Source organism: Callithrix jacchus, chromosome 22 (genome assembly GCF_049354715.1).
Source record: "Callithrix jacchus isolate 240 chromosome 22, calJac240_pri, whole genome shotgun sequence".
In the NCBI taxonomy this organism is placed as follows: domain Eukaryota; kingdom Metazoa; phylum Chordata; class Mammalia; order Primates; family Cebidae; genus Callithrix; species Callithrix jacchus.
Window position 1 is genome coordinate 47,237,448 of NC_133523.1, and position 134,837 is coordinate 47,372,284.

The window sequence follows — 134,837 nt, forward strand, 5'->3', positions numbered from 1 at the left end:
CCACAAAGCTGGAAATGTTACTCTCTGCTCCTTTTGTTTTCTGTTCTCTGGTCTAGGAATTTGCAGGTCTGGGCTTTTTGTTTGTTTGTTTGTTTGAGGTGGAATCTCACCCTGTTGACCAGGCTGGGGTGCAATGGTGCCATCTCGGCTCACTGCAACCTCTGCCTCCTGGGTTCAAGCGATTTTCCTGCCTCACCCTCCCGAGTAAGTGGGATTGCAGGCGCCCATCACCACACCCAGCTAATTTTGTATTTTTAATAGAGATGGGATTTCACCATGTTGGCCAGGCTGGTCTTGAACTCTGACCTCAGCCGAGCCACCTGCCTCAGCCTCCTGAAGTGCTGGATTACAGGCGTGCGCCACCAAGCCCGGCCCCCTGGCCATTTTCTCTTTTGTTTGTTGTGCTTCCTGGAGAGGTTCAATAATACTTGCATTCTCTGCTGGATAGCTGATCAATAATAATTATTCCCTTGAATTGTTCTAGGAGGAAATGTGGGGTAGAAAGAGTGTGGTGGGGTTCTGGGGCATGAATACTCCGTAAATAAGCCAGATTTCTTTTTAAGATGAGAAACTTAATTTTATTGATACGAATGAGAAGCAAGGGACACGGTCATCCACATCTCCACATTTTCAATGACCTCAGCCGGCACAATACCCCCTCCTTCGGTGGCCTGTGTTGTCTTGTTGCTACACTTTCAGTGCCACATATTCGTGAGATCCTGGGGGCTCCAGGGTAGTGTCAGCAGCTGCCTCAGACAGGGCGTGGGTGCTTAGCTCAGCAGAGGTCACTCCTTGGGGGTCTGCGGTCTTTGGGGAAAACACACGAACACAGACACGCATTGAACACTGAGTGGTCAGTATGGCAACCACTAGCCACCCATGGCTCTTGACGTTTAAATTAATTACAGTTAAATTTAAAATCCAGGTCCTCGGTCACGCGAGATGCATTTCTTTTTCTTTTCTGTTTTTATTATTTATTTATTTTATTTATTTTTGAGACGGAGTTTCGCTCTTATTTCCCAGGCTGGAGTGCAATGGCGCGATCTCGGCTCACCGCAACCTCCGCCTCCTGGGTTCAGGCGATTCTCCTGCCTCAGCCTCCTGAGTAGCTGGGATTACAGGCACCCGCCTATCCCGGCTAATTACTGTATTTTTAGTAGAGACGAGGCTTCACCATGTTGGCCAGGCTGGTCTTGAACACCTGACCTCTGGTGATCCGCCCGCCTCGGCCTCCCAAAGTGCTGGGATTACAGGCGTGAGCCACCGCGTGCCCGGCCTCTTTCCTGTTTTTAAACCCTTTATTTGTGACATCAATGGATCTGCATAAGCCTTTTAAATGGAGATTTTGGTTCCCGTTATGAGAGTTTTGTGACTCGTCTACGATCACATGGGTGATAAACAGTGGACATTTCTGTGTGGGCTTAACCAGCAGACAGACACTACCAGCCCAGCGTGGTAAGGGAGGGACTCATAGGTAGAGACAGGTTTCACCACGTTCGTCAGGCTGGTCTCGAACTCCTGTCATGGTGAAGGACTCCCAAGCTGGAGGACTCACCGAGACATATACCCTTTCCATCTTGAATAAATCTGTATCTGAGTGAGAGAGAGAGAAAAAAAATCAGGTCTCAGCTGCAGATATCAGAACTCAGTCTTTCTTTCTTTCCTTCCTTCCTTCCTTCCTTCCTTCCTTCCTTCCTTCCTTCCTTCCTTCCTTCCTTTTCTTCTCCTTCCTTCCCTCCCTCCCTCCCTCCCTCCCTCCCTCCCTCCCTCCCTTCCTTCCTTCCTTCCTTCCTTTCTTTCCTTTCTTTCTTTTGAGATGGAGTTTCACTCTTGCTGCCCAGGCTGGAGTGCAATGGCGCGATCCCAGCTCACTGCAGCCTCTGCCTCCTGCGTTCAAGTGATTCTCCTGCCTCAGCCTCCCGAGTAGCTGGGATCACAAGCACGCGCCACCGTGCCCAGCTAATTTTGTATTTTCAGTAGAGATGGGGTTTCTCCATGTTGGCCAGGCTGGTCTTGAACTCCCAACCCCACGTGATCCACCCACCTCAGCCCCCCAAAGTGCTGGAGTTACAGACGTGAGCCACTGTACCCAGCCAGAACTTAGCCTTTCTGTCTGGTTATTCCCTTCCCCTATCCCTTACCAGCAGCCTCTCGTTCTGGAAGTTTGGAATGACTGGTTCTAAGAGAGAGAAACACATGAAAGGACGGGATGTGAAGACTGGGGGGAGAGGGTGAGGGCTATGGAGGGGAGAGGAGGTCACAGGCCGGGCAGGAGTAGGGGCTTAGGGCACCAGTCCTGGATGTGCCAGTGGATTCCCTGGAGAATGACATGGGAATTGGGTGGAGCATACGCTATGCCCAGCGTGTACCTCTTGGAGGATTCTTCAGGCGAGGAACCTATAAAAAATGCAGGAGGAATGTACCTACTGAGAAAACGCTTCGCCCTCCCTCTCTCCCTTTGTGCTCTCTGAGCTCACCGTTCTGGCTGCATCTGTAGATGACGATGACTAAGAGGAAGAGGAGAAGGATGGAGACACAGCTGAAGATGCTGACAAAGATGGCTCTGGTGTCTAGAGAGGAAGAGCAGGTCAGGGAATCAGCCTGGCTCCTGAAATGCGCTGAGAGGGTGAGCAGAAAAGCTAAGAGGAGCCAGCCAGACAGCCTGGCTTCCAAGCCTGGATCTCCCACCTCGGATCTGGAACTTCCTATTGCTTTGGGGAATTACCTTAATCTTCTCCAAGCTTCTGTTTCCTCGTCTGTAAAGTGAGGGTAGCAGCAGTAGCTACTGTAGTGGATGGTGGGTCAGTACCCATAGAGAAGGCTGGAACCGCCCAGGCGCAGTGGCTCACACCTGTAATCCCAACACTGTGGGAGGCCAAGGTGGGTGGATCACAAGGTCAGGAGTTCGAGACCAGCCTGGCCAGCACAGTGAAACCCCGTCTCTACTAAAAGTACAAAAATTAGCTGGGTGTGGTAGCACGTGCCTGTAGTCCCAGCTACTCAGGAGGCCAAGGCAGGAGAATTACTCGAACCTGGGAGGCAGAGGTTGCAGTGAGCTGAGACCATGCCATTGTACTCCAGCCTGGGTGACAGAGTGAGACTCCAGAAAAAAAAAAAAAAAGGAACAGTGTTTAGTGCATAGAAAATTCCAAGGGAGTGGCTGGTGCATAGCCATGATACTGATCATTTACTATGAGCCAGCTCTGTGCCAGGTGCTTCATATATATATTGTGTGTGTGTGTGTGAGTGTGTGTGTGTGTGAGTGTGAGTGTGTGTGTGTGTGTGTGTGTGTATAACATATATATACATAATTTTTTTTGACATGGAGTCTCACTCTGTCACCCAGGCTGGAGTACAAATCTCGGCTCACTGCAATCTCCACCTCCCAAGTTCAAACAATTCTCCTGACTCAGCCTCCCGAGTAGCTGGAATTACAGGCGTGCACCACCATGCCCAGCTAATTTTTGTATTTTTAGTGGAGATGGGGTTTCACTATGTTGGGCAGGCTGGTCTCAAACTCGTGACTTCAAGTGAGCCGCCCGCCTTGGCCTCCCAAAGTGCTGGGATTACAGGTGAGCCACCGCGCCTGTCTGTAATGAACATTTCGACCAACAGACTTTGAGTAAAGCAGATGACCCATTGTCATATGAGTGGGCCTCATCCAATCAGTTAAAGGCTTCAGAGGCAAGACCAACGTCCCCCAAGGAGGGAGGAATTCTGCCTCCATACAAGCTACAAGATCAAGTCTCTCTATGTATATTCATGTATATGTTCTATTGGTTCTTTTCCTTTATTTTCTTTTTTTTAAAGAGACAGAGTCTCACTCTGTTGTCGAGGCTGGAGTGCAGTGACGCAGCCATACTGAAATTCCTGGGCTTAAGCCATCCTCCTCACTCAGTCTCCAGAGTAGCTGAGAGTACAGACCACCGTGCCCAGCCAACTTCAGACACGCTTCAGTGAGCTTGTTGATGCCAGGTAATGAACAGCAGTGACATGGGCACGGAAGGCATGGGGAAGGGTGAGGTTCTCTGAAGAACACATGATTCCCTCGGACACCAGAACGGCAAGGGATCAGCTGGGAGAACTCAGGGAGGATTCCTAACAAGAACAGGGTTAGACCAGGGTGGAAAAGAAAGACTAATGGCCAGGCGTGGTGGCTCAGGCCTGTAATCCCGGCACCTTGGGTGGCCAAGATGGATGATCACTTGAGGTTTGTAGTTCGAGACCAGCCTGGCCAACATGGTGAAAACCTGTCTCTACTAGAAATACAAAAAATCGGCTGGGCGTGTCGGCTCACACCTGTAATCCCAGCTACTCAGGAAGCCAAGGCAGCAGAATCCCTTGAACCCAGGAGGTAGAGGTTGCAGTGAGCCAAGGTCATGCCACTGCATCCTGCACTCGACTGAGCGAGACTCCAGTTCTAAATAAATAAATAAGAATGACCAAATCTAGGCCAGGCACGGTGGCTCACACTTGTAATCCCAGCACTTTGGGAGGCCGAGGGAGGCAGATCATGCGGTCGGGAGTTTGAGACCAGCTTGACCAGCAACACAGTGAAACCCCATCTCTACTAAAAATACAAAAATTAGCTGAGTGTGGTGGCGGGCACCTGTAATCCCAGATATTTCGGAGGCTGAGGCAGGAGAATGGCTTGAGCCCGGGAGGCGGAGGTTGCAGTGAGCTGCGATTGCACCACTGGACTCCAGCCTGGGCGACAGAGCTTGACTCTGTCTCAAAAAAAAAAAAAAAGAATAACCAAAACTAAAAAGCATCCCTCTCAGTAGGTGGATCACTTGAGGTCAGGAGTTTGAGACCAGCCTGACCAATGTGGTGAAATCTCGTCTCTACTAAAAATACAAAAATTAGCCAGGCATGGCAGCATGCACCTGTAATCCCAGCTACTCAGGAGGCTGGGGCAGGAGAATCACTTGAACCCAGAGGCAGAAGTTGCCATGAGCTGAGATTGAGCCATTGCACTCCAGCCTGGGTGACAGAGCAAGACTTTGTCTCAAAAAACAAATTCGGCTGGGCGCGGTGGCTCACACTTGTAATCCCAGCACTTTGGGAGGCCAAGGCGGGTGGATCCTGAGGTCAACAGATCGAGACCATCCTGGTCAACATGGTGAAACCCCGTCTCTACTAAAAATTACAAAAAATTAGCTGGGCATGGTGGTGCGTGCCTGTAATCCCAGCTACTCGGGAGGCTGAGGCAGGAGAATTGCCTGAACCCAGGAGGCGGAGGTTGCGGTGAGCCGAGATCGCACCATTGCACTCCAGCCTGGGTAACAAGAGTGAAACTCTGTCTCAAAAGCAAAGCAAAACAAAACAAAACAAAAAAAAACGAGTGCTTGAGCAATATCGCCATGTAAGTCTACGTCGTAGCGTGTTAAATTCTTACAACAACCCTGCAAGGTAGCACCATTATTCCCATCCCACTGGTGAAGGGCACACGTTCCCATGTAACTCCCGGGATTATGACAAGGGTTCCTTCCAAAGCTCACAGCGTTGAGGGAGAGTGAGCAGCCTGTTAGTAAGTCTGGGTGACGGAGTCCATGCAATTCCCCTGTTTTTGTTTTTGTTTTTGTTTTTTTTTCTTGGCACGTGAGGTTCAGGAAACACACGTCATGAGACTTTAAGGAGTAAGTAGCAGAAACATGATCGAACACAAAAAGGTGAGCAACTTCGGAAGTGAAGCCCCAGAGCGGGGCCTCACCAAGACCCTCACTGTGTTTGTTAGTGTGCTTGGAGGCTGAGAATGCTTCCTGGGTGTGCGATGACCTGTGGCCACATCGCAGAGCCGCGTCTGAGATGCTCACACGCCTGGTCCTCTGCACCAACAGAGCTTCCCATCCAACCCTTCCCTACTTGGTTCCCTCGCTGTGCTTGCGTCGGCATTTCTACAGACCTATGCAGGGAGAAGTACCTGCCTAATTTATCTGTCTCACTCATCTGTCCATCTGTCTGCCTAGCTATCTTTATCTGTCTCTCTACCTACTTACCTATCATCTATCCAATCTATCTTGTCACATCTAATTATCTATCTATCTTTCTATCTGTGTAATTTTCCTGTCTTGCTAATCTATCACCTATCTAGACATCTATCTATCTGTCTATCCACCTAATTACCTATCATCTAACAAATCCATCATCTATCTAATATATCTATCAATCATTATTATCTATCATCTATCATCTGTATGTATCTGAATATTCACCTACTTACCTATCATCTAATCTGTCATATCTAGTTATCTATCTTCTATCTATCTATTTTTTCTATCTTACAGCTCTTATCACCTATCTAGGTATCTCTGTATCTACCTACCTACCTATCTATCTCTATCTACCTACTCACCCATCTGTCTACCTAATCTATCATCTATCTAATGCATCTATCAATTGTATCTCATTATCTAATTGATCATCTATCTTGGCTATATCTAGTTATCTATCATCTATCTAATGTTATCTATCAATTGTATCTCATTATCTAATTGATCATCTATCTTGGCTATATCTAGTTATCTATCATCTATCTAATGTTATCTATCAATTGTATCTCATTATCTAATTGATCATCTATCTTGGCTATATCTAGTTATCTATCATCTATCTAATGTTATCTATCAATTGTATCTCATTATCTAATTGATCATCTATCTTGGCTATATCTAGTTATCTATCATCTATCTAATGTTATCTATCAATTGTATCTCATTATCTAATTGATCATCTATCTTGGCTATATCTAGTTATCTATCATCTATCTAATGTTATCTATCAATTGTATCTCATTATCTAATTGATCATCTATCTTGGCTATATCTAGTTATCTATCATCTATCTAATCTATCATCTGTATCTATCTACCTACTCACCTATCATCTGTCTACCTAATCTATCATCTATCTAATGTATCTATCCATTGTACCTAATTATCCAATTGATCATCTATCTTATCTATATCAAGTTATCTATCATCTATCTAATCTATCATCTATCTAATGTATCTATCAATTGTACCTAATTATCCAATTGATCATCTATCTTATCTATATCAAGTTATCTATCATCTATCTAATCTATCATCTGTATCTACCTACTGAGGATCATCTATCTAATCTATCATCTGTATCTATCTACCTACTCACCTATCATCTGTCTACCTAATCTATCATCTATCTAATGTATCTATCCATTGTACCTAATTATCCAATTGATCATCTATCTTATCTATATCAAGTTATCTATCATCTATCTAATCTATCATCTATCTAATGTATCTATCAATTGTACCTAATTATCCAATTGATCATCTATCTTATCTATATCAAGTTATCTATCATCTATCTAATCTATCATCTGTATCTATCTACCTACTCACCTATCATCTGTCTACCTAATCTATCATCTATCTAATGTATCTATCCATTGTACCTAATTATCCAATTGATCATCTATCTTATCTATATCAAGTTATCTATCATCTATCTAATCTATCATCTGTATCTACCTACTGACGATCATCTGTCTAATCTATCTGCCATATCTAGTTATCTGTCTACCTACTTGCCTATTACCTATTTATCTAGTCTGTCATCATATGTAGTTATGTATCTACCTACCGTCTATGTCTCTATCTAATCTATTGTATCTACTACCTGCTTCTCTCCTATTTATCTAATCTATCATATCTAGCTATCTACCTACCATCTATCTACATCTATCTAATGTATCATATCGAGTTACCTACCTACTCACCTGTCATCTGTCTATCATATCTAAGTATCTGTCTCCCTCCCTGAAATAAGGCTCTGTCTGAGCAGACCATCAGCCAGCGGCAAAAGGAGTGGATTCTTTGTAACAACGCACGCTTGGGTTCTAGTACTGAGTCTCCCACCTGCCGACTCTGTAAATGTTCCCTTCCCTTTCTGGAATACGTTATTCTTTGGTTAAATATAAGGAGGAGGCAGAGAGCTAATAATATCTAACTTGAGGAGTTAGGTAATGATGAAAAATCCTGGCTTTCAAGCACTCAGTCTAGAAACTGACTCACTGTGTAGGATAATGGGATTGTAGGTATAATGATGATTTTTCACCCAATATTCCACCCACACCCATCTCTCTCTGTAACAGATTCTGTCAGTGTTCCTCAACCCATGTTCCCCAGATCCCTTTACCATTTTTATGCATTCTAGATCGAGGCTTCTTTCCCTTTCCAAAGTGAACACTTAGGTCTCTTCTTTGAGCCAGGGAGGACTCAAAATGCCTTGGAATGTATATTCCCTGCCAAACTGCCACTGCCTGCTGTTTGCAGGGAAATAGAAAGACCACAGCTCCCCTCCCGTCTTTGACCTTCTCTGTCTCCACTGCTTTTCTGCAGAATTGGGCCAAATATACCATCTGAGGGACATGAATATCCCACCCGTGTTTAATTTCTTTTCCTCCCAGGCCTTCTTCCCCACTCCCCTAAAATGTCACTTTTGCACGAATGCTAAGAGCCTGCTTTTGGTGGAGCTGGATCTGAGAACACCTCAAGGGCAACACTTCTTTTTTAATTTTTTGAAACAGAGTCTCACTCTGTCGCCCAGGCTGGAGTGCAGTGGTGCAATCTCGGCTCACTACAACCTCCACCTCCTGGGTTCAAGAGATTCTCCTGCCTCAGCCTCCCAAGGAGCTGGGATTACATGTACCTGCCAGCACACCCTGCTGATTTTTCATATTTTTAGTAGAGACAAGGTTTCACCATGTTGGCCAGGCTGGTCTCAAACTCTTGGGCTCAAGTGATCTGCCCACCTTGGCCTCCCAAAGTGCTAGGATTACAGGCACGAGCCACTGCGCCCAGCAAAAAGAAACAATTCTATCAGTGCATCTCCAAGGACTTATGAATCCAGGGCAGGCACAGCTGCTCCTGGATCCTTGGGTTCCCCAGATGGAAGCAGAGAAGCAGCAGCCTTGCCTTGTCCCTTCAGTTCATTTTTCAAGCAACACTTTGCTCGAAATGAGAAGTACATTATTGTAAAATTCTCGTCTTCATATGACCCCATAACCAGCTGAATTGGGTTCCCCCCAAGATGTCCACATATCCCGGCCAAATTTCACATCACTATTTACAAATTGCCAGAATACATTATAAATTACTATATTGCTGGAATCAGACTGAACAACGGGATACAGCCTGACTGGGACATAAATGAAGCCACAGGCACCAGAAAGAAAGCCGGGTCTTGTGTGATAAAATTCATCTTCATTCTCTCTCTCTCTCTCTCTTTTTTTTTTTGGATACAGCATCTTGCTCTGTTGCCCAGGCTAGACTGCAATGGTGTAATCTTGGCTCACTGCAACCTCCGCCTCCCAGGTTCAAGTGATTCTCCTTCTTCAGCCTCCCGAGTAGCTGGGATTGCAGGCGCCCACCACAAAGTCCAGGTAACTTTTTGTATTTTTAGTAGAGACAGGGTTTCACCATGTTAGCCAGGCTGGTCTTGAACTTCTGACCTCAGGTGATCTGCCCATCTTGGCCTCCCAAAGTGCTGGGGTTGTAGGCATGAGCCACTACACCTGCTTAAAGTCATCTTCATGATCTACATAGCAGTTGAATATAGGGTCCTTTTCTTGTGTGTTTGAGGTATATAAATACAGGATGGGGACGTTATACCTGTGCTTAAAGATATTGAAACAAGGTCTCACCCTGTCACCCAGGCTGGAGTGCAGTGGTGCAATCACAGCTCACTGAAAGCCTCAAACTCCTGGGCTCAAATGATCTTCCTGCCTCAGCCTCCCAAGCAGCTGGGACTACAGGCCCACACCAGCATGCCTGGCCAATTTTTGTGTTTTTTGTAGAGATGGGATCTTACCAGGTTGCCCAGGCTGGTCTTGAACCCCTGGGCTCAAGTGATCCTCCTGCCTCATCTTCCCACAGTCCTGGGATTACAGACATGAGCCATTGTGCCCAGCCGAGATATTTTATTCTGTTTAGGATTGTGATGATACAAATTTGAACTCAAAAACTACATTTAAAGAAATTATGTAATACCCACTGGGATGGCTATCATTTAAAAAAAAGAAAAGGAAGTGTTGACAAGGATGTGGAGATATTGGAACCCACATATATTACTGGAAGGAATGACTATAACATGATACAGCCACAATGGAAGACGATTTGGCAGTTCCTCAAAAAGTTGAACATAATAGTCACCATATGTCCTAGCAATTCCACTTCTAGGTACATACCCAAGATAATTTAAAGCGGGGAGGCAAACAGATACTCCTGCCAGTGTTCAAGCACCATTACTCACTGTAGCCAAGAGGTACAGAGAACACAAATGTCCATCAAAAAAAGAATGGGGCCAGGTGCGGTAGCACGCCTGTAATCTCAGCACTTTGGGAGGCTGAGGCAGGTGGATCACCTGCGGTCAAGAGTTCAAGACCAGCCTGGCCAACATGGGGAAACCCCGTCTCTACTAAAAATTAGCCAGGCATGGTGGCGCATGCCTGTACTTCCAGCTACTCAGGAGGCTGAGGCAGGAGAACAGCCTGAATCTGGGAGGAAGAGGTTGCAGTGGGCCGAGATCGTGCCACTGCACTGCAGCCTGAGCCACAGAGCAAGACTTCATCTCAAAAAAGAAAAAAAAAAAAAAAAGGAATGAATAAGCAAATGTGGAATGTGGTCTATCCATACAATGAGATGCTTTTCACCATGACAGGAAATGAAACATTGATACATGCTACAGTACAGATAAACTTTGAAAGCATTATGCTATGCTGTCGCTCGTAAGTGGATATTGAACAATGAGAACACATGGACACAGGGAGGGGAACATTACACACTGGGGCCTGTTGGGGTTGGGGGGATTAGGGGAGGAATAGCAGAGGGTTAGGGAATGGGGAGAGATAATATTAGGAGAAATACCTAATGTAGGTGACGAGGGGACAGAGGCAGGAAACCACCGTGGCATGTGTATACCTATGTAACAATCTTGCACAATCTCCACATGTACCCCAGAACTTAAAGTATAATTTTAAAAAAAGAAAAGAAAACATCATCCTAAAGCAAAAAGAGCTAGTCAGAAAGAATCATGTAGTGAATGAATCCACTTACACAAAATGTCCAGAATAGATGAAACCATAGACACAAAGAAGCATATTAATGGTTGGCAGGGTCTGGCGGGAGAGTGGGAAATGGGGAGTGACTGCTTCTCAGTGGGTACAAGATTTCATTTTAGGGTGATGAGGATGTTCTGGAATTATGTGGTGGTGATGGTTATACTACCTCGTGAATATCCGAATGCTAGTGAATTGTACACTTTACAAGGGTGAATTTTTGGAATGTGAATTATATATCCATAAAAAAAGAAAGAAAACAAAAGATACAAGAGCTCAAAATAGAAAAACTTCTCTTTCTCCTCCCTCTTACACCTCACTAGATCTCCCTCCTTATTTCTGATAATTCCATGTTTCTCTCTTCTGTTAGACTTCGTGTCTTTCTTAGAAAATGTTCCTGGCATGAATTGTGTTCATAGTGCTAGGTAGTAGTCACTTTCCAAACCTACTATCATGGAATAAAAACGTTTCAAGTAGTTTGGAGGATACCTTTTTAAAACCCAATTATACCAGCACAGACTGCTAACAGCAACCTTCAGCAACTTCGGCTCTTTGGAGTAGGTTGTAGGAACATTATGACTTGCTGAAAGGAAGGATGATTAAGCATCTAGATGGCAATTTATATTCTGCATTTGGCCCTTAAAGTCTGGATGAGCTCCTGTTTCAGCCGAATACTGCCGAAATCCTTAACTTAAAAAAATTTTTTTTTTTTTAGAGACAATCTCACTCTGTTGCCCAGGCTGGAGGGCAGTGGTGCCATCTCAGCTCACTGCAACCTCCACCTCCCAGATTCAAATTCTCCTGCCTCAGCCTCCTGAGTAGCTGGGATTACAGTAATGGCTAAATTTTGAATGTTTAGTAGAGATGGGGTTTCACCATGTTGACCAGGCTCGTCTCAAACTCCTGACCTCAAGTGATCCGCCCGCCTTGGCCTCCAAAAGTGCTGGGATTACACGCGTGAGCCACTGCGCCCGGCCCAAAAGCTCTAATTTTTATGACAACCTCTGAGGACAGAGTCTTAGTCAATTGTTTTGTTTTGAGACAGAGTCTCATATTGTCAGCTGGGCTGGAGTGCAGTGGTGTACTCTCAGGTCATTGCAACCTCCAGCTCCCGGGTTCAAGTGATTCTCCTGCCTTACCCTCTTGAGTAGTTGGGATTACAGGTGCCTGCCACCACGTTCAGCTAATTTTTTGTATTTTTAGTAAAGACAGGGTTTCACTATGTTGGCCAGACTGGTCTCGAACTCTTGACCTCGTGATCAGCCTGCCTCAGCCTCCCAAAGTGCTGGTATTACAGGCATGAGCCACCACGCCTGGCTAGTCAATTGTTAATGAATAAGCAACATCAGGAAAAATGCATTCAATATTCACCCTATTTTTGAGAATTTTAGAATTATAACAAACTCTTGATTACACAAATTCCCCAAGTACCTACACTGTGTAGGTCCTTGTCCTACTCCCCAAACAAGTCACACAAAAATTCATCCCCATTATTCCCCAATCCCCACCCTAGCTTTTCATCATGTAATATGGCAGATGATGCACTCTGTGGTGTTTTACACACCAGCTTCTTCAGCACCTGGAAGCACTTTAGAAGTTACCTCCCCAGGCCGGGTGCGGTGGCTCACGCCTGTAATCCAAGCACTTTGGGAGGTCGAGGCGGGTGGATCACGAGGTCAAGAGATTGAGACCATCCTGGTCAACATGGTGAAACCCCGTCTCTACTAAAAATACAAAAAATTAGCTGGGCATGGTGGCACGCGCCTGTAATCCCAGCTACTCAGGAGGCTGAGGCAGGAGAATTGCCTGAACCCAGGAGGCGGAGGTTGCAGTGAGCCGAGATCGCGCCATTGCACTCCAGCCTGGGTAACAAGAGCAAAACTCCATCTCAAAACAAAACAAAACAAAAAACAAAAAAAAGAAGTTACCTCCCCAACCCCCCAAAACACAGCAGTTTCCCCAATAACATTGAGAAAGTGGGCATTAAAGTTCTTCTTGTGGGCCGGGTGCAGTGGCTTGCGCCCATAATCCCAACGCTTTTAGAGGCTGAGGTGGGGGAATTGGTTGAGGTCAGGAGATTGATACCAGCCTGGCCAACATGGTGAAACCCTGTCTCTACTAAAAAAAAAAAAAAAAAAAAATCCAGGTGTAGTGGCTCATGCCTGTAATTCCAGCCTTCAAGAGGATTCCCAAATCACCAGAGGTTGGGATTCAAGACCACCCTGAGCAACATGGAGAAACCCCATCTCTATTAAAAATACAAAATTAACCAGGCAGGGTGGTGCATGCCTGTAATCCCAGCTACTTGGGAGGCTGAGGCAGGAGAATCGCTTGAACCCAGAACACAGAAGGCGGAGGTTGTAGTGAGATCATGCCACTTCACTCCAGCCTGGGTGACAGAGCGAGACTCTGTCTCAAAAAATAAATAAAATAAAATAAAAATAAAGTCCTCGTGTGCACTTTAAGGAAAGGCGATCCCTGTATTATGAAGCAGATCTAATCGGGAAAAACAACTCCTTTCTAATCATCTTACCTGTTTTCATCGAGGGAGCTTCAAGTTCATCGTGTTTATCTGGAAAACGGAAGGGAAGACAAGGAATGAAGCTAATCATATGGGACCATTGTGGGCAGGCGTCCTCACGTCCTCCTTACTGACTTCCTGCCCTGTTTGGGAAGCAGAAAAGAGTTTCTCCATTCCCTAGATGCTCCCTGGGTCCTCAGACCGGGGACAGAGCCTCAGATTAACTCTTCCTAATACTCCTGGAGTTTGATAGTTTTTTCTGAGATGGAGTTTTGCTCTTGTTGCCCAGCTGGAGTGCAATGGTTCGATCTCAGCTCACTGCAACTCCACCTCCCAGGTTCAATCAGTTCTCTCGCCTCAGCCTCCCGACTAGCTGGGATTACAGGTATGTGTCACCAAGCCTGGCTAATTTTGTATTTTTTTTTTTTTTGAGACGAAATTTCGCTCTTGTTACCCAGGCTGGAGTGCAATGGCGCGATCTCGGCTCACCGCAATCTCCGCCTCCTGGGTTCAGGCAATTCTCCTGCCTCAGCCTCCCAAGTAGCTGGGACTACAGGCGTGCACCACCACGCCAAGCTAATTTTTTGTATTTTTAGTAGAGATGGGGTTTCACCATGTTGACCAGGATGGTCTTGATCTTTTGACCTCGTGATCCACCTGCCTCGGCCTCCCAAAGTGCTGGGATTACAGGTGTTAGCCACTGCGACCAGCTTTAATTTTGTTTTTTAAGTAGAGATAGGGTTTCACCATGTTGGCCAGGCTGGTATCAAACTCCTGACCTCAGGTGATCCACCTGCCTCAGCTTCCCAAAGTGCTGGGATTACAGGTGTGAGCCACCATGCCCAGTCAATAGTATTTTTAATAACAAAAATATTTATGTATGACCCTGCTAATGCCCCCCCTCCAGTTTGATTGCCTATTAGTCTTCTCTGTCTTGACAAAGAATACCACCATTCACCCAAATTCTTATTTTTTTTTAATATCTTTTTTGTTTTTTTTTAGGACAGTCTCACACTGTCACCCAGGCTGGAGTGCAGTGGCACGATCTTGGCTCACTGCAACTTCCAACTTCTGGGGTTCAAGCAGTTCTCCTAATTCAGCCTCCCAAGTAGCTGGGATTACAGGTAAGTGCCACCAGACCCTGCTAATTTTTATTTTTCCTTGAAACAAAGTCATGCTCTTGTCTCCCAAGCTGGAGTGCATTGTCCCGATCTTGACTCACTGCAACCTCCGCCTCCTGGGTTTAAGCAATTATCCTGCCTTAGCCTCTCAAGTAGCTGGGATTACAGGTACCTGCCACCACACCCAGATAATTTTTGTATTTTTAGTAGAGACGGGTTTCACCATGTTGGCCAGGCTAGTCTTGAACTCCTGACCTTGGGTGATCTGCCCGCTTCAACCTCCCAAAGTACTGGGATGACAGGCGTGAGCCACCATACCCAGCCTACTCTGCTAATTTTTGTATTTTTAGTAGAGACAGAGTTTCACCATGTTGGCCAGGCTGGTCTTAAACTTCAGGCCTCAAGTGATCAACCTGCCTTGGTTTCCCAAAGTGCTGGGATTACAGGCATGAGCCAATGCACCTGGCCTGTATTTCTGTCTCACCAGTGGCACCACTTGGTCTGATTTAAAATATCACCTACTCACCAGCCCCTGGCAACCACCAGTATACTCTCGGCTTCTTTTTTTTTTTTTTTTTTTTGAGAGGGAGTTTTGCTCTTGTTACCCAGGCTGGAGTGCAATGGCGCCATGTCGGCTCACCGCAACCTCCGCCTCCTGGGTTCAGGCAATTCTCCTGCCTCAGCCTCCTGAGTAGCTGGGATTACAGGCACGCGCCACTATGCCCAGCTAATTTTTTGTATTTTTAGTAGAGACGGGGTTTCACCATGTTGACCAGGATGGTCTCGATCTCTTGACCTCGTGATCCACCCGCCTCAGCCTCCCAAAGTGCTGGGATTACAGGTGTGAGCCACCGCGCCCGGCCTTTTTTATTTTTATTTATTTATTTTTTTGGGACAGGCTCTCATTCTATCAGCCAGGCTGGAGTGCAGTGGTGCAATCTCAGCTCACTGCAGCCTCTGCCTCCCAGGTCTAAGTAATTATTTTGCCTCAGCCTCCCAAGTAGCTGAAAGCGCAGGTTCACACCCCGACACCCAGGTAATTATTGTATTTTTGTAGAGATGGGGTTTCACTCCATCTGATCTCAAACTCCTGACCTCAGGTGATCCGCCCTCCTCGGCCTCCCAAAGTGGATGGGTGGAGGCCAAAGTGGATGGATCCACCCACCCATCCAACTTTCCACCCACCCTTCCATCCATCCATTCATTCACCCTTTCATCCATCCATGCACCCTCCCACCCATCCATCCATCCATCCATCCATGCACCCTCCCACCCATCCATCCATCCATCCATCCATCCATCCATCCATTCACCCTCCCACCCATCCATCCATCCATTCACCCTCCCACCCATCCATCCATCCATCCATTCACCCTCCCACCCTTCCATCCATCCATTCATTTACCCTTTCATCCATCCATCCATTCACCCTCCCACCCATCCATCCATCCATTCACCCTCCCACCCATCCATCCATCCATCCATCCATTCACCCTCCCACCCATCCATCCATCCATTCACCCTCCCGCCCATCCATCCATCCATTCATTCCTAGGATGAGTTAAGATTACAGGCATGAGCCACCTTGCCCGGCCAACTCTAATCCTGTTCTCCCCCACAAAATACAGTAAAAGCTCTGGCCCACAGTCTTCCTCCTCCCTCTGCCTCCCGACTGACCCTGGTACTTCCCCCCATACCCTCCCACAGTATAGCCCGCCCCTCCTCTTGGGAACTGTAACAGACCATCTTTTCCATGGCCATCATCCCTTGGTCTGTCAGTCTGACTGTAACCCCATTTTCTTTCTTTCTTTCTTTCTTTCTTTCTTTCTTTCTTTCTTTCTTTCTTTCTTTCTTTCTTTTCCTTCCTTCCTTCCTTCCTTCCTTCCTTCCTTCCTTCCTTTCTTTCTTTCTTTCTTTCTTTCTTTCTTTCTTTCAACTTTCTTCTTTCTTTTTTTTTTTTTGACACAGTCTTGCTGTGTCGCCCAGGCTGGAGTGCAGTGGTGCGATCTCAATGGAGGCAACCTCCGCCTCCAGGGTTCAAGCGATTCTCCTGCCTCAGCCTCCTGAATAGCGTGGACTACAGGCATGTGCCACTACACCCGGCTAATTTTTCTTATTTTTAGTAGAGGTGGAGTTTCACCATGTTGGCCAGGATGCTCTCGATCTCCTGACCTCGTGATCCACCCGCCGTGGCCTCCCACAGTGCTGGAATTACAGACATGAGCCACCACACCCAGCCCTGTACCCCCATTTTCTATTGACCGTATTCTACACCACTCTGCAGCATCCACATCATTGGGACCCTCTCACAATCCCTGATGGGAATCTTGCCCCACATTCCGTTCCCATTTCCACATTTAAGATGTCGCATGTTTTTGTCTCCTGGGTTCCTTCCTTCCCAGTCACATCCCCCAACAGAAAAAAAAAAAAAACTCACATCAGGCAGGCCTCGGTGACTCAAGTCTGTAATCCCAGCACTTTGAGAGGCCAAAGCAGAAGGATAACCTGAGCTCAGGAGTTCAAGACCAGCCTGGGCAATATAGAGAGATCCTGTCTCAAAAATGAACAAGGATATCCAGGACTTGAACTCAGACCCGGAACAAGTAAACTTAATAAACATTTATAGAAGTCTCCACCCCAAATACACAAAACATACATTCTTATCAGTACCACATCACACCTACTCTAAAAGTGACTACATAATTGGAAGTAAATCACTCCTCAGCAATTGCTTAGCATTTCACAGGTTTAAATGAAATATTGGTTCCCTGCTTGCTTGTTATTTTTCTCCCTTATTCCTTCCTGTCTCCATTGTTAAGCACAGTTATTGGCATAAAAGAGGTTTTCAGGCTGGGCGCGGTGGCTCACGCCTATAATCCCAGCACTTTGGGAGGACGAGGCGGGTGGATCACAAGGTCAAGGGATCGAGACCATCCTGGTCAACATGGTGAAACCCCGTCTCTATTAAAAATACAGAAAATTAGCTGGGCATGTTGGTGCGTGCCTGTAATCCCAGCTACTCGGGAGGCTGAGGCAGGAGAATTGCCTGAACCCAGAAGGCGGAGATTGCAGTGAGCTGAGATCGTGCCATTGCACTCCAGCCTGGGTAACAAGAGAGAAACTCCGTCTCAAAAAAAAAAAAAAAAAAAGATTTTCAACACCCATTTTTAGGCTGCATTCTAGCCTGGGCAATAAAGCAAGGCTCCCTTTCTCTCTCCCTCTTTCTCTTCCTCTTTCTTTTCCTCTTTCATTCTATTTTTAAATTTTTTTCTTTCTTTCTCTCTTTCTTTTTTTTTCTTTTTTTCTCTCTTTTTTCCAAAAAAAAGAGATCCTGTCTCAACAAATAATTTAAAAACTAGCCATGCAGGGTGGTGCTTGCCTGGCAGCTACTTGGGAGGCTGACACAGGAGGACTGCTTGAGCCTGGGAGGTTGAGACTGCAGTGAGTTGTGTTCATGCCACTGCACCCCAGCCTGGGTGACAGAGCAAAAAAACAAAAGCAGCCAGGCACAGTGGCTCACTCCTGTAATTCCCGCAATTTGGGAGGCTGAGGCAGGCAAATCAGGTGAGGTCAGGAGTTCAAAATCAGCCTCGCTAACATGGTGAAACCCTACTAAAATACAAAAATTAGCTGGGTGTGGTGGCACAGCCCTGTAGTCCCAGCTACTCGGGAGGCTGAGGTAGAAGTGCTTGAACTCAGGAGGTGGAGGTTTCAGTAAGCTGAGATTGTGTCACTGCACTCCAGCTTGGGAGACAGAGCAAGACAACCACTCAAAAAAAAAAAAAAAAATGGTTTGGAGAGGTGGCTCACACGTGTTAATCCCGCCCTTTGGGAGCCTGTGGTGAGTGGATCACCTGAGGTCAGGAGTTTGAGATCAGCCTCACCAGTATGGTGAAACCTCATCTCTATTGAAAAACAAAAATTGGGCCAGGCGAGGTGGCTCACACCTGTAATCCAGCACTTTGGGAGGCCAAGGCGGATGGATCACAAGGTCAAGAGATCGAGACCATCCTAGTCAACATGGTGAAACCCTGTCTGTAGTAAAAATACAAAAATTAGCTGGGCATGGTGGCGCACGCCTGTAATCCCAGCTACTCGGGAGGCTGAGGCAGGAGAATTGCCTGAACCCAGGAGGCGGAGGTTGCGGTGAGCCGAGATCGCGCCATTGCACTCCAGCCTGGGTAACAAGAGCGAAACTCCATCTCAAAAAAAAGAAAAGAAAAGAAAATACAAAAACTAGCCGGGTGTGGTGGGCACTTGAAATCCCGGCTACTCAGGAGGCTGAGGTAGGAGAATGGCTTGAATGCAGGAGGCAGAGGTTGCAGTGGGCCAACTGCACTCCAGCCTGGGCGACAGAGCGAGACTCTATCTCAAAAAAAAAAAAAAAAAAGCAAAGCCAAACCAAAGACGTGTGTATCAAGAGCGCCTCTGAGACGGCCCTTCTCACCTGTGACCACCAGCTGCACGTGCTCACTGCTTTCTGACCACTGGTGGGAGACTGCTGTCTTGTAGGCACAAAAGTACCTCCCAGCATCCTTGGGCTTCAAGTGCATGAAGGGGAATTCCGCTTCGCTTCCTGCCGAGCTCTGTTCGCGCTGGAATGCAGAGTCGTTCACCTTGCGCAGCGTGAATGTCACATTCTGGGAAGGAGCCCGACACTTCAGGGTCACGTTGCTCTTGGCTTCAGCCACCGAGCTGGGCCAGGCGTGGAGGGAGGGCTTGGACAGTTTCTCTGGAAAGAATTCAGAGTTAATTCGAGTCTGCATGTGGATGGCCTGGAATTCAGAGGATTCAAGAAAAAGGTCATGAAATGTGGGGTGCAGGAATAAAGTGTAAGTGGGAGAAAACTCACCGTTCTCTTTGTCATCCTCATAGCCCAGACACAGCCCTGGAAGAGAAATGTCAATGAGAAGAATTACGCACTTGTCTTCGAGTACAAATCCAGCAGAGAAATCATGACCAGCTCGTTACAGGTCTGATATGTATATAATAATGCATGTATTTTATAAATGTACATACATATATATGCAGATATAATATAGATATACATAAATGCATATATGTGAATTATATATTATATATTTATATTATGTAATATATTAAATGTAGACATATTTTACACATATATATATATTTTTTATTTTTTTTTTATTTTTTGAAACGGAGTTTCGCTCTTGTTACCCAGGCTGGAGTGCAATGGCGAGATCTCAGCTCACCGCAACCTCCGCCTCCTGGGTTCAGGCAATTCTCCTGCCTCCGCCTCCCAAGTAGCTGAGATTACAGGTGCGCACGCCACCATGCCCAGCTAATTTTTGTATTTTTAGTAGAGACGGGGTTTCACCATGTTGACCAGGATGGTCTCGATCTCTTGACCTCGTGATCCACCCGCCTCAGCCTCCCAAAGTGCTGGGATTACAGGCTTGAGCCACTGCGCCCAGCCTATTTTTGTATTTTTAGTAGAGATGGGGTTTCACCATGTCGGCCAGGCTGGTCTCAAACTCCTGACCTCAAAAGGTCTGCCCCCCTCGACCTCCCAAAGTCCTGAGATTACAGGCATGAGCCACTGCACCCAGCTGATTTGCAATTCTTGAAATGATAACTTCAAGGTGTAACTTCAAATAAGGCCGTGAATATGGCCTTATTTGGAAATGGCATGGTCTGGTCTTTGCAGATGTAATTAGTTAAACTAAGATGAAGTCATACTGGAGTAGGCTGGGCATCTAATCCAATAAAAACTTACAAGAAGAGGCCGGGCTCTGTGGCTCATGCCTATAATCCCAGCACCTTGGGAGGCCGAGGCGGGTGGATCACGAGGTCAAGAGATTGAGACCATCCTGGTCAACAAGGTGAAACCCCATCTCTACTAAAAATACAAAAATTAGCTGGGCATGGTGGCGCACGCCTGTAATCCCAGCTATTCGGGAGGCTGAGGCAGGAGAACTGCTTGAACCCAGAAGACGGAGGTTGCGGTGAGCCGAGATCGCGCCATTGCACTCCAGCCTGGGTAACAAGAGCGAAACTCCGTCTCAAAAAAAAAAAAACTTACAAGAAGAGAAAAAGGAGACAGAGACATGAAGAAGAAAGATAGCCATGCAAAAACAGAGGCAGAGGCCAGGCTGCGATCACTGGGTTTTGGGAGGCTGAGACAGAAGAACTGTTTGAGCCCATGAGTCAGAGACTAGCCTGGGCAATACAGCAAGACCCCATCTCTAAAAAAGAAATTATTTTAATTAGCCCAGCATGGTGGTGTGCACGTAGTTCTAGCTGCCCAGAAGGTTTGGGGGAGGATTGCTTGAGCCCAGGAGGTTGAGGCTGCAGTGAGCTATGGTGGTACCACTGCACTCCAGCCTGGGTGACAGAGTGAGACCCGGTCTCAAAAAAAAAAAAAAGCTAATCTAAGTGCAAATGTGTGTAGGAGAGTAGCATTACCCTGCAGGGAAGGGCTGCACCCAGAAAAGGGGAAGGAACTGAGGCAGTGAAGCATGTTGATGTCTACCACACCCCTCCATGCATCCGCCTTAGGGAGGTGGAACTCTGCTGGGTCAAGCCTAGAGCTCCTATGTAGTGAAGCCAAGACTATAACCCAGATCTTCCTTCTGACAGTCTGAGCTCTGTCTGATTACATCAGGTTCAATCTGAGGATGGTTTAAATCAGCCTAAGTACAGAGCTGGTCAGAAAATTGTCCTCTTGGGGCCGGGTGTGGTGGCTCATGCCTGTAATCCCACCACTTTGGGAGGCAGAGGCAGGCGGATCACCTGAGATCAGGGGTTCGAGACCAGCCTGACCAACATGGTGAAACCCTGTCTCTACTTAAAATACAAAAATTAGGCCGGGCACAGTGGCTCACGCCTGTAATCCCAACACTTTGGGATGCCAAGACAGGCAGATCACCTGAGGTCAGGAGTTCAAGACCAGCCTGGCCAATGTGGAGAAACCCTGTCTCTAATAAAAAATACAAAATTAGTTAGGCATGATGGCGGATGCCTATAATTGCAGCTACTCAGGAGACTGAGACAGGAGAATTGCCTGAACCCAGGAGGCGGAGGTTGCGGTGAGCTGAGATTGCACCATTGCACTCCAGCAGGGGCAACAAGAGCAAAACTCCGTCTCAAAAATAAAAATAAAAATTAGCCAAGCATGGTGGAAGGCACCTGTAATCCCAGTTATTTGGGAACACAAGGCGGTGCTTGCAGCCAGCAGCCCAGCCCCACCCACCACAGGTGTGCAAGCATGGCGTCACTACTTCCACACACCACCTTGAGCCTGGGAGGCAGAGGTTGCAGTGAGCCAAGGTCACACCATTGCACTACAGCCTGGATGACAGAGTGAGAGCCTGTCTCGAAAAAAAAAGAGAGAGAAAGAGAAAGAAAACTGACTTTTTGCCCATAGCCTTGCACCCCGTAGATTCTGAAGCCCAGCCCTCTATGCCAAGGGAGGATGCATGACTGTGCTGCGGCATTCAGCAGAGACAGGCTGGGAGGTCCCACCGGAGCTCGGCACTGCCCAGCGGAGTAAGCAAGGCTGCCCCTGTGTCTCTGCAGCATGGCCTCCTTGTGGCTTCCATGTGGGCAGCAGAACTCACGCAGGCGGTGCTCGCAGCCCAGCCTCACCCACCACAGGCGTGGAAGTCATTCCTTCCAAACACGGCCTTTCCACCTGGACTTCCCCTGAGCCCCTGTCCAAGCCCACATGTCCCAGTCTTGGAGACTCACCGAGGCAAAGCACGGAGAGGAATTCTGTGGTCATAGTGACCCTTCTGCCAGAACCAATACCCCACGCTTGGCTTTACCCTTTGGAGGTGGAGCGGGACTGGGGTGGCCGTGGCTCCCTGGCTACCGCTTCGTCCCCAGGCTGTGCAGGTGGAGAGGCTTCGCCCTGACGCTCTGGTTCTCTACCCAGTTTCCTTCTCACAGCCGACTTAGGAAACAAGAAACCGTTGATGACAACATCTTCCCCATGAGTCTGGTGTGTGTGGCCCCACCCGCCTGAGCCGAGTCCTGCCTTATCTGAAGTTCTGCCAAGACTTTTCTGTAAATGTAGTTTTTATTTTACAACATTAATACCTATAGCTTTCTGTGTACCCACTAGGCAGCTCCCCACAATGGTGATTTTTTTTTTTTTTGAGACAGAGTCTCAGTCCGTCACCCAGGTTGGAGTGCAGTGGCGCAATCTCAGCTCACTGAAACCTCTGCCTCCCAGGTTCAAGGTTTCTCCTGCCTCACACTCCTAAGTAGCTGGGATTACAAGCATGCACCACCACGCCTAGCTAATTTTTTGTATTTTTAGTAGAAACAGGGTTTCACCATGTGGGCCAGGCTGGTCTTGAACTCCTGGCCTCAAGTGATCCGCCCACCTCAACCTCCCAAAGTGCTGGGATTACAGGCCTGAGCCACTGCACCTGGCCAATGGTAATCTCTTATAACTATAGTACCTTTTCTTTTCTTTTCTTTTCTTTCTTTCTTTCTTGCTTTTTTTTTTTGAGTCAGAATCTCTGTTGCCCAGGCACTGGTGTGATCTTGGCTCACTGCTAACTCTGCCTCCTGGGTTCAAGTGACTCTCCTGTGTCAGCCTCCCAAGCAGCTGGGATGACAGGTGCCCACCACTATGCCTAACTAAATTTTTTTGTTCTTTTTAGTAGAAACGAGGTTTTGCCATGTTGCCCAGGCTGGTCTCAAACTCCTGAACTCAGGTGATCTACCCGCTTTGGCCTCCCAAAGTGTTGGGATTACAGGCGTGAGCCACCGCGACCGGTGTATGGTATATTTTCAATACCAGGAGTGAGATTACATCTCAAAAAAAAAAAAAAAAAAAGAAAGAAAAGAACCCGGCCAGGCGCAGTGACTAATCCCAGCACTCTGGAAGGCCGAGGCAGATGGATCACCTCAAGTCAAGAGTTTGAGACCAGCGTGGCCAACATGGCAAAACCCCATCTCTACTAAAAATTAGGCTGGGCACAGTGGCTCACACCTGTAATCCCAAAACTTTAGGAGGCCAAGGTGGGTGGATCACGAGGTCAGAAGTTCAAGACCAGCCTGACCAACATGGTGAAACCTCGTCTCTACAAAAAATACAAAAATTAACCAGGCATGGTGGCACGTGCCTGTAATTCCAGCTACTCAGGAGGCTGAGCCAGGAGAATCACTTGAACCTGGAAGGCAGAGGTTGTGGTAAGCCAAGATCCCTGTACTCTAGCCTGAGCGACAGAGCGAGACTTTGCCTCAAAAAAAAAAAAAAACAAATAAATTAGCTGGATGTGGTAGCGAGTGCCTGTAATGCCAGCTACTTGGGAGGCTGAGACAGGAAAATCCCTTGAACCTGGGAGGTGATTGCAGTGAGCCGAGATGGTACCACTACACTCCAGCCTGGGTGACAGGGAGTCTCTGCCTCAAAAAAAAAGAAAAGAAAAGAGGGCTGGGCGCGGTGGCTCACGCCTGTAATCCCAGCACTTTGGGAGGACAAGGCGGGTGGATCACAAGGTAAGAGATCGAGACCATCCTGGTCAACATGGTGAAACCCCGTCTCTACTAAAAATACAAAAAATTAGCTGGGCATGGTGGCGTGTGCCTGTAATCCCAGCTACTCGGGAGGCTGAGGCAGGAGAATTGCCTGAACCCAGGAGGCGGAGGTTGGGGTGAGCCGAGATTGCACCATTGCACTCCAGCCTGGGTAACAAGAGCGAAACTCCGTCTCAAAAAATAAAAAGAAAGAAGAAAAAAAGAAAAGAAATGAAATGAAACAACCCAATTATAAATGGACAAAGTATTGAATCAGTAATTTATCAGGAATATAAACATATATTAGATTTAATATTACATATATACAGCAATTAGCATGTGAGAAAAGACGCTCAACAACATATGCTCTCAGGAAAATGTAACGTGAAGCCACGCTGATCAAGGGAACAGCACAGAACAAGAATCGCAGAAACAGGTCCCTACATACATGGGCTTTGGTTTATGAGCGGGGGCATGCCGTATCAATAGAGAAAACATAGATTGTATTTTTTTTAGGAGACGACGTCTCGCTGCGCTGCCCAGGCTGGAGTGCAGTGGCTATTCACAGGCGCGATCCCACTACTGACCAGCATGCACTGACCCTCAGAGCGTATCCCTCCTTCTCAAACAGTCCCGCCAAATCTCTCTCGCATCAGCCACTTCATGTCTTCTAGCCAGCAGTCCACTGTACTTTAAAGTGTTTTTTTTTTTTTTTTTGAGACGGAGTTTCGCTCTTGTTACCCAGGCTGGAGTGCAATGGCGCGATCTCGGCTCACCGCAACCTCTGCCTCCTGGGTTCAGGCAATTCTCCTGCCTCAGCCTCCCGAGTAGCTGGGATTACAGGCACGTGCCACCATGCCCAGCTAAGTTTTTGTATTTTTAGTAGAGATGGGGTTTCACCATGTTGACCAGGATGGTCTCGATCTCTTGACCTCGTGATCCACCCGCCTCGGCCTCCCAAAGTGCTGGGATTATTGGCGTGAGCCACCGCGCCCGGCCGAACTTTAAAGTTTTAATCCCTGAAAACAAGAGACGGAATCTTTTGTTGTTGTTGTTGTTGAGATGGAGTCTCCCTCTGTTGCCCAGGCTGGAGTGCAGTGGCACAATCCTGGCTCACTGCAACCTCCACCTCCCAGGTTCAAGCAATGCTCCTGCCTCAGCCTCCTAAGTGGCTGAGATTACAAATGCCCGCCAGCATGCCTGGCTGATTTTTGTACTTTTAGTAGAGATGACTTTTCACCATGTTGGCCACACTAATCTCGAACTTCTGGCCTCAGGTGACCCAGCAGCCTCGGCCTCCCAAAGTGCTGTGATTACGGGCATGAGCCACCGCACCTGGCCAAAATATGGAATCTTAATGAGTTGTAGTGGGAGTTCCTTTTCTTTTTATTTGTCTGAGACAGAGTCTTGCTCTGTCACCCAGGCTGGAGTGCAGTGGCGTGATCTCAGTTCACTGCAACCTCTGCCTCCCAGGTTCAAGTGATTCCCCTGCCTCAGCTTCCCGAGTAGCTGGAACTACAGGTACACACCACCACGCCTGGCTAGTTTTGTGTGTGTGTGTGTGTGTATTTTTAGTAGAGGCGGGGTTTTACCATATTGGCCAGGCTGGTCTTGAACTCCTGACCTCATGATCTGCCCGCCTCGGCCTCCCAAAGTGCTGGGATTATAGGTGTGAGCCACTGTGCCTGGCTTGGGAGTTCCTGTATCTTCCTTCCTTGATATTCTCTCCACCTTAGCTGTCTTCCTTCATTTATTTGCTCTTTGTCCTATTCGCACCTTCCCACACTCCCTTTTTTTCCTTCCCCATCCTTATATCAATGAATAGTCTCAGGAGCAGCACATGAGAGGGAAAGAGCTCCACAGGGCCCCGAATTCCGTGGCTGGGTCAGCATCCTCACAGCACACACTGCTGTGCAGGCAGAGCACTTGAGAAAGTTTGAGGTGAGGCCGGGCACAGTGGCCCGCGCCCGTAACCCCAGCACTGTGAGAGGCCGAGGCGGGAGGATTGCTTGAGGCTGGGAGCTCGAGACCAGCCTGGGCAACATGGTGAAAACCCATCTCTACTAAAAGTACAAAAAAAAAAAAACAAAAATTAACTGGGAGTAGTGGAGGGTGCGTGTAATCCCAGCTACTTGGGAGGCTGAGACAGGAGAATCGCTTGACCCAGGCCTGGGGGGATGGGGGCAGGGGCTGCAGTGAGCCCGGATCGTGCCACTGCACTCCAGCTTGGGCATCACAGTGAGACTCCATCTCAAAGAAAAGCAAACAAAACCCTAACCTCCAGATTTTCAGGGAGGCTGGTTGGAGTAATAATGAAACTCTGGTCTCCCACCTACCTGGCTCAGTGTGTATTAAACTCTTTCTTGCAATTTCTTTGTCTTGATGAATGGGCTTCATCTGGGCAGCCACCAAGAGGAACCCGTTATGACAGTTACATCAGCATGAAAAATAATTTATAGAGCTGAGGAAGCAGAGTGCTAGCATCCAGTAAGGCAGAACTCTTGCAGGAAACAAGATACTGTCGGAAGAATTATAGCAGTCAGTGCTGAAAGATGTGAGTAGACATCACATCCGTGGCACAGAAGCAGGAGGCTGTGCAAACGCCATGTTCTGAGGATGAGAGAATTGTTTTTTAAATTTGAAACTGGGTCTCACTGTGTTGCCCAGGCTGGTCTCAAACTCCTGGGCTCAAGCGATCCTCCAGCCTCAGCCTCCCAAACTGCTGGGATTACAGGCCTGAGCCACCGTGCCTGACTGGGAAAGAATTATTGAGAGTGAAATCACTAACTCCAAGAAAAAACAAAACCCACCAGGTTCGGCGGTTCACATGTACAATGCCAGCACTTTGGGAGGCTGAGGTGGGCAGATCACTTGAGGCCAGGGGTTCGAGATCAGCCTGGTCAACATGGTGAGAACCCCGTCTCTACTAAAAATACAAAAATTAGCCAGGCGTGGTGGGCGCCTGTAGTCCCAGCTAATCAGGTGGCTGCGGCAGGGAATCCCTCGAACTCAGGAGGCAGAGGTTGCAGTGAGCCGAGATTGCACCACTGCATTCCAGCCGGGGTGACAGAGAGAGACTCCATCTCACAAAAAACAAAGCTAATAACCAAAACGCTAAGAGATGCAAAGACTGGTAGAAGGAATCTGGTGCTGGTGGATTCATAATTTTTAAGAACAGCCTAGAAATTATCCAAGTATCTAGTACAACAAAAAGGTAAAGGAGGGCAGGACGCAGTGGCTCACGCCTGTAACCCCAGCACTTTGAGGCCAAGGCAGGTTGATCATAAGATCAGGAGTTCGAAACCAGCCTGACCAACATGGTGAAACTCCATCTCTACTAAAATTACAAAAATTAGCCAGGTGTGGTGGCGTGTGCCTGTAGTCCCAGCTACTTGGGAGGCTGAGGCAGGAGAATCACCTGAATCCAGGAGGCAGAGGTTGCAGTGAGCCAAGATCTTGCCATTGCACTCCAGCCTGGGTGACAGAGTGAGACTCTGTCTAAAAAAAAAATTAATTTAAATAAGACAAAATTTCTAATTTTTTTTGTTGTTAAAATAAGAAATCAGGCAGGGCGCGGTGGCTCACGCCTGTAATCCCAGCACTTTGGGAGGCCAAGGCGGGTGGATCATGAGGTCAAGAGATTGAGACCATCCTGGTCAACGTGGTGAAACCTCGTCTCTACTAAAACAAAAATACAAAAATTAGCTGGGCATGGTGGCACACACCTGTAATCCCAGCTACTCGGGAGGCTGAGGCAGGAGAATTGCCTGAACCCAGGAGGCGGAGGTTGCGGTGAGCCGAGATCGCGCCATTGCACTCCAGTCTGGGTAACAACAGTGAAACTCCGTCTCAAAAAAAAAAGGCTGGGTGCGGTGGCTCATGCCTGTAATCCCAGCACTTTGAGAGGTGGACGCAGATGGATCACCTGAGGTCGGGAGTTCGAGACCAGCCTGACGAACATCAAACCCCCGTCTCTACTAAAAACAGAAAATTAGCTGGACGTGGTGGCGCGTGCCTGTAGTCCCAGCTACTCTGGAGGCTGAAGCAGGAGAATCTCTTGAACCCAGGAGGCGGAGGTTGCGGTGAACCGAGATCGCGCCATTGCACTCCAGCCTGGGCAACAAGGGCAAAACTCCGTCTCAAAAGCAAAAAAAGAAAAAAGAGAAAGATCAAGTCTTGGGTTTTAACTATGTTTTCTCCATCACGCATTTGGGAGAAGAGCAAGATGCCCCAAAGCTTGTTTTTGTTTTCGGATCTTCTGTCTCGGTAGTCTCTTCTTACTGCTTTGGAACACAGAAGAGTCAACGAGACGACCAGTTCTGACGGAGTAAAGCAATTACAATCTCAGGTGCTTCTTTGAGAGTGATTTTCACAGGATGTGGCCATGATTTTTCAAGGCTTGGGACTCTTACAAGACCCTTTTGTTCAATGACAGTTTTCTATGCATGAATTTATTTCAACAGAGAAGAGAACAATTTAGCAACCGTCATGAATATTCATGTAATTCTCCATATTGTACCAGAAAACAAGATTGATATTCTTGGGAATCTTCTCAATTCAACACTTTATCAAATCTGATTCCTTAAATTAGGGTTGTGACTCAGAAAAAATCTTCCTCCTTATGCAGTATCAGGAAAAAGAGGACATCTCCTGTATCTCTATTTAACATCTCTTTTGCTAACGGTGAAGATGTATATTTTAAAACTAGGCACTGGAATTTTATCAGTCAACAGAAACGCCCTGGTAAAGTTCCATTCCAGTTAGAAATGAAGGAAGGACTGAGCTGGACTCCGTCTCAAAAAAAAAAAAAAAGAAAGAAAGAAAAAAGAAATGAAGGAATAAATAGGATTTTTTTTTTTTTTTTTTTTTTGAGACCCTGATTCAAAAAATAAAGAATAGCTGGGTCGGGCGCGGTGGCTCAGGCCTATAATCCCAGCACTTTGGGAGGCCGAGGCGGGTGGATCACGAGGTCAAGAGATCGAGACCATCCTGGTCAACAAGGTGAAACCCCGTCTCTACTAAAAATACAAAAAATTAGCTGGGCATGGTGGAGCGTGCCTGTAGTCCCAGCTACTCGGGAGGCTGAGGCAGGAGAATTGCCTGAACCCAGGAGGCGGAGGTTGCCGTGAGCCGAGATCGCGCCATTGCACTCCAGTCTGGGTAACGAGAGTGAAACTCTGTCTCAAAAAAAAAAAAAAACCAGTCATCATTATTTAGTTCTGTCTTTGGTTTAGGTTATCTGTTACTGTGTAACAAAGCACCCCAAAACTGAGTGACTTAGAGTAACAATCTTGTTTTTGTTTTTGTTTTGTTTTGTTTTGAGACGGAGTTTCGCTCTTGTTACCCAGGCTGGAGTGCAATGGCGCGATCTCAGCTCACCACAACCTCCGCCTCCTGGGTTCAGGCAATTCTCCTGCCTCAGCCTCCCGAGTAGCTGGGACTACAGGCACACGCCACCATGCCCAGCTAATTTTTGTATTTTTAGTAGAGATGGGGTTTCACCATGTTGACCAGGATGGTCTCGATCTCTTGACCTCGTGATCCACCTGCCTCGGCCTCCCAAAGTGCTGGGATTACAGGCGTGAGCCACCGCGCCCGGCCCCAAAGGACAGATTTATGGAACCAGAGAATGGAACGCTGGTCGCTGTAATAAATATCCATAGATCTCCATACTACAGAAGATATAAAACACATTTAGAGTCTTTTGAATATTCTCAGTTTATGACCTTATCAAACCACATTCTGTTTTTGTTTTTGTTTTTAGGCAGGGTCTCACCCAGGCTGGAGTGCAGTGGTGTGATCTCAACTCACTGCAGTCTCTGCCTCCCGGGTTCAAGTGATTCTCCTGCCCCAGCCCCGGCAAGTACCTGGAATTACAGGCTCATAATTCCGCCTGGCTAGTTTTTGTACTTTGAGTAGAGATGGATTTTCACCACGTTAGCCAGGCTGGTCTCAAACTCCTGACCTCAAGTTATCCACCTGCCTCAGCCTCCCAAGGTTCCGGGAATAACAAAAGACACCCTTCTCACGAGGATTTTTGGAATTTCCAGAGTGACGGGGTGAGAAGGGGGTCTTTGGAACCAGAGCTGAAGACCAAACACGTATTTCTCACTATATCACAATATCGCAGGAGGTGAAAGGGAGATGGCCTCGAAGCAGCTCCTCCACACCCCCTAATCCTGATCGGAAGAGTCCTGCCAAGACTCAGCCTAGCTGTGGTTCAAGCCTCTGATTGCGGGGATGGTTAAGTACCAGATTTCCAGAGTCTTTTGAATATTCTCAGTTTATGACCAGCGCAGCGCTGCCCCCTTGTGGTGGCACTAACTTTGCACAGCTATTTAAAATAAGCAGTGGACACACCATCTTCAGAGACTGAACATCCTCCATATTTTCCCCAAGAGAGAAGAAAAATCATTAAACTTTTTTTTTTTGAGATGGAGGTTTGCTCTTGTAACCCAGGCTGGAGCCCAGAGCTGCGATCTCGGCTCACTGCAACGTCCGCCTCCCAGGTTCAAGTGATTCTCCTGCCTCAGTCTCCCGAGTAGCTGGGATTACAGGCATGCACCACCACACCAAGCGAATTTTTTCATTCTTAGTAGAGATGGGATTTCACTATATCGGCCAGGCTGGTCTCAAACTCCTGACCTTGTGATCCACCCACCTTGGCATCCCAAAGTGCTGAGATCACAGGCGTGAGCCACAGTGCCCGGCATCACACATTTTTATTCGTTTTTCTTTCTGTATTCTTTGTCATTTGTGGTTCGTAAAACCCACTTCCTGCACAAATTATTTAACACTGAATGCATGCTGAGGAAGGCCAGGCATAAAAAAGGATGTTTACTCAAGACTTTTCCAGAAAACTGGTAAACTCTACTCTCCATGAGGGCCAGGACTGTATCTCTTTAATTCTCCTCTCAACTGGCCGAGTGTGGTGGCTCATGCCTGTAATCCCAGCACTTTGGGAGGCTAAGGCAGAGGGATCACCTGAGGTCAGGAGTTCAAGACCAGCCTGGCAAACGTGGTGAACCCCCATCTCCACTAAAGATACAAAACATTAGCTGAGTGTGGTGGCATGCACCTATAGTTCCAAATACTCGGGAAGCTGGGGCAGGAGAATTGCTTAAATCCGGGAGGCGCAGGTTGCAGTGAGCCGAGGTTGCACCACTGTACACCAGCCTGGGTGACAGAGCAAGACTCTATCTCAAAAATAAAAATAGGGTTGAGTGCGGTGGCTCACGCCTGTAATCCCAGCACTTTGGGAGGCTGAGGCAGGCGGATCACTTGAGGTCAGGAGTTGGAGACCTGCCTGGCCAACATAACAAAACCCCATCTCTAATAAAAATACAAAAAATTAGCCAGGTGTGGTGGCGAATGCCTATAGTCCCAGCTACTTGGGAGGCTGAGATGGAGAATCCTGGAACCCGAGAGGCAGAGATTGCAGTGAGCTGAGATCATACTATTGCACTCCAGCCTGGGCAACAAGAGCGAAACTCCATCTCGAAAAAAAAAAAGAGGAGGGGTTGGGGTCAGAGGACTTAAAGCCTCTGATCTAAGGTTTCCTCATGTTTCTTCATGTGCTGGGGACAAGTTGCCTCATTTATTTCTCTCGAGGACTGACAAGGTAGGTATTTTTGGATTTCCCTTTCTCAGATGAAAACCCAGAAGGGCCTGCAGACTGCTCCAGTTTGCCCAGCATGGCACAGCTGGGCTGTCCAAGCACTAGAAGTCACTCTCTTCTCCATAAAGTGGGAAAAGCGGAAGGAGAAGTTGAAAAACAACAAAAGTAGAAGAACGTGTGTGCTCTGCCAAAATTAGGGCACAAGTCGAGAAAGGGGGAAGGAGCCTGTGTGGGTGGCTCACGCCTGTGATCCCCACACTTCAGGAGGCCGAGGCAGGAGGATCACCTAACCTCGGGAGTTGGAAATCAGCCTGGGCAACATAGAGAGACCTTGTTTCTACAAAAAAAAAAAAGTAAAAACAAACCAGCCAGGTATGGTAGCCTGCACCTGTGGTTCCTGCTACTTGGGAGGCTGAGGTGGGGAGATCACTTCAGCTGGGAGGTCGATGTGGCAGTGAGCCTTGATCATGCCAGGGCAGTCTAGCCTGGGCAAGAGAGTAAGGCTCATCTCAAAAAAGAAAAGAAAAGAAGAGAAAGGGAGGGAGGGGTACGGTGGCTCATGGCTGTAATCCCAGAACTTTGGGAGGCCAAGACGGGTGGATCACTTGAGGTCAGGAGTTCAAGACCACCCTGGTCAACATGGCAAAATTCCATCTCTACTAAAAATACAAAAATTAGCTGGGCATGGTGGCACACACCTGTAATCCCAGCTACTCAGGAGGCTGAGGCATGAGAATCACTTGAACCCAGGAGGCAGAGGTTGCAGTGAGCCAAGATTGAACCACTGCACTCCAGCCTGGGCGACAGAGTGAGACTTTCAAAAAAAAAAATTGTGTTTGATTATGCTTAATTTAAAAAAAGGTGAGACCTTCCTTTCGCTGAGTCTGGTAGAAATCGGTGTTATAGGATAGCTAACATTCACTGAGAATTTACTGCAAGCCAGTTACTGTTTTAAGTGTTGGATGTGTGTTACCCACTGAATCCTACAACAATTCTATGAAGTAGGTTTTATCAGTGCGTCCATATTACCGTCAAGGCAAGAGAGAGTTGGGGAAGGGCACTTTCCGAATGCTCCACAGAGTAGATGGCAGGCTGGGATTCGAACCCCAGTCTCCTGGCTCGGAAGCCTTAACCACTCAGCTGCTCCTTGGGAAAGGCCCAGAGAGAAGCCACAGTGCAGGGCCTCGCGGCTGCGGGAAAGTGCGGATCTGTCCCCCGAGGGATGAAATGAGACACAGGTAGGCAGTGTAAGAGCAGCCCCAAGAAGCAGGAGCCGCTTGCTTTTATTGAGTGCCTGGAGCAAACGCAATGTGCGGGTGATTAGCATTTATTGTTCCCCTTTCAGGGACTTCACAGGGGGGGTCGGGGGGTGGGAAAGGTCAGTTTCTGGACAAGTTGAAACAAAGGAGCCTGGTGGAGATAAATTCCCCTTGCTCACTTGCACAGACTCCTGGCCCTCTGCCTCAGGGTGACAGCACAGCTGCCTTCCCACCTTCTGAAGGCCTGATCTCCCCCGACGATGACCCATCTCCCACAGGAAAGGACAGTCCAGCCCAGGGTCCCAGCTTCTCTGCCACTCAGGTTGGAAGTCTTCTGGGGTTGCAGCGCCCCTGGGGCTCAGGGGCGGACGCCAGCAGGAGCGTGGTTCTGGCTGCGACAGTCAAAAGCGACCAGCGCGCCCAGGGAGATGAGGACCAGACTGGCCAGTCCCAGGCGGACCAGGTTCTCCCTGGTGTAGTCGGAGGAGCTGGAGTCTGCGGGCCGAGCCGGGAGAGAGGGGCTGTCATCGCTTGGACCCAGAAGTCTAGGCCCTGAACTCCAGGTCTCCTGTCCCTGGGGTGGACTTAGGGGCCTGACTCCCCAGTCTGAAAGTTGAGGGGAGTTATGGAGGCTTCACTTCGTGGGTCTGAGGGAGGAGGGACTGGGTGGAAGTCTGGACTCCTGGTTCTGAGGGAGGAGGACTGGGGCCTGGACTCCTGGGTCCGAGGGAGGAGGGGCTGGGGTCCTGGACTCCTGGGTCTGAGGGAGGAGGGGCTGGGGTCTGGACTCCTGGGTCCGAGGGGGGAGGGGCTGGGGTCTGGACTCCTGGGTCCGAGGCGGGAGGGGCTGGGGTCCTCGACTCCTGGGTCCGAGGGAGGAGGGCTGGGGTCCTGGACTCCTGGGTCTGAGGGAGGAGAGGCTGGGGCCTGGACTCCTGGGTCCGAGGGAGGAGGGGCTGGGGTCCTGGACTCCTGGGTCCGAGGGAGGAGGGGCTGGGACCTGGACTCCTGGGTCCGAGGGAGGAGGGGCTGGGGTCCTGGACTCCTGGGTCCGAGGAAGGAGGGCTGGGGCCTGGACTGCTGGGTCCGAGGGAGGAGGGCTGGGGCCTGGACTGCTGGGTCCGAGGGAGGAGGGGCTGGGGTCCTGGACTCCTGGGTCCGAGGGAGGAGGGGCTGGGGTCCTGGACTCCTGGGTCCGAGGGAGGAGGGGCTGGGGTCCTGGACTCCTGGGTCCGAGGGAGGAGGGACTGGGGCCTGGACTCCTGGGTCCGAGGGAGGAGGACTGGGGCCTGCATTTCTGGGTCCGAGGGAGGAGGGACTGGGGCCTGGACTCCTAGGTCGGAGGGAGGAGGACTGGGGCCTGCATTTCTGGGTCCGAGGGAGGAGGGACTGGGGCCTGGACTCCTGGGTCCGAGGGAGGAGGGACTGGGGCCTGGACTCCTGGGTCCGAGGGAGGAGGGACTGGGGCCTGGACTCCTGGGTCTGAGGGAGGAGGGCTGGGGCCTGGACTCCTGGGTCCGAGGGAGGAGGGACTGGGGCCTGGACTGCTGGGTCTGAGGGAGGAGGGACTGGGGCCTGGACTGCTGGGTCCGAGGGGGGAGGACTGGGGCCTGGACTGCTGGGTCCGAGGGAGGAGGGCTGAGGCCTGGACTCCTGGGTCTGAGGGAGGAGGGCTGGGGCCTGGACTCCTGGGTCCGAGGGAGGAGGACTGGGGCCTGGACTCCTGGGTCTGAGGGAGGAGGGCTGAGGCCTGGACTCCTGGGTCTGAGGGAGGAGGGCTGAGGCCTGGACTCCTGGGTCTGAGGGAGGAGGGCTGAGGCCTGGACTCCTGGGTCTGAGGGAGGAGGGCTGGGGCCTGGACTCCTGGGTCCGAGGGAGGAGGACTGGGGCCTGGACTCCTGGGTCCGAGGGAGGCGGCGGGCCGCAGGGCCTCACCTTCGGAGCGGACGGCCAGCACCGGGCTGCGCGGGGACAGCACGTAGGGCGCGGAGGGCGTGTGGTAGTAGCAGCTGTAGGTGCCGGGGGCGCGGGCGCCCAGCAGCGGGAAGTCGGCCCAGGGCTGCGCGGAGTCGCGATACTGCAGCGGGGCCGCCACGCCCACGCGGTACAGCACGAAGCTCATGTTCCGCAGGCCGCCCGCGCAGCGCAGGGTCACACGGCCGCCGGGGGCCACCACCGACCCGGGCAGCGCCACCAGCGACGGGCGCGGCAGCTCCTCTGCGGGCGGGAGGCGGGAGGCGGACCGCGTGGGCGCCTTTCCAGGAGCGCGCTCTGCCTGTGTCTCTCTTCTCTCTTTCCTCTGTCTCTCTCTCGTTCTGCCTCTGTCTCTTTCTCGCTCCCTCTGTCTCTGTCTCTGTCTCTCTCTTTCTCTTTTTTTTTTAGCCAGAGTCTCACTCTGTCGCCCAGGCTGGAGTGCAATGGCGCGATCTCGGCTCACCGCAACCTCTCCCTCCCGGGTTCAAGCAATTCTCCTGCCTCAGCCTCCCGAGTAGCTGGGATCACAGGCTCGAACCACAGCGCCCAGCTAATTTTTTCGTATTTTTAATAGAGACGGGGTTTCACCGTGTTAGCCAGGATGGTCTCGAACTTCTGACCTTGTGATCCACCAGGCTGGAGTGCAATGGCGCAATCTCGGCTCACCGCAACCTCCGCCTCCCGGGTTCAAGTGATTCTGCTGCCTCAGCCTCCCGAGTAGCTTTCTCTCTCTCTCTCTTTCTCTCTGCTTCTCTCTCTTTCCCCCCTCTCTCTCCCCTCCATCTCCCCCCTTCCCGTCCCTCCCTCCCTCTCTGTCCCCGCGACTCCCCCCGCCCCGCACTGTATCTTTCTCTCCTGTCTGTGAAACTATCAGTTTGCTCGCTTCACTCTGTCTCTCTTTCCCTGTATCTCTCTGTCCTTCCCCCGCCTCCCTTGTTCCACCCGCTTCTCCTGCACAACCCCAGGACCTCACCTGTCACCAGCAGCTCCAGGGCATCGCTGGGCTGGGACCAGACACCCGGCCCCCAGTCTGGCTTCCCATAGCAGCAGTGGTAACTTCCCCCTTGGGCTGGAGTCACCTCCTCCAGGAAGAACTCCGCCAGCTCCGAGGACACGTCTCGGAGGAGAAGGGGATCGGTCTCTCCAGACTTGAAAAGTGCAAATCTCCAGGCGGGTTGGGGTGCCCGGCACCTCAAGGTCACATTGACCCCGGGGGTCACAACCGAAGCTGGCCGAGCTCCCAGCCATGGCCTGGGGTATGAAGCTGGGGGGACTGAATAAACGGGGCTGCCTGGGTCCTCGGACCTCCTGGGAGCCCCAGAAGATGGAAGGGAAGTTGGGGAAAGAGGAAAATCACCCTGGACGGTTACTACCCCTTTCTCAGCCTCAGTTCCCTGTTGGTGAAATCAGGGGGAGACTGGACAACAGTCAAGGCTTGTTAAGAGCAGGTGGATCACAAGGTCAAGAGATCGAGACCATCCTAGCCAACGTGGTAAAATCCCGTCTCTACTAAAAAAATACACTCAAGCCTGTAATCCCAGCACTTTGGAAGGCCGAGGCGGGTGGATCACGAGGTCAAGAGATCGAGACCATCCTGGTCTACATGGTGAAACCCCGTCTCTACTAAAAATACAAAAAATTAGCTGGGCATGGTGGCGCATGCCTGTAATCCCAGCTACTCAGGAGGCTGAGGCAGGAGAATTGCCTGAACCCAGGAGGCGGAGGTTGCGGTGAGCCGAGATCGCGCCATTGCACTCCAGCCTGGATAACAAGAGCGAAACTCTGTCTCAAAAAAAAAAAAATAAAAAATAATAATAAAAAAATACAAAAATACAAAAATTAGCTGGGCGTAGTGGCGTGCGTCTGTAAGTCCCAGCTACTCGGGAGGCTGAGGCAGGAGAATCGCTTCAACCTGGGAGGCGGAGGTTGCAGTGAGCTGAGATCGCGCCACTGCACTCCAGCCTGGTGACAGAGCAAGACTCTGTCTCAAAAAAAAAAAAAAAAAAAACAACCAGGTGCACATCTGGGGCAGGACAGAAACTTCACAGCTTCACTCCACAGTTTGTAAACATAGTTTCAAAGTGTCAGGTCTCAGAAGTCTGTCATTTTATTCCTATTAAAGTAATGAGATGGGGGGCCTATCTATATTGGTTGGCCAGGTTGGTCTTCAACTACTGGCCTCAAGCAGTCCTCCCACCTTGGCTTCTCAGAGTGCTAAGATTACAACCTGGTGCCGCTGCGCCCGGACTATTGTTTTTTTAATTTATTATTATTATTTTTTTGAGACAGGGTGTTGCTCTGTTGCTCAGGCAGGAGTGCAGTGGTGTGTTCTCAGCTCACTGCAGCCTCAACCTTCTGAGTTCAAACAATCCTCTGCCTCAGCCTCCTGAGTTCCTGGGACCACAGGCGCACGGTGCTACACCAGGCTGTTTTTTTTGTTACTATCAGTAGTAGGGACAAGCATTTGCTATGTTGCCCGGACTAGTCTCGAACCCCTGGGCTCAAGCGATCCTCCCACCTTGGCCTCCCAAAGTGCTGAGCTTACAGATGTGAGCCACCACACCCAGCCAGAACTCCAATTTTAAATAGCTTTCCAGAATATATGCTATATAATATTTCAAGAGCGGCCAAAATGCCGGGCGCGGTGGCTCACGCCTGTAATCCCAGCACTTTGGGAGGCCAAGGCAGGGAGGCTCACGAGCTCAAGAGATCAACACCATCCTGGCCAACATGGTGAAACCCCGTCTCTACTAAAAATGAAAAATTAGCTGGGTGTGGTGGTGCGCACCTGTAGTCCCAGCTACTCGGGAGGCTGAGGCAGGAGAATCACTTGAACTCGGGAGGTGGAGGTTGCAGTGAGCTGAGATCATGCCACTGCACTCCAGCCTGGGCAACAGAGTGAGACTCTGTCTGGAAAAAAAAAATTGCCAAAACTTGTTATCTATTAGGGAGGAAAAAAATGTTGGTTCCCTACCTCACACCATTCCCCTAAACAACTTCCAGATTAATTAAAGACCTACCTGTGTTTCATTTTTTTAATTATCAGAGTATTCAAAAAACTATAGGAAAATTTATTTGTCTTGGGGTAGGGAGGGCTTCGTAAAATATAAAATAAAAAGTTCTATGGAGGATTAATTTGACCGCTTCAGATTTCTTAAGTTGTGTATGCTAAAAGACAAAACTAGAGGACAAATGACAGTACTGGCAGACATCACTTATCCACAAATCACACAAATTAAGAGTATAGGAAGGCTGCGGCGCTCAGTGCTCACACCTGCAATCCCAGCACTTTGGGAGGCTGAGATGGGTGGATCACCTGAGGTCAGGAGTTCGAGACCACCCTGGCCGACATGGTGAAATCCTGTCTCTACCAAAAATGCAAAACTTCGCCAGTTGTGGTGGTGCTAGCCTGTAGTCCCACCTGGTTCAGAAGCTGAGCAGGAGAACTGCTTGAACCCAGGAGGCGGAGGTTGCGTGAGCACACCACTGCTCTCCAACCTGGGCAACAGTGAGACTCCACCCACCGGAAAAAAAAAAAAACCTTAGCTAGGCATGGTGGCATGCACCTGTAATTCCAACACTTTGGGAGACTGAGGTGGAGGATTGTCTGAGCTCAGGAGTTTGAAGCTGCAGTGAGCTATGATCGTGCCACTGCATTCCAGCCTGGGTGACAGAATGAGACCCTGTCTCTAAAAAATAAAAATAATAAGAGTCAGGCATGGTGGCTCATGCCTGTAATCCCAGCACTTTGGGAGGTCAAGGCAGATGGATCACCTGAGGTCAGGCGTTTCAGACCAGCCTGGCCAACATGGTGAAACCCCATTTCTACTAAAAATACAAAAACTAGCTAGACATTGTGGTGCGTGCCTGTAGTCCCAGCTACGCGGGAGGCTGAGGCAGGAGAATCCCTTGAACCAAGGAGGCAGAGGTTGCAGTGAGCCAAGACTGTGCCATTGCACTCCAGCCTGGACGACAGAGGGAGATCTGTCTCAAAAAAAAAAAAAAAGTAGTATGTAAATACAGATATGTGTGTGGCTGCATGGAATTTTTTTTTTTTTTTTTGATAAGGAGTTTTACTCTTATTTCCCAGGCTTGAGTGTAATGGCACGATCTCGGCTCACTGCAACCTTTGCCTCCCAGTTTCAAGCAATGTTCTTGGCTCAGCCTCCTGAGTAGCTGGGATTACAGGTGTGCCCCACCACACCTGGCTAATTTTGTATTTTTAGTAGAAGCAGGTTTCACCATGTTGGTCAGGCAGGTTGAAAATTTTGATTGATTGATTGATTTTTTGAGGTGAAGTTTTGCTTTGTTGCCAGGCTGGAATGCAGTGGCTCGATCCAGCTCACCGCAACCACCTCCCAGGTTCAAACGACTCCCCTGCTTCAGCATCCCAAGTACCTGGGACTATAGCTGAGTGTTACCTCGCCCAGCTAATTTTAGTATTTTAGTAGAGACAGGGTTTCTCCATGTTGGCCAGGATGGTCTGGATCTCCTGACCTCAGGTGATCTGTCTGCCTTGGCCTCCCAAAGTGCTGGGATTACAGGCATGAGCCACCATGCCCGACCTAAAAATCCTACATTTTTTAATTAAAAAAAAAATTTTTGTTTAGAGATGGGGTCTTATGTTGCCCAGGCTGGAGTGCAGTAGCGCAATCTCTGCTCACTGCACCCTCTGCCTCCCCAGCTCAAGCAATCCTTCCACCTCCGCCTCCCAAGTAGCTGGGACCACAGGTGTGTGCCGCCATGCCTGGCTGATTGTGTGTGTGTGTAGTTTTTTTTATTATTATTTTTTTTGAGACGGAGTTTCGCTCTTGTTACCCAGGCTGGAGTGCAATGGCGCGATCTCGGCTCACAGCAACCTCCGCCTCCTGGGTTCAGGCAATTCTCCTGCCTCAGCCTCCTGAGTAGCTGGGATTACAGGCACGCGCCATCATGCCCAGCTAATTTTTTGTATATTTTTTTAGTAGAGACGGGGTTTCATCATGTTGACCAGGATGGTCTCGATCTCTTGACCTCGTGATCCACCCGCCTCGGCCTCCCAAAGTGCTGGGATTACAGGCTTGAGCCACCGCGCCCGGCTATTATTATTTTTTAAGATGGGGTTTCACCGTGTTAGTCAGGCTGGTCTTGAACTCCCGACCTCAGGTGATCTGCCCGCCTTGGCCTCCAAAGTGCTCGGATTACAGGCGTGAGCCACCACGCCTGGCCATGTGTGTAGTTTCAGTAGAGATGGGGTTTCACCATGTTGCCCAGGCTGGTCTCAGACTCTTGAGCTCAAGCCATCCACCCACCTTGTCTTCCCAAAGGGCTGGGATTACAGACGTGAGCCACTATGCCAGCCCAAGATCCTGTTTCTTAAGCCCTGGCACAGTGCCAGGCTCAGGGTTTTGTACATGTGATTTTATGAAATTTCTCAGTGGCCCATTTTACAGAGAAGGAAATGGAGTCTTGGCACACTGTGGCTTATTAATACGATAGTGAAGCCTCTGCCTCTGAAGCGCCTGGCCTTCACTCCTCACCTATAATGGCCACTAAAGGGAATGAGGAAAGAAGGAAGGAATGGAGGGAGGGAGGAAAATAAGGACATCGGGGACTGGATTGGGCACCACAATAAAATCTGAGTCGTTTTATGGAAAAGCAGTGTCAGCGACATGAAGGAGAGCGGAAGGGGTGGCTACTCACCAGGTGGAGTGCTGTCCGTGTGACACAGAGGCCCTGTAGAAGGGGGAGGGGCTAGTTCCTTCCTTTTTTTTTTTTTTATTTTTTGTCTGAGAAGGAGTCTCATTCTGTCTCCCAGGCTAGAATGCAATGGCTCGATCTTGGCTCACTGCAACCTCTGCCTCCTGGGTTCAAGTGATTTTCCTGCCTCAACCCCCCAAGTAGCTGGGACTACAGGAGCCTGCCACCACACCCAGCTAATTTTTGTATTTTTAGTAGAGCCAGGGTTTCGCTATATTGGTCAGGCTGGTCTTGAACTCCTGGCCTTGGGTGATCCACCCCCTTCAGCCTCCCAAAGTGCAGGGATTACAGGCGTGAGCCACCTCAGCCGGCAACTAGTTCCTTTCAAAGCCTTTTCTGGCCAGCCCCATCTCATTGGTATCCCAGGAATCTGAGTCCCCCACTCCTCTCTCCTCTGGGAAACAAGAATCTTATACCTCCCTCGTTCTGTCTCAGGCAGAAATGCAAACTCCCATTACCCAGCAACTGAAGACGTCTGAACCCAGACCCCTCTGGCCTGGGAACCCAAGAGTTCAGGCCCTTGAACTCCCACTTTTCAGGAGACAGTGATCGAAGAGTTTCTCCTCTCCTGGTTCAGGAATCTGAGTCTCCATTTCCCTGTTCTCTCAGGAGCTACGAGCTCTGTTCCCAGCCCCCTTTCACCAGGGAATTAGGAGTCCTGGCTTCCATCCCCATCCCATGTGAGATTCTAGAAGTCCTCCCTGTCCGCTACCCTCTTCCTGCCTCAGGATCCAGAGAGACCTGTCCCCATCTCCTTCCTCTTTCGGGAATCTGTCTTCTCTTACTTTAGGACCCAGGGTCTGGGCCCCAGTCCTGTTCTTTATTTGAACCTAGAATCTCAAGCCCCCAGCTCGTGCTGCTGGTCCCCCTGCAGGGTGTCTGGGTCTCCATCGCCTCTCTCTCTGCCCCCCACCCCAGCCAGGAACTCAGGGAGGAGGAAGGGACAGCTCACAGACGGTCAGCAGCTGGAGGATCAGCACCAGGGCCATGGTGGGCAGATATCCCTGCAGCTGCTGCCAGAGCTTGGCTGTTCCCTCCCAGGAAATGAGGCAACATCAGAAAGCCAGACCCAGAGCCCAGTTTAGGAAAGAGAGAAGCGAGGTGGGGGCCTATGGGTCACTGTGTCATAGCCCCATGGCACCGTGGAAAAAGTTAGCAGGGGGGTCAGTCATAACCTGTGGTGTTCATTAATTTAGCTCTAGAAACAAATACTCATTGGGAGGTGGAGATGGGAGGATCGCTTGAGTCCAGGAGTTCAACATGGCGAGACCCTGTCTAAAAAAAAAAAATTGTGCAACATCGCTCCAGCCTGAGTGATAGAGTGGGACCATGTCTTTAAATATAGACAGACAGACAGAAAGATATCTGTCTGTTTTAAAAATAAGAACCTATAATATGCCAGACTATTGCTGTGATTGATTGATAAAAATTAGCACCTATCATGTGCCAGGCCCTTGCTGTGATTGATTGATAGATAGATGATAGATAAATAGATAAAAATTAGTGCCTATTAAGTGCCAGGCCCTTGCTGTGATTGATTGACAGATAAAAATGAGCACCAATTTATATGGCAGGCCTTGTTGTGATTGATTGATCGATTGATTGATAAAATGATTGACAGGCATAAAAATTAGCACCTATTATGTGCCAGGCCCTTGCTGTGATTGATTGATAGATAGATGATAGATAAATAGATAAAAATTAGCACCTATCATGTGCCAGGCCCTTGCTGTGATTGATTGATAGATAGATGATAGATAAATAGATAAAAATTAGTGCCTATTAAGTGCCAGGCCCTTGCTGTGATTGATTGACAGATAAAAATGAGCACCAATTTATGTGGCAGGCCTTGTTGTGATTGATTGATCGATTGATAAAATGATTGACAGGCATAAAAATTAGCACCTATTATGTACCAGGCCCTTGCTGTGATACTGTGATAGATAGATGGATGATTGATTGATAGATAAAAAATTCGCACCTATTAAGTGCTGGGCCCTTGCTGTGCGATGTCCATTACTACTCTCAAGTTGCAGCTACCAGTCCAACTGAAAGACTCAGACCAGGTCAGTTTGTTCAGTGATCTGAGCCATACTGGCGGTTACAGGGCACTGTGAGAGCCCACAGAAGGCTCCTAAGCCATCTGCGATGAGACCTAGCGCTTCCAGGATGAGCTGATCTTGAGCTGAGAGGCCTCAAAGGGCAGGTTAATCATTCACCTTCTCCCGGGCTCAGTTTCTTCATCTGTAAAATGGGCTTTCATGCATAAACTATAAAATGGGAACTATTTTGTTCTGCCTTAAGTGGATCGCAGCAGGACCAGTCACTCCGGACCGACTTCAAGGCTGAGAAACACCCTGTTCCCTCCCAGGAAATGAGGCCACATCAGAAAGCCAGACCCAGAGCCCAGTGTAGGGAAGAGAGAAGCGAGGTGGGGGCCTGTGGTGACTGTCATGGCCCCATGGTGCCGTGGCAAAAGTTAGCAGGGGGGTCAGTCATAACCTGTGGTGTTCATTAGTTTAACTCTAGAAACAAATACTCATTGGGAGGCAGAGGTGGGAGGATCGCTTGAGCCCAGTTCATGAGCAGCCTGGTCCACATGGCGAGACCCTGTCTAAAAAAATAAATAAATAGTGCCACCTCGCTCCAGCCTGGGTGATAGAGTAAGTCCATGTCTTTAAATACAGACAGATAGATAGAAAGATATCTGTACATCTGTTTTAACAATAACCCAAAATAAGGAGATCCCACGCAGGTGCGCAAACAGGATTGCGCTTGCTCCCGGGACCACGTCCTTTACCACCGCTGCCTCATCTTGGTTCTGCGCGAGTGCGCACGCGCAGACTCTGACAGCAGCGCCTCGCGCAGAGGGACCACAACTCCCAGGGTGCTCCGCGTCCTGGCTTTCGCCTCCACCTCTGCTCCAGGACGCGCGCGCAACCAGGGGAGTCTCGCGCAGAGACCACAACTTCCAGAGTGCTTCGCGTGCTCTCCGGTGTCGCCGCCGCCGAGACCAAGATGGCCGCGAGTAAGTGCAGGTGTCGGTGGCGCGCGGGGCTCGGGAATCTCCAGGCGGTCCTGGGACTAAGGTGTAGTGGGAAAGTGGTGGAGGCGATGTGGTCCGTGCTGGAGGGGGAGGCAGAAGCTACGAGGGGGCTCCTCCAGGGCAGGGGTGGCACGAGAGGGTTAGAGGTCACTGGGGGCAGCCCCTTGCAGGGGTGACCCTCCTCGCCACTCCTGCAGGACTCGGCGCCTTCCTCAAGAATGCTTGGGCCAAGGAGCCAGTACTGGTCGTGTCCTTCTTCATCGGGACCCTCGGTGCGTGAGTCTCCAGGCGCAAACTTGCATCATCCACCCCTGTCCCTCCACATCGCTCCATCTTGTACCCCAAAGCCCTATCGCCGTCCTCGAGTCCCCTTGTCTATCCCCATACCCTTTGTAACCTCTCCACCATCGCCCCCGCGTTCCTCTCCATCTACCCAACACGCTCTTAACCGCCCTAAATGAGACGTTCTCAACCCTACTTATGCATCAACACCTGAGCACCAAAAATAAAGTCCAGATCCTCCTCTTCCTCCCTTTCAGCTCCCCTCTCCTATTCTGAATTGAATTGGCTTGGCTGGAGGTTGGGCTGGGGAATCTGCGTCTTGTGAAAAATCCCCCTATTATCCTAACGTGCCTTCCAGATGAAAACCTTTGTTGTGGAACTCTGCTGTTCACATTTTAATTAGCACCGGAGTTCCTTGTAGGGGTGGGGGCGGGGGATTGTTAAAATGTAGTTTGTTTTTGGTTTTTCTTTTTTCTTTTGGAAACATAGTCTTACTGTCACTCAGGCTGAAATGACGCCATCTGGCTCACTGCAACCTCCGCTTCCTGGGTTCAAGGGATTTTTCTGCCTCAGCCTCCTGAGTAGCTGGGATGACAGACACCCATCTAATTTTTTCTTTCTTTCTTTTTTTTTATTTTCCTGCTATGCAGTTTCCCTCTGTCTTCCAGGCTGGAGTGCAGTGGCATGATCTCGGCTCACTGCAACCTCTGCCTTTGGGGTTCAAGTGATTCTCCTATCTCAGCCTTTTGAGTAAGTGAGATTACAGGCACTCACCACGTCTGGCTAATTTTTTTATTTTTAGTAGAGACAGGATTTCGCCATGTTGGCCAGGCTGGTCTGGAACTCCTGACCTCAAGTGATCCACTTTCCCAAAGTGCTGAGATTATAGGCATGAGCCACTGGGCCAAGCCAGACTGTAGGTTCTGTTTCTGTAGGCCTGGGGTGGGGCCTGGGATGCAAGCATTTTTGAAGAGCTTCCCAGGTCTTGTCAGCACTGCTGGTCCACCAGCCAGGCACTAAGTAAGGTTCTGAACATTTGTTCAGTATGGCAGCTGGCAGCCACCAGCCACACCTGGCCCCACTGACAAGTTGAAGTGGGGCTGGTATGAATTGAGGTGGTATAAAAAACACTGGATTTCAAAAACTTAGTATAAGAAAGTGTGGGCCTGGCGCAGTGGCTCACGCCTGTAATCCCAGCACTTTGGGAGGCCGAGGCAGGCAGACCACAAGGTCAGGGGTTTGAGACCATCCTGGCCAATATGGTGAAACTCTGTCTCTACTAAAAATATTAAAAAACTAGCCAGGTGTGGTGGTGCATGCCTGCAGTCCCAGCTACTTGGGAGGCTGAGGCAGGAGAATGGCTTGAACCCAGGAGGCCGAGGTTGCAGTGAGCCGAGATTGCACCGCTGTATTCCAGCCTGGACAATAGAGGGAGACTCTGCCTCAGGAAAAAAAAAAAAAAAAAAAAGTGTGTAAACTACCAATAATCTCTTGTTGATTAGATGTTGAAGTGACGTTTTGGATCTACCAAATTGAGTATGTTTCTTAAAATTTGTTTCATCTGTATCTTTTATTTTTACTAGAAGATACAAAATTATATACCTGGCTCTTACCATCTGTCAGACCTTTCGGGCCTAGAACAATCCTTTTATGTACTGTGCCCCGTCCCCCAGGACTCTTGGCTCCCACTGAGTGGACTGTGACTCCTTAGTGGCTGTTGTTTGGACTCTTGGCTCCCACTGAGTGGACTGTGACCCCTTAGTGGCTGTTGTTTGTACAACCCTTTCTCCTCCAGTTTGTAACAGTCTCTTTTTTTTTTTTTGAGATGGAATCTGTGTCACCCAGGCTGGAGTGCAGTGGCACGATCTGGGCTCACTGCAGCCTCAACCTCCCAGGCTCAAGGGTCTCCTGCCTCAGCCTCCTGAATAGCTGGGATTATAGGCGCCACCACCACATGCAGCTAATTTTTAGGTTTTTAGTAGAGATGGGGTTTCATTCACCATGTTGGTCAGGCAGGTCTCGAACTCCTGACCTCAGGTGATCTGCCCACCTTGGGCTCTCAAAGCACTGGGATTACAGGCGTGAGCCACCGCGTCCAGCCGTTTGTAACAATCTTGATTTCTAAGGAACAGTCCCATGACACCACCCCCAGGATGCTCCGTGATGAACGCTAATGCACTCATTCCATGACCAACCCCACTGCTCCCTCTTCTAGGCCCCATGTATCTGTGTTGGGCTCCCACCCCTAACTCCACTTAACCCCCCAAAAAAGAGTTTTAAACTCTCCTATCTAGAATAGGGATCCCAAGGTACCAAGGATCTTCCTGGAGGTGCTGGCCCTCCCCCTTTGCACTTTATCTTCCCTTTGCCAAGGCTCAGCCTCTCTTCCCCTCTCCTCAGAGAGCTGCCTTCCCCTGGGCCTCACACCTGTGTCTCTCCACAGCTGTAATTCTGCCCCCAATCAGCCCCTACTTCAAGTACTCTGTCATGATCAACAAGGCCACGCCCTACAACTACCCAGGTAAGTGGGGGCCCTGCAGGGATGCACCCTGTGCTGGGGCGGGGTGGGGCCGGGCTGGTATGGGTGGGTCTTTCCTAAGCAGGGGTCAGACATAGCAGTGCTGCCTGTACTCCCCCCTGCTCAACTTTTTAGGAATTGAGCTCCAATTCCTATACTGCTCTGTTTGTGCTTCCAGTTTCCATTTCCTTCCAGGTTTCTGTCCCTCTCTGGGTTGCTGTCTGTGGAGTTCTCTCGGTCTCCATCTTTACGGGTTTCTGTCCTGTTTCCCCATCTGTTTTGGGGGTCTGTCTCTGTCTCACCGGTTTTCCATGTCTCCAGTTTTCCATGTCTCTCGGTCTCCATCTCTCTGGTTTTCCATGTCTCTCGGTCTCTGTCTCTCCCTGACTCTTCTGCATCACCGATTCTCCGATCCTTACCCTCCTCTCACCCCCTGGCATCTCCCTTTCCCTCTGTGAATATAAAGCGACCAACAGCTCTTCTCTCCAGGCCCTGGAGACGTGCTGGTCTCAGCGGCCCCCTCCTGTCCCACAGTGCCTGTCCGCGATGATGGGAACATGCCCGACATACCCAGCCACCCCCAGGACCCCCAGGGACCCAGCCTGGAGTGGCTGAAGAACCTGTGAGCACCTCCACTGACCAAGGCGCACCCTCAGCTCCCAATAAAAATGTGAAAACCAACCCCAGAATGTGAGCATGTGTGTGATCAGAGGCGGGAACAGGAGACGGTGGCCAGGGTGAGTGTGGGGTCAGTTTACTGGGCGTGGGTCAATCAGAGGGTGGGCTGGCTAGGGTCGGGTAGGGCAGCAGTTTGTCTGGACCCCGAGACACCCAACTGGAATCCAGGGCCTCGTCTGCTTCAAAGCCAAAGTCTTCCTCGACCTTAATCTGCAGGAGATAACAAAGTGTTAGTCAGCTGGGAATCTAGAAAATCCGATCAGCTTCACTGTTTTCGTTTTCATTTTGTTTTGATTTTTAAAGAGACAGGCCCTCACTCTGTTGCCCAGGCTGGAGTGCAGTGGTGCCATCATAGTTTACTGCAGGCTCTGCCTCCCAGGCTCAAGTGATCCTCCCACCTCACCCTCCCAAGTAGCTGGGACTACAGGCACGGGCCAACCAAGCCGACCCTTTTTTTTTTTTTTTTTTTTTTCTTTCCTGGTAGAGATGAGGTCTCAGTATGTTGCTCAGGGAGATCTCAAGCTCTTGGCCTCAAGTGAACCTCCCTCCTGGGCCTCCCAGAGTGCTGGGATTACAGGCCTGAGCCACTGCACCTGGCCATCCTCACTGTTCTAGTCCTGCCAGGCCGGTCGGCTTCCTCCTTATACCTCAGAGGTAATCCCAGTGTTCCTGGGTCCAGATGCTCTTCCGACTTTCCTCCCCTAACTGGCCTTCTCTTCCGCCCTCTCTTTGACCCCTCCCTCTCCTCTCCTCCCAGCCTTCTCCAGTTACTTTCCTTCTCCAGGTCTTCTCCTTCCCTTTCCAACTTTGCCTCCTTTTCTACCCAGCCTTTGCCCCACTTTTTCCAGCTACCTCCCTGCCTGATCCTAGGCTTCCAACACTTCCTGTTTCACCACCTTTCTCCAACTTGCCCAGCCCCCAAGAGCCCTGAACTTGATTCCGCCCAGCCCCAGTCCCTCCCCTTGAGTTTCCCCCTTCCTCACCTGCACTGGTGCCAGCTCTGGAGTCAGCGCAGTTCCTGCTCGACGTCCATCCCGTGGTACTCGCCTCCTCTTCCGCCCACTGGGCCCCTCGACGGGGACTGGGCTGCCAGGTTCTGGGGGTGCAGGAGTCCTTCTCGGCGGGGACAGTGCCTCTTTCTCTGGAGGCTCATTCTCAGCATTACCTGGGGTGGGAGCATCTGTGCCCTGGCTGCCCTCATCCTGGCAGGGAGGAGCAGGAGGTGGGTGATGGTGTATCCTGGGCTTCCAGTGCCTGACCCTCCTGGAGACCCAGCACTCACCTCCAGCACAATGGTGAACTGGCTGGCCCGGTAGTCATCCCCGTAGGAGTCCAGCACTCTCATGAGGAACCTGCTCAGGGAGAAGCCACCGATGGAATGAGTTAATCTCCTAGCAGTTGGGGAAGAGCTCAGTTCCCGCTCCACTCGAAGCGAAAGCTGTCCTGGACCCGGGAGGTCCTGAGCTCTGGCTTTGGAGGCCTGGAGCGAGACAAGGCAACCATTCTGAGGCTGAGTTTCCTGCTCTGCAGACGGGCTGACAGCCTTGACTGCACTGGGTGCTGCAGTGGGGACACTGACGCAGTGACACCAGCGGATTTCTGTAAAGTGCTTCATGTGGTATCGGCACTTAGGAAACGTTCATATGGGAGTTCGAATTTTTTTTTTTTTTTTTTTTTTTTGAGATGGAGCCTTGCTCTGTTGCCCAGGCTGGAGTGCAGTGGCATGATCTTAGCTCACTGCAACCTCCGCCTCCCAGGATCAAGCGATTCTCCTGCCTCAGCCTCCTGAGTAGCTGGGATTACAGGCACGTGCCATCATGCCCAGCTAATTTTTGTGTTTTCAGTAGAGATGGGGTTTCACCATGTTGATCAAGCTGGTCTCAATCTCCTGACCTTGTGATCCACCCCCAGCCTCCTAAAGTGCTGGGATTATAGGCGTGAGTCACCACGCCCAGCTGTGAAGATTTTTTTGATAACTGAAAAGTGGCAGAGGGGAGTGCATACACTTCTGATGACCTTGCCTTTTATCAACACTGGCTTCTGTTTTTCCCAGTCCCTGCCTCCAGAGTTCCTTATTATTAAAATTCTAATTGATGGAATGCTTCCTCTGCACCAGCGCCTGGACAAAGTTTTTTGTCGTTTTTGAGACGAAGTCTCGCTTTGTCTCCCAGGCTGGAGTGCAATGGCGCAATCTTGGCTCACCCCCACCTCTGCCTCCTGGGTTGAAGCGATTCTCCTGCCTCAGCCTCCCAAGTAGCTGGGATGACAGGTGCCTGCCTAGCTAATGTTTGTGTTTTTAGTAGAGACGGGTTTTCCCCATGTTGGCCAGGCTGCTATTGAACTCCTGACCTCAGGTGAGCCACCTGCCTCGGCCTCCCAAAGTGCTCAGATTACAGGCGTGAGCCACCGTGCCCGGCCAGGATGCTTTTCAGGCAGATCTTGTTCTTTACACATGCCCTGAGTGCCCGCTCTGCTGTCGGTGCTGTTCTGAGGGCATATCAGGGACAAAACAAAGGCCCCTGTTGCTGACGGAACTCAGGGTCACAGCCCTAAGTAGACAGACAGTGAACAAGCCAACAAAACACAGCAGACCAGAAAGTGGGAAGGAGGTAGATGATGCCGGGATTGGAACTTCAAAAGCTGGGGGCAGAGGCCTCACCAAGCAGATGCAGGAGTGGCAGGGCCAAGCGAGCGCCTGGTTTCTAGTGCAGCAGATGTGAGGGGCGCTTGGAGCCAGAGCCTGCTAGGTGCTGTAGGACATTCAGGCAGGTGTGAGGGGCGCTCTGAGCCAGGGCCTGCTCAGTGCTGTGGGACATTCAGGCAGGTGTGAGGGGCGCTCGGAGCCAGGGCCTGCTCAGTGCTGTGGGACATTCAGGCAGGTGTGAGGGGCGCTCGGAGCCAGGGCCTGCTCAGTGCTGCGGGACATTCAGGCAGGTGTGAGGGGCGCTCGGAGCCAGGGCCTGCTCGGTGCTGTGGGACATTCAGGCAGGTGTGAGGGGCGCTCGGAGCCAGGGCCTGCTCAGTGCTGCGGGACATTCAGGCAGGTGTGAGGGGCGCTCTGAGCCAGGGCCTGCTCGGTCCATTCACTTTTACTCTGAGTCAGCTAAGAGCCACCTCAGAGGGGTGGAGGAGGGGCTTGGTCTGTCTGACATTTCAGAAGGACTGGTGGGGCCGGAGAACTTGCATTTGCACCAAGTTCCCAGTTGGCCCTGATGCTGCCAGTCCACGGGCCACGCTTGCAGAACCACAGGGCTGGGCTCCAGGTCAACAGTGTGGAAAGCCTGATTCTCACTTAGCTGTGCAAAATTATTCAGGGAGGTTTTGCATGCACACAGGCTTTCTTAACTCTGCACCCAAAAGGCTACCGATCCCTTTCATAAACTCTCCTGATCTGAAAAACCTTGGCTCACGCGGTGGCTCACGCTGTAGTCCCAGCACTTTGGGAGGATGAGGTGGGTGGATCACCTAGGTCAGGAGTTCAAGACGAGCCTGGCCAATATGGTGAAACCCTGTCTATTAAAAATACAAGAATTAGCCAGGCGTGGTGGTGCACACCTGTAATCCCAGCTATTTGGGAGGCTGAGGCAGAAGAATCACTTGAACCCCAGAGATGCGAAGGTTGCAGTGAGCTGAGATCCACCACAGCACTCCAGCCTGGCCACAAAGTGAAACTGTGTATCAAAAAAAATGGCTACAGGCACAAAGAGGAAAAGGTGGGGCTTGCCCTGGCTGTTTTAAGAGGAGACTTGGGCTAAGGGAGAGGCAGGGAGGCAGAGAGCAGTGATCCAAGTGAGAGGCTGTGTCCCTAGGCCCAGGCTGGTGGCAGCAGAGGAGTGAGAAGACTGGGTATATTCTAGGGGTAAAGGTGACGGGGAGCAACCCACTCTACCTGGCCCTCCCTCAGTCCCAGTGCTCAGCGCTCCTCCCTCCAAGACCGAATTCCACTCTTCCTGCTTGCCTCAGCCCCAGGCCCTCATCTCCAGGCTCTCTTCCTTGTGACTTGTGAGGGTTGGGTGGTCATGGGAGTGGGGAGACACGATAGCGGGTGAGAGTGTCTGGGAGCTGAAGCTCACAGGCCCAGTGGAGGCACAGAAGGGGTTACCTCCTCTCCTGCTGTAGCCTCCGAGTGATCCTCTGCACTTGATGGAGCCTGTTCAGGACCCGCTCGTTCACCTGTGGGGTGGGAAACTCACATGAGCTGGCTCCCACTCCTCCCATTCATTTGTTCAACGGATGTGTAATGGAGCACTTGCTAAGCTTGGGGGAGACTGGACAAAGACCCTCCTGTGGCCTGAGGCCACGTCCACCTTCCCATCCCTCCCACTCCCCTCTCACCACGCTGGGTCCTGAGTGCCCTCCTGTGGGGCCTTCCACATGCCATTCTTCTACATGGACCCTCGACCCAGCCATTCACGCAGCTCACTCCCCACTCCCTCAAGTCTTAGATCAACTGTTACCTGCTCAGGGAGCCCAAACCTCCCATTAAGTCGAAACATACCAGGCCAGGCACAGTGGCTCACACCTGTAATCCCAGCACTTTGGGAGGCCAAGGCAGGCAGATCACCTGAGGTCAGGAGTTCGAAAGCAGCCTGGCCAACATGGCGAAACCCCGTCTCCACTAAAAATACAAAAAATTAGCCAGGCGTGGTGGCATGTGCCTGCAGGAGAATCACTTGAACTGGGAGGCAGAGGCTGCAGTGAGCTGAGATCATGTCACTGCAATCCAGCCTGGATGACAGAGTAACACCCTGTTTAAAAAAAAAAAAACAGCTGGGTACGGTGACTCACGCCTGTAATCCCAGCACTTTGGGATGCCTAGGTGGGTGGATCACCTGAGGTCAGGAGTTCAAGACCAGCCTGACCAACATGGTGAAACCTTGTATCTACTAAAAATACAAAATTAGCTGGGTGTGGTGGTGCATGCCTGTAATCCCAGCTACTCGGGATGCTGAGGCAGGAGAATCGCTTGAACCCAGGAGGTGGAGGTTGCGGTGGAGCTGAGATCGCATCATTGCTCTCCAGCCTAGGCAGCAAGAATGAAACCCCATCTCAAAAAGAAAAAAGAAAAAGACCTGAGTTCAAATCTTGGCTCTGGCTTGGCATGGTGGCTCATGCCTATAATCCCAGCACTTTGAGAGGCCAAGGCAGGAGGATCACTTGAGGCCAGGAGTTTGACACCAGCCTGGGCAACAGAGTGAGACCCCATGACTACAAAAAAGAAAAAAAAGTAGCTGGGCATGGTGGCTGTAGTCCCAGCTTCTTGGGAGGCTGGAGGCTAAGACAGGAAGATTGCTAGAGCCCAGGAGGTGGAGGCTGCAGTGAGCCACAATCATACCACTGCACTCCAGCCTGGGCAACAGAGCGAGACCCCATCTCACAAAAAGTTTCAGGTCTGCCACTGCTGAGCTCTGTGCTTCGGTGTGTTACTTAACCTCTCTGAGCCTTAATTTTCTATACTTGTAAATAGACGTAATAACAGGATCTATTCCTGGGGGCTGGATTAAGAGCAGAGGCTCCAGTTGAGTCCCTTTGGGCCTGGGTGTCCATATGTTAAACAGAGTTTGGAATATGCCCCAGCCTCCCTCCTTACAGAACTCCCTAGCGCCGTCATTAAGAGCTGAGGCCAGGTGCAATGGCTCATGCCTGTAATCCTAGTATTTGGGGAAGCCAAGGCGAGGGGTTCCCTTGAGGTGAGGAACTCAAGACCAGCCTGGGCAACATGGCGAAACCCCAGCTCTACAAAAAGTACAAACGTTAGCCAGGTGTGGTGTGCCTGTAGTCCCCGCTGTTTTGGGGGCTGAGGCAGGAGGATTGCTTGAACCTGGGAGGTTGAGGCTGCAGTGAGCTGAGATTGCACCACTGCACTCCAGCTTTGGTGACGAAGTGAGACGCTGCCTCAACAAAGAGGAGGAAAAAAGCTGAAGGCCAGGCGTGGTGGCTCACACCTGTAATCCCAGCACCTTGGGAGGCTGAGGTGGGTGGATCACCTGAGATCAGGAGTTTGAGACCAGCCTGGCCAACGTGGTGAAACGCCGGCTCTACTAAAAATACAAAAATTCGTTGGGTGTGGTGGCACACACCTGTAGTCCCAGCTACTCGGGAGACTGAGGCAGGAGAATCACCTGAACCCAGGAGGTGGAGGTTACAGTGAGCAAAGATGGCACCACTGCACTCCAGCCTGGGCCTCCCCAGACGAGATTCCATCCCCCCCCCCAAAAAAAAAAGTTGAATTATGTCCCCCTAAAAGGGATTTTAAGGCCATAACCCCCAGTACCGCAGAATCTGACCGTATTTAGAGACAGGGTTGTCACAAGAGGAATCAAATTAAAATGAAGCCATGGGTGGACCCCAATCCAGTGTGACCAGAGTCCTTATGAACAGGAAGCAGCACGCAGACACACGCAGAGGGAGCAGCAGAATGAAGATGAGGATGGAGATCAGGCTGATGTTTCTATGTGCCAGCGACGGCCAGCAACCTCCAGAAGCCAGGGAGAGGCCTGGAACAGATTCTCACAAGCCCGCCGACACCTTGCCTTGAGCTGCCAGCCTCCAGAACTGTTAGGAATTTCTGTTCCTTTTTCTTTTTTTGAGATGGATTTTCACTCTTGTCACCCAGGCTGGAGTGCAGTGGCTTGATCTTGGCTCACCACAACCTCCACCACCAGGCTCCAGCGATTCTCCTGCCTCAGCCTCCTGAGTAGCTGGGATTACAGGCGCCCACCACCACGCACAGCTAATTTTGTATTTTTAGTAGAGATGGGTTTCACCACGTTGGTCAGGCTGGTCTCGAACTCCTGGCCTCAGGTGATCCATCCACCTCAGCCTTCCAAAGTGCTGGGATTACAGGCATGAGCCATCGCACCTGGCCAGGAATTTCTGTTCTTGAGGGACCCTGTTTCTGAGGCATTATGGGAGTCCTAGCAAACTAATCCAGCTGTCTTCACAGACCTTCAAGCATCCAGACCTGATGCTGTCCCTCCTCCCTTTGAAACCCTTCAATGGCTCCTCTTCACTCAAGGAAAAAAAAAAGTCTCCAAACTTCGTGCCTTGGTGTCCCTGGCCTGCCAGGATCTGAGCCCTGCCTGATGTTCCATCCTCATTGATTTTTTTTTTTTTTGAGACGGAGTTTCGCTCGTTACTCAGGCTGGAGTGCAATGGCGCGATCCCAGCTCACCGCAACCTCCGCCTCCTGGGTTCAGGCAATTCTCCTGCCTCAGCCTCCTGAGTAGCTGGGATTACAGGCATGCGCCGCCATGCCCAGCTAATTTTTTGTATTTTTAGCAGAGATGGGGTTTCACCATGTTGACCAGGATGGTCTCGATCTCTTGACCTCGTGATCCACCTGCCTCGGCTTCCCACAGTGCTGGGATTACAGGCGTGAGCCACTGTGCCTGGCCCTGATTTTTTTTTTTAAGTCTTACTCTGTCACCCAGGGTGGAGTGCTATGGCATGATCTCGGCTCACTGCAACCTCCACCTCCTGCGTTCAGCCAGTTCTTACGCCTCAGCCTCACAAGTAGCTGGGACGACAGGTGCACACCACCACACCTGGTTAACTCTTTGTATTTTTAGTGGAGATGATGGGGTTTCATCATGTTGGCCAGGCTGGTCTGGAACTCCTGACCTTAGGTAATTCTCATGCCTTGGCCTCCCAAAGGCTGGGATTACAGGCCTGAGCCACAATGCCTGGGCCATCCCTCATTCTCAGCAGGGAGGCTGGTGCAGTCATTCACCCTAGACAAACTGGAGTTTGCCATGGCAGCCGTGGGGATGGAGGGTCAGAATGAATGGGTCGAGAGGAGTGAACCCTGGCAGGGGCATGGGAGATGTGAAGAGCCTGGACTTTCACCTGTCTCTACTACCTATTGAGAGACCCCTGGGAGACATCACAGCACCCATCTGGGTTGTCAGGGAAACTCCACAGGAGATGGAGCGGCCTGGCACAGGGCCAGACACATAGGGATGCTAAATGAGTGAATAAGCAAAAGATTCATTCAGCGAGCCAAGGAAGGCTGGGCATGTGGAGAGGCAGAGATGGCGGGGGGCAGTAGTTTAGGCCAGGGGACCCCAAAACGGGGATCCGCACTCACCTACCTGCTCGATCTCCCGGCAGCGCCGACCTAGTGCCTGGTACTTTCTGCGGTTTAATTCCCGCTGGCGCCGCCGCCGACCCCGGGCTGCCTCTTCCTCTTCATCTCGCTCCCGGAGCCCTGAGCCGCCCAGGCCACCTGACACAAACTCCACTTCCGTCTCCAGCTCACTCTCCAGGATGTGGCCACCAAATAGGGGAGGCAACGCCAACTCTGAGCCTGGTGGCGCTGAAAACTCCTCAAAGCCCACGGCTGCCATGGTCCTAAGGGGCAGGGAAACGCTCAGGGGCCCTGGATCCTGGATTCTCAGCCCCTCTTCCCATTGAACCAGCAGCCCAAACCCCACCCCCTCCTTCATACCCCAAAATCCAGGCCCCTAGGCCCTCCTCCCTCAGACCCAGGAGTCCAGGCACCCAGCCCCTCCTCCCCCAGACCCAGGAGTCCAGACCCCCAGCTCTTTCTCCCTCAAACTCAGGAGTCCAGGCACCCAGCCCCTCCTCTCTCAGATCCAGGAGTCCAGGCCCCAGCCCCTCCTCCCTCAGACCCAGGAGTCCAGGCCCCCATCCCCTCCTCCCCCAGACCCAGGAGTCCAGACCCCCAGCTCTTTCTCCCTCAAACTCAGGAGTCCAGGCACCCAGCCCCTCCTCTCTCAGATCCAGGAGTCCAGGCCCCAGCCCCTCCTCCCTCAGACCCAGGAGTCCAGGCCCCCATCCCCTCCTCCCCCAGACCCAGGAGTCCAGGTCCCCGGCCCGTCCTTCCTCAGACCCAGGAGTCCGGGTCCCCGGCCCCTCCTCCCTCATACCCAGGACCCCAGGTCCCCGGCCCCTCCTCCCTCAGACCCAGGAGTCCAGACCCCCAGCCCCTCCTCCTTCAGACCCTAGAATCCAGCCCCCAGCCCCTCCTCCCTCAGAAGACCCAGGAGTCCAGGTACTCAGCCCCTCCTGCCACAGACCCAGGAGTCCAGGTCCCCAGCCCCTCCTTCCCAGCACCCACAGGGTTCAAGCCCTGATCCCCTCTCCCAAGATCCAAGAGTCCAGACCTCCAGACTTTTTCTCTCCAAGGACCCAGGGAGTCCAAGTCCCAACCCTCACCTAGACGCAGGAGTCCAGGGTTCCAACCTCCTCGTCTCAGATCCAGCAGTACAAACCCCTAGCCTTCTCCTCTCTCGGGATGCACCGGTGCAGACCTCAGCCCATAAAAGGGTTCTAAGGTAAAGCTGCTGCAAGAACTACAACCCCCATCAGCCCTCAAAGTAAAAGGTCATATGGTTGCACACAAATGTAGATGCAGTGTCTTCTGGGATTCGCAGTTTTTCACAAGGGCTCAGCCACTTACCCCTCTCTCTGCTCCAATTCCATCTCCGCGAGCTCCGGGAGCCCCGCGCCTCACAACTTCCAACGTCTCAAATCTCTATGTTAAGCCGTTCCCAAAACTACTTGTCCCATCAGGCCCCGCGGCCGAGGACGGCGGGACGTGGCTCTAGACCTTATGGGAGTTGTAGTTTCTTGTTTCCGGCTTCGCTTCCGCCAACCCCCACGTCCACCGCGAATCCCTACTTAAAGGCCTTGCGTTCTCATCTGAGGCCGCAACCAGTCCTCTGAGTTGCCACAGTCTTTCTTCTTGTCTCGATGCCCCGTCGTCCAGCCACAGCGATTCACCGCTTAGCAGGATCGGTCCACAGCGGGCCGTGAGTCTGATTAGCCCCTCTCCTTGCTGCTTACCGCCTCTCTCCGCCTAGCGCCAGGTGCTAATAAAGTTGTTGTTCCAAACGCGGCCAGGAACGTCGCGAACGGGGACCAATCAGAGATCAGCTTTCCCTCGATAACGGCGCGAGTGTGAAACGTCATCGGTGAGCGACGAGCGCTCTGGAAGCTTATTTCTTAGAAACCGTGGTGCGCAGGGAGGAGAGGTGAGTGTGGTAGAAACGAGGAGAGGGCGGGAGGCCAGACTCCTGGGTCTGGGAGAAGACGTGAGGAGAAAGGCGGACCTTTACAGTTTGTTTGTTTTTTTTCTTGAGACGGAGTCTCACTCTGTTGCCCCGGCTGAGCGCAGTGGCGCGATCTCGGCTCACTGCAACCTCCGCCTCCCGGGTTCAAGCAGTTTCCTGCCTCAGCCTCCCGAGTAGCTGGGATAACAGGCGCACGGCACCACGCGCAGCTAATTTTTGTATTTTTAGTAGAGACGGGGTTTCCCCATGTTGGTCAGGCTGGTGTCGAACTCCTGACCCCAGGTGATCCTCCCACCTCGGCCTCCCAAAGTGCTGGGATTACAGGCGCGAGACACCGAGCCTGGCCTCTTACAGCTAGTTTACCCAAAAGTCTTAATATGCGCCTACCATGGTGTGGCCCTGGGGATGTGGCAGGAGCAAACATTGTTCCCTGCCCTGTTAGAGCTTTGGTTGATGCCTGGCAGACAGGCTTTATCAAGTAATTGTTTCATTAATCACACATGTGTGAAGTGCGTTACTGTAGACACACACAGCGTGTGGGACGCGTATGACAAAGCAACCTCCTCTAGTCCAATTGGGGCGCCTGGGCCAGGGAGGTGGAATGTGAGAGCTGAAGGCTGAGGAGATGCTGGGCTCCTAGGGAGTGAGGAGAGCCAGGTGCAGTGGCTCACTCCTGTAATTTCAGCCCTTTAGGAGACTAGGCGAAAGGATCATTTGAGCCCAGGAGTTTGAGACCAGCCTGGGCAACACACTGAGACTCTATCTCTACAGAAAAATTTAAAACTTAGCTGGGCATGGTGGTGTGTGCCTGTCATCTCAGCTATCAGGAGGCTATGGGGGAGAATCGCTTGGGCCCAGGAGGTGGCTGCAGGGCTATGATGGTGCCACTGCACGTTAGCCTGGGTGAAGAGCAAGACAATGTCTCAAAAAAAAAAAAGTCTGGGTGTGGTGGCTCACGCCTGTAATCGCAGCACTTTGGGAGGCTGAGGTGGGTGGATTGCCTGAGCTCAGGAGTTTGAGACCAGCCTGGGCAACATGGTGAAACCCCATCTCTACTAAAATACAAAAAATTAGCTGGGCATGGCAGTGTGCGCCTGTAATCCCAGCTACTTGGGAGGCTGAGACAGGATAACTGCTTGAACCGGGAGGCAGAGGCTGCACTGAGCCAAGATCGTGCCACTGTGCTCCAGCCTGGGCAACAGAGCAAGACTCCATCTCAGAAGAAAAAAAGAAAAGAAAGAAAAAGTGAAGAGAAGAGCCTCTTTGGGGTTGCAGAGGACTCCCTGTGCAAAGACCTGGAGGGGGGAAGACATTGATGATGTAACCAACTCAAGTTTCTGCTGCTCACAGGCCAGACTAGGAGAAGAGAGGGGTGGTGAAAGTGAAGGAGCTTTATTGATCAAATGCTAGCAGATGGGAAATGGCCAAGCTAATGTCTTTGAAAGACCATTTTAAACTTTAGGCTGGGGAGAGGGGCTAAAAGAGGGGAACTTTGAATGGGAGGCATACAGGAGTGATGCTGGGATGAGGTGTGTGTGTCTTGCTCTGAAGGCTGTCTTGAGGCATGGGCCACCTGAAGCATGGGCTGGTGTCATGTCAACAATGGCCAGGTTGTAGATTAACTGCCCTGGGGTAATCTCTGGAGTTTCGCAGCTGGGTTTCCATACCTAGTTTGTTGCAAGATTAGCCCCACTGTGGCCGGGCACGGTGGCTCACGCCTGTAATCCCAGCACTTCAGGGGGCCGAGGCTGGCGGATCACTTGAGGTCAGGGGTTCGAGACCAGCCTGACCAACATGGAGAAACCCCGTCTCTACTAAAAATACAAAAACTTAGCCGGGAGTGGTGGCGCATGCCTATAATCCCAGCTACTCGGGAGGCTGAGGAAGGAGAATCACTTGAACCTGGGAGGCGGAGGTTTCGGTGAGCCAAGATCGCATCACTGCACTACAGCCTGGGCAACAAGAGGGAAATTCTGTCTCAAAACAAACAAGCAAAAAACCAAAAAGTTAGCCAGGCATGGTGGCAGGTGCCTGTAGTCCCAGCTACTCAGAAAGCTGAGGCAGAAGAATCTCTTGAACCTGGAGGTGAAGGCTGCAGTGAGCCGATATTGTGCCCCTGCACTCCAGCCTGGGCGACACAGCGAGACTCCATCTTTAAAAAATAAATGAAGATTAGCTCCTGGAACTTGCAAGTAAGCACATAGATAAGCTAGTGCAAGAGAGCGTCCAGCGGGAAAGGAGGGAAACAGTTTCAAAGTATGTTTTCTTTCTTTTTTTTTTTTTTTTTTTTTTTTGAGATGGAGTTTCGCTCTTGTTACCCAGGCTGGAGTGCAATGGTGCGATCTTGGCTCACCGCAACCTCCGCCTCCTGGGTTCAGGTAATTCTCCTGCCTCAGCCTCCTGAGTAGCTGGGATTACAGGCACACGCCACCGTGCCCAGCTAATTTTTTTGTATTTTTAGTAGTGACGGGGTTTCACCATGTTGACCAGGATGGTCTCGATCTGTTGACCTCGTGATCCACCCGCCTCGGCCTCCCAAAGTGCTGGGATTACAGGCGTGAGCCACTGCGCCCGGCCAAAATATGTTTTCAAGGCTAAAAGCAAGAAAGGAAAAAAAAAAAGTTTCAAAATGCATTTGGAATCTAAGCCACTTGATGACAGGAAGTCTTAGCAGGGTGGAGGTCGCAGGGATATAAAGCCGCTGTCAGTGTGGAGCCTGTGTGCTGGTGGGATTGGGAAAGAAGGCCAGGGCCTTCTGGGGGAGAATTTCCTCAGTGATAAGGAGGGACTTGTTGGGGCAAGTGTTTAGGGAACCCTACTCTCCCTCTCCACAGGCCTCGGGATGTCTCTAGCAGATGAGCTCTTAGCTGATCTCGAAGAGGCAGCAGAAGAGGAGGAAGGAGGAAGCTATGGGGAGGAGGAAGAGGAGCCAGCGATCGAGGATGTGCAGGAGGAGACACAGCTGGATCTTTCCGGGGATTCGGTCAAGACCATCGCCAAGCTATGGGACAGTAAGATGGTAAGAGGACAAGAGGCATGGATAGCAGGGGGCTCTAAACAATCTCCCAGAAAGAGGCGATACAGGCTTCTTTTTGAAGAGTCCTGGATTCCGACTCTCCTCCTTCCCTGCAGTTTGCTGAGATCATGATGAAGATTGAGGAGTATATCAGCAAGCAAGCCAAAGCTTCCGAAGGTACTTCCTCCCCCTTCGTGCCCCTCCCCATCTCCTGACTCTTCTGCCAGGCCCCTTGGCTCCTTTGCTGCTTGTGGCTGGGTATATCTCCCTCTCAGAGTTTTCCAGAGCCTTCTCTTTTTTTTTATTCCTCCCCAACCCATTCCCTTTTCCAGTAAACATAAATTGCTTCGTACAGCGCATCTTCTTAAGTCCTCACTGTGTCCTGAGTTTGCTAATCACGATGGGACTTAGCTTGAGTTTTCCCAGACTCCCAGATTCACATGACCAGTTACAGGGTTTTGGCCACATCTAGAAGCCACTTGTCCTTTAATTGCTTAACATATTCTTTGAGTCTAGGTCTTTTTTCTTAAATTTGATCTACAAAGGAAGCAAACTGCTGCCATGAATGGGAAACTGGCATCACTTGGTAAAGACGAAGTCACCATGTGAAAATAAATACGTGATTATTAGAGCATCATCTAAAAGCTTTTCTCACTTCCACATTTCGGGAACACTGGCTTATCTCTTGAGTAGTCAGACTGTCTTAGAGGGCAGTTCTGTTACCACTCCCATTCTCTCTCTTTTTTATTTTTTCCTTTCGACAGAGTCTCACTCTCTCGCCCAGGCTGGAGTGCAGTGGTATGATCTTGGCTCATTGCAACCTCCACCTCCCAGGTTCAAGCGATTCTCCTGCCTCCGCCTCCCGAGTAGCTGGGATTACAGGCATGCAACACCATGTCTGGCTATTTTGTATTTTTTTTAGTAGAGACGGGGTGTTTCACCATGTTGGTCAGGCTGGTCTTGAACCTCTGACCTCAAGTGACCAGCCCACCTCGGCCTCCCAAAGTGCCAGGATTACAGGCATGAGCCACTGCTCCTGGCCTTCCCATTCATCTTGAATGAAATTTCCTGACAACAGGAAGCCATGGGAGGTTGCTGGGCAAAGACGTGTGTGAGAAAGCCGAGTTTCAGGAGACCCACTGCCTGCTGTCTTTAATGTTTACCTGGGCACCCAGTGGAAACCCCCAGGTCTGTGCTCTAATGTGCTCAAGGTCTGGTGGAAGAGGCAGGCCAAGTTCCAGACAGCTGTCAGTGGGTGATACCAAGCTGGGGCCACTGGAGCCACAGGAGGGACTGGCTGACCCTGCCCCAGGGGTCAGGGAAGAATTGATGGCTGAACTGGACTCTAGAGCATGAATGCATACGCCAGGGGAAGAAAGGGAGGAAGGGGCCTGGGAAAGAAAAGGGGGCCGGGAAAGAAAGCGGCACGCCCAGGGCCTCAGATACTAGGAGTGAGAGGGCGGGCTCAGGAATGTGCCAGATCCTGCAGGGTTCCAGATGCCAGGCCGGGGAACTTCTCCATCCAGAGAGTTATGGGACACAGAAGGTGACATTTCCTGATGTCAGGCCAGGAGCAGGGATGAGTCAGATCCCGTCATACACGGTGTCTGGTTGGAGAGGTAGTCATGAAACATCTCACAAGCAGGTGGCAGTTCCTGTTTATTGGAGGCACAAGTGCTGCAGGTACCCAGAGAAGGCATCTGATCCTTCCGGAAAGGGAGGGAACGGTTCTGAGTCGCTGCCTGAGTCTTAAGCACCACAAGAGCCATTTGAGCATCAGGGTTAGGAGCACAGACTCTGCAGCCACCCTGCCTGGGGTCAGATTTGAGCTCTGTGACATCAGGCAGTGAGTGTATGACATTTAAACACAGCATCACTTTTTGTTTGTTTTTTGAGACAGGGTCTCACTCTGACACTAGGTGAGAATGCAGTGGCATGAACGCAGCTCACTGCAGCCCTGACCTTCTGGGTTCTGGGTTCCGGCGTTCCTGCCTCAGCCTCCCAGATAGCTAGGACCACAGGCATACACCACCATGCCTGGCTCATTTTTTTTCTTTAATTATCTGTAGAGATGGGATCCCCTGTGTCGCCCAGTTTGCTCTGAAACACCTGGGCTCAAGCAGTTCTCCAGCCTGCGCCTCCCAAAGTGCTGGGATTACAGGTGTGAGCCACTGTGCCTGGCCCCTTATAACCAAAGCACAAAGGGTTTTCTGGAAACAGACGTGGGGAGACGGAACAGCATATGCAGAGGCCAGGAGGGGCCAGATGCAGTGGGTCACCCCTGTAACCCCACCACTGTGGGGGGCCCAGGCGGGCGGATCACCTGAGGTTGGGAGTTCGAGACCAACCTGGCCAACATGGTGAAACCCCATCTCTACTAAAAATACCCCAAAAAATTTAGCTGGGCATGGTGGCACATGCCTGTAATTCCACCTACTGAGGAGGCCCAGGCAGAATTGCTTGAACCTGGGAGGCGGAAGTTGCAGTGAGCCGAGATGGTGCTCTGTAGCCTGGGCAACAAGAGCGAAACTCCGAGAAAAAAAAAAAGGCCAGGAGGAGTGGGTGTCCAGGGCACTGCAATCAGTCCTTTGTGGCTGGAGTGGAATACAATGGGGTATGATGAGAGGGAGGGGTGGGAAGTGTAGAAGCTAGACCGCAGAGTTGCTGAGTCAGCAGACAGGAACTGGACAGCTCCCTGTATGCCAGGTGCTCTTCTGGGTACTCGGGTGTGGGTGTAGACCATGCAGGCACAGCACTGGTCCCTGCAGAACTTCCGGTGTTGGGGACACCATGACTATCAGTCTGGGAAGCTTGGTCATGAGTGTCATGAGCCTTAGGGCTGTGGGAAGCCATAGGAGGTTCAATTCCAGGGTAGAGGGGTCAAGTCTAGACTGGTCTGGAGGGAGAGAGATGGGAGGCAGGGACACAAGATCAGGGACTCTGCAGACATCAGCCTGTCCCCCGGTTTACTCTTCAGCCCCCCCCTTCCTGACCCCCTCGAAACCTTGTCCTCCATCTCCCCCAGCTTTGGGACCCAGGATAGGGTAGGGATTTAGATCCTCACACTCCGCTCTGTGTCCTCACAGTGATGGGGCCAGTGGAGGCAGCCCCTGAATACCGCGTCATTGTGGATGCCAACAACCTGACCGTGGAGATCGAAAACGAGCTGAGTGAGTGCTGGGGGGAGGCGGACGCAGCTCCGTGTGACACCCTCATGCCCATCTCCCTTCCCCACTGGCCTTTCCCAGGGTCCTGCCCCTGAGCCCATGCTCAAATCCAGGTCCACCTGCTGTAACAGTGGTTTGAAGAAGAAGGAAGTTTGTTCTCCTCTTATGTGTGAGTCTGAGCGAGCACTTGGGGGTGGTGTGGCCCCAGCTCTTTCCATCTTGTTGTTCAGCCACTGGTTCACGGTGCAAGGTGGCTGTCCCACCTCCAGCCATCACCTCTGCATTTCCACCAGCAAGGCGCTTCTTATTCTTAAGAACGTGTCACCACAGCTCAGCTCACATCTTACAGAGCAGAACAAATTCCCGTGGTCATACGTAAAGGAAGAAGGGGAAATGGGTGTTAGGGCAACCAGCAGACTCTACCTCCTGTCTTACCCAAGACCGCCTGTCCTGTCCACCCTAGACATCATCCATAAGTTCATCCGGGATAAGTACTCGAAGAGATTCCCTGAACTGGAGTCCTTGGTCCCCAATGCACTGGATTACATCCGCACGGTCAAGGTGAGCACCAAGAAGGCGGGGTGCTTGGGAAGAACTGTGGCTTCTTGCCCGACTTCTGCCGGTGTGAAGGGGCAGGTGGGGCTCACTCTTGAACCTGCTCCCAGAGGCCTCGGGGTCTGGAGATCATGGAAGGAGTGGACGGTGGCTCAGCGGCCTGCTCTGCCCAGCGTGGGAGGGACAGAAGCTGGACGGGACTTCCTCAGGGCTCCCCTCCTGCCCCGGTCTCCCAAGAGGGCTTCCCCTCTGGCCTGACCCGTGCTGCTCCCACTGTGGTTAGAGCCGGCAGCATTGGAGTTGAGATCCGAAGGTTGACATGGGACAGGCACGCGGAGATTTGGGGGAGAGAGACGTTTAAGTGCAGAGAGCCTGAGAGGGAACAAGCTGGGAGGGAGTGAGGTGGGGAAGGAGGGAAGTGGAAGAGGTCGGATCGCGTTGGGCCTCTGGGTCTTAGGAGAGATCCAAGGAAGGGTTTAGGGAAAGAGGGGCAGGTGCACGTGAGGCAGGGAGAGGAGGAGGTCCCCACACATGTCCAGGGAAAGATTAGGATGGTGTAAAGCCACAGCCCTAAGGAGTCGTGGGGCGTCCCCTACAGCTGTGTGGAGGATCCGAGAAGTAGAGACAGGACACAGAAAGACTGGAAAAGACAGCTGGGCTCAGGGGCCACGCCACTTATGAGCGGAGACAGGTGAGGCCCCGAACGCCCAGAAGCGTCTGTATTAGGTACAGGGCAGGGAGAAGGGTCGTGAGTGAGGTCACTATAGGTTTAATGATAAGGCATACATAATCAAGCGAGGGGGCCACCCCATAAGGCCACCTAGTCAGAGAGGTGGGCCGCGCGCAGTAGTAGAGGGTCATGTACAGAAAAGGGGTCCACTCCCATTAGGTCACCGAGGCAAGGAGGTGGACTGTGTGCAACAGGTGTCAGATGCAACACTTCTTATCTGGGGGCTGGAGACTTCAGAGGATTTCTAATAGAAGGATACTGTAAGCCAATGCAGTGGGAGCTGACAGACTTCTGCTCTTCTTGAAGATATTTTGTGGGAGGATGATTTGAGCTGACAGGCTGACAGGGTGTACAGCTGCCGTGACCCAGTCACACCCGAGGGGTTCTTCTCCCTCGGTTATTTGTGGGATCTCAGGCCTGAGGCCTACTTTCCACAGGAACTGGATGCAAGGTACTACCACTCCTTTTTCAGGAGGAGAGGCTCTTGCTCCAAGCCTGCCACACAGCATACGCCCTTTCAGGCAGGGACGCCACCACTGGGTCTTTGGTTCGTGTCCTCGTCTGGCTGTTTTCCCATGTACTGCTTCTGTTCTGTGACTGCTCTAGGCATTCCTCCTACTACAAACTACTATATGGTTATATAGAAATATTATATAAACCATCACTAAATGTGTTGGTACAGCTCCGACTACAATATCTACGTGATTATAGAGAATATATATATATATATGGCTATATAGACTATAATATTTACATGACTACATAAAAAGATCATAAGGAACTAAGTATGCTAGACATAAGTAGTAAGTATGATTTTATATGCTAGATATAGGTAAGCAGTAAGTTATACTTCAGGCACTAATTGTTCTGACTGTAAACTCATACACGATTACGTATAAAGGATTATATAAAGGAAATAGCTGAATAATAACACTATAAACTAAGACATTGTTCAGGCACTAATTGTGCCTGGGGTTTGCACAGCTCTCCTTCCTTGGTACCCATGTTGGGGGTTACCCACTGGACAGTGGTGGGGAAAGCCCCTGCAGGGAAGTGAGGCCACCGGATCAGTGCTCCCACTTGTCATGGGCCAGAGGCTTGTGAGGCCTCGGTCTCCCAGACGCCACTGTGCCCAGGCTCCATTTCCAGGTCAGCCAAAGCAGAGCAGAGAGTGTGGATGCTTCGGGTGGCAGAGGCAGGAGAGGCCCCCAGTGCAGTGACCCTCAGTGTAGACACCCTGACTTTCCCAGTGTCCCCAAGACAAGACCTGAATAGGTGCTGAGCAAGAGGTTCTCCAGCCCTCCTGAGCCCAAGCCTCCCTGTCTCTCTGCTCGCCCCCAGGAGCTGGGCAACAGCCTGGACAAGTGCAAGAACAATGAGAACCTGCAGCAGATCCTCACCAATGCCACCATCATGGTCGTCAGTGTCACTGCCTCCACCACTCAGGGGTATGTCCGCTGCGAGGGAGGACTGGGCCCGGGCTAGGGGGACTGCGGATTAGGCCGAAGCTACACACGCAGATGTGCATACAGGCACAAACACACACAGAACTGAGAGGGCGGGACTGGGGATTAGGCTGAAGCTACACATGCAGATGTGCACGCACACACACACACAACTGAGAGGGCGGGACTGGGGATTAGGCTGAAGCTACACATGCAGATGTGCACACACACACACACACAACTGAGGGCGGGACTGGGGATTAGGCTGAAGCTACACATGCAGATGTGCACACACACACACACATAACTGAGAGGGCGGGACTGGGGATTAGGCTGAAGCTACACACACAGATGTGCACGCACACACACACACAACTGAGAGGGCGGGACTGGGGATTAGGCTGAAGCTACACATGCAGATGTGCACACACACACACACACAACTGAGGGCGGGACTGGGGATTAGGCTGAAGCTACACATGCAGATGTGCACACACACACACACATAACTGAGAGGGCGGGACTGGGGATTAGGCTGAAGCTACACACGCAGATGTGCACACACACACACACACAGAACTGAGAGGGCGGGACTGGGGATTAGGCTGAAGCTACACACGCAGATGTGTACACACACACACACAACTGAGAGGGCGGGACTGGGGATTAGGCTGAAGCTACACATGCAGATGTGTACACACACACACACAACTGAGAGGGTGGGACTGGGGATTAGGCTGAAGCTACACATGCAGATGTGCACACACACACACACACAACTGAGAGGGTGGGACTGGGGATTAGGCTGAAGCTACACACACAGATGTGCACACACACACACACATAACTGAGAGGGCGGGACTGGGGATTAGGCTGAAGCTACACACACAGATGTGCACGCACACACACACACAACTGAGAGGGTGGGACTGGGGATTAGGCTGAAGCTACACACACAGATGTGCACGCACACACACACAACTGAGAGGGCGGGACTGGGGATTAGGCTGAAGCTACACACACAGATGTGCACGCACACACACACACAACTGAGAGGGTGGGACTGGGGATTAGGCTGAAGCTACACATGCAGATGTGCACGCACAAACACACACAGAATTGAGAGGCGGGACTGGGGATTAGGCTGAAGCTACACACGCAAATGTGCACACACACACACACAGAACTGAGAGGGCGGGACTGGGGATTAGGCTGAAGCTACACATGCAGATGTGCACACACACACACACAACTGAGAGGGCGGGACTGGGGATTAGGCTGAAGCTACACACACAGATGTGCACGCACACACACACACAACTGAGAGGGTGGGACTGGGGATTAGGCTGAAGCTACACATGCAGATGTGCACACACACACACACAACTGAGAGGGCGGGACTGGGGATTAGGCTGAAGCTACACACACAGATGTGCACGCACACACACACACAACTGAGAGGGTGGGACTGGGGATTAGGCTGAAGCTACACATGCAGATGTGCATACAGACACAAACACACACAGAATTGAGAGGCGGGACTGGGGATTAGGCTGAAGCTACACACGCAAATGTGCACACACACACACAGAACTGAGAGGGCGGGACTGGGGATTAGGCTGAAGCTACACATGCAGATGTGCACACAGACACACACATAACTGAGAGGGCGGGACTGGGGATTAGGCTGAAGCTACACACGCAAATGTGCACACAGACACACACATAACTGAGAGGGCGGGACTGGGGATTAGGCTGAAGCTACACACGCAAATGTGCACACACACACACAGAACTGAGAGGGTGGGACTGGGGATTAGGCTGAAGCTACACACGCAGATGTGCACACACACACACACAGAACTGAGAGGGCGGGACTGGGGATTAGGCTGAAGCTACACACGCAAATGTGCACACACACACACAGAACTGAGAGGGCGGGACTGGGGATTAGGCTGAAGCTACACACGCAGATGTGCACACACACACACACACATAACTGAGAGGGCGGGACTGGGGATTAGGCTGAAGCTACACACACAGATGTGTACACACACACACACACAACTGAGAGGGCGGGACTGGGGATTAGGCTGAAGCTACACACACAGATGTGCACACACACACACAACTGAGAGGGCGGGACTGGGGATTAGGCTGAAGCTACACACGCAGATGTGCACACACACACACAGAACTGAGAGGGCGGGACTGGGGATTAGGCTGAAGCTACACACGCAAATGTGCACACACACACACAGAACTGAGAGGGCGGGACTGGGGATTAGGCTGAAGCTACACACGCAAATGTGCACACACACACACAGAACTGAGAGGGCGGGACTGGGGATTAGGCTGAAGCTACACACGCAGATGTGCACACACACACACACACATAACTGAGAGGGCGGGACTGGGGATTAGGCTGAAGCTACACACACAGATGTGTACACACACACACACACAACTGAGAGGGCGGGACTGGGGATTAGGCTGAAGCTACACACGCAGATGTGCACACAGACACACAGAACTGAGAGGGCGGGACTGGGGATTAGGCTGAAGCTACACACGCAGATGTGCACACACACACACACACAACTGAGAGGGCGGGACTGGGGATTAGGCTGAAGCTACACACGCAGATGTGCATACAGACACAAACACACACAGAACTGAGAGGGCGGGACTGGGGATTAGGCTGAAGCTACACACGCAGATGTGCACACACACACACAACTGAGAGGGCGGGACTGGGGATTAGGCTGAAGCTACACACGCAGATGTGCACACACACACACACACACAACTGAGAGGGCGGGACTGGGGATTAGGCTGAAGCTACACACGCAGATGTGCATACAGACACAAACACACACAGAACTGAGAGGGCGGGACTGGGGATTAAGCTGAAGCTACACACGCAGATGTGTACACACACACACACAGGGTGGGGGCTGGGCACCAGGCAGGCAGGAGACCCAGGAGGCTGGGCCCACTTGCCCCTGCAGGCAGCAGCTGTCGGAGGAGGAGCTGGAGCGCCTGGAGGAGGCCTGTGACATGGCCCTGGAGCTGAATGCCTCCAAGCACCGCATCTACGAGTACGTGGAGTCCCGAATGTCCTTCATAGCGCCCAACCTGTCCATCATCATCGGGGCATCCACGGCTGCCAAGATCATGGGTGAGGCCCCGGGGCTGGGTCCCATGGCGGGGATGGGGAGGCGTCTGCTGACACTGTGGCCTTGGGAAAGCTGCATCCCTTTTCTTTGGAGGGGGGGCTTTGGCACCTAGGCCTCAGCACCTGGTCTCCCTGGACATCACAGAGGTCAGCCAGCCTGGCACATAGCAAAGTCCTGTCCGTGGGAAAAACACTCACCTACAGCTCCTCCTCCAGCCCTCTGCCGGAAACCCAGAGCTGACCACACCCAGGCCCTGTTGTCAGGGAGCTTCTGGTTTGGTGAATATGGTTCACAGACATCTCTGGAATGGGGCAGTGTGGCCTATGTAGCACAAATGAGGTGGTTGGCTTCCTGTCTAGTGCCTCCTCCCTGCACCCCAGACCAGCTGCCCTCCCTTTCCCAGCCTCCTTTGCATCTGTCCCTCGTGGAATGAGCCAGGTCCCCCTCCTGACAGGGCCACTGAGGGGTCCAACCAGAGCTTCATGTAAAGGCGCCCGGCACACGGTGATCCCCCCGCAGATTCGCGCACGCCCACCTCTCCGCTTTCTTCTGACTGCTCCCTCTTCCCTCCCCTGCAGGTGTGGCCGGCGGCCTGACCAACCTCTCCAAGATGCCCGCCTGCAACATCATGCTGCTCGGGGCCCAGCGCAAGACACTGTCGGGCTTCTCATCCACCTCAGTGCTGCCCCATACCGGCTACATCTACCACAGCGACATCGTGCAGTCCCTGCCCCCGGTGAGCCCACAGTGTCATTGCCTGCCCCTGGCTCCCCTGGAACTTTCCACTGTGCCCAGACAGCCTAGAAGCCACCCCTACCATCTGACAGTAGCACTCAGGGGCTGGGAACAGGGTGGCACGGGGCGTGAGAGCCAGGACTCTGCAGTCCACCAGCTCTGGTGCCCAGGCTCTGGCAGCGCCACCCACCAATCAGTGACCGTGGGCAAGAGGCGTGAGCGCCCTGTGCCTCAGTCTCCCCCCATCAGACGGGAGCACAGCACCTGCTTCATGAGTTAGGACGAGGGCTCAATGCAGATGAAGCCCTTCCAAGTCAGGCCTAGCTCACGACAAGCAGCGTCGGGTTAGCGTGCAGCTGCTCCAAAGACCACCCTCAGGTCTAACCGTTCACTAGAAAGACTCATAGAACCCCCTGAGGACTGCTGTGCTGGGGACTTAGTTTATAACAGTTTAACATCAGCCATGGGGACACACAGGAGGGGCAGGAGAGGTCAGTGCCCCTGGAGCTTCCCAGGTCCTCTCTGCCATCAGGGTACATCAGCCTCCCAGCTTTGATGCCTGGCAGCACATACACAGACCTAGAACACAAGCAGGAGGCCAGGCACGGAGGCTCATGCCTGTAATTCCAGCACTTTGGGAGGCCGTGGCTGGGCTGGTGGATCACCTGAGGTCAGCAGTTCAAGACCAGCCTGGCCAACATGGTGAAACCCCGTCTCTCCTAAAAATACAAAAAGTAGCCAGGCCTGGTGGTCGGGTGCCTGTAATCCCAGCTACTTGGGAGACTTAGGCAGGAGAATCGCTTGAACCTGGGAGGCAGTTTGCAATGAGCTGAGATTGCACCACTAGACTCCAGTCTAGGTGACAGAGTGAGTCTCTGTCTCAAAAAAAAAAAAAAAATTAGCTGGGCATGGTGACGGGAGCCTGTAATCCTAGCTATTTGGAAGACTGAGACAGGAGAATCACTTGAACCTGGGAGGTAGAGGCTGCACTGAGCCGACGTTGCGACACTGCACTCCAGCCTGGGTGACAGAGCTAGACTGCATCTCAAAAAAAAAAAAAAAATGCCGGCACTGTGGCCTACACCTGTGATCCCAGCACTTTGGGAGGCAGAGGCAGGTGGATGACTGGAGATCAGGAGTTTGAGACCAGCCTGGCCAACATGGTGAAACCTCGTCTCTACTAAAATATTACAAAATTAGTCAGGTGTGGTGGCACGTACTTGTAATCCCAGCTGCTTGGGAAGCTGAGGCAGGAGAATTGCTTGAACCCAGGAGGTGGAGGTTGCAGTGAGCCAAGATCACACACTGCATTCCAGCCTGAGCGATAAAGTAAGACTCCCATCTCAAAAAAAAAAAACAAAAACAGGCAGGACAGGCTCTGGGGCAGACAGGCCTGGGTCCAGATCCTGCTCTGTCCGGTTGCAGCAAGTGACCTCAGGCTCATGGCCCTGTGCCCTGCCCGGCCTCCCTCGGGGTCGCAGAGAACAACAGCACCGATGGCCAAGGCCCCCCTCCTGCCCTGTGTGGGGTTGTTTTTTTGGTCTTTTCTGTGACCCTTTAGGTCAGGCACTGCTATTGGAACACACCCCCAGGGGTGCTGGTGGGTCACCCCATCCTGGGAGAAGGGAGAGTGGGCTTTAGAACCCAGGAGTGGTGGGCCTGAGGCTCGGGGCTCCAGCCACCTCATAAGGCCATCACCACTGCCTCACAGCCCTAGGCTGTGGGTTAAACCTGCCCCAGGGAGCCTGGTGTCTTGTCACACAGGGCCTCTGCCGCCTCATCTTCCCATCCCAGATCGGTCCAGGCACAGGATGTAGACATCACAGGCCTGTAAGGGAGGCCAGGGCTGGCCATCGCGTCGCTGTGGCTGAGAGCTTGGGCTCTGTTTGCAGTCTGGATCGGAACCCTGGCTCCATCACCTCCCGGCTGTGTCGCTAGCGATGTGACTTGGAGCCTTGGTGTCCACACCTGAAAAGGGGGTGCAGTGATCACAGCAGCCCGATGTTTGAGTATTCGATGAGATGGCCCAAAGGGCACACTTAGCACGGAGCTGGTATCCAGGCTGAGTGCACTCCCAGCTGGTGTCCTTACCTGACTCTGCCGCTCACCAGCCCAGACGTGGCTCTGCACCCTGCCCTCATCCCCTCTTCTGTGAAGAGGGAGCTAAGAGCATACACCTCTAGAGCCTGCAGTGGAGCCAGATGAGAAGCACCCACTGTTGGTGTGCAGTTATGTCTGTCTGTCTGTCTCACACAGATTCTATTCCCGTTTTCCATTGCTCCAGGATCTCCGGCGGAAAGCGGCCCGGCTGGTGGCTGCTAAGTGCACGCTGGCAGCCCGCGTAGACAGTTTCCATGAGAGCACGGAGGGGAAGGTGAGGAGGGGAAGGAGGGGGCGGCCGGGCGTCCTTTCCTCTGGGCCTGGGGTGTCTGTGCGGGGAGAGCCCCAGCAGGGAGCTCACCCCAACAAGCACTGTCCTACCAGGGCAGAGGCAGTGTTTCTGCTGACCCTCCCTGGGGTCAGGCGCCCCTTCCCCAGTGTGTTCATTCCCTAGGGCTGCTATAGGAAGGTAGCACAAACCTACTGGCTTAAAACAGCACAGGTTTGGCTGGGCAAGTTGGCTCATGCCTGTAATCCCAGCACTTTGGGAGGCCAAGGCAGGCAGATCACAAGGTCAGGAGTTCGAGACCAGCCTGGCCAACATGGTGAAACCACGTCTCTATTATAGATACAAAAATTAGTCAGGCATGGGGTGCGCACCTGTAATCCCAGTTACTCTGGAAACAGGCAGGAGAATCGCTTAGACCCAGGAGGCAGAGGTTGCAGTGAGCTGAGATTCCACTATTGCACTCCAGCCTAGGTGACAGAGTGAGACTCCATCTAAAAAAAAATCAGCACAGGTTTACCATCTGTAGGTCGGAAGTCCAAAATGGGTTTCATTGGGCTGAAGTCAGGGTGTCAGCCCAGAGGCTTCCTTCTGGGGGACTCCTTGCCTTTTCCAGCTGCTAGGGGTCGCCGGCATCCCTTAGCTCGTGGCCCTTCTTCCTTTGCGAGCCAGCTGCGCGGCACCCTCAGACCTATCTCACCCTGCTTCTGTCTTCAGATCTTGGCCTCTGTCTTTCCCCATCTATTTTAAGGGCCCTTGTGGCTATACTGAGCCTGCTCACATGGTCCAGGATAGTCTTCCGAGCTCACACTCCTTAAACTCCTTAACCTCTTCACGTCCCTTTTGCCCTGAGGTGACATTCACAGGTTCTGGGAGTTAGAACACGGACCTCCTGGGGCATGTGTGTGTTGGTGGGGGCATAGTTTGCCTTCCGCACCAGGATCTGTCCCCCTCCAACAGGGGATACTATTCAAGTAATTATTCAGTTCACTTCTGTCTCCTTGGTAGATGTACTCGGGAGAGGAGACATGTTTTCTGTCTTGTGAACTGTTGCTTGCCAAGCACCCCGCCTGGCTCGGCAATCAGGTGTTCCATCTCCCCCTCCTCCTTTCCCTCTCTCCGTCTCACCCCCGGCCTGGGTGTAGGGAATGCAGCTGTGAGTAGCGCAGACAGAGCCCTGTCCCATGGCGTGGATACTCTCACTGGGGCCGGGTTGGGAGACAGTCCACAGGGGCAATCTGTCCTGTGCCTAGTAGGACTAGGTAAACATCAAGAAGAAAAACGCGGCCGGGCGCAGTGGCTCACGCCTGTAATCCCAGCACTTTGGGAGGCCGAGGCGGGTGGATCACGAGGTCAAGAGATCGAGACCATCCTGGCCATGGTGAAACCCCGTCTCTACTAAAAATACAAAAATTAGCTGGGCGTGGTGGCACGCGCCTGTGGTCCCAGCTACTCGGGAGGCTGAGGCGGAAGAATCGCTTGAAATCAGGCAGAGGTTGCAGTGAGCTGAGATTGCGCCACTGCGCTCCAGCCTGGTGACAGAGTAAGACTCCATCTCAAAAAAAAAAAAGAAGAAAAAGGCAGGTGATTGGGGTGGGGAGACATTAGGTGCTGGTTTAACTGGAAGTCGGGGGGACTTAGAGCTCTGAGGAGGTGAGGGTTTAACACAGACCTGAATGAAGTCAGGGAGCAAGGCACGTGGGTTCTCTGGAGAGAGTCTTCCCAGTACGGGTAGTGGTCGGTCGGTGCAAAGGCCCTGAGGCAGGAGCGCCAAGAGCCCTGGAGGAGAGAGGGAGGCCCTGGTGGAGCCTTGTGCGCCCCGAGGAGAACTCTGGCGGCAGCGGAGGGCCTGGGGGGCCAGTTTGGAATTGTTCTGAAAGATCTGGGATCTGCGGTGCGGAGAGGAACAGTGGAGTCGGCTGCCGGCTCTCAGAGTTGCTGATCGCTTACCCGAGGAGAATGAAGGTGGAGGGTGGAAGGCTGGGGAGGAGGAGCAGGAATTCTGCTTGGCCCTGGTACATTTGAAGGGCTGTTAACAATCCCAGTGTCAAGTAGACAGTTGTTTACAGGGTACAGAACCCAGAGGAGGGGTCTGAGCCAAGATGAGGGCATCAGATTGTAGACAGATCTGAAAACCCAGAGAGCAGATGAGATCCTCCGGGGCCCCGGAGCAAGGAAGGAGCGCTGGGGTGAGCAGTCTGCTCGGGTGGACAGGCAGAGGACAGGCAGACAGCGGACACAGGAGGCCTGGGTGGGCAGCCCACGTGAGCAGCAGCAGGACCCACCCCTTGCTCTCACCCTCCCTAGGTGGGCTACGAACTCAAGGACGAGATCGAGCGCAAGTTTGACAAGTGGCAGGAGCCGCCGCCTGTGAAGCAGGTGAAACCACTGCCTGCGCCCCTGGATGGGCAGCGGAAGAAGCGAGGTGGCCGCAGGTGAGAGCCCCTGGGGGTCCAGTAGGCATGGGGGTCGTGGAGTGGAGGAGCCGGTGTCCCCCCAGCTGACTCCCTGGCACCGCCTGCCCACCCAGGTACCGCAAGATGAAGGAGCGGCTGGGGCTGACCGAGATCCGGAAACAGGCTAACCGCATGAGCTTCGGAGAGGTTAGATGCCCCTAGCGCTGAAGCCATGAGGAGAACTCACGGCCACAGGCAGCCGCCGCCGCCCCCTGCCTCCCACCGCCTTCCCTCCTCTCTGCCCTGTGGCCCTGGCTCATGTCTAGGGCACGATCCTGGCCTCTACTCTGGTTTCTATCCATTCAGCCCCAAAGTGACCCTTGTCACCCTCAGAGTCCCTGCTGCTTCCCATCACCCCAGGCTCCTCGGCCAGTTTCTCCTGCCCTCTGCACGGCCCCTCCCTCCGTGAGCCCCGTCTCCTCCGTTATCCCAGTGTCATCCCCTTGGTCCTGCAAGACCCAGCTCAGAGGCCACCTCATCCTGTGGAACCTGTTCTGGTTCCAGACACCCCCCAACCCACATGCATAAGGAAGGCCTCTCAACTCTGAGCTCACAGAGCAGCGCCGGGACCCAGCCCCTTTCAGGCTCCCCAGCATCCCCGGCTTGTAGGGGCCCCCAGGCCTCAGCTGGGCCGAGTGGGTACCCGAGCAGGTGCCCATGGGGCCAGCCAGCTGGTGACCGCGGGGCTTCTAGCTGGTGGAGGGGGTGCCTGAGTGGCTGGAGGGCGGGGTCTGGTCCCTGACGGCAGGGGCTTCCCTTTCCCCCTAGATCGAGGAGGACGCCTACCAGGAGGACCTGGGATTCAGCCTGGGCCACCTGGGCAAGTCGGGCAGTGGGCGCGTGCGGCAGACACAGGTCAACGAGGCCACCAAGGCCAGGATCTCCAAGACGCTGCAGGTATGTGCCGACCTGGGTGGGGCCAGGGACCGAGGGACGCAAGGTAGGGTGAGCCCAGATAACAGCCTCCCTGTCCTTCCCACAGCGGACCCTGCAGAAGCAGAGCGTGGTATATGGCGGGAAGTCCACCATCCGCGACCGCTCGTCGGGCACGGCCTCCAGCGTGGCTTTCACCCCACTCCAGGTACTTGCCCTGGGCCAGCTCTGTCCCCAGCCCCAAGATGCTGGCAAGGCCCCTTGCCCTCTGCCCCTGTGAACAGGCCACAATGAGTCCCCTTACAGGGCTGTCACGGGGGGTGTGGTGAAGACATGCCAAAGGCATCGGCAGCCCCTGGCACACAGCAAGTGCTCGAGGTTAGCAGAGACGAGAGGCGCACAACAGTCCTCATGAGCGGGGACCGGGGCTACATCCCAGGGACCCTGTTTTTCTCTGTGGGGCCATGAACGGGTTACATTGCTCAGCCTCTAGGACCTCAGTTTGAAATGGCTAGAGTGGTTAAGGTAACCTCAGGACCCCACTCGAAACAGTTCCCAGCTAGGTGGGCTTGGGTGTCACGTGTGGGTCTGGCCCCCAGCCCAGTCAGCAGTGAGTGGCTTGGAGCACGGCAGTCACCGCACCATCGGCACCGCGGTTTGCCATCCACAGAGCAGGGCGAGCCTGCACCGTGGCTGTGGGACAGTGGGGAGCTCATCTGCTCAGACAGCGGCTGTCGGTGCTCTCGGCTCTGGGGGTGAAGCGGTGAATGAGAGAGACAAGTCTTGCCTTCCTGGAGCCTGTGGGTGGCTGGGCACAGACAGATCAGTAAGATGCCCAGTGTGGTAAAAGGCAGAAATACCAGGGAGGGAAGGACGTGGGAGGTGGGACAGGGAGGCCTTCGTCCTAGCACAGCCAGGGAGGGCCTCACCTTTCCCTGCCTCCACTCCCATGTTATGAGGTGTTCAGTTCTGAAAAAGGAGTGCACAGAAGGCACTTGGTCCTGCACTTGCTGGTGGAGCCTGATGACAGGTCCTGTGCTTATTTTCTCTTTTCTTTCTTTTTTTTTTTTTTTTTTGAGACGGAGTCTGACTCTGTCGCCAGGCTGGAGTGCAGTGGTGCAATCTTGGCTCACTGCAACCTCCGCCTCCTGGATTCAAGCAATTCTCCTGCCTCAGCCTCCTGAGTAGCTGGGATTACAGGCGCCTGCCACCATACCCAGCTAATTTTTGTATTTTTATTAGGGACTGGGTCTCACCATGTTGGCCAGGATGATCTTGATCTCTTGACCTTGTGATCCACCCACCTTGGCCTCCCAAAGTGCTGGAATTACAGGCTTGAGCCACCGCGCCCAGCCTGTTATTATTTTCTTTAGAGACAGAGTCTCGCTCTGTTGCCCAGGCCTTGAAAATATTTAGGAAGTTCCAGCCAGGTGCCGGCGTCTATCGCTGGACACTGTGATCATCAGTAGTGTTGGTGTGATTTGTGCTGGGACCTCCAGCCAGCCACATCCCCCAGAGACTCAGTTTCCTCATCCAGAAACTGAGCAGGATTGGCTGTCCTCAGGCACTGGTGTTTTTAGCAGCCCCTGGGGAACTTGTTAAAAACCTAGGTGCCCTGGTTTCTCCCCACCCTCTCCCCCCAGACCCACTGAGGCAGAATCTTCCAAGGCAGGGCGACTCCAGGGACTGGCAAACTGTCCCATGCCCACCCAAGGCCTGAGTACCACGGGGAAAGGCCTGGGGGGCTCTGGCGTGTCAGTTGGGGCCTTCTCCTTGCCCAACACATCATCCTCTCTCCCTCACCTGCCTAGGGCCTGGAGATTGTGAACCCACAGGCCGCGGAGAAGAAGGTGGCTGAGGCCAATCAGAAGTATTTCTCCAGCATGGCAGAGTTCCTCAAGGTCAAGGGCGAGAAGAGTGGCCTCATGTCTACCTGAATGATAGCGTGTGCCCAACGTGGCTTCCCACTGAAGGGACGTTGAAGTCCAGGCCTTCTGAAGGGCTGGGATGGGGGTTAGGGGTTGTGGCAGGGAGAGCCTTCCCTGCCGCCCACCCGGTGCTCGACTGCCCAGGGAGGGGCCTCGGAAGAAGCCTGGCCCGGCCTCCTCCAGGATGGAGCTCACCGCCCTGGATGGGTTAGAGCAGGTCTTCATGCCTTGTCTTTTTTATTTTAACTGAGAAAGGAGATACTTTTTTGAAGAGAGTGCAATTAAAAAGCACATTATCAAGATCTGTCCTTGGGGAGTGATCATTTTTCAAACAGCTGGGGCAACTAGAATAGTCAGAGCTTCGGAGTTTGGGGAAAAGAGCTTCGCCTCCGGGGCGCACTCCCTCCCCTGTTCCTTTCTCACCAACCCCCTGGAGAACCTCAGTCGCTTTGATAGCAGACGGTGTGGCAGCCGACACCTGAAGATCTCAGCGCAGGCTGACCAAGGTTGCGCTGGCACCTCAGGCCGGTTGCCTCGCCTTTCCGAGCCTCCACAGCTACGCCCAGGCACCCAGGGCTGGAAAGAACGCGCAGAAAGCACTTAGCACAGGGCTCGCGTCAGCACCCAATAACTGGGTCCTGTTACTGGTGTTTTTTAGAGATGAGGCCTCTGTCGCCCAGGCTGGAGTACAGTGATGTAATCATAGCTCACTACGGCCTCAAACTCCTGGTTTCAAGCTGGGATTACAGACGCATGCCACAGTTCCTGGTTAATTTTGAAACTTTTTATAGATGGGGTCGCACTCTTACCCAGGCTGGGCTTGAACTTCTGTGCTCAAGTGATCCTTCCACCTCAGCCTCCCTAAGTGTTGAGATTACAGGCTTCAGCCACTGCGTCTAGCCTCTTACTATATTTTATTTATTCATGTTTTTGAGATGGAGTCTCACTCTGTCGCCCAGGCTGGAGTGTGTGATTTCAGTTCACTGTGACCTCCACCTCCCAGGTCCAAGTGATTCTCTTGCCTCAGCCTCTTGGGTAGCTGGGATCAGGCACCTACCACCAAATTTTGTGGGGGTTTTTTGGTTGTTTGTTTTTTGAGACAGAGTCTCATTCTTTTTTTTTTTGAGACGGAGTTTCGCTCTTGTTACCCAGGCTGGAGTGCAATGGCTCAATCTCGGCTCACTGCAACCTCCGCCTCCTGGGTTCAGGCAATTCTCCTGCCTCAGCCTCCCGAGTAGCTGGGATTACAGGCATGCGCCACCATGCCCAGCTAATTTTTGTATTTTTAGTAGAGACGGTGTTTCACCTTGTTGACCAGGATAGTCTCGATCTCTTGACCTTGTGATCCACCCGTCTCAGCCTCCCAAAGTGCTGGGATTACAGGCGTGAGCCACTGTGCCTGGCACAGAGTCTCATTCTTGCCCAGGTTACAGTGCAGTGGCGAGATCTCAGCTCACTGCAACCTGTACCTCCCAGGTTCAAGCCATTCTGCTGCCTCAGCCTCCCCAGTAGCTGGACTAGAGGTGCCTGCCAGCATGCCTGGCTAATTTTGGTATTTTTAGTAGAGGTGGAGTTTTACCATATTGGCCGGGCTGGTCTTGAACTTCTGACCTCAAATGATCTGTGTGCCTCGGTCTCCCAAAGTGCTAGGGTTGCTGGTGTTAGCCACCGCACCTGCCCAGCCTCATTTATAACCAGTGTGAAGCGGCTGTGTGCAGCCCTGGCAAAGGGAAAGCGGGCAGGCTCCCTGCCCTGGTAGGACCTGGTTGCTGTGAAAGCTGCTGCCAGGTGAGCAGCAGGAGCACACCCGCCCTCCAGTCATGGAGTCTTGGTAACCGGGGCTCGGCCAGGGACACCTTTACTTGAGCTGAGGGGACTGTGGCCTGCAGACAGTCGGGAAAGGCTTTCCAGGAGAGGAGACAGCAGGGGCTGTCCTAGTGGGTGGCAGGAAACCGTGGTCTCCCTGGAAAGGTTAAGGAAGAGCAGCTCAAGGGGTTCCACTTACTCTGTGCTCCGGAGCTGGGCTTCACAGTGGTACTAAGGAGGCCCTCGTCACCTGAGCTATGAGGTCCAGGTCGGGGCGTCTGTTAGTTACCTAAGGCATGTTACCAGGGCAGGCAGCAGCCCTGGTGGCAAGATGATGCCTCCACGTCTCCACCTTCCCTCTCTCTCTCCACCTTTCCACAATTTCTCCCTCTTTCCATTTTCCCTCTCTCTACCTTCCCTCTCCCTTCCTCTCTCCACCTTCCCTCTCCCCACCTCCCCTCTCCCCACCTTCCCTCTCCCTCTCTCCTCCCTCTGTTCACCCTCCCTCTCTCCATCTTCCCTCTCCCTCCCTCTCTCCACCTTCCCTCTCCCTCCCTCTCCACCTTCCTTCTTCCTCTCTCCACCTTCCCTCTCCCTCCCTCTCCACCTTCCCTCTCCCTCCCTCTCCACCTTCCTTCTCCCTCCCTCTCCACCTTCCCTCTCCCTCCCTCTCCACCTTCCCTCTCTCTCCCTCTCTCCACCTTCCCTCTCCCTCCCTCTCCACCTTCCGTCTCTCCCTCTCTCCACCTTCCCTCTCTCTCCGTCTCCTCTCTCTCTCCACCTTCCCTCTCCCTCCCTGTCTCCTCCCTCTCTCCACCTTCCCTCTCCCTCCCTGTCTCCTCCCTCTCTCCACCTTCCCTCTCCCTCCCTGTCTCCTCCCTCTCTCCACCTTCCCTCTCCCTCCATCTCCTCCCTCTCTCCACCTTCCCTCTCCCTCCCTGTCTCCACCTTCCCTCTCCCTCCATCTCCTCCCTCTCTCCACCTTCCCTCTCCCTCCCTGTCTCCACCTTCCCTCTCCCTCTATCTCCTCCCTCTCTCCACCTTCCTATCTCTCTCTACCTTTTCTCCATCTCTCCACCTTCCCTCTCTCTCCCTCCCTCCGCCTCATGCTATCTGGGTCTCCCTCTGATTTCTAGGTCCTGTTTGAGATTTTGCTGTTTCTATTCCCCTCTCTGGGCCTCCCTGTCACCACTCTGTGCATCTCTAGATCCCTGTCCTTCCTTCAACCCAGAGCTCTGTCTCTGGACATCAGTGACAATCTCTGAATTTCTCTCCTCCCTCAAGTCAAAAAGTCATCATACCTGGGAGGCTCCTCTGAGTGGCCGAACTACCCCAGGATGCATAACTGAAGTCTGTTTCCTCAATTGTATCCCTGACCCTCTGAGTCAACCCCGTTTGGAAATGACAGCCTGGTCTGCCAGGGAAGGACTGGTGGTCCACAACACTGTTCAGAATCCCCCATCTCCCTCGGCCAAAATATCTGGCATCTACCAGTGGGGCTGTGGCATGAGGGTGTGAATGTCAGGAGAGGAATCTGAGTCACGTGGCCCTGCAGCCCTAGTGTGCTCAGAACAGAGGTTCTCAAAATTTAATACGCTTCAGAATTCTACAGAGGGCTTGTTAAAACATAGTTGCTGGGCCCAGAGTTTCTGATTCAGTCTAGGGTGGGGCTCAAAAATGTGCATTTCAAACAAGTTTCCAGGTGATGGGTATGTGGCTGATCCAAGGCCACATTTGAGAAGCTTTGCTCTAGAAAAGTATAAGTGGCCCTTAGGCCAGGTGCAGTGGCGCATGCCTGTAATCCTAGCTACTCAGGAGGCTGAGACAGGAGAATCACTTGAACCGGAAGGCAGAGGTGGCAGTGAACCAAGATTGCGCCACTGCACTCCAGCCTGGACCACAGAGTGAGACTCTGTCTAAAAAAGTAGGCCGGGCGTGGTGGCTCAAGCCTGTAATCCCAGTACTTTGGGAGGCCAAGGCGGGTGGATCATGAGGTCAAGAGACCGAGACCATCCTGGTCAACATGGTGAAACCCCATCTCTACTAAAAATACAAAAACTAGCTGGGCATGGTGGTGCGCGCCTGTAGTCCCAGCTACTCGGGAGGCTGAGGCAGGAGAATTGCTTGAACCCCGGAGGCAGAGGTTGCGGTGAGCCGAGATTGCGCCATTGCACTCCATCCTGGGTAACAAGAGCGAAACTCCGTCTCAAAAAAATTAAAATAAAGTAAGTGGCTCTTGGTTAGCTGTGTGTTGGAATCATCAGGAGTTTGAAAAATTACTTAGTGGCGTGTGGTGATGCACATATGTAATCCCAGCTACTCGGAAGGCTGAGGCAGGAGAATCACCTGAACTCAGGAGGCAGAGATTGCAGCAAGCTGAGATTGTACCACTCCACTCCAGCCTCCAGTCTGGGCAACAGAGAGAGACTCTGTCTCAAAAAGAAAAAACAACAATTACTGATGTGTCTGGCTCCCATCCATGGAGACTGACGTTAAAACATCAACTTCTGGCCAGGTGTGGTGCCTTACGCCTGTAATCGCAGCACTTTGGGAGGCCGAAGCAGGTGGATCACCTGAGGTTAGGCGTTCAAGAGCAGCCTGGCCAACATGGTGAAACCCTGTCTTTAAAAAAATAAATAAACTTTTTTTGAGAGAGAGAGGGAGTCTTGCTCTGTCACCCACGCTGGAGTACTGTGGCGTGATTACAAGTGCGTGCCACCATGCCTGGGTAATTTTTGTATTTTTAGTAGAGAGAGGGTTTCACTATGTTGGCCAGGTTGGTGTTGAACTCCTGGCCTTAAGTGAGCCTCCTGCCTTGGCATCCCACAGTGCTAGGATTACAGGCATGAGCCACCGAGCCCAGCCTGCGTTTTTTGTTTTTTTTTTAAGTTTCTCAGGTGATTCTGATGTGCAGCCAAGTTTGAAAGTCATCACTCTGGATCCTTGTGCAAAGTGTGAACTGTGGACCGTGTGCATCGCCGGGGCACTTGTTAGAAAAACAGAATTTGCATTTTTTTTTTTCTTTTTTTTAGACGGAGTTTCGCTCTTGTTACCCAGGCTGGAGTGCAATGGCTCGATCTCGGCTCACCGCAACCTCTGCCTCCTGGGTTCAGGCAATTCTCCTGCCTCAGCCTCCTGAGTAGCTGGGATTACAGGCACGCGCCACCATGCCCAGCTAATTTTTTGTATTTTTAGTAGAGACGGGGTTTCACCATGTTGATCAGGATGGTCTCGATCTCTTGACCTCGTGATCCACCCGTCTCAGCCTCCCAAAGTGCTGGGATTACAGGCTTGAGCCACCGCGCCCGGCCCAAAATTTGCATCTTAACAAGTTCCCTGATTCCAGGGAAGTCTGAGAAGCACTACTTTGTCCAGGAACCACACTTTGAATAGCAAAGCTCTAGAACAGTAACTCCCAAACGGTAATGCACACGGGGATCACCGGGAAGTCTGTGAAGATGCAGATCCCCAGGCTTCATTCCCGTTGTCTGTGTGTGGGCCTAAGAAAATGCATTTTTGCAAGCACGCCTCCCTCTCTTGCCTCAAGCCATTCTGATGCGGGTAGTGCTGAACGGCTCCACACTAGTTCACGTTCACTTCTGCCCTGGATTTCTCTTACCTCCCACCACCTAGAGAGGAAGGGGCGGATCTGGCTTCCCATCTCGACTGTGTGACCCTGGGCAAATGCCTCCCAGTTCGTGCAAGCCTCAGTGTCTAGAACGTTTTCAATCACAAGTCATTCCTCACATTCATTCATCTATTCCTTTGGCAAGTGGTTACTGGCTACTTCCTGAGTGCGAAATGCTGGAGATACAAAATCCAGACAGTGAAACCGAATAATTACGAAAATGACGGTAGACGTGCAAAAATAAATCCTAACCAGCAAGGCGCACATGAGCGCTCAACACGGGAGGTCAGAGAAGTTTTCTCCCTAAGAAGACAACGGAGCTGAGACCTGAAACGAGGAGGCATTAGGGAGCCACCCGACTCCGGTGTACCTTCTGCACCGTCCTCAACACAGTAAGGAAACTGAGGAGCAGAGAATGACTGTCCCCATCTGGTCACGTAACGAGGCAGAGGCAGGACAAAAACTCCATACCTCGCGCTTCCCAAGCAACTCTACTATGCACAATGCCAGTGGCTTAGAAGCACTATGTCTGGTCCCTTCCTTCTTTCACTCAGCAGATAATGAATTTCAGAGATGTGCCAACACAGAGGCACTTGGAGAAAGACGGGGCAACTGAGAGAGAGGGAGCAGCCCTCCTGGCCGGGACGCAAGGGATGCGCCCAAGTCCCACGTCTGCCGACTACACCCTCTTTCACACGCTCTATGAGCAGCCACCGCCCACTCGCCACACTATTGGCCAAACTGGCCTGAATGATAACCCTCGGGGCCAACGAAGATAAAGGGGTGGACTTTCTTGCCCAGCTCCTCCCCCTTGGCCCAGTGGCTGTTTTGATTGGCAGATAACTTCGGCTCGGCCCCCGCTTTGAAGGCACCTGTCTGTCTCCCAGTAGGTACACGGCCCCTAACGCCCACACTCCATGCCTTCCTCCGCTTTCCCCACCCACTTCCAGGACCAACCAATGACTTCAAGGCAGAATATGCCCCCGCAACCAATTAAAAAGAGCTCTAAACTTGACGGACGACTTCCCGCCCCTGGACCGTCCTAGCTCCTCCCCCGGACCAATTGTTTTAGGAGAGGGGGGCGGATACATCCAATCAGCACGACACAGGTCTCTTGATTGACGCTCGGGTCCTCGCGCTGGCGTGTTGTGCCCCGAGGCGGGAGGAGGAGGAGGAGCCGGCAGGAAAACCTGAGCCAATCCTAGCAAGCTGCGCGGGAGGCCAATCGAACGCCGCGCCTTGGAGTGATTACCCAATCCGCGAAAGGGGGCAGGGCACATCCCTACCAGGAACCAATAGAACGCCCCCAAAGGTCAGGAGCGACGTTCAGCGGGAGCAATGACAGGCCTATATTTGGGGCTCGGGGGCGGGTCGGCGCCAGAGACGAGAAGAGAGGAGGGGAGGCCTCCTCCGCCGCCGCCATCTTGGACCGGGCCCGGTCAGCTTCCGCGGAGCCATCGGCAGACGCCGCGGCGTCCCTTGAGCCCCGACCCCCGTCGTCAGAACAACCCCGGGCCCACTCCCCCAACCCCACTTCCGCTTCGCGCCGCTATCGCGATAGCGCCCGGGCCCGGGGCGCGAGAAAAAGGCGGCGGGCGCTCGCCTCCCCCGCCTGTCGCGATACGCTCCTCAGCGGCGGCGCCAGCTCCTGTGGTGAGAGCGTCAGGCTCGACTGGGCCGGACCCCTTCCCCTCCTCCCTCCCGGCACCATCGGCCACCCTCCTTGCCGCCTCCCGCCCTGGCGACACCGCCGTCTGTCGCGACATGGTCTCTCCTCGCCCGCCCCCTGCCGCCGCCTCTGCAGCGCGGGGTTCCCCGCGGGGGGCGGCTCCCTCCCTCTCGCCCTCCCGCTCCTCCGCCTCCTTCACGCCCCTCACCGCCGCCCGGGGGTCTTTCCGCGACCCGGACCCCGGGCCCCGCCCGCCGCCGCCTCCCCGCGTGGCATCGCGTCGGGCCCCCCGGTGGGGGTGTGAGGGTGCGAAGCCTCCCGGGCGCGAGGTGCCCGCCCCTCTCCGCGTCGGTATTGGCTCCTGGCTGGAAGGATGGAGGCGCCCCTGGTCCCAGGTGCCCGCCCTCTCGGGCTCAGGTGCCTGCCCCCCTCGGCCTCGGTCCCTCGCGTTGGGGGCAGCCTCCGCGCTGGGGCTTCTCTTCTCCCTCGACGGTAGCGTGGGGGGTGCCAGCCCCCCGGGACGAGGACCCCCCCCTGGGTGCGGGAGTCCCCCTTCCCGGGGCCGAGGCGGCCCCCTGCATCCGTCCGCACTGCTCCCCGGAGCGCAGCTTCCCCTGGACCTCGGGTTGCAGCCGCCCCTCCGTATCGGACAGGAGTGGAGGAGAAACTCCGCGCTAGTTGGAGCCTCAGCCGAAGTTTCCAGCTCTGTAGTCTGAGCAGTTCCCTCTCTTAGCGAGAAGTGCCCTGGGCGGCTCAAGCCTCAGCATCCCGCAGCCTTTCCAGGGAGTCTGGCTTTCCTGGCACTGGGTTCCAGGACCGTCCTCGGTGTGGCCCCCGGCTGGCCTCGGCTCTCACTCTTGATTGTGGTGTCCGCCCCTGGCTTTGCAGAGGCGAACTCTCCTGCATCCTGACTCTGACCTTCTGGGTGCGGGCCTCTCCCCGTGATGTCAGCGCCACTGTGGTCCTGGCGCTGGGGGCTGCTGGGCTCCCCCAGCCCTCAGGTGCCTGGTGAAGGACACGAAGCCCCCACACTTTCCACGTTAAGTCGGCTCCCAGCGCTAGCGCTTCTTTCTAGGCAGCCCCTGCTTCTCAGTGCAGCGTGGTCACCCTCCCTCCCCGGGGTGAGCTCTCTTGGACTTTTGGTGAGGGGTGTTGGTGTCTTCCTCACTCCCTTTGCCTCTGCCTGGGTATGAGGCTTCTTTCCCCTTCACACAAGTCTCCTCCTTTGGGGTGTCATCACTCCAGGGGCCAAGAGGCCCACTGCCCTTGCTGTTCGCATCAGATTCCCCACTGTGGGTTTGCTGACTTCCGTCTACCCTCACACTGGATGTCAGCAGTTGGAGAACAAGGGTTGCGCCTCCCCACCCCCGTGCTGGTACCCCATGGGAGTAGGAAGCTTCCTCCACCCGGGTTCTGGTTCTTATACTGCGAGGTGGGGGGCGCTTCCCTCTAGGGCTGTACCTTCTCTCCAGGGTGAGAACCCTTTCTTGCTGTTGCCTGCCCCAGGAAGAAGGTTCTTGCTATCCTTGGTATTGGTACAGCTGCTCTCTTGGATTTGAAATGTCCACGCCTGTGTGTGTGTCCCCACCATAAGGCTGAGGACTCCTCTTGGATGCAGGTGCCCCCAGCTAATGCTTCTAACCCCCTCTTGATTTCTCACTGTATGGGGTGAGGTAGAGGTTCCTGGCTGTGTGATGTCAGTGCCTGAGCCTCAGTTGGGAGACTCCACTATAGTCCCCGTCCCTGGGACCAGACTCCTCGTGTACCTTTCAAGGTGGGGGTTTCCAGCTCCCCACTCTTGGCATGTGCATCTCAGTGGAGATGACAGCCTCCACCCCAGGACCTAACATATCCTCCTTCCAGAGTCTCAGGGCCTCTGTGGCCACATCAGCAGCCACCCGGGTTAAGGATCACCCTTCATCACTTCCCGGAGCTCCTTGCTGCCGAGGCGGAAGCTCTTCCAGATCAAAGGCGCCTCATGACAGACCACTCTGTGGGCACAGGATGTCTCCAAGATTAAGGACCGTCCGGTGTTAGCTCCCCAGGACAGAGCCTCCTGCCCCCTCCCTCCTTCCTCAATTGTTTGTGTGGTGGTATCATCTTCCCTAAAGTGAAGTTTGGGGGTCTTTACTGGTTTTGACCCCCGTTTTAGCATGTTGGCTCCTGTGGGGCTGGTGTCCTCCTCACCCCACCCCTTAGCCTGGGTCCCTGCCCTGTGGGAATGAGTGTTCCTCTTGGGTAAGTGTCCTCCTGGGCCAGGGTTTGCAGACTCCTCAGTGCTACTGGAGAGCCCTTGCCGCCAGAGCACAAGCTCCTCTGTGCCCAAGAGTGGACCCACAATTGTTAGCTTCCTTGGAGGATCTTGGTGGATGCCGCCCGACTACAGCAAATGGGGCTCTTTCTTCTCTGGTGGCATCTCCGCTTCGAGACTGAAGCTCCAGCTCCCCTTCTCTCTGGTCCTTTTTAGGGGGAACCTGAGGTACAGACATTCTCAGGCTACAGAGATTTTCTTAGTGGGGAAGGTGTTGTCTCCACTGGCTAAGGCTCCAGCCTGTCTAGGGGACAAGTACTCTGGGCCTTGGGCACTTGCTCCTTCTCTGTGGAGGAGCTGCCTCCCCTGACTTTGATGTCACATTGTTCTGTCTGAAGCATCGCCTCTGGGCTAGGCCTCTTGTTCCCCTCCAGCTGGCTGCTGACCTGTCAAGACTTCCTTCTCCTGCTGCCACGGCATGGGGGTTGTTCTGCCCTCTCTGGGGGGTATTCTTTCTCTCCACTAGGGTACCAGTCTTTTCCATGGGGACACGCAGGGAGGGTGTCACCTCCCTAAGATGTTGATAGCCTTGTTTGGGGGTGTAGCCCATGAGACCTCTTCTTTCTCGAGGGTGGGAGCGCCTGCCCATGCCCCTCTGTTGAGTTCTTGGGATGGAAAGAGGGGGTGTAAGCTCTGGTTCCACATTCTTGTTCCCTTATGCAGTAAGAGGCTTTTCTGTGTTGGGCTGTTGGACTTTGGTGAGGATCCTGGCAAACCTCAGGGTTGGTGTCCAGGCCCTGGCCTCATAGCTCCCTGGATCACAGGGACTTGCCCCTCCTCAGTCTGAGTCCCCTCTGGGGCACTTTCTCCTGGGTCTTTCTGTTGGTTGCGTTGCCTTAGCTTCCCTTGTATGTTATGTTGGCTGACTCTAGGCGGGCGGTGCTGCTGTTTTCTTTAGGTGGGGCCTTTTACTGAGGAGATTTAAGTTCCCTGAAGTTTAAGTTAGCACTCCTACCTGCTACCACCAGAATAGGTCCCTGCGGCGTTGGAGAACCCTCAGCAGGGCTGGTTACGGTGCCAGGCCTGTCCTTTATGGGTCTCTTTTCTAAAGCACCCTTGTCCATAGGGTTGCTGCTAGGCACATGCGGTGATTAGTAACTGGTCAAAGATGAAAGATTGTTCTCCGTTACACTTGCCACATTTCAGATGCTCAGGGGCTGACAGATAGTGCACATGGACAGTGTTTCCTGCGTTGCAGAGTGGTGTTGCACAGCGCGGTTGGCCAGATGCTCCCTTCCGGTGGGTGAGGACCCTCTTGGTGTGACTTTTCTCTGTATTGAGGCTCTTATTCCTCAGTATGGGGCTGTTTCTGCCTTTACGTTAATTGACTACTCAGGGTGCCCTTGCCCTGCACTAGTAGAATGGGCACAGCCCCTGGATCTCAGGGAACTATGCTTTTCATGATAGGCCCCCTCCCTGGGGGAAGAGAGGAACCTCCGCTGGTGGCTCAGATGTCCTCTTAGCATAAGCCTCTCTCTCCAGGGCCCCTAAGGTGTGTCTTCCCCTAGACTAAAAGCTCCTTGTGACTCCCTTTTGACCTCAGTCTCCTCTGGGATCTATGGAACTTCCTTTAGAATAAAGATGCTCCTCTCTTTAAGTTTTGGGCTCCTGCCGTGATGGTGTATGTTTTCCTGGGTCTCTATCACCAATCCACTTGATACGGGATTACTTCGTGTGTGCAGACCGGCTCCCTCACAGCTGCGGTACTTTTTCAGCCTCATCTTGGTCAGATTTCTCTCTTCTCTCAGGTCTCTCTTGGGTACTGCCTTCTGCCCCCAAATCTCTCATCCTTGGTATCAGCCTCTTTGGGTTAGGAGTGTTATTACCTTTTGGCTTAAGGATTCTGTTCTGGAATACATTTCTTGGTAGTTTAAGTCACTTCTACTTGGCATTCAGCGCTGTCTGTATCAGTGGGTTCAGGTCTTCAGAGTTTTAGGCACCTCTGGTCTTCACTGTTTCCCCCACCCCCAGCCTTCCTTCCCTCACCTACAGCTTACAGACACACACGCCCTTCTCTGTGAGCTGCCAGTTTCATTTGCCTCCTGACTTGTCTGAGGGGTGGCCTCTCCTGGCCACCTCTGTCCCCAGCCCCTCTGAGTAGGACGTGTGATCTCCAGGGCTAATGCCTTCATCCCAGTCATCAGCTGTGTGCTGCGTGACTTCGCTCTGCTCTGAAAACCCTTTTGAGTGTAGTCTGGGGAGAAGGTGCTCCATGCTCTAGGAATTTTCCGCTTCCTGGGTCAGAGGCACACAACGAAGTGTGTATCTTTTCTTGTTTCAACAAACTTCTAGGGTCTCTTGTTGGCCAGACACTTATGCTGGGCAGTCACACGAGCATCAGGAGAACTGGGGCTGGTCTCTTGTCAGCGGAGGTTTCTTCTCTTTACCATTCCCACCCACCTCACTATGCTGACTAGGTCCCTGGCTCTGGGTTTGAACCAGCCAGGGAATACATGTTAATTCCTCTCCAATCTCTCCTAGCAGCGTCCGTCTCCAAGAGAGTATGAAGAGAGTGCGTCTGTAGGACAGGGAAGATGGCGGACAAGCGCAAACTCCAAGGTACTAACTTCCCGCTGCACCTGTAGCCACGTGCTCTCGCTTCTGAGGACTGCTCTTTAAATCCTGCTGCCTGGGCAGGATTCTCACAGCCTTCTTCCTCCCTGGCCAGGTGAGATTGATCGCTGCCTCAAGAAGGTGTCCGAGGGCGTGGAGCAGTTTGAAGATATTTGGCAGAAGGTACAGCGGCTGAGGCCCTAATCATCTGGGTCTTCAGAGAGGAGGGCACAGGAAACAGGCTCAGGATCTCTGGGTGTTGACCAGGGAGAGAGGGGCTACATATGCAGGTGCTGAGGACCTAAGAGAATCAGTTCTAAGATAGACTGGGGATAGAGGTGCGGGGGTCCTCGAGTCCCTAGCATAGGAAGAATCACTGGAGTGGGTACTGGGGCATCCCCTCCCACACTGACTTCTGAATTCTCTCCATCCCTCAGCTCCATAATGCAGCCAACGCGAACCAGAAAGAAAAGTATGAGGCTGACCTAAAGAAGGAGATTAAGAAGCTACAAGTGAGGGGGCTGGGGGCCTGGACGCCTGTGTCCTGAGGGTAGAGGGAACTGGGAGAGTGGACTGCTGGGTCCCAGGGAGAAGGAGCTGTGGGCCCCAGTTCCCAGGTACTGAGGTCTGACTTTCTTTCTTTTCCCATCTGCAGCGGCTGAGGGACCAGATCAAGACATGGGTAGCATCCAATGAGATCAAGGACAAGAGGCAGCTTATAGACAACCGCAAGCTCATTGAGACGGTAGGAGCCCAGATCCTGAGTCCCAGAGCGGGGGAGGTCACCTGATTCTTGAGATCCCAAGGGGTGGAGGCAGAGTGGCCAGACCCCAGAGGTCCCCAAGAGAAGCAAGGTTCCTGCACCTAAGGGAAGGGAAGAGGCAGCAGACTCAGAGCTCAGAAAGTAGGGTCATGAGGCTCAGGGCTGAGTGTCTGCTGGCCCTTAGTCAGCTCCTTTCCCACCTTCGAGAGCCCCCTGCCAACTGCACTCTCTACAGCAAATGGAGCGGTTCAAAGTTGTGGAGCGAGAGACCAAAACCAAAGCTTACAGCAAGGAGGGCCTGGGCCTGGCCCAGAAGGTGGACCCTGCCCAGAAGGAGAAGGAGGAGGTCGGCCAGTGGCTCACGGTGAGTTGGGGCAGAGAAGAGGAGGTGAACTCTGGGGATCCTGAGCCCCGGGCATACCTGGGAACCCTGGCTGATGGCCTTCCTCTTCTTCCTCTCCTAGAATACCATTGACACGCTCAACATGCAGGTGGACCAGTTTGAGAGTGAAGTGGAGTCACTGTCAGTGCAGACACGCAAGAAGAAGGGCGACAAGGATGTGAGTGAGGGAGACCTGGCGCCTTTGGGAAGGGGGTGGGGATGGGGACGGGCTGGCCAGCAGGAGGTGCCAGTCATTTAGGCTCCTGGGAGTTGAATCCTGGATTCCTAAGGTGGACAGGGGCCAGCAGCTGGGATTAGGGATTTGAGAGACACGATCGGGAGGGCTTAGCAGCTGCCTGGGTGAGGCAGGAGGAGACCAGACCGAATTTCAGGGTCCCCTGGGTGTCTAGGTAGGCAGCAGGGCCTTGGTGAAGAGGAGCGGTTTGGGGGGAGGTGAATGCAGGTTGAGCTTGGGCCCCAGAAGTGTGAGACCTGTAGGACACCCATGGCAGGAAGCTTCATGGCACCCAGAGGGCCCTGGTCCTGGGGAGAGCACAGTTAGAGACAAGGCAGAATCTGGAGAAAGCAGAGAACCAGGCCTGAAGGAAGAGAGGAGTCTGGGACAAAGCTGGATGCTGGGATCCCAGGTTCTAGAATCCAGGATTGTGGGGTGTGAGTTCAGGGGGATACTTGTTGAAATCGGGGAAACTATAGATACTTGTTGAAACCAGAAAGACAAGGAGGGGAGAGCCAGGTCCTCAGGGAAGCTGTGGGTGGGAGAGGGTCAGGAAGTGGATGATGTCAGGGTTGGGTGTCAGACTCTGAGGGGTTTGGGAACCATGGGCTTGGAGAGGAGTTGTTGGGTCCTTGGACAGAGCAGGGATTTGGAACCGAGGCTAAGTTGTTAAATCGTAGAGAGTCCTTGAGGGGAGGGCAGGATCGAGGCTTATGAGTCTGGGCTCCCTTGGGGATAAATGGATAGGGTTGGGAGGCCTAGTGCTGACAGAATCATCATTATTCTAAACAGCAAGCTCCTCACAAATGGCGGTTATCATCATCACTGCTGGGGCAAGCCGGGGGTGGGGCATGCCAGAGGTAGTCACAGCCGGTGGGTGAGGTGCAGGTGGAGGCCAAACCGTAGGATGGCACAGGGACCTCTGGGTCGTTTAGAGGTTTCCAAGAACTGGAGCCAGAAAGGTCTGGGGAGAGGAAGGAGCAGTGGGATCCCAAGATGTCAGAAGTCTGAGATTGCTCTCACAGGGGACAGAGGGTGGGTGGACCCCATACTGGCCCACCCCAGAAGGGGCTGGAATGGAGGCTTTGGGTCTCCACAGGGGTCAGGGACTGAGGACAGGTTCTGTGGGGGCAGGAGGGGCCAAGCAGGTGCTCTGCAGCCCCTGAGCCTGGCCCTGGGCTCGCCAGCAGAAGCAGGACCGGATCGAGGGCTTGAAGCGGCACATTGAGAAGCACCGCTACCACGTGCGCATGCTGGAGACCATCCTGCGCATGCTGGACAACGACTCCATCCTCGTTGATGCCATCCGCAAGATCAAGGACGACGTTGAGTACTACGTCGACTCATCCCAGGACCCCGACTTCGAGGAGAATGAGTTTCTCTATGATGACCTGGACCTCGAGGACATTCGTGAGGCCCTGGGGTGATGGTGGCACAGGAAGTGAGGGCCCAGAGCAGGCTGTGTGAGCCAGCTAAGCATGCCCTCCTTCTGCCCCCACAGCACAGGCGCTGGTCGCCACCTCCCCCCCCAGCCACAGCCACATGGAGGATGAGATCTTCAACCAGTCCAGCAGCACACCCACCTCGACCACCTCCAGCTCTCCCATCCCTCCCAGCCCAGCCAACTGTACCACGGTGAGGCCCCAGAGCGCACTAGTACCTCGTGTTTCTAGCAGGGCAGGACTTGAGGAGAAATCTGGGTTTCTCCAAAGTGACCAGGGGAGAGTAGTTGAGGAAACACAGATCAAGGTAGCCAGGGTCTAGGCTCTTGGAGCACACGCCAGGGTCCTACATCTGGGTCCCTCAAGGACACAAAGAATAATAGGGTCCATCCTGGGCCAGTTTAAGCCCTGGATGTGGGAGGCGGCAGGGGCCAGTGCCGGGGCTGCCTGAGGAGGCTGGGTAGCTGGCCACCTTGGGCAGGGATCCAAGGGTGGGATTCCCTGTGGACAGCAGGTTCCCAGATCCTTAGGAGGCTGGTGGCTCAGTGCTGGCTCCCAGAAAACAACATTGGAGAGCCTGAATTGGGTGGTTTCTCCAGGCAGATTAAGGACAGCCATGTTTGCCCAGCTCTGGGGCTGCAGTGGCAGTCACCTGGGCCGAGGTCCCCGGGACATTGAGAGATGAGTATTTCTCTGTCAGACCCCCAGATGTCATGCAGGTTTTATTCCACCTTCCCTCCCTCAGGAAAACTCTGAAGATGACAAGAAGAGGGGGCGTTCCACAGATAGTGAAGTCAGCCAGGTGGGTGTGAGCCTGGAATGGACGGGCATGCCATTCACTTATTTATTGGTTCCCAAAGGCATACTGAGGCCCGAGTGCTGGCCCCTGGGCTGGGCTCGTGGACACAGGTGGGCCAGAAAGCAGTGCTGCCCCAAGGGCAGGTGGGCAGGCAAGTGGACAGGTGACTGGTGCTGTGGAGTAGCACAGGGCACCTCCAGCCCGGCCAGGCAGTCAGGAGATGCTGCTGCAGAGGGCCCTGGTTTTCAGAGTCAGGTGTTTGCCTGGCAGGGAGAGGCAGAAGCAGTAACACAGGCAGGTTGGACAGAAAGCTCAGGAGTGTGGAGAGATGAGGGAGTGCGGGGAGACGCAGAGGAGCGCGGGGAGACGGGGGGGCGGCGGGGGGAGACGAGGTAGTGTGGAGAGAGGAGGAAGTGTGGAGAGATGAGGTGGGTCAGGTCTGTGGGGCCAGGGGCCCAACTATGAGCACAGGGACTGGAATTATCAGGCTGAGGGGCTCAGGCTTTGTGGACCTGAGCAGCTTCTACTGCCAAACAAGCTTGGGAAGTGATGGGGCCTTGGTGGTGCGAGTAACACACACTGCGTGTTTCTGAGAGAAGACGGTGGTGTGCAGTGCTTCTCTACCTCCCCTAACATCTCCCAGGACAGCAGCAGCTTCAGAAAACGCTGCTACAGAAGAATGTTAGGCAGGAGCAGCCGGGGCCTGAGGCCCCTCTGTGGGCTGATGGGATGCATGGTTCCAAGGGGACACCCTGAGTGGACATTGAGGAGGCTGGTGTGGAGACTAAGGGGACCTGCAGGTAGTGGGGAAGGTAGGCAGCAGGGCCAGGTGGTGATGAAAAGAGACGCCAAGGTAGGGACTCCAGGGGCCAGGCTGGGCTCTGCCACCTTCCCAGGTCCCCACCGCCAAGCAGCGATCCTAGGAGAGAAGTGGGTAGTCAGTCCTGCTGGGCGCCTGGTAAGCGCAGGGTACCCGTGGGGTGGGTGGAAAGAAGCCAGGAGGCGGTTAGGTTCAGCAGCCTGAGCTGCTGTTGGCAGCATGCCTGTGGCGGAGATGCCAGGAGCACGTTTACCCTCCCACCACTTTCGGGAGCGCTGGTAATTTACGACCCTGTGAGTAGTTTCTCTGACCCTTCCGGTGGCATTTCAGAAGTGCCATCCAATTTCCAGCTGTTTTTCCTTCTACTCTTAGACGTTAGGCTGCTCCAGCTAATCACATATTGAGGACACTTAGGTGTTTCTCGGTAGTCCCCTGGCTTCCGACAGATGGATCTTCTCTGGCTGACAACCTAAGCTGTGTGTCAGATCCCTGTGGGGGTGTCCGTGGGGCGGTGTCCAGGCAGGACTTGGGAAGCCAGGCAGGCTGGAAATTAGTGTTTTAAGCGTGAAGGTGATGCAAGCCATGAGGGTGAGTAAAGTCACCCAGGTTCCCAGGAGGGCGGCAGCAGCTGGGGCAGCAAGGCCAGAGAGGAGGCTGCTAGGACAAAAGTGGAGCCTGAGGTGGGGGTGGTGAGGGAGACCAGCTGGCCCCCTGGGTCCTGACCCTCTGCTCTCTCCCACCCGCAGTCTCCAGCCAAAAACGGCTCCAAGCCTGTCCACAGCAACCAGCACCCTCAGTCCCCAGCTGTGCCACCCACCTATTCCTCTGGCCCCCCACCCACTGCCTCTGCCTTGAGTGCCACCCCTGGCAACAATGGGGCCCCTGCCCCAGCAGCACCCCCAAGTGCCCTGGGCCCCAAGGCCAGTCCAGCTCCCAGCCACAACTCGGGCACCCCTGCCCCCTATGCCCAGGCTGTGGCCCCACCAGCTCCCAGTGGGCCCAGCACCACCCAGCCCCGGCCCCCCAGCGTCCAGCCTAGTGGAGGCGGTGGAGGTGGCGGCGGAGGCGGAGGGAGCAGCAGCAATAGTAACAGCAGTGCCGGTGGAGGGGCTGGCAAGCAGAATGGCGCCACCAGTGAGTGGGGAATCATCGGGGTGGGGAGCGCGGGCGGGGCTGGGCAGCAGCCGGCAGCCCTTTCCATTGGCTCTTTGTTCCCAGGTTACAGCTCAGTTGTAGCAGACAGCCCAGCAGAGGTGGCTTTGAGCAGCAGTGGGGGCAACAATGCCAACAGCCAGGCCCTGGGCCCCCCTTCCGGCCCCCACAACCCACCTCCCAGCACCTCGTGAGTGTCTTGGCTGTTGACAGGGTTGGGGTGGCAGCCTTTTGGCACAGAGAGGCACTGGTGCCTCACCCCCACCTTGATGGGTTCTGGGCCCCCCCACCCTTGCTCCTGGGAACGTCCAGCAAGTGCTGTCCTCCACCTCCATCAGGTGTTGTGCCCCCACTTTCCAGAAAGGACACTACATCAGCCTCTCTGCTTTGCCCTTCATAACGTTCTAAAATACATTCTCATCTAGTGGAAGTTGTCTCAAGAGCCCCGCACCCTTTCTTCCCCATTTCTGTTACCCGCCCGAGCCTACTTGACTGCCACAGGAGGTCAGTGTTCCACTTTTCACATTGAATTGTCCCGAAGTCCTCATTCCTCTGCAGCTACTCCTCCAGATCTTAGCTCAGACGGTTCCACTGGATCTCCGTTTCCCGAAGAATGCCCCAAGAAAGAGCTTAATTAACAATGTGCACAAAGGAAAGGCCTTCCTGGCCCCCTCGCCCCAACTCCAGCTGGCCTGCCCAAGGGGCATGGGCCCTGTGTGTCCACCTGCCCAAGGCAGCCTGTGTGGCCTGGTGGAGCCCCCAAGAATCCTCACCCCATCCCTGAAGTTCTGCTCTACTGATAAGAAACTGTTCTAAAAATTGGGCTCTGCCTTTGTTTGCCCAGAGAACCACTTCTTTCTCTCATCTGTCTGCCCTCAGCCACCCCTCTCAGATCCCTTCTGATTTGTGCGGGCTCCCCTCTCTCTAGCCAGACCTCTCTGCCCATCCCACCCTCAGGGGACCCTCCTCTGAGCCCCTCTCCTCCATGCTCTCTCTCCAGGAAGGAACCCAGTGCGGCAGCCCCAACAGGGGCTGGGGGCGTGGCCCCAGGCTCAGGGAACAACTCGGGGGGACCCAGTCTCCTGGTGCCACTGCCTGTGAATCCTCCCAGCTCCCCAACGCCCAGCTTCAGTGATGCCAAGGCAGCTGGTGCCCTGCTCAATGGGCCTCCGCAGTTCAGCACCACCCCGGAAATCAAGGTGGGCTCCTCAGATATCCCCTGAGCCTCTGTATCCTGACTGCTCTCTGCACTCCAGACATTTCTCACCCTTTCCTCCAGGTCTCTAGCTGTGCACCCTCCCCGCCTTTCTGGATCTTGCTCTCTGGCTTTCTGTCCCCTTCTCACACTTGCTCTTTCTCCGGGTCTTTCTGCACCACGCTCTCCTGACCATGATCTCTGGGAGCTCTCATACTCCCCTCTTGTCCCTCTGAAGCTGTTTCTCTGGGTCTGTTCCTCTCTCTTGGTTTCATCCTCATCTCCCCCAGGCCCTCAGTTTCTGTCCCCATTTGTCTTTACAAAGGATACCACCTTCGACTTCACATGACCCCTTACCTAGCTCAGTACCCTCCTTTTCCTAGCTAAGAAACTGTTTCAGTCAAGACAGCACTTGTTCAAGTCCGCCGGGGGCCAGGCTTGGTGTTGGGTAATGCAGCCTGCTTCCTCCCTTTAGGAAGCTTCCCTGCTGGGGTGTCAGCAGGAGAGGTTGCTATGGGTCCCCTGAAGGATATGTGACCTAACCTGGGAGACAGGCCAGGAAGGCTCTGTGAGGGGGTGTTTCAGCTGAAACCTGGAGCAGCCAGGGGTCTAACAGCTGCAGGAGGGGCTTCAGGAGGAGTCCGCATCTGCCTGAGTGCTCAGGAGGCTGGGCAGGATGCAGCAGAGAGGAGCAGGTATCCACTCTGCAGGAGGCAGTGCTGCCGGCTGGAGGGCTGAGTGTGGCAGGACAGGAGTGGGGGTTCCTGATCATGGAGGGTCAGGAGCTGGCACTTGGCTCGTGAGCCAGGATCTGCAGCGTAGCTTCCACAGGGAGGTAGTGTGCCCCAGCCTGCCAGGTCCAAGTTTTGGCATTGTCTTTTCTGTGCTTGCCTTCATCTGGGAAATGGCAGTGATATGATGATAACTACCATACAGGGTTATTTGGAAGAGCAACTTACTATGGCAGAGCTCTTGGAACAGTTTCTGGCCCAACAGAGGCATTCGATTTTTTTTTTTTTTTTTTTTTTTTTTTGAGACAGTCTTGCTGTTACCCAGGCTGGAGTGCAGTCGTTCAGTCTCAGTTCACTGCAGTCTCCACCTCCCGGGTTCAAGTGAGTCTCCTGCCTCAGCCTCCCAAGTAGCTGGGATTACAGGTGCCAACCACCCACCTGGTTGATTTTTGTATTTTTAGAAGAGATGGGGTTTCACCATGTGGGTCAGGCAGGGCTTGAACTCCTGACCTCAGGTGATCCACCCACCTCAGCCTCCCAAAGTACTGGGATTACAGGCTTGAGCCACCGCACCCAGCCCAAATTTAGAAGTACTGTGGACAGGAAACATACTGTGTGCATTTTTGTGGAGAAAGGGAAACAAGCTTTGAGATTTTCAAGAGGGGTTCATACCTTTTGACACCACCACCAGCAAAAATGAATCACTGGGGTGGGCGGTCAGGAACTATGGCAAGGTTTGAAATAGAGAAGGAACAACCTGACGTCATTAGAAAGGTCCCCTGGGGCTGAGGACAGGATAGAGGGTGGGTGGTCTGGGCAGGAGAGGACAGGCCCGGGCTGTGTGGGGCATGGTGGCATGACAGGTTAGAAGCAGGACGGATAAGCCTTGGTGACTAAAGCATTGTGGAGAGGACAGCACAGGGCTGGGTTAGGGACAGCTGCCCATGGCCAGAGGAGATGGAGGAACCAGGTCTGACTTTGGAGAACAGAAGCCTGCTGTAGCCTTTGTAATAGGAAAGGAGGCTGTGGTGGTAGGGCTGGAGGCTCAGCAAGGAGACTGAATCCTAGCAGGGCTGGGCCCATCCCACCCGTCACTCCATGCCAGTCAGAGGCAGACGGCCGAGCATGTAGTCCTCCTGCCTCCTTCAAGACAGGCGGGGGCTCTCCCAGAGTGTACTGTTGGCTCATCCTCTGACAAACAGTAGCGCACTGTAGGTGTTCTGCAGGTTGGCATTTTCCTCTGTAGTAGGCCACAAACTTGTGTTTTGAAAATCTCTGCGCCGTATTCCATGGTGTAGAGTCCCACTTATTAGACGTTCATCTGCTGATGAGTGCGTCAGTGGTTTCCCCCTCAGGTTGATGCTTTTACCTTTCATGGGTAGATCACGAGTAGTGGGTCACTGGCCCTCCATAGTCTCCCAACAGCAGGCGACAGCATGTGGGGCCTGCGTCAGGATAAGCTTGCTCCTGCAGCCCAAGTGCTCAGGCCAGGCCTTTGGTTTCCTCCCCAGGCCCCAGAGCAAACTTTGAGCTCCTTGAAGTCCATGGCAGAACGGGCAGCCATCAGCTCTGGCATTGAGGATCCCGTGCCAACGCTGCACCTGACTGAGCGAGGTGAGGGTCCCGGGATGGTGGGGAAGCAGTGGGCCAAAGAGGAGGGACTGGCCCGACCCATCCTCACCACTGAGGGGGCCACCCCCCCTTTCCCCACAGACATCATCCTCAGTAGCACATCAGCACCTCCGGCCTCAGCCCAGCCACCCTTGCAGCTGTCAGAGGTCAACATACCGCTGTCGCTGGGTGTCTGTCCACTGGGCCCTGTGCCCCTCACCAAGGAGCAGCTCTACCAGCAGGCCATGGAAGAGGCCGCCTGGCACCACATGCCTCATCCCTCTGATTCTGAGCGTATCCGGTGAGGGGCCGCAGGAAAGGGGGTTGGGCTGGGACTCGAGTCTTAGTGAGGAGGCAGGGGACAGACCTGTGAGGCTGTGGGTCAAGGGGGCCAGGCCCCTGACCTGGGCTCCCCACTGAAGGTCAGCACTGCCCCAGGTCTTTCTGTACCAACCGCCCCCGCCGGGGATGCGTTTCTGAGCACTCTTGATGAGGGCAGGACTGGCAAGCAGCTCACACTGACCTTCCTGATGCTCCCACAGGCAGTACCTTCCCCGGAACCCCTGTCCGACACCCCCCTACCACCACCAGATGCCACCCCCACACTCGGACACTGTGGAGTTCTACCAGCGCCTGTCGACTGAGACACTCTTCTTCATCTTCTACTATCTGGAGGTACAGCAGGGCCCCCGGGGCAGCCTCGGGCCCCCCGGCTTCGCCGCCACCGCCGCCGTCCCCCCTCGGGCTGGAGGGGTGAGGTGGGTGCCCCACTGCGGCCACTGGGACCGCACCCCCTCCCTATTCCCAGTCCCGGGCCCCCCAGCCCCCTATCTAAATCAGCCTGTGCCTGTTCCCGCTTCCAGCCCGGAGGTGTTAGAACTGCCTGGGTTGAGGCCAGTCGGCCGCAGCATGCCCCAGCCCCGCTTCCAGTGGCTCACTGGCTCACCTGCAGCCCCTCCCCAGCCCTGATCCAGCAGCCCCAGTCTAGGCTGACCCCACTCTGCTCATCAGCACATTCTCAGGCCTCCCTGGAGACCACTGGGGAACTGTCCAGCCCACCCTCCCCCCCTTGGGAAATCTTCTGAATCGCCTCCTCTCCCAGCTCTCATCACACAGCAGTTTTTCTTCCTTCTCAAAGCTTCTCTGAAATTAATTTTCACCTCCTGTCTCATTTTCCTTCTCCTGACCAGCATTGGTATGTTCTGTGCCCCAGATTGTCCAGCTGAACTGTGGTCTGTGGCGGGGGCCGGGGTTCAGCCCTGATGTCCTGCCCTGTCCCCCTGGCTCCCCACCAAGTTTGGAGGGCCCCTGATCCCCTTCTCCACCTTTACTCCCCCAGGGCACTAAGGCACAGTACCTGGCAGCCAAGGCCCTAAAGAAGCAGTCGTGGCGATTCCACACCAAGTACATGATGTGGTTCCAGAGGCACGAGGAGCCCAAGACCATCACTGATGAGTTTGAGCAGGTGAGGGCCCCACCTCCTCTCTTCCTACTGCTAGGGTTGGGGTGGAGTCCCCAGGCTCCAGGCAGTCCTTGCCAGCCTCTGCTCCCTTGCTTCCACCTTTCAGGTGGTGCAGTCCCTCGGCCTGACCAAGCTCTGCTTCACTCAGGCTGTTTGCTCAGCCAGGAGAACTGCCTTTCCTCCTCCAGTTGGCTGGCTCCTAGGCCTCCTGTAGGCCTTAGCCCAAATGGCCCTTCCTCAGAGACCTTCCCAGAGCCACCTGGCCCAGTGTCTCCCCTGTGCCGTGCTGGGTACTCACTTGGGTGTGGGATTTTCCCAGTGAGTCTCCCTGCACAGGCTGTGGGTTCTGCTGCCCAGGGACCTTGATGGCCCTCTCCACCGCCAGGTCCCAACACCCAGCACACACTCAGTGGGGAAGCTTTTTTTTTTTAATGGTCTTTCCAAGTTCTAACAATTGGCAATTTATGCTTCTTGCAAATACTCTGGAGCCAGCCTACCAGGGTTTGAGCCCAGCTCTAGCTGGGTGACTTCGGGCAAGTCACTTGGACCTGTGTCTTAATTTCCTTATCTGTAAAAATGGGGGGAAGAGGCCCTCCTAATGCAGCTGTTAGGAAGATTTAATGAGTTAGTAACAGGTAAGTACTTGATGGTGACTGCTGCATAGTAAGTGTCAGGAATTTTTTTTTCAAATTACTTACAGTTGGTGTGTTCTACAGTGATTTTTTTTCCCCACCAAAGACTTCCCTGATGCCGAGCCCCTTCATGGGGATGAATATTGCAAGGTCCTGTCCTCAGAGAACTCAGTCCTCTCTCCTAGTTCTCCCAGGCTGCCATTCTTGAAAGCATTTCAGACGTTCATTCATTGAGAAGCTAGCTCCTCTCCCATCGTGCCCTCAGACATTAACTACTAACCTTCTATCCTTCTTGGTTTGGCCCAGAACCATCCTCCAAGTTAGCACATTTCAGGGCATCCAGTCACTCAAATTCCCACACCTCTACCACCGCCATAAAATGTCCCTGCAGAATGCTTAGATTTAGGCTGAGCCTCTCCCATTCTTTAGAACAAGGGTGACAGTACTCACTGCCTCGAGGTCTTTGTGAAGATTAAATGCTAGGCCGTGCATCCTGTACTTGCACGAGAGAGGTGCTCAAAAGCCACAGCCCTCGAGAATACGAAGGCCTTGTACTCACACCTGGAGCTGGGCCCCGGTGGAACCTCTCTGCAGTTCCCTCCGTTTCCTCCTTGATGAAGCGGGCATGATAATGTTTCCAACCCAAGAAGAACCTTGTGAGGGTGGAATGAGTGCGCGTGTGCAGGGCAGCTGGCCCAGTGCCTGGCACATCCGCAGCCCTAAGAACTGTCCCCTTTTGTCTGTTGGTCCGGCCCAGATCCCAGACCACCTCTTCGTCCACTCACTGACCGCCTTCTCCCCTGGCCAGGGCACCTACATCTACTTTGACTACGAGAAGTGGGGCCAGCGGAAGAAGGAAGGCTTCACCTTTGAGTACCGCTACCTGGAGGACCGGGACCTCCAGTGACACCGGCCCCTCCTTCTACCTACCCCCTCCCCCGCATGCTGATCCCCCTGCCCAGGTGAGGGCCCTGCCCTGGAAGACTGCAGGGAGGCCCCAGGCCACGGGGCATCCCCCTCTCCCAGGAAGCAGGGAGGGGGCTGGGAGGTTTCCTTTCAGCCCCACCCTGGGGGCCCGGGGGCGAGGGCTGCCCCCTCCTCCCCTCCCCAGTGAGGGACATTTTTTGGTAAACCTATTTTCATTTTGGAAAATATTTATGAATAAATAGTTTTATATGACGGCTGGCAGCAGCGGCCTCTCCTGTACCCCCCTCAGGAGTCAGTGAGCAAGGTGAGGGTCCTGCTGGCGGGGGCGCCGGGCCAGCTGGGGGTTGAACTGGGAGTTGTACCGCCGCCGGCGGTCATCTGTCTCTTCCTCTTCTGTCTTACCCTCCTTTGGTGCCCGGCCTTGGACCTGGGCCAGCAAGGCCTCCGCTCGAGCCCTCTCAGCCGCCTCCCTCCGAAGACGTTCAGCTCGAAGCTGGTCCAGGGATGGAGGCCTGCAGGGAGAGGACTGAGGTCAGAAAGCTGGTAGCCCCTAGGAGGCCGTTCCCCCAACCTCTCCCAGAGGGAGCTGCCACCAGGAACCCAGTCTTGGCTCTTAGGGCCTGCTGGAAGAAGCCGCCGGGGGCTGGGACGCCATGGGCGTCCCTCCTGTGGGCTTCAGTCCTCCCCAGTCTTTAAAATCTGATGGTCCTCCAGACCAAGAAAGCACATGGGGCAGCCCCTGGCTCTCCCTGGGCCTCAGCTTCCCGTTCTGGAGAAAAAAAAGATTACAGGCGGCGGGACAGTATCCTGGGGATAGAAGCCTGCTCTTACTCTCTAACCCAGTGGTTCTCAAACTCTTTGGTCCCAGGACCCCTTTATACTCTTAAAAAGGGGGTCCCAAGAGCGTTTGTTTCAATGGGTTCTGTTAATATCATGCAAATCAGAAGTGAAAACTAAGAAAACTTGGACATAAGTATCTGCCATTAGTCATCACAGTGAGGGTGTCTTCTCATCATGTAGCCTCTGGAAAGCTGCACTACCTGCCTGAGAATGAGTGTGAAAGGCAAACAGTGTTAGGAAAATAGGCTTGACACCACGGCACCCCCCGGAAAGGGAGTCAGGACCCCTAGGGCTCCCTGGACCACATGGTGAGAACCACTTTTCCACCCAGCCATCCCTTCACGGGGTCCCTGGCTGTTCCACCCAGAGCTCCTGCTGTGCCTGTGCCAGGCTGCTGCCAAGCCCTGAAGATCTGGGTCCTGCTCTGCCAGGGCAGGGTCCTCCTCCTCACCCCTTGGGTCGCTGTGTCTCAGAGCCATCCTTTTCCTTTCTGCTGTGATTGCCTTCATCACTGCTGTGCCGTCTCTTCTTCCCCAGATGCTTCTGCATCTCCCGCAGAGGGTCCAGGCGGCTCTTTATTTTCTCATCTGGGGCTGGGCCAGGCGGGGGACCCCCTCGCTCTGGTGGGAGCTGGTACCAAGGGGGTTGAGTCTGGGCCTCGGCTGCACTCTGGCCCAGGTATGTCAGGATGCCCAGAGCTTTCTCTTGTCTCTCCTGAGGGGTCAGGAAATAAAAGAGATGGGATATAATCTTTCAGGGTGTCAGGTTTATCTCCCTGACACAGGTATCTAAGGCCTATGGTGAAGCAGCTGTGCCAGGTGCTGGGGAGGGAAGAGACCAGCAGAGGCCAAGCTCCTGCCCTGGGGTGACGATAGCAGGGACAGTCACAGAAAGCAGAGGAAGGAGGGGATGGGGTGGAGCTGCCTGAATGTTCAGAGGCAGGCATCTTTGCAGGGAGCAAGCAAAGCAAGAGGACCCGTGGGTGGGGTCAGCAAGTCCAGAGACAGCAGGTGAGGAACAGGAGCTTTTACACTCGATCTTAGCCAAAAGGCAAGAAGTGATTGATTCACTTTTTTTTTTTTTTTTTTCCTGAGATTGAGTCTCACTCTTGCCACCCAGGCTAGAGTGCTGTGGCACGATCTCAGCTCACTGCAGCTTCCACCTCCTGGGTTCAAGCGATTCTCCTGCCTCAGCCTCTGGGACTAAAGGTGCATGCCACCATGCTCAGCTAACTTTTTTTGTATTTTTAGTAGAGATACCATGTTGACCAGGCTGGTCTTGAACTCCTGACCGCGGGTGATCTGCCCACCTCAGTTTCCCAAAATGCTGGGATTACAGGCATGAGCCACCACCAAGCTGATTTAGATTTTTAAAAGCTCATCAGGTTTGAGACCCCTCCAGTTTGGAGACCTGAGCAGTTCACCTAGCAGCTGGGGATCTCGAGCATCTACCTCCAAGCCCTGAGGGCACCCAAATGGCAACAGCCACCACTTCTGAGTGTGCTTTGGTATGGTTCTAAATTCTGAGTGTTCACTCTTGTTTAGCCTTAGTCACAACCAATGGCTAAAGTGTCCCTCCCCCCAGCTCCATTCATGTCTCTGATGAAGTAGATAAGGCCAGCTTACTTTCTCCTGTCGCTTTTCTTCCTCGTGCTCTTTATTGCCTCTGATCAGGCCTTTCCCCTCCTCCAGCAGCTCTCGAAACAGGTCCACAGGGCCAGAACTTGGGGCTCCCACCTCTGCTGCCTCAAGCTCAGGCAGTGAGTTCTGATGTCTGGCTTTCTTCCGTAGGAATTCTGTACGGGCCTGGGGAGAAAGTTACAGGCAAGACATTAAAAACCTAAAGGTAATTCAAGAACTTTTAAGTCTGGTGCGCACCACAGGAAACAGCAGTCCAGGGTGCTGGGTTTGTAAGAAAGGGGGCACCTGTCCTAGCAGGGGTGAGGGTAGGCAGATAAGGCAACACCTGGGTTTTGTAAACTGCCTTTCAAATAGTAAACCACACATCAAGGATGGCTGGGAGGAGGTCCCTGGCCTAAACCAAAGGGGTTCCTAACCTCAAGTGAGACAATTAAAACAGCTATAAAGGTAGAACAAACTGCATTAGGTCAGATGATCTGGATTCCAGGCATGGCTCCAAGTCATTACCCCAAGTCCATTGATGAAGCCCGGTCTCCCACCTTCAGGACAAAGCTCTCAGCAGCCTACTGAGATTCTAAAAACCCAGACTACCTCCCTCCCAGTGTGGAGGATCAGACTGGCTAAGGAACTGAAAGTTAGGTGTACACCAAACAGATTTAAGGAGCTATACATAAAGCCCATGTTTGTGTGTGTGTCTGGGGGTGGTGCAGGGAAAGGGCTCGCCCAAGGGGGTGGAGACTTCCCCTCCCTTGACGCCATCTCACTTCGTGCCACGGAGATGACAATGCCTCTTTAAGAAAGAACGGTGCTTAAGGGGGATTCTGGAAGTCAGGCGTTCTGCATGCAGTTAGCATACAGTAACTGCTCAATAAATAGACTGTGCAAGCCAACTAGAAAGTGATCCGAATTTCCTCAAACTGTCCAAGGAATCCTGAATTCGGTAAACATTTATGCTTCTCTTTTGTGCTAGACACTGCTCTAGCCATGTGAAATACATCAGTGGGGGGAAACAAGACGAGGGGGCGATCAAGGGAGATTTCATGCAAGTGGGCACAACGTTTGCCGAGCAACGTTTCGGAAAAGAGGTCCGCGCCGGGTCACGAATTACATACGGGGCACACGGCGCCTGCGCAACGCGTCCACTTCCGGCCCCCTACCATGGCGCCTGCGCGCTGGGCCCCGGAGTTCCGCCCGGCCGGTTCCCAGGCTTACCTCCTGCTGAGCCAGCAGCACCCTCCGCTCACGCTCCTTCTCTTCCTCCCGGGCCTGGGCCTCGTCACGCCGCACGCGGGCAACATTGTCCTTGTTCCGGACGTGCCAGCTCTTCTTGGGCAAGATATTCATGGCGTCGTAGCAGTCCACGGACTGGCACGCCCGCCTCTCTGCACTTCCGATTGGCGAGAGAATGCCCCTTCCCTCTTGTCCCTACTTCGACCACAGATTGGTTCTTAACTCATTGGTACGGCCCCCTGGCCTGTAACGACAGGTGATTGGCTAAGACGCCCTTTATCTCAGCGAATGCCAGGCTTTTGGCGCGTGGTATCCCCTAGCAACCGCTTTTCACATATCCGAGCCAATCGCAAGTTGGCCCTCCCCTAATGCCAGATTCGGCCGCCGATTGGCCAACACAACCATCAAGTCTCCTTGCGGAAGAGCACTTCGAACGGCCACACATTCCCATGCATTTGATTGGCTCCCGCCCTGATGTAGCCCTGCCCCCACCTTCAGGACGCAGATTTCAAAGCGCGCTCAGTCACCTCGGCTGTGTTTATTCATAGAAGAAAGATCACCCGAGAGTCTGGGACGTGGCGGCGAGGGTCTCTGGAAACCTCCAGATCCTAGAGCTGGAAGAGCGTGGGGTCTTCTCTAGTTCTCCTAGTTTTACAGATGTGACCTAGGCTTACAATTGGCCTGGAGTCTGAAGGTGGGACATGGGCTGCAGGGGTCAAAAAGCCGGGTGGGTGGAGCTCAGCGCCACAGCGCGCCGTGCGAGGAAGACTTTGTTCTGCGCCTCCTGAGGCAAAGAGAGGTGGAGGTCAGACAGCCCTCTCCCCCAATGCCTTTCAATGTCCCCCACGGGGTCCCTCTCAGGGACCCGCCTGGCTCACCGTCTCTCTCTGACGTTTGAGCTGAGAGATGAGACGACCGTAGGAGTTAGCCAGAGCCACAGTGTACGCCATCAGGATGCTGGAGGAGACACGAACAGAAGCCACTCCTGACACGCTCCTCCATTCTATACAAACCCCTGGCTCCTTCAAAGCCAGGATGTCATCTACAAGGACTTCAGTCTCCCAGCCCAGGAGTCCTAAGTCCCACCCTCCTCCTCCTCCTCCTTTGGACCCTAGGCCTCCTCCCACCCCGAGCCTCTCCTCTCTCCGACGCAGGTGGTGGCCCCCAGATCACGTGCATTCAAACCCAGACCCAGAAGTCTGGGCAAACTCACCTGGAAATCAGCAGAAGGGGTACAGCAAAAGCCTGAGTCCCCAGGAAGAAGAGGAAGTTCTGGGCGGTCTCAGGGAGGCTGGAAATAGACTCAGGGATCTGGGCCCAGATGGACGACTGCCCCCGGAATGGACCACATAGCTTAGAAGGTGGGATCCTGAAGTCAAGATAGGCTGGGCTCACGTAGAGCCAGGAGTCTGAACGCTGAACGCAGGGAGAGGGAGGGAAAGAGGCAGGAGCCTCTCGCACTTACAGGAAGATGCTGTAAAGCAGAGGAACGCTGGAGATGGCCAGACCCAGGAGAAGGACCAGGGGGAAAAAGAAATTCGCTGTGGAGGCCCGGAACGTGCGGGCAGCCGGAGAGCAGGTGAAGAAGAGGGTGAGCTGGCAGGGGAAGGCACAGAGGAAGGGGATCTGAAACAACGGTCTGTGCCTCCTGCCTTTTTTTTTTTTTTTTTTTTTTTTTGAGACGGAGTTTCGCTCTCGTTACCCAGGCTGGATTGCAATGGCGTGATCTCGGCTCACCGCAACCTCCGCCTCCTGGGTTCAGGCAATTCTCCTGCCTCAGCCTCCCGAGTAGCTGGGATTACAGGCACGCGCCACCGTGCCCAGCTAATTTTTTTAATTTTTAGTAGAGACGGGGTTTCACTTTGTTGACCAGGATGGTCTCGATCTCTTGACCTCGTGATCCACCCGCCTCGGCCTCCCAAAGTGCTGGGATTACAGGCTTGCGCCACCGCGCCTGGCTTTTTTTTTTTTTTTTTTAAGGCAGTTTTGCTCTTGTTGCCCAGGCTGGAATGTAATGCCGTGATCTCGGCTCACTGCAACCTCCACCTCCCGGGTTCAAGCTATTCTCCTGCCTCAGCCTCCCAAGTGGCTGGGACGGCAAACATGCACCACCTCACCTGGCTAATTTTGTGTTTTTGTTTTTGAGACAGAGTCTCGCTCTGTCGCCCAGGCTGGAGTGCAGTGGTATGATCTCGGGTCACCGCAACCTCCACCTTCCAGTTTCAAGCAGTTCCCTGCCTCAGCCTCCAGAGTAGCTGGGATTACAGGCACAGGCCACTACACCTGGTTTTTGTTTGTTTTTTTAGTTTTAGCAGGGACAGGGTTTCACCATTTTGGCCAGACTGGTCTTGAACTCCTGACCTCAGGTGATGCACCCGCCTCAGCCTCCCAAAGTGCAGGGATTGCAGGCATGAGTTAACCTCGCCCGGCCTACCTGCCTCTCCTTTTTCCCAAACCAGGAGTCTGAGCCCTTTCCTCATCTAGGACCCCAAATTCGGAATTCCCGGATCCTCAGACATATAAGTCAGAATGCCTCAGACCCTTCTTTCTCTCACATCGAGGAGTCTGTCCTACAGCCCCCTTCTCTTACGACCTAGCAGTCCAGGCCCCCAAAATCTTCCTTGCCCGGGACCCAGGAGTCCAGGCCCCAATACCTCCTGCCTCAGACCCAAGGGTCCCCCCATCCCTTACCTTCTTCAGGTAGAAAAGCAGCAGGAACTTGACCGTGTTAAGCAGAGGCAGTAAAGGGCAGAAAAAACTCCCCACCCAGACCACAGTCTGCGCGTAGATAAGCCCCAGCACCTCGTCGGGCACCTGGAACTCCTGGGTCCCCGCCAGACGACCAAGCGCCCCAGGACAGAGACCGCAGAGGAGCCTGAAGGATGGGGCGGGGCGGGGCGAGCCTAAGTCAGAGACGCCGTGGCCTGGAGTTCCCCCGCCTTTACCGCCCCACCCACCAACAGGAAGCACGCGTAACTGACGTGGGCCGGGACTTTCAAGACTCCACGTGGAGGTGGAGGAGGTGGGTCCAGAGGGCGGGTCCTGAGGACTAGACTAGACAGGACCCGGCGTGCGGCGGTAGGGGCGGGGCCAGAGGGAAGGAACTAAAACCAGGATGGGAAGCGAGGCGACCTGCGGACCCAGGGCAAGCAAAGGGAGCCGGCAGAGGCGGGAATAGCAAAAAGGTGAAATAGCACGGTGAGAAGGACAGCACGATGTGGGCAGGGCCTGGTCCTGAAGGGGCGGGGCTCTCACTTTCGAGGAAACTGGATGAGCAGCGCGACTGCCAAGCCAGTCAGCAGATCAAAGAGTAGGAGCTTGTACATTTCCTGGCCCACGAGAGTCTCCCAGCACTGAAGACAAATAGGTCAGAAAGACCTCAGGACCCGGGCACCTGGAGGTCCCACGCGTCGGAGTCTCCACATCCCAAACCTGTGAGACCCTATCAATATTTTCTCTGGGGGTCCTCGTTTTTCAAACATCATTATCCTTGGGAGAGTGTTCCAGCACCCCAAGCTCCCCCCTCCGCCCAAACCAAAGTCTGGTCCCACGCAGCTCCTTTCCTCTGGGGACCCTAGCGTCCCAGGCAGACCCCACGCCGTTCTCACCGGAAGTTCTTTGTAATTGTAGCCACAGGTTTTGCAGTCCTCAGCCTCGGCGTCGCCCCCACAAGTGATCTGATTCCAGAGAGAGAAGAGCAGGACCACCAGGGAGGCCAGGCGAAGAAACAGGGTCCTGGTGAGGGGAAGGCAGAGGAGAATGGGCCCTGACCCGTCCCCACCACGTGGTGGTTCCCTTCTGAGTGGAACGCGCTCGGATTCAACCCAGCTCACAGATGAAGAAGCTGAGGCTGTGACACAATCAGGATTTTTCTTTTTTCTTTTTTTTTGAGACAGGGTCTCACCCTATCGCCCAGACTGTAGTGCAGTGGCGTGATCTCGGCTCTCTCCACCTCCCAGGCTCAAGCACTTCTCCTGCCTTGAGAAGTAGGAGGCTCCTCCAAGTAGCCTCCCAAGTAGCTGGGACTACTGGCCTGGGCCACTATCGCCGGGCTAATTTTTGTATTTTTAGTAGAGATGGGCTCTCATCTCGTTGGCCAGGCTGGTCTCGAACTCCTGACCTCAAATGATCCACCCATCTCGGCCTCCCAGAGTGCTGGGATTACAGGCGTGAGCCACCGAGCCCAGCCAAGAGTCAGGATTTGAATCCCTGGATCCGATATCCGCAGGATTTCCGTGTCTTACCTGTCAAGGCCAACGTCCCTCTGACCGCCCCCACCCCTCATCATTCCCAGCCCTCCCCATGAGGCTGGAACCTCAGCAAGATTAAAATGATCTGGCGACTCCGGGTGTAGCCCTCCAGTGGAGCAATCAGCGTGAACACCGGCGGCAGCACAAAGTTAACCCCGGCGATGAAGATGGACGGAAGGTAATTCACCCCAAGCTTCAGCAGTGGCGTCTCCTGGACAAGGGGCGTCTCCTGGGAGGGGGAGTGGACCATGAGAAGAGGCTTGGGGTCCTGGAGGAGACAAGCTTAAGGTCCTCACCCCCAGTCTCTTCCTCCTTTAAAACCCCAAAGTCCAGGGTCCAAACATACCCCACCCCATACTTCCTTTTTTTTTTTTTTTTTTTTTTTTTTTTGAGACAGTCTGACTCTGTCACTCAGGCTGGAGTGCAATGGCGTGATCTCGGCTCACTTGCAACCTCCGCTTCCCAGGTTCAAGCAATTCTCCTGCATCAGCCTCCTGAGTAGCTGAGATTACAGGCACGCGCCACCACGCCCAGCTAATTTTTTGTATGTTTAGTAGAGATGGGGTTTCACTATGTTGGCCAGGCTGGTCTCGAACTCCTGACTTCGTGATCCGCCCGCCTCGGCCTCCCACAGTGCTGGAATTGCAGGCGTGAGCCACCGCGCACGGCCCCCTTACTTCCTAAGATCTCTGGCGTCCCAGACTTCCGTCCCCTCCCTCCACCGTTGGAATTGTAGCTTCCAAGACCCCCCGACTTCCTTTTCAAAGACCCTCCGCACCTGTAGCTCCACCGTGGACTCTGTGGCCCAGTAGACGCCATAGAACGCTGCCCCCAGGAGCGCGGCCACCAGCAGGTTGAGCAGCACCCGCACCGACCAAACCCTGGCTTGCTGGCCCAGCGTCCGCACCGCAGCCTGGCGACGCAGCATCGTCTCCTCCAGCTCCACCTGAAGGCAGGAGACGTGCCCGCTTGGACTCCATTTCCCAAGGCGCGGGCCTCTCGGTTCCCCAGGCCTGGCTCTCCAGAGATCCTCCTCCACGTGAACTGCTGCAGACGTCTCGCCACCCGCTAACAACCTCCGCAGTCCACCTGCGGCCGAGCCCCCCGGGAAACCTGCGGCCCTTTATCGCCCCGCCCCTCCGCGGCCGGGTCCCGCAATCCAAGCCCCTAACCCTCTGTGGCCAATCTCAGCACCCAAAGCTCCGCCCAGCATCCAAGACCCGCCCCTTGTCAGCCCCGCCCACCCGAGGCTCCGCCCTCAGGCGGCCCAGCGCTTCTGCCTGACCTGAAGATCCAGTTCAGCGGTAACAAGACGTGCCGCTGGCCGCTCCCATCACTTAACTTTGAACCAAGTTGCCTTAGGCCCCGCCCGCTTCTTGGGCTTACTTTAAAAAAATTGTTTTTGGCGAGGGGGTAGAGTGGGAGTCTCCCTATATTGCCCAGGCTAGTCTCGAACTCCTGGACTCAAATGATTCACCTGCCTCGGTCTCCCGAAGTACTGGGGTTACAAGCATAAGCCACCGAGCCCATCCCTTGCGCATCTTTTTCCTACATCCTTGGACCTCGGGGAGCCCTATCGCGGCCTGCTCTCAACCCTCTCATTCCCCAGGACCTGCCTTTCTTGGAGAAAGAGCTTCCTAGCGTCTCCCTGAGGCACCATCGCTGGGTTAGGCCTTGTGCCTTATCTGAGCCCAGCCCTTTCTGATCCCTACCCAGTTGCACACCGCGCCCCCTAAGCGCACCTGTAATTCGTACAAGATGATGCGCTGGCGCAGCCGCACGTGGACGTCCCCGCTGAGGCCGAAATCCCAGGCCGAGAACACCCGGTGGCTGTAGCTGGTCAGAGCCCCGGACTCTGCCAGCAGTGTCTGCTTCAGCCCGGACACGGAACTGAGAGGGGAGACCCAGGAGACGGGATGTGAAAGGACAGTCAGGAACGGGGTTGTGGGGGGAGATGGGAGAAACGGGGAAGATGAACCCTAAAGCCTTGGGCACTAGGCGAGCTGCCACCTGATGGAGAGTCAGAGGCAGATACACATACAGTCACTAAAAGGCAAAGTCCAAGGGAGACTGAGAGACAGACCTGGGGTGCAGGCATCCCAAGGAGAGAGGCAGTAACCTAGGAGATAGGGACAGAGCCCCGGATCGAAGGGGCCGGAAAGCCAGTGTGAGAGGGGCAGAGGCCCTGAGGAAGATGGATGCGGAGGAGGGATGGAGGTCCCAGAGGGAGATTTGGAGAAAGGGAGACAAAGACTGAGAAAGGAGAAAGAAAATCTACAAAAGACCCGGGTCAGAGATCCAGAGGAAGTACAGGCACCCAGAGAAGGGGGCTGGGTTGGGAAGACCCAGAGAAAACAGCAGGTAGAGAGAATCAAGAGAGGGGGCAGGCCAGGTGCGGTGGCTCACACCTGTAATCCCAGCACTTCGGGAGGCCGAGTAGGGAGGATCACCTGAGGTCAGGAGTTCCAGACCAGCCTGGCCAACATGGTGAAACCCTGTCTCTACTAAAAATTTAAAAAATGAGCCAGGTGTGGTGGCGGGCACCTGTAATCCCAGCTACTTGGGAGGCTGAGTCAGGAGGATCACTTGAACCCAGGAGGTGGAGGTTACAGTGAATTGAGATCACGCCACTATACTCCAGCCTGGCTGACAAAGACTCCTGCTCAAAAAAAAAAAAAAAAAAAAAAAAACACAGAGACAGACCCCGAGAAGAGTCTCAAAAAAGGGGGGCAAAGACCCAGGAAGGAGATGGGAGAACCACAGCGGGGCAGGGGCAGACACAGAGCTGGACAGAGAGACCACGTGCACCTTCACCGCCCTGGCCCTGCCCCCATCATCTCATGTGAACAACCTCAGAGGGCCCCCACCTGGTCTCCTTGCTTCCACCTGTGCCTCTTATAATCCATTCTCTCTTCTTCAGCCAGCAGGACCTTCTTCCTAGCAACTCAGACCATATTCTATTCCAGGGCTTTTCCCTGCTCTTCCAATCTAGGCTTCTTCCTAGCATAACCTGCCAGGGCCTGCCTGATCTGACCCCTCCCTACTTCTCAAAGCTTAAATCCTGTCCCTTTTTTTTTTTTTTTTGTCTCACTCTGTTGTCCAAGCTGGAATGCAGTGGCACGATCTCAGCTCACTGCAACCTCCACCTCCCAGGTTCAACTGATTGTCCAGCCTCAGTCTCCTGAGTGGCTGGGATTACAGGCACCTGCCACCACGTTCAGCTAACTTTTATATTTTTAGTAGAGATGGGGTTTCACCATGTTGGCCAGGCTAGTCTCAAACTCCTGACCTCAAGTGATCCACCTGCCTTAGCCTCCCAAAGTGCTGAGATTACAGGCAGGAGCCACCGCACCTGTCCCTGTCCCTTCTTCTCATATGGGCCTTATATTTCTTGGAATACCTCAAACCTCTTTCCTACCACAAGGTCTTCGTATCTGCAGCTCCCTCTGCCTAGAATGCTGGTGTCTTGGCTGTTCATCTGCCTGACTCCTCATCTTTCTCTCTTTTTATTTTTTTTTTTTGAGACGGAGTTTCGCTCTTGTTACCCAGGCTGGAGTGCAACGGCTCGATCTCGGCTCACCGCAACCTCTGCCTCCTGGATTCAGGCAATTCTCCTGCCTCAGCCTCCTGAGTAGCTGGGATTACAGGCGCGCACCACCATACTTGGCTAATTTTTGTATTTTTAGTAGAGATGGGATTTCACCATGTTGACCAGGATGGTCTCGATCTCTTGACCTCGTGATCCACCCGCCTCGGCCTCCCAAAGTGCTGGGATTACAGGCGTGAATCACCGCGCCTGGCCCCCCCCTTTTTTTTTTTTTTAGGGACTGGGTCTCTCCATGTTGGTCAGGCTAGTCTCAAACTCCCGACCTCAGGTGATCCTCCACCTTGGCCTCCTAAAGTGCTGGGATTACAGGTGTGAGCCACCACAGCCGCCTATCTTTCTAGTCTTTATCTTCAGGTCCCCTACTCCAGATAGAGGGGCCTTACCCATTATTCTGTATCACAGGGGTTGGCAATCAACAGTCCATGGGCCAAATCTGGGCCAACCACTGTTTTTGTCAATAAGTTTTGTCAGCACACAGCCACACCTACTCATGTACGTATTGTGTGTGGCAGCTCGAGCATGACAGTGGCAGAGTTGAGTCCCAGACAGTATGGCCTTCAAAGACAAACATTTACAGACATTTACTTTGGCTGCGTGCGGTGGCTCACGTCTGTAATCCCAGCACTTTGGGAGGCCGAGGCAGGTGGATCACGAGGTCAAGAGATGGAGACCCTCCTGGTTAATGAGGTGAAACCCCGTCTCTACTAAAAATAGAAAAATTAGCTGGGCACGGTGGCGCGTGCCTGTAATCCCAGCTACTCGGGAGGCTGAGGCAGGAGAATGGTCCGAACCCAGGAGGCAGAGGTTGCGGTGAGCCGAGACCGCGCCATTGCACTCCAGCCTGGTTATCAAGAGCGAAACTCCGTCTCAAAAAAAAAAAAAAATACAAAATTAGCCAGGCATGGTGGCACATGCCTGTAATTCCAGCTATTTGGGAGGCTGAGGCAGAAAATTGCTTGAACCTGAGGCGGAGGTTGCAGTGAGCCAAGATCGCACCATTGCGCTCCAGCCTGGGCAACAAGAGTGAAACTCCATCTCCAAAAAAGAAAAAGTTGATTTTTGGCCAAGTGCATTGGCTCATGCCTGTAATTCTAGCACCTTGAGGAGCAGATCTGTTGAGCCCAGGAGTTTGAGTGCAGCCTGGGCAGCAAATACAGCAAGACCCTGTCTCTACAAAGTTAAAAAAAAAAAAATTAGCAGGACATGGTGGTGCGCCCCTGTAGTCCCAGCTGCTTCAGAGGCTGAGATCGGAGGATCAGTTGAGTTCTGGAGGCCCAGGCTGCAGATGAGCTATGATTGCATCTCTGCACTCTAGCCTGGGTGGCAGAGTGAGACCCTGTCTCAAAAAACAAAACAGGCCAGGCTCAGTGGCTCATGCCTGTAATCCCAGCACTTTTGGAGGCCAAGGCAGGTGGATGATGTGAGGTCAGGACTTTGAGACCAGCCTGGCCAACAGAGCAAAACGCTGTCTCTACTAAAGATACAAAAAATCTGCTGATGACATGCAGCTAAAAAAAAAAACCGAAAGAAAGAAAAATACAAAAAGTCAGCGGGGAATGGTGGTGGGTGCCTGAGAACCCAGCCACGTGGGAAGCTGAGGCAGTAGAATCACTTGAACCCAGAATGCAGAGGTTGCAATGAGCCAAGATAGTGCCGTTACACTCCAGCTTGGGCAACAGAGACTCCATCCTCGAAAGAAAGAAAGAAAGAAAGAAAAGAAAAGAAAAGAAAAGAAAGAAAGAAAGAAAGAAAGAAAGAAAGAAAGAAAGAAAGAAGGAAAGAAAGAAAAGAATGAAAAAGAAAAATGAAAATCCCCAAATCTTGATTTTAACTGAAACAGAAGAAAGGGTTACACAGCAAGGCTGAGGATTCCTGGGGAGGGAGTTTTGCCAGCACCACTTGCTCCCCCCCCACCCGTTCTTTCAGGGAGTCAGGGGTGCAGGTGCCACTGACCGATGCAGGATGAACAGGAGGCAGATGAGGCCAACAGCAAAGGCCCAGCACAGGTAGGTGACCGCCAGGTGTGGGCGGGGCGGGTAGAAGCCATAGAACAGAGGAGACCATTCCAAGTAACCCTGTGGGGGGAAGGTGGGTCGGGGCCACTGTGGGAGGAGGCAGGGCTCCTGGCGATGCATAATCAGGGTCTGGGGTCAGGGTTTGAGGGGCGTGTTTGAAAGCACAGGGCTCAGTCGGGGGCGGTGGCTCAGGCCTGTAATGTCAGCACTTTGGGAGGCCGAGGTGGGCGGTTCACCTGAGATCTGGAGTTCGAGACCAGCCTGACCAACATGGTGAAACCCTATCTCTACTAAAAATACAAAATTAGCTGGGCGTGGTGGGCATGCCTATAATCCCAGCTACTTAGGAGGCTGAGGCAGGAGAATCGCTTGAACCCAGGAGATTGCAGTGAGCCAAGATCAGGCCATTGCACTCCAGCCTGGGTAACAAGAGGGAAACTCCGAAAGACTCCATCTCAAAAAAAAAAAAAAAAAAAAAAAAAAAAAAAAACAAGCCCGGGCTCACAGGGGTTAGGAGAAATCTCCCAGGGACCCAGGCACCTACTTCTCCCGAGAGCAAGTTGAAGAGCTGGGTGTCGAAGGAGACCAGGCCCTCGGAGTGGGGATTATAGAAGCCGCAGGGCGAGGAGGTGTTGAGGCCGGGAGGGCCTGGGGGAGCGCCTTCCAGCCAGGTGGGCAGCAGCGTCATGCAGGCCATGAGCACTGAGGCCAGCACGTTGAGGAGCAGCAGGAAGCGCAGCAGAGAGAAGTAGGACTCGGCGCCGGCGCCAAACTGACCTGCAGGGGGCAGCAGAGAGAGAGGCTCAGGTTCCTTTCTGGGAGCAGGACCAGCCCCTCCACCCCGGGACTGGGGGCCCAGGGGCGCCGCCTTTTTCTTTTGTTCTTTATTTATTTTTAATTTATTTATTTATTTTTGAGACGCAGAGTCTCTCCGCCGCCCAGGCTGGAGTGCAGTGGCCGGATCTCAGCTCACTGCACCCCCCGCCTCTCGGTTCAAGCGATTCTCCTGCCTCAGCCTCCCGAGTAGCTAGGATTACAGGTGCATGCCACCACACCTGGCTAACTTTTGTATTTTTAGTAGAGACTGGGTTTTACCGACTTCAGGTGATCCACCTGCCTCGACCTCCCAAAGTGCTGGGATTACAGGCGTGAGCCACCGCGCCCGGCTCTGCAGCGCCTTTCTCAGACTGGAGTCCAGGCCCCCAGCCCCTCCTCCCTCAGACCCAGAATCCAGACCCCAGCCCCTCCTCCCTCAGACCCAGAATCCAGACCCCAGCCCCTCCTCCCTCAGACCCAAAAATCTAGGTCGAAGCCCCTCCTCCCTCAGACCCAGGAGTCCAGGACCCCAGTCCCTTCACCCTCAGACCCAAAAGTCCACAGCCCAGGCCCCTCTTCCCTCGCATTCTGGAGTCCAGGCCCTGCCCCAGGACACCACCCCACCACCGCCGCACCCCCGATCCTCTTCAGTGTCCATGCCCAGGGCTGCAGGCGCCGCAAGCCTTCCTTTGTTTTCTCCTTGGGCCTCCGAAGCAGCCGTGCCCATTGATCCATCCTAGATCCAGAGCCATGGACCAACTGTTCCCTGGAGTAGCTTTGCCTGGGAGGGAAACAGGCAGAAAATGAGAGGTTTCGCAGCCCCAGACTGGGAACCACCCGGATGTAGAAACAACTCAACAGATCAGAGAAGTGAAGTGTGGCCTATACATAGGGTAGAATACTCTGTAGCAATAAAAAAGAAACAAACCAACCAGATGGGCACGGTGACTTAATGCCTGTAATCCCAGCAGTTTGGGAGGCTACGGAAGGTGGATCACCTGAAGTCAGGAGTTCGAGACCAGCCTGACCAACATGGTGAAATATCATCTCTACTAAAAATACCAAAAAAAAAAAATTGCTGGGTGGCGGGAACCTGTAATCCCAGCTACTCAGGAGGCTGAGGCAGGAGAATTGCTTCAACCTGGGAGGCCAAGGTTGCAGTGAACTGAGATGGCACCACTGCACTCCAGTCTGGGTGACAGAACAAGACCGTCTCAAAAAAAAAAAAAAATGTGTTGGGCGTGGTGGCTCACTCCTGTAATCCCAGCACTTTGGGAGGCTGAGGCGGGTGGATCACGAGGTCAAGAGATCGAGACCATCCTGGTCGACATGGTGAAACCCCATCTCTACTAAAAATACAAAAATTAGCTGGGCATGGTGGTGCGTACCTGTAATCCCAGCTACTCAGGAGGCTGAGGCAGGAGAATTGCCTGAACCCAGGAGGCGGAGGTTGCAGTGAGCCGAGATTGCGCCATTGCACTCCAGCCTGGGTAACAAGCGCGAAACCATCTCAAAAAAAAAAAAAGGTTAGGGAGAAAGGGTTACCTTGTCCTTGTGAGGAGAAAGGGGACATCAGAGGAGGGGCATGCAAGGTGCTGTCACGCCGTGTCCTGCCCTAGCTGGAGTTTAGCTGGGTTCTCATTTTATGAATGCAGTTGTACCTCAGTATCCATGGGGGGTTAGTTCACGAACTCCCAAGAATACTGAAATCTGTAGATGCCCAAATTCCTTATGTAAAACAGTACAGTATTGGCATCTGCAATACACACATCCTCCTGTATTCTTACCATTATTATTAGTAGTATTTTTTAAAGACAGGGTTTCATGATGTTGGTCAGGCTGCTCTTGAGCTCTAGACCTCAGGTGATCCACCCGCCTTGGCCTCTAAAGGGCTTGGATTACAGGCGTGAGCCACCACGCCTGGTCACATCATTATTATTATTTGAGATGGCATTTCGTCCTTGGCACCCAGGCTGGAGTGCAATAGCTCAATCTTGGCTCACTGCAACCTCCGCCTCCCGGGTTCAAGTGACTCTTCTGCCTCGGCCTCCCAGGTAGCAGGGATTACAGGCACCACCCACCACGCCCAGCTGATTTTTGTATTTCTAGTAGAAACATGGTTTCACCAGGTTGGCCCGACTGGTCTCAAACTCCTGAAGAGTCAGGTGATTTGCCTGCCTCGGCCTCCCAAAGTGCTGGGATTATAGGCCTGAGGCACTGTGTCCGGCCTGGTTTTTTGTTTGTTTTTTAGAGATGGAGTCTCACTCTTGCCCAGGCTGGAGTGCAATGGCGCGCTTTAAGCTCACTGCAACCTCTGCCTCCCAGGTTCAAGCAATTCTTTGCCTCAGCCTCCCAAGTAGCTGGGATTACAGGTGACCACCACTCCACCAGCTAATTTTTGTATTGTTAGTAGAAATGAGGTTTCACCATCTTGGCCAGGCTGGTTTTGTTTTTTGTTTTTTGAGACAGAGTTTCGCTCTTGTTACCCAGGCTGGAGTGCAATGGCACGATCTCGGCTCACTGCAACCTCCGCCTCCTGGGTTCAGGCAATTCTCCTGCCTCAGCCTCCCGAGTAGCTGGGACTACAGGCACGCACCACCATGCCCAGCTAATTTTTACAAATATTTTTAGTAGAGACAGGGTTTCACTATGTTGGCCAGGATGGTCTTGATTTCTTGACCTCGTGATCCACCCGCCTCGGCCTCCCAAAGTGCTGGGATTATAGGCGTGAGCCACTGTGCCCGGCCTGCCAGGCTGGTTTTGAACTCCTGACCTTGTGATCCACCTGCCTTGGCCTCCCAAGGTGCTGGGATTGCAGCTGTGAGCCACTGTGCCCAGCCTCTTTAGATTTTTATTGTAATAAAGTATCTGATTTTTAGAGACAGAGTCTAATTTTGTTGCCTAGGCTGGAGTGCAATGGAGCAATCTCTGCTCACTGTGACCTCCGCCTCCCAGGTTCAAGGGATTCTCCTTCCTCAGCCTCCCGAGTAGCTGGGACTACAGGTGTGCGCCACCACACCCGGCTAATTTATTTGTATTTTTAGCAGAGAAGGAGTTTCACCATGTTAGCCAGGATGGGCTCGAGCTCCTGAGCTCAGGTGATCCACTTGCCTTGCCCTCCCAAAGTGCTAACATTGCAGGCAGGAGCCACCGCGCCAGGCCCATAATCATTTTTGAATGAGGACACCTGCATTCTCATTGTTCACCAGGTGCTGCAAAGCAGGCAGTGGGAAAGAGAGAGCGGCTTTGAAGAAGTGGGGAAGGTGAAGGCATAAAGCAGAGACAAATAAATAAGCAGATTTCAGACATGCACAGGGAGAAACTGAGAAGCAGAGGCAGGACTGGAGAGACATGGGTGACAGTGAATCCCAGAGAGAGAGGACCCCAGAGTCACCGAAAGGAAGTACTCATTCGGAATCTGAAGCAGAGACAAAGATGAGGGGAAGAAAGAAACCAAGAGGGGCAGCTCTGTCCGGGGCAGACAGAGGCCCCAGAAACCAGGAGCCGCAGAGAACAGAGGGAAGAGACAGGGTCCGAGGTGTGGGAGAAGCGCACAACCTGGGCTGGATGGGTCCCAGCGGGAGGTGGCGCCTCACCTGTGTGCCCGTCTGGCCTGCATGGGCCAGGGCAGTTCCCGGGAAGGGTGAGGGTCCTGCAGCTCTGTCTGGGTGGCTTCTGCAAAGGCCTGCCTGCTCCTTCCTCCATCCTCCTCCTCCTCCTCCTCTGGCGTCCCCCAAGGCAGCATCCCAGGGCCTCGATACCGAAGTGTAGCAGCACTGGGCAGTTCGTTCAGCACAGAGGACAGAGCCCGGCCTGGGGAGGGGAAGCTGGCTGGCAAGACTCAAGAGTCTGGGCCCAATCTTCTCCTCCCTCAGACCAGAAAACCAGGCCCCAGGCCCCTCCTCCCTCGGACCCAGGAGTCCAGGCCCCAGCCCCTCCTCTCTCGGACCCAGGAGTCCAGGCCCCAGCCCCTCCTCCCTCGGACCCAGGAGTCCAGACCCCCGGCCCCTCCTCCCTCAGACCCAGGAGTTCAGGGACAGCCCCTCCTCCCCCAGCCCCAGGAGTCCAGACCCCCGGCCCCTCCTCCCTCAGACCCAGGAGTTCAGGCACAGCCCCTCCTCCCTGGGACCCAGGAGTCCAGGCCCCAGGCCCTCCTCCCTCAGACCCAGGAGTTCAGGCACAGCCCCTCCTCCCTCGGACCCAGGAGTCCAGGCCCCAGGCCCTCCTCCCTCAGACCCAGGAGTCCAAGTGCCAGCCTCTACTTCACCTGAACCCAGGGGTCCACAGCCCTCGATCCCATCCCCAGGGACTCAAATGTGGACCCCTCCTACTCCAGGGCAGAGGAGTCCAGCCTTCAACTTCCTTTTCCCTCTAGTTCGGGAGTGTGGGGACCCAGCCTCTCCTATACCCGACACCCAAACTCCTAGCCTCTCACCCTCCCCTCCTCCCAGACTAGCCTGGTTCTCCAGGCTCCTCCTCCTCAGACCCTGGAGTTCCAGCCTCCACTTCCCTTCTCTCCTGTAATACCAGGAAGTGAAACCTTCTCTCTTCAGCCCTCAGGCTCAGGAGTCCCACCTAGCCTGAAGGTTGGGTGGATCTGAACCTCTCCTGGCTTCCCTACCTCCTCTGGCCTCCCGGGGGGCCAGCCACCCGCTAGAGGAGCCCCAGGCTGCTGAATCCAGGGTCGGGTTTTCTTCCATGGCCTCAGGCTGGGCTCTCTAGTGGCCAGCAGGCAGACACGGCCCCAGGTAAGGGCGGGGCCAGGGCAGGTGTGTACCTGGCCGGCAGGTGGCCCGGAGGGAGTTAGGTACACTTCTTCCTGTAGTTTCTCAGGAACCGTTTGGTTCCTGGGCCAGGCTGGCCGCTGCACCTCACCTGAGACTCCCGGTGTTTGTCACCCGCAGGTACTTGCACAGACACGATGCATTTGTGCAACTTTATTGGGAAAGATTTACACACTGTGACCTGTCACAGGCCAAAGGATGAGAAGAGGGAGCCAAGAGTGTTGGGGCCCCAAGGTGGCTCAGACATAAGCCGTGGGGTGGCAGGCCCCAGGCCTGTGTATCCGTGCCTCAGTTTCCTTTTTGTGAAATGGGAAGCTTATGCTTCCTTCCAAGTCTGCAATATGGGCGTGATGAGCTAAGGGCGGAGTGAGAGACACAGGGAAGAGGCTGCCCCAGCTCCAACCCCACACTGTGGATGCAGAAAGGGAATTTGCCCAAACCCACCACCCAGAGGCCCCTTCCGTTCTTGGGTAGCGCAGTGCTCTCTGAAGATCCCAAAGCCGGAGCAGGGGCAAGGGAGACTTTTCAGGACAGGACTTGGATTTTGTAGGAGGGGAGTGGCCACTGGAGGCCCCTGGGCAGAGGGCAGGGAGGACACTGGCAAGTCTGCTTCAGTGGCAGGCAGGGTATTAGCTGGGGAAGAGGAAATTCTCTCCAGGACCCTTGCCAAGGTAAGGACTCCTTCTGGGGAGGAGACAGCAGCCTGGTTCACAGAATCCCCGGGAACCGCTAGCAGAGGGAGCGTCTCGAAGCTTACTCCTCCCGGAGCTTCTCCGGGGCAAGGCTGGTGGGCTGGGAGGCTGCCTTCCGCCGGCCGGGGCTGCCCCCAGCCAATGCCAGCCCCAGCCCCAGGGCAGCCAGGGCCAGGAAGTGGATGCAGAAGTAGATGGAGGCCCAGTACCGAAGTGTGTCTGCCATTGAGAGGAGCACGAAGCCCATGCACATGTAGTCATAGGCACGCATCTTCAGGAACCAGTGCACCCAGTCCCAGGCCTTCTGCCCCCTTGGGCTCAGCCGCCCCCGCAGGGCAGACTCCAGCCGGCCCTCCGCAGCCAGGCACAGCGGGATGGTCAGGAAGCTCAGGTAGTAGCCCGGGTGGAGGCCATGCCAGTAGGCACTCAGCAGCATGGTCCAGGCGCTCCTGAGGAGGGGCTGGGAGTCAGGACCTGCCAGTCCAGTGCCCTCTGCCCCCCCGGCCACAGGAGTCCAGACCCCAGCCCCTCCTCCCCCAGCCCCAGAGTCCAGATCCCCGGCCCCTCCTCCCCCAGCCCCAGGAGTCCAGACCCCCAGCCCCTCCTCCCTCAGACTCAGGAGTCCAGACCGCTGGCCCCTCCTCCCCCAGACCCAGGAGTCCAGGCTCCAGCCCCTCTTCCCTCAGACCCAGAAATCCAGACCCTCAGCCCCTCCTCCGCAGACTCAGGAGTCCAGACCCCAGCCCCTCCTCCCCCAGACCCAGAAATCCAGAGCCCCAGCCTCTCCTCCCCCAGCCCCAGGAGTCCAGACCCCCAGCCCCTCCTCCCCAAGCCCCAGGAGTCCAGACCCCCGGCCCCTCCTCCCCCAGGCCCAGGAGTCCAGGCCCCAGCCCCTCCTCCCTCAGACCCAGAAATCCAGACCCCCAGCCCCTCCTCCCTCAGACCCAGGAGTCCAGGCCCCAGCCCTTCCTCCCCCAGACCCAGGAGTCCAGGCCCCAGCCCCTCCTCCCTCAGACCCAGAAATCCAGGCCCCCAGCCCCTCCTCCCTCAGACCCAGGAGTCCAGGCCCTGGGCCCTCCCTGCTCAAACCCATGCCCCTTTTCCCTAGCTCCAGAAGGTGGAGGAGGCTATAGGCTGCTGTCTCCTTCAGGGATCCAGGAGCCCCGAGCCTTCCACACACACTTCACAGCTGTATCCCAGGCCATCTCCTCCTTTAAAGATTGATCATTTTATGTTCCACTGCCCTTCCTCTCCCAGGACCAAGAAGTCTAATTGTTGGGCCCACTGGTTCTTTTTCTTTCTGAGTCTTGCCCTGTGGCTCAGGCTGGAGTGCAGTGACGCAATCTCGGCTCCCTGCAACCTCCGCCTCCTTGGTTCAGCCATTGTCCTGCTTCAGCCTCCCGAGTAGCTGGGATTACAGGCATGTACCACCACTCCTGGCTAATTTTTCTATTCTTAGTAGAGGCGGGGGTTTCAACATGTTGGCCAGGCTGGTCTCAAACTCTTGACCTCAGGTGATCCGCCCACCTCAGTCTCCCAAAGTGCTGGGATTCTAGGCGTGAGCCACTGAAGTGGGCCCCAGTGGTTCTTCAGCTCTGGCATCAGCATCGACTGAGAACTTGTGACACACACAGATCCCTGTCGCCACGCCTCCTGCACCAGAAGCCCTGGGGCTGGGGCCCAGAACTCTTCCGGGTAACAAGTATTCCAGGTGACTTCGATGCCTGCTAACATTTGAGACTGCTGCCTGGCCCATGAAGACCCTGGTCTGTGGGCCTTCCTTATTCTGTGGCCAGGAGTTATGTTCCTCTTCCTCCAAGGCCCAGATCCATCTTTTTTTTTTTCTTTGTAGAGATGTAATGTTGCTGTTTTCCAGGCTGGTCTTGAACTCCTGAGCTTAAGTGATCCTCTCACCTTGGCCTCCCAAAGTACTGGAATTACAGACGTCAGCCACTGCACCTGGCCAACTCCTGGTATCTTGAGAAGGGAGGACCACTGGCTTTCTGGTTCTTCAGGACCAGGTTATAGTGCCTTGCACCTGTAATCCCAGCACTTTGGGAGGCTGAGGTGGGAAGGATGCTTGAGGCCAGGAGCTCAAGAACAGCCTGGGCAACATAGTGAGACTTCATCTCTATTTAAGAAAAGAAAAACAAGGCTGGGCACCGTGGCTCACGCATGTAATCCCAGCACTTTGGGAGGCCAAGGCAGGTGGATCACTTGAGGTCAGGAGTTCGAGACCAGCCTGGCCAACATGGTGAAGCCCCGACTCTACCAAAAACACAAAAAGTTAGCTGGGCGTGGTAGTGGGCGCCTGTAACCCCAGCTACTCAGGAGGCTGAGGCTGGAGAACTGCTTGAATGCAGGAGGCAGAGGTTGCAGTGAGCTGAGATTGCACCACTGCACTCCAGCCTGGGTGACAGAGCGAGACTTTGTCTCAAAAATGCAAAAACAAAAACAAAAAAGGAAACCAAACAGCGCCACTGCCCCGTCCTCCAGAGTGGACGGTAAACAAGGACGAGTCCTGTGCATGTAGGGCGTTTAGGAGCACCATGGGCTCCACCCGATCCACTGCCCCACTGCCCCGTCCTCCAGAGTGGACGGTAAACAAGGATGAGTCCTGTGCGTGTAAGGTGCTTAGGAGCACTGTGGGCTCCACCCACTCCATGCCCCTAGTCCCTTCCAGTTACAACAAAACGTCTCCAGGTATTGCCCCGCGTCTCCTGGAGGTGCAGCAGCAGCAGCAGAATTTCCCCCAGTTGAGAAGCGCTTGTCAAACACTGAGGTGCTCTGGGCTTTGATGTGGCCTCAGCCCCAGAGCTTTTAAGTATCATCTATACCTGGCTGGGCACAGTGGCTCATGCTTGCAGTCCCAGCGCTTTGGGAGGCTGAGATGGGAGGACTGCTTGGGGCCAGGACTTTGAGACCAGCCTAGTCAACACAGGCCTAAGTCAACATCTCTATATATTTTTTAAAAACTAAAAAAAAAAAAATTAATTTAAAAACTTTGGTCAGGCTTGGTGGCTCAAGCCTGTAATTCCAGCACTTCGAGAGGCTGAGGTAGGTGGATCACTTGAGGCCAAGAGTTTGAGACTAGCCTGGCCAACATGGTGAAACCCCACATCTACTAAAGATAAAAAAATTAGCTGGGCGTGGTGTCGCACACCTGTAATCCCAGCTAGTTGGCAGGAGAATCACTTGAACCCAGGATATGGAAGCTGCAGTGAGCTGACGTCGTGCCACTGCACTCCACCCTGGGTGACAAAGCGTCAAAAAATAATAAATACATAAAAATAAATACATTTTAAAAAGCATCATTTACACCTGATACCACTCAAGTGTCCACTTTTAAGAGTGACTTTTCCTGGCCAGGTACAGTGGCTCATGCCTATAATCTCAACTTTGGGAGGCCGAGGTGGGCGGATCACGAGGTCAGGAGATCAAGACCATCCTGGCCAACCTGGTGAAACCCCATCTCTACTAAAATACAAAAAATTAGCTAGGCATGGGAGGCTGAAGCAGGAGACTCGCTTGAACCCGGGAGCTGGAAGTTGCAGTGAGCTGAGATCATGCCACTGCACTCCAGCCTAGTGACAGAGCAAGACTCTGTTTCAAAAAAAAAGAGTGACTTTTCCCGTGAGCATCAGAATTACATAATTACCTACCCAATAACCCCAGCTGGAAATCTAATGGTCATCTCAAAGTCAGTGAGACTAAACACAAGTCCTTTCCTCATCCTACCTACTCCCAAAACACTCCTGCTGGGTCTTCCCCTTCCACCTTTATTTTAGTTTTTGGGATGAAGTGTCGCTCAGTCGCCCAGGCGACCTCAGCTCACTGCAACCTCCACCTCCTGGGTTCAAGTTGATTCTCTTCCTTCAGCCTCCTGTGTAGCTGGGATAACAGGCAACCGTCACTACGCCCAGCTAACTTTTTGTATTTTTAGTAGAGAAGGGGTTGCACCATATTGCCCTGACCTCAAGCGATTGACTTGCCTGGGCTACCCAAAAGGCTGGGATTACAGGCATGAACCACCTACTCTTTCGTTCGTTTGTTTTTGAGACAGAGTCTTGCTGTCGCCAGGCTGGAGTGCAGTGGCACAATCTCGGCTCACTGTAACCTCTGCCTCCCAGGTTCAAGCGATTTTCCTGCCTCAGCCTCCTGAGTAGCTTAGACTACAGGCGCGCGCCACCATGCCCAGCTAATTTTTGTATTTTTGGTAGAGACAGAGTTTCACCATGTTGGCCAAGATGGTCTCGATCTCTTGACCTCGTGATCCACCCGCCTCGGCCTCCCAAAGTGCTGGGATTACGGGCTTGGGCCAAAGCACGGCCATGAGTTTCTACTTACAAGGCTGCGCCAAAAACAACGTCTAGCAGTCTTCACTCAAGAAACATTGGAAGAATGAAAAAAAATAAAAACTAATAGATGGCAGGCACTTACCTGTCAGGCCTCACATTAAATACATTTCACATTCTATCGCATTTAATCATTTTATCTACCTATGAAACCAGTAATAAAAAGCATTAACTCCGTTGAATATTCGAGGCAACCAAGAGGTCAACTAACTCCTCAGGGTTTCTCCATCACCTAGACGGCTGAAATTCCAGGAAGGCTGGCTACTGAGTCCACAGGTCTCAGTTGCTTCTGTAGAGTAAGGCTGACTTTACAGAAGTAGAAACCGAGGCTCCATGATGGGGAACTATTTACACCAGCGTGCTGCCACTAATTAGAGGCAGGGCAAAACCAGGCTAAACAAACTACAACTCCCGTGAGCCTCCGGGGCAGGGGCCCAGCCAGGGAAGCTGCAGGCTACCCTGGGGCCTGCTGGGAGATGCGGTTCTGTAGCGTCCCTGAGGCTGGGCGGGCTCACTCACCGCAGCACATAGGAGCGGGTCGGTGCGCTCTTGTAGATGTACTGCGCCAGCCACCACTGCACCGTCATGTTCCAGTACCGCATGCCCTCGCGCACCCGCGTGCAGAAATCCGTGCCATAGCAGTCGATGTTGCGGATGGTCTCATAGTCATACTCCAGGGAAGCCGCCTTCTCCGGACTGGGGGTGGAGGATGAGGGTGGGGGACAGACATGCAGCTCAGCCAGGCCCCCTCCCGACGCCTGCTAGTGTCCCAGCCCCGGATGCTAAGGAAGGGATCCTGGCCAGGCAGTGGCCCTCTGGCTGTCAGATTTGCTAGGGCGACAAGGGAGGGTGGCCGAGAGGGTGCCTGTCGGGAGGAGGAGGGGTGGGCCGGGTGGTATTGCTCACCGACAGCGGGGTTCTTCTTGCTTTGGTAACTAACGGGGCCTGCCAGAGCCATGAAAAGCCTTGAAGGGCTGCTTGCTAAGCTATGAGTCCTTTAGCAACCAAGCTCAGTATATTCAGAGAAGCCTCCAAGGATGGTCCCTTCTAAACTATTGGACACTGCTGTTGCTAGGGAAGTATCTTCCCTAATAACACGATGATTCACGGTTGCTAGGGAGATGTTCCAGTCGCCAGTGGGGTCTTAATGATCTCTGTTGCTAAGGAAAAGGCATTCCTTAGCAACAGGGCCCAGGATGTTTAGAAAGGCTTTTAAAAAAGGGCTTTTTTCCTGGTCCCAGCAATGTCGAAGTGTCACCCCTAGCAATACAGTGGCTCTGTCGTCACTCGTGCCAATAGCCCCAGCAGTGGGAAACGCTGGCCCACATGAAGACCTGGTGGCCTCTGATGATGGGAGGGGAGCCATCTTGAGGAGTGGGGGCCAAGTGGATTTAGCAAAGCCTTCAATTCCTGCTTGGCTTTTCTGGGGGGGACATCCTATCTCTAGCAGCTAGAGTCAGGGCATGGTTATCAGGGCAGTGGTCATAAACTCACGTGGGGGTATCACTACCCCCACAACCAATGGCAGTTTTCGACTAGGGATGGCACAACCCTAGCAGGGGATAGTTCATCATTTACATCAACAGGCTGCTGCCCCAGCCACAGTCCAAGCCCTGGGGGAAGGCTAACTGCAGCTGCCAGGAACACAAGGGCAGTCTACTCCTGGTTGCCAGGGGTGCCATTTCCCTAGCAACACAGGGGCAATACTTCCTCAGCCACAGGAGAGCCCACAGGTGTGGCCATGCGACTTGCCTAGCGATGCCGGTTGGGGCATGCAGCCTCTCTGAAAACTAGGGTCAACCCATAGTCACCAGGGGGAGGCCTGGCTTCCTTAGCAACAGTATAACTGGAGTTGCTAGGAATGGCATCAGCTCTGCTGGGTAACAGCAGGCGGGGATTTGAAATTGCTATTTCCTTTCAAAGAGCGCAGCTACTTGACCACATCCCATGAGATGGAGGAGGGCTAGCTCCTAGAAACAGAGGGGTGGTGCAGGGGGTGCCGTATCTGCAGCAACAGAGCAAAACTTCTGGCAAGAAGGAGGTGAACTACTGTTGCTAGGGACCCTGCTTCCCTGGCAGAGTGGTGTTCGGTTGCTAGGTAACTGTTTCCCTAGCAACAGAGGGTGACCCGCCACTACCAAAGGATGGCATCCCCAGCAAGCAGGAACAATCTGGTTCTGGGGGTGACACTTCCGTGGCAACAGAGGGGTGGCACAGGGTTGCTAAGTTACCACATTTTCCTAGCAATGCGGGGGGGGTGTTCAGTTCACCATACTGCGGGGTGACAAGCGCTAGCAACAAGGGGCATCTGTCAGTACCAGGGTTTTTTTTTCCCTATCGACAGCTAACAAAAGGTGGTATCCCTGCCCCCTTACTCCCCGCTCTCCTCCCTGCTAGGGGCAGAGCCAGCCCTTGGAGGTGGGGGCCGCTGGGTCTTGGGAAGCCTCCCTCCCGCCGCCTGACCTGCTGGGGGGTGGGCATTGGAGGGTGGGGCCACCCCCGGCCCGGGCTTTGGCGGCCACGGGGTAGGCCCCGAAGCCGGCGGCAATGCAGCCGCACTCGGCGGCAATCCAGGCCACGTAGAAGCGCATGCGGAAGGCGAAGAAGACGGGGATCATGTAGAACAGGCGGGCGGGCAGCGGGCGGGCGTAGAAGGCGTCCTCGCGCACGGCCTCCAGCGGGAAGAGGTGGGAGGAGAGCAGGAACAGCAGGCCGAAGAGAGGGGCCGGCCAGGCGCGGCGCAGCAGGGGCCGCAGGCTGGGCACGGCCCCCGGGAAGGGCTGCTCCAGCCAGTCCAGGTAGGTGCGGTAGCGGAAGAACGGGCCTGTGGGTCAGGGAGGGAGGGCAGCAGTCAGATGGGCAGGTGGGCAGAGCTCGAGTCTGCAGGAGGAGGAAGAGCTTGGAGGGCAGGTGGGAAGAGGAATAGAGAGGCAGACACTGGGTGCCGGGGGAAACCCCAGGGGTAGGGACAGAGACCAAGAGAGATGGGGACAAGGAAGGAGATGGGGGACAACAAGACTCGGAGAGACAGAGACAGTGACAGGAAATTAGATAGAGGGGGCCAGGCACGGTGGCTCATACCTAGAATTCCAGCACTTAGGGAGACCTAGGTGGGAGGCTTGAGCCCAAGAGTTTGAGACCAGCCTGGGCAAAATGGCAAAACCCTGTCACTACAAAACATAAAAATTAGGCAGGTGTGGTGGAGGCACCTGTAATCCCAGCTACTGGGGAGGCTGAGGTGGGAGGATCGCTTGAGCCCAGGCTGCAGTGAGCAGTGACTGTGCTATGGAGTTCCAGCCAGGGACAAAGGGAAGGAGGGAAGGAGGAAAAGAGGCAAGAAGGGAGGGAGGGAGGAAGGAGGGAAAGAAAGAAACTAGGACATAGCTGTGGCACTTTAGCTACAACATGATGGTAGTCTGGCCTAGGGAGGAAGGAGTGTGATTCACAGAAGGGACCAGAGTTAAAATTTTTGTATATTCACAAAATAACACATGTTTAGGTCAATGTAGTATGGGACGTTAAAAATTAAAAAAGGAACCGGGCGCGGTGGCTCATGCCTGTAATCCCAGCACTTTGGGAGGCCGAGGCGGGTGGATCACGAGGTCAAGAGATCAAGACCATCCTGGTCAACATGGTGAAACCCCGTCTCTACTAAAAATACAGAAATTAGCTGGGCATGGTGGCGCGTGCCTGTAATCCCGGCTACTCAGGAGGCTGAGGCAGGAGAATTGCCTGAACCCAGGAGGCGGAGGCTGTGGTGAGCCGAGATCACGCCATTGCACTCCAGCCTGGGTAACAAGAGTGAAACTCCGTCTCAAAAAATAAATAAATAAAATAAATAATAATAAATAAATAAAAGAAATTAAAATAAATAAATAAGACACAGGTTGTATGACTCCATTTGTGAGCACAATGTCCAGAACAGGCAGATCTTTACAGACAGGAAGTCAAGCAGTGCTTTCCAGAGATGGACGGAGGTTTGGGGGATGACAGATCTGGGGTTTCTTTGCAGGGTGTGAAACTGTTGTGAAAATAACTACACAGTGGTCATGTTTGTACAACTCGGCGGATATACTAAAAGTCAGGGAATTTTTTTTTTTTTTACAGAATCAAAGCAGCCAAGAGTTGTGTGTGGTTTTTTTTTTTTTTTTTGAGATGGAGTTTTGCTCTCGCTGCCTAGGCTGGAGTGCAATGGCGTCATCTCAGCTCACCGAAACCTCGCCTCCCAGGTTCAAGAGATTCTCCTGCCTCAGCCTCCCAAGTAGCTGGGATTACAGGCAGGCGCCACCACTCCTGGCTAATTTTTTTTTTTGAGACGGAGTTTCGCTCTTGTTACCCAGGCTGGAGTGCAATGGCACGATCTCGGCAACCTCCGCCTCCTGGGTTCAGGCAATTCTCCTGCCTCAGCCTCCTGAGTAGCTGGGACTACAGTCATGCACCACCATGTCCAGCTAATTTCTGTATTTTTAGTAGAGACGGGGTTTCACCATGTTGACCAGGATGGTCTCAATCTCTTGACCTCGTGATCCACTCGCCTCAGCCTCCCAAAGCGCTGGGATTATAGGCGTGAGCCACCGCACCCGGCCTAATTTTTGTATTTTTAATAGAGATAGGGTTTCTCCATGTTGGCCAGCCTGGTCTCAAACCCCTGACCTCAGGTGATCCACCTGCCTTAGCCTCCCAAAGTGCTGGGATTACAGGCATGAGCCACTACACCCAGCCCTTTTAATTTTATATTTATTTATTTAAAACAAAGGGATGGATCTTGCTATGTTGGCCAGATTGACTTTGAACTCTTGGCCTCAGGCAGTCCTCTCACCTCAGCCTCCCAAAGTGCTATGATTATAGGCATGAGCCCCCACGCCCAGCTGAAAAATATTTCCTTAAACTAAAAGTGGACCCTAAATACACAGACCTTTGCCTCCTTTATCTCTTCTCTTTGCTGCCAATAAGCTACAACAAGGAGAAGAGCAAGGAATCACTTAGGCTGAGAAGAGCCAGCCTCCACCCCAAGGCACTTCTGGTCCAGTGGAGGTGTGAGACTTGGATCCACATACATGCTCACCCTCACAGCAGCGGACGCTAAGATGGAGCTTGCCCCGGGCAGGGTGGGAACACAGAATAGGCACCCAGGGAGGAGGGAAACACGGGAGACAGAGCGGCGCAGCGGCAGAGCTGTCCCGGCAGGCCCACTCACCGGTCATGATTCCCACGTAGCAGTAGCTGTAGCTGAGCGTCTCCATCAAGGAGGGCACGTCAGGCAGCAGCCCCAGGGTGGGCCCCTTGCTGAAGCCCGTGGCCATTTCCTTCCTCTGGGCTAGGTGCAGGTCCTGGACTTCACTGGCCAGGCTCACCAGCTAGGTGGGAGGGGGTGGGCAAGGCACCAGGTCAGACTCTGGTCCCTTCCCCACACCCATGTCCCTCGCTGCCCTCTGCAGCCACAGGGTGCTGGGCACCCACAGCTCTGCACCCCAAGGTTGTTTGTAAGGCCTGTATCGGGACAGTGTTCTCCAGGGCTGAGTCCCAGGCATTCCTCCCCTTTCCCCATTCCATCCTTACCTGCTCTCACACAATCACGGAGCTTTAGATACTACCCACCCAGCCCCAGACCTATCCAGGTAATGGCTTATTGGCATCGATACGTGGATGTCTCTAGCACTTCAAAAGCACTGGAAACAGAAGACGATGTTACCCACCCACAAAGCAGACCCTCTTCTAGTCTCTCCCCTCAAACAAAAGGCCACCGAATTGTTCAAGCTGAAAACCTCCCTCGATCCCCAAATCCTATCCCTTAACCTCTTTTTTTTTGAGATGGAGTTTCGCTCTTGTTACCCAGGCCAGAGTGCAATGGCGCAATCTCGGCTCACCGCAACCTCCACCTCCTGGGTTCAGGCAATTCTCCTGCCTCAGCCTCCCAAGTAGCTGGGATTACAGGCGTGCACCACCATGCTCGGCTAATTTTTGTATTTTTAGTAGAGACGGGGTTTCACCATGTTGACCAGGATGGTCTCAATCTCTTGACCTCGTGATCCACCCGCCTCGGCCTCCCAAAGTGCTGGGATTACAGGCGTGAGCCACCACGCCTGGCCAACCTCTTTCTTTTTGAGACAAGTTTTACTCTGTCGCCCAGGCTGGAGTATGATCTTGGCTCACTGCCACCTTCCCCTCCCAGGGGTTCAAGCAATGCTCATGCCTCAGCTGGCCAGGCTGGTCTCAAACTCCTGGCCTCAAGTGATCTGCCCACCTTGAAATCCCTTAAGTTTTGAGTCTTGCCTCTTTCCGTCTCCACTAATGAGAGGAGTACGTTGTACTCTCCATCCTTTCCCGCCAGTCCCAAGGTCGGCCCTATATCCACAGGGCTCTGTCTTCCAGCTTCTGGCCAGGGCACCAACAGAAAGCCCTGGCTGGAGATGCATGAAGACAGGAGGGGGCAGCAGGGCTTTTACTCCCCAGTGAGATGGGCTTGGGCTGGCCGTCGCCCTTGATAGATCATTTCAAGGTGGGTGGCTCTACATACTCATAAAAAAAATAATTTTAGGGCCAGGTGTGGTGGCTCATGCTTGCAATCCCAGCACTTTGGGAGGCCAAGGCAGGTGGATCACTTGATGTCAGGGGTTTGAGACCAGCCTGGGCAACATGGTGAAACCTCATCTCTACTAAAAATATAAAAATTAGCCGGACATGGTGGTGGGCACCTGTAATCTCAGCTACTCGGGAGGCAGAGGTTGCAGTGAGCAGAGATTGCACAACTGCACTCCAGCCTGGGTGACAGAGCAAGACTCCATCTCAGAAAAAAATAAAATAATAATAGTAATTTTTTTGTAGAGACAGGGTCTCACTATATTGCCCAGGCTGGCCTTAAACTCCTGGCCTCCAGCAATCCTCCCACCATGGCCTCCCAAAGCACTGGGATTAGATTATGAGGCACTGCGCCAAGTCTACACAACCCTTTCTCCACCCAGGTACAACCTGCCCCACTTCCCCTGGGCCTAGGGTTGGGAAGGGCTCCTGCCGCAGGTCTGGGGTTCAGGCAGGCACTTCTTGTCCCTTCTCGCTCCTCTACATCCTGCCCACACACGGCCACTACTCTGACCATCCTAAATGCGGGGTTTCCTGCTGCAACTCCCTGCCCTACCCATAGCCAACAGCCTGCACCAAGCCATCAGTTTGTCACCTGGACTCAGATAAAGGGACCCTCCTTTATCCCAGTCCATCCCATCTTGCCCTGATCCACTTCAATTCTCCTCCAGCATCCAGAATAGTGTTTTTTTTTTTCTTTTTTTTTGAGATGGCATCTCACCTGGGGAGGCCCAGGCTGGAGTGCAGTGGGATGATCTTGGCTCACTGCAACCTCCGCCTCCTGGGTTCAAGCAATTCTCCTGCCTCAGCCTTCCCAGTAGCTGGGATTACAGGTATGCCACCACACCTGGCTCATTTTTGTATTTTTAGTAGAGACAGGGTTTCACCATGTTGGCCAGGCTGGTCTCAAACTCCTGACTGCAGGTGATCCACCTGCCTCAGCCTCCCAAAGTGCTGGGATTTACAGGCGTGAGCCACTGCACCCGGCCCAGAACAAGTATTTTTAAACATCTAAAACTGGTCACATCTCATCATTTGGCAGCAAACCAAAAATCCCCTCCCCAGCAGCGCTCAGTCCTCCATGGGAAGAAGTCCAGAGTCCTCATGGTTGCTGGCCAGGCCTAGCACGGTCTCAGTCCTGCTGCCGGTTCCCTTCTGCTCCTCCTCGAAAGCTGATGTGGCTGGTGCAGTCTGCAGAACCCAGCCTGCTCCTCTCCACACATGGTCCCTACGGCCTGAAATGCTCCTCCTCTAACCCCTCTCACCCAGCCCACTCCTGCCACTGCTAAGCTCTTGCAGGGAACACTGAATGCTGGGGAGCCCACTGCCTACCTAGCATGACCACTGGGTTCACTGATAAGCCGCCAGGAGGAAACCATGACTCTGTGGGTCTTGGTGGGCCCTGGGAGTCTGTATTCACTCGTTTTCCCAGGAGTGAAGGAGCCAGACCTGGGTGTCCTAGTTTTTGAAGGTACTTCACCAAGTACCTTCTCCCCAGAGCTGGTTTTTCTCCTTTGCAACACAGCTGGCTGCAGAGATTCCAGGAGAGCACGTGAGTAAACACCCAGCTGGGCCTCTGGCACACCACAAGCACTTAATGGCACTGACTGTTACCCTCCATGGGCCATTTCTTCACCCCAGGAGGGGCTGAGAGGTGAAGACCTGCCCAGGGGCATGTGAATGGGGAATCCTACCCAGGGCAGCAGGTGGGGTGATGTCCCACCCCCAGGGTGTGTGGGAGGTAAAATCCCCCGGAGCAGCTGGAGGGGAGTAGTGAGCCCCGAGTCGGAGTAGTGAGCCCCGAGTCGGAGTAGTGAGCCCCGAGTCTGACCTTCAGCGTGAGCAGCAGCTGGACGGCATTGGTGAAGGGCGTGGGAGTAGGCAGGCCCAGCAGGCTGAGGGCTCGGAAGAACAGGAGATAGGAGAAAGTCCAGGCCAGGGCCAGAGCGTGGCAGGAGCTGGGCAAAAGCAGGAGGCGCGTCGTGGTGGGCACAGAGGTCTCGGCCTTGGCCTCCCTGTCCCCCAGCTCTCCCCATTCGTTCAGAGACAGAAA

The 134,837-nt window shown here is 53.5% G+C and overlaps 9 protein-coding genes across 30 annotated transcripts in view; 3 read left to right on the top strand and 6 right to left on the bottom strand.

Annotated features, from left to right (window-relative positions):
• Positions 1–619: 619 nt before the first annotated feature.
• Positions 620–22,489, bottom strand: VSTM1 (V-set and transmembrane domain containing 1). Its single transcript, XM_078359613.1, has 8 exons — positions 22,456–22,489; positions 19,190–19,630; positions 13,634–13,672; positions 2,478–2,570; positions 2,370–2,397; positions 2,142–2,179; positions 1,556–1,593; positions 620–807 (listed from the first exon to the last, which is right to left on the bottom strand). Exons 1-8 carry the CDS (start codon positions 22,487–22,489, stop codon positions 688–690), a joined length of 831 nt encoding a protein of 276 aa, XP_078215739.1. The 3' UTR covers positions 620–687.
• A 10,607-nt stretch (positions 22,490–33,096) lies between these two features.
• Positions 33,097–41,833, bottom strand: OSCAR (osteoclast associated Ig-like receptor). 2 transcript variants are annotated; one of them, XM_054250095.2, is made up of 5 exons: positions 41,780–41,833; positions 40,771–40,803; positions 36,062–36,352; positions 35,050–35,331; positions 33,097–33,609 (listed from the first exon to the last, which is right to left on the bottom strand). In XM_054250095.2, exons 1-5 carry the CDS (start codon positions 41,814–41,816, stop codon positions 33,473–33,475), a joined length of 780 nt encoding a protein of 259 aa, XP_054106070.1. In that variant the 5' UTR covers positions 41,817–41,833; the 3' UTR covers positions 33,097–33,472. The 2 variants fall into 2 exon arrangements, with proteins under 2 accessions (XP_054106070.1, XP_002762512.2); XM_002762466.6 differs by having other exon boundaries at positions 36,062–36,361.
• Positions 41,834–43,821: 1,988 nt separating this feature from the next.
• NDUFA3 (NADH:ubiquinone oxidoreductase subunit A3) lies at positions 43,822–47,354 on the top strand. 3 transcript variants are annotated; one of them, XM_017967408.4, is made up of 4 exons: positions 43,822–43,916; positions 44,071–44,145; positions 46,599–46,676; positions 47,208–47,354. In XM_017967408.4, the coding sequence occupies exons 1-4, from the start codon at positions 43,846–43,848 to the stop codon at positions 47,221–47,223; spliced, it is 240 nt and encodes a 79-aa protein (XP_017822897.1). In that variant the 5' UTR covers positions 43,822–43,845; the 3' UTR covers positions 47,224–47,354. The 3 variants fall into 3 exon arrangements, with proteins under 3 accessions (XP_017822897.1, XP_008986848.3, XP_002762499.1); XM_008988600.5 differs by having other exon boundaries at positions 43,822–43,855; positions 47,163–47,354; XM_002762453.7 differs by having other exon boundaries at positions 43,822–43,855.
• Positions 47,355–47,411: 57 nt separating this feature from the next.
• On the bottom strand, positions 47,412–57,186 carry TFPT (TCF3 fusion partner). 2 transcript variants are annotated; one of them, XM_008988601.5, is made up of 6 exons: positions 56,776–57,186; positions 55,445–55,703; positions 51,454–51,524; positions 48,634–48,703; positions 48,335–48,553; positions 47,412–47,561 (listed from the first exon to the last, which is right to left on the bottom strand). In XM_008988601.5, exons 1-6 carry the CDS (start codon positions 56,796–56,798, stop codon positions 47,442–47,444), a joined length of 762 nt encoding a protein of 253 aa, XP_008986849.1. In that variant the 5' UTR covers positions 56,799–57,186; the 3' UTR covers positions 47,412–47,441. The 2 variants fall into 2 exon arrangements, with proteins under 2 accessions (XP_008986849.1, XP_035141264.1); XM_035285373.3 differs by having other exon boundaries at positions 56,532–57,186.
• A 102-nt stretch (positions 57,187–57,288) lies between these two features.
• PRPF31 (pre-mRNA processing factor 31) lies at positions 57,289–78,160 on the top strand. The gene is made up of 14 exons (XM_035285356.3): positions 57,289–57,349; positions 60,223–60,407; positions 60,521–60,581; positions 63,491–63,574; positions 64,035–64,132; positions 66,198–66,304; positions 69,313–69,482; positions 70,059–70,216; positions 72,500–72,589; positions 74,909–75,036; positions 75,132–75,204; positions 75,826–75,954; positions 76,040–76,138; positions 77,742–78,160. The coding sequence occupies exons 2-14, from the start codon at positions 60,231–60,233 to the stop codon at positions 77,865–77,867; spliced, it is 1,500 nt and encodes a 499-aa protein (XP_035141247.1). The 5' UTR covers positions 57,289–57,349; positions 60,223–60,230; the 3' UTR covers positions 77,868–78,160.
• Positions 78,161–84,704: 6,544 nt separating this feature from the next.
• Positions 84,705–102,228, top strand: CNOT3 (CCR4-NOT transcription complex subunit 3). 14 transcript variants are annotated; one of them, XR_013531098.1, is made up of 18 exons: positions 84,705–84,945; positions 89,754–89,831; positions 89,941–90,008; positions 90,263–90,337; positions 90,481–90,570; positions 90,824–90,952; positions 91,053–91,148; positions 92,393–92,615; positions 92,707–92,840; positions 93,393–93,449; positions 95,013–95,400; positions 95,485–95,608; positions 96,419–96,617; positions 98,856–98,958; positions 99,058–99,256; positions 99,498–99,713; positions 100,295–100,420; positions 101,858–102,228. XR_013531098.1 is itself a non-coding variant. In XM_035285336.3 (18 exons), the coding sequence occupies exons 2-18, from the start codon at positions 89,807–89,809 to the stop codon at positions 101,954–101,956; spliced, it is 2,319 nt and encodes a 772-aa protein (XP_035141227.1). In that variant the 5' UTR covers positions 84,705–84,945; positions 89,754–89,806; the 3' UTR covers positions 101,957–102,228. The 14 variants fall into 14 exon arrangements, 9 of the variants coding, with proteins under 9 accessions (XP_035141227.1, XP_078216988.1, XP_035141229.1 ...); XR_013531100.1 differs by having other exon boundaries at positions 92,396–92,615; XR_004738116.3 differs by having other exon boundaries at positions 89,757–89,831; positions 101,807–102,228.
• LENG1 (leukocyte receptor cluster member 1) lies at positions 100,828–105,823 on the bottom strand. Its single transcript, XM_035285372.3, has 4 exons — positions 105,669–105,823; positions 104,442–104,621; positions 103,268–103,530; positions 100,828–102,488 (listed from the first exon to the last, which is right to left on the bottom strand). The coding sequence occupies exons 1-4, from the start codon at positions 105,798–105,800 to the stop codon at positions 102,269–102,271; spliced, it is 795 nt and encodes a 264-aa protein (XP_035141263.1). The 5' UTR covers positions 105,801–105,823; the 3' UTR covers positions 100,828–102,268.
• A 386-nt stretch (positions 105,824–106,209) lies between these two features.
• TMC4 (transmembrane channel like 4) lies at positions 106,210–121,120 on the bottom strand. 3 transcript variants are annotated; one of them, XM_035285343.3, is made up of 15 exons: positions 120,996–121,120; positions 119,971–120,187; positions 117,010–117,155; positions 116,103–116,335; positions 115,497–115,618; positions 111,679–111,826; positions 110,715–110,882; positions 110,002–110,165; positions 109,295–109,421; positions 108,942–109,039; positions 108,378–108,561; positions 107,152–107,282; positions 106,900–107,055; positions 106,565–106,643; positions 106,210–106,470 (listed from the first exon to the last, which is right to left on the bottom strand). In XM_035285343.3, the coding sequence occupies exons 1-15, from the start codon at positions 121,072–121,074 to the stop codon at positions 106,402–106,404; spliced, it is 2,121 nt and encodes a 706-aa protein (XP_035141234.2). In that variant the 5' UTR covers positions 121,075–121,120; the 3' UTR covers positions 106,210–106,401. The 3 variants fall into 3 exon arrangements, 2 of the variants coding, with proteins under 2 accessions (XP_035141234.2, XP_035141235.2); XM_035285344.3 differs by lacking the exon at positions 120,996–121,120 and adding an exon at positions 120,642–120,828; XR_013531101.1 differs by having other exon boundaries at positions 106,414–106,470; positions 106,900–107,039.
• A 176-nt stretch (positions 121,121–121,296) lies between these two features.
• Positions 121,297–134,837, bottom strand: part of MBOAT7 (membrane bound acylglycerophosphatidylinositol O-acyltransferase MBOAT7) — a 16,198-nt gene continuing 2,657 nt past the window's right edge. For all 3 annotated transcript variants that reach the window (XM_008988616.5, XM_002762472.6, XM_035285355.3), the window contains 5 exons: positions 134,616–134,742; positions 131,403–131,562; positions 128,669–129,029; positions 126,725–126,901; positions 121,297–122,299 (listed from right to left, as the gene is read on the bottom strand). In XM_008988616.5, coding sequence (XP_008986864.1) covers positions 121,912–122,299; positions 126,725–126,901; positions 128,669–129,029; positions 131,403–131,508 — 1,032 coding nt within the window. In that variant the 5' untranslated portion in view covers positions 131,509–131,562; positions 134,616–134,742 and the 3' untranslated portion in view covers positions 121,297–121,911. The remainder of the gene's footprint in view (positions 122,300–126,724; positions 126,902–128,668; positions 129,030–131,402; positions 131,563–134,615; positions 134,743–134,837) is intronic.

Bases quoted from the DNA above. Each gene is read 5' to 3' on its own strand.
- VSTM1 (XM_078359613.1), bottom strand. From the start codon at position 22,489: ATGACCACAGAATTCCTCTCCGTGCTTTGCCTCG. The intron at 19,631-22,455 runs GTGAGTCTCCAA...TTTCTCTTCCAG, and splicing joins CCTCTCCGTGCTTTGCCTCG to GGCTGTGTCTGGGCTATGAG. The intron at 13,673-19,189 runs GTGAGAAGGGCC...TCCGTTTTCCAG, and splicing joins CGTGCAGCTGGTGGTCACAG to ATAAACACGATGAACTTGAA.
- OSCAR (XM_002762466.6), bottom strand. From the start codon at position 41,816: ATGGCCCTGGTGCTGATCCTCCAGCTGCTGACCGTCT. The intron at 40,804-41,779 runs GTGAGCTGTCCC...CCCCTTCTACAG, and splicing joins CCTCCAGCTGCTGACCGTCT to GGCCTCTGTGTCACACGGAC. The intron at 35,332-36,061 runs GTGAGGTCCTGG...TCCCGCCCGCAG, and splicing joins CCTGGAGCTGCTGGTGACAG to AGGAGCTGCCGCGCCCGTCG.
- TMC4 (XM_035285343.3), bottom strand. From the start codon at position 121,074: ATGGAAGAAAACCCGACCCTGGATTCAGCAGCCTGGGGCTCCTCTAGC. The intron at 110,883-111,678 runs GTGCGCTTAGGG...TCCTGCCTTCAG, and splicing joins TCATCTTGTACGAATTACAG to GTGGAGCTGGAGGAGACGAT. The intron at 108,562-108,941 runs GTGAGAGCCCCG...CCCATCCTTCAG, and splicing joins CTCATCCAGTTTCCTCGAAA to GCTCCTCTGCGGTCTCTGTC.
- TFPT (XM_008988601.5), bottom strand. From the start codon at position 56,798: ATGGAATTGGAGCAGAGAGAGGG. The intron at 51,525-55,444 runs GTAGGTGAGTGC...CCCACCCCACAG, and splicing joins GCTGCCGGGAGATCGAGCAG to GTGAACGAGCGGGTCCTGAA. The intron at 47,562-48,334 runs GTGAGGAAGGGG...TATCTCCTGCAG, and splicing joins CAGAGCTGGCACCAGTGCAG to ATTAAGGTCGAGGAAGACTT.
- CNOT3 (XM_035285336.3), top strand. From the start codon at position 89,807: ATGGCGGACAAGCGCAAACTCCAAG. The intron at 91,149-92,392 runs GTGAGTGAGGGA...TGGGCTCGCCAG, and splicing joins AGAAGAAGGGCGACAAGGAT to CAGAAGCAGGACCGGATCGA. The intron at 96,618-98,855 runs GTGGGCTCCTCA...TTTCCTCCCCAG, and splicing joins GCACCACCCCGGAAATCAAG to GCCCCAGAGCAAACTTTGAG.
- LENG1 (XM_035285372.3), bottom strand. From the start codon at position 105,800: ATGAATATCTTGCCCAAGAAGAGCTGGCACGTCCGGAACAAGGACAAT. The intron at 104,622-105,668 runs GTAAGCCTGGGA...CTTTCTCCCCAG, and splicing joins TGCTGCTGGCTCAGCAGGAG to GCCCGTACAGAATTCCTACG. The intron at 103,531-104,441 runs GTAAGCTGGCCT...CTGACCCCTCAG, and splicing joins AAGAAAAGCGACAGGAGAAA to GAGAGACAAGAGAAAGCTCT.
- NDUFA3 (XM_008988600.5), top strand. The intron at 44,146-46,598 runs GTGCGTGAGTCT...GTCTCTCCACAG, and splicing joins CTTCTTCATCGGGACCCTCG to CTGTAATTCTGCCCCCAATC. The intron at 46,677-47,162 runs GTAAGTGGGGGC...TCTTCTCTCCAG, and splicing joins CACGCCCTACAACTACCCAG to GCCCTGGAGACGTGCTGGTC.
- PRPF31 (XM_035285356.3), top strand. From the start codon at position 60,231: ATGTCTCTAGCAGATGAGCTCTTAGCTGATCTCGAAGAGGCAGCAGAA. The intron at 64,133-66,197 runs GTGAGCACCAAG...GCTCGCCCCCAG, and splicing joins ATTACATCCGCACGGTCAAG to GAGCTGGGCAACAGCCTGGA. The intron at 66,305-69,312 runs GTATGTCCGCTG...TTGCCCCTGCAG, and splicing joins ACTGCCTCCACCACTCAGGG to GCAGCAGCTGTCGGAGGAGG.